Raw genomic sequence first — 138,250 nt, 5'->3', positions numbered from 1 at the left:
TGGGAAAGGGACCCGGGAACCCTGACGTCCCAGCTGGCTGCACTAAACTGTTCAGCTCTAACATGTTTAGATCCCTCTGTGGCTGATGGAGACAAAAACGGAGTAAACCCTGCGCATTATTCCAGTCCCATGACGCTGTATTAGTCAATAACACATCCTTGTTCATAAGCACGGGCATGCATAAAAAGATCAGATCATCAAATCCTTCCATCTCTCTGTTGTGTTGTGTTTTTTTTTTTTATAAATACATATTGAGGCCTTTGCAAAACAGAAATGAGAAGCGTGTTTGGCAGTTGGCAGAACTTTGTGTGGGAGCCAAAGCTGCCAGATCTATTTGTCTATCACGTGGAGCTGCCAGTCAAGGCAATGCCGCTGGCACCCAGGGGACGGCTGACAGCATGAGCCCTGGAGACTTGGTGGGGGAAGAGCCTCACTAAACCTTTAAAGACCACTTTATTTAACAGATAGCTTTAGTTAAGCAGTGGTTCCTGCTGGGCTATTTTCCTGGCTTCCCTGTGGTCTCAACACCAAGCAAATAGACAGGAATTTCCCATTGCAGCCCAGGGATGCGGCGGGAGGAGAGGTCTAATCCTCACTTTCAAGCAGGTTTGAGGCAGAAGCAGGACATGCCCGTTGTCCTATAGTGCTAATTGCCATCCTCAATGTGGCCTCGAGGCTCTCTGGAAGTTGCGTCTGACCATGTGGCTTGGCCTGATTTTAGGCTAATGAGGATCTTTACATGCCCCTTTGCCCCACTATTCTCCATCCCAGGCAGCTTTTCCTTGCCCAACCTGTGCTCCCACCCACACTTGGAAATAGGAGAGACCTCGAGGAGGCCATGTCCTCCTGGTGACACCAGCTCAACCTGGAGATCTAGAGAAATAAGCACAGCTGAGCGTACCTATCCAAAGTCAAGTGACCACTGGCTCTTCGCTAATCTTCCACCGCTGAGACAGAGCCTCCTACGGAAACCACATCCATGCACGTGCACACACCAACACTGCAACACCTGCAGGGCAATGCACCCTTGTCACCCTCAGATGACAAGTTATCTCCGATTGCCCAAAAAGAAAGCGGGGCAGATCAATCAATCAATCCACCTGTGAACCACGCTTTTCTCACCTGCCTCTCACCTTACTATCAGGGCTGCAAATGCAAAAAGAAACCAGTCTGTTGGAGGACTAATGTGCGGGTGAGCTCCATTGCACCGTGATGAGTTGGTTAGCTGCATCGTGTATTTTTAAATAAAGATTTTAGAAAGGCAGGAACTTGTAAAACAAATAAATGGGAGCTCTTCTTAGCGTATCTGTGTCTGAGGCAGAGCAGAGGATTGCTGTGCTAAAAGAAAGCCACGTTTCCTAAATGAAGTGCATACTCGGGCCGTGCATTGCTCAGACACACCAGCGAGGTCCTGACTCCTCCAAAGTGAACATCTGCTCAATAAACGTTGTCTCCCACCTGATGGAAGCAGTTGAGTAAAGGTGTGGATTTGTTCCAGATGGGGAGCGTAGGTGCCATCGTCTGAATTCAAACCAAAAATCTACGTGTTGAGCCCTGCTGAAGGGATTGTCTTCCTCCCCGCTCCTGCCGCTTCCAAGCAGGAGGCAATGCCGAAAATGAAAGAGAGGGTGCAATGCGAAGGTGCAAGGATAAAGCACCAGCCTCTGCTCTCCTCCCCTGCCTCCTGTGCCTTTTCCCCGCTCTCCTTCACCTCCTGGCCCCTGTCTTGCTTTGCACAACCAAAACGGGGCAGTGAGGTCCTTCCTCTGCGCTTGGCCCTTTGTGGGGACCTCCCTGCTCACTTCAAAGAGCAAAAAGTTTGGCTACAAGATGGAAATCCCACTGCCCAGAGGAAAAGAGCTTATGCAATGTGTAAAGCCCCTTTAGCAGTTGTGCAAGGTTTGGGCCGCAGGTGAAGGGGAGCAGGGGCAGGGAAAGGACCCTGGGGGATGGAGGCGCGGAGAGGGTGCAGTAAGCCCAGGAGGGGAGCAGACCTGTCCCGCGTAACTCCTGGGATATTGACTGCTGGGACACGAAGGTGGGGAGAAGAAAGGAGAGTAATGGCCCTGGATTTCCCCCAGATGTGTGGCGGGCCCACATGATTGATGGCATCTGTCTTTTGCTTTATTAAACTTGTGCAGCCATGTTCAGCCAGGGATTTGCAAGCGGCTTAATGAGTATTAGGGAGGAATCTCCTGGCAGGACGGGGAGATTTCAGGGGTTTGCCAAACCACTGGCAGGAAATGTCCTGCACGATGTGGCATGTCCTGCAGGACAGGGGCTGGGACACTGGGAGCAAAGGGAAGCACGGAGGGGTGCTGCCTGCGGGGATGCATTACTGGAGGTCGTTACCTCGCCCTGCAGCCTGCAGCAACAGGACACGGGTGCTACGGGTCCAGAGGTGGGTGGTAGCAAAGGGAGCCAGCGCCAGGCTGGGAGGAGGGCTGGTGCTGTCTAAGGAAAACACACCTTTGTGCGCAAATGGGCCAGGACATCAGCAAGAATTGATGATAGCAGCCTTGGTTGGCTGTCTAGGTCCTGAATCCAAACTCGGAGCTCAGATAGGAACATCCCACGTGACAGTTCACTGGTGTGTTAGGGGACAAGTTGGCATGAGAGACCCTCTTCCATGGCGCTCAAAAGGCATTTTGAGAGACAAATTAATCTAGAACCTGAGGTCTGGACTCAGCCCTGTCCTGGTCTCTGCTGCTGGGTCAGACCTCTCCTGTGCACAGGCTGGTCTGCGCAGCCTCTTCCTCCTCTTTTCCCCTTTGATAGGGGATTTCAGACTGCCAAGACCTCATGTCACATGCCTGCTTTTCCTAGTTAAGAGTAGATGTACATGCACATGTGTGCATGAGTGTACATATATACATATATAAAAAAAAGTAATATTTGTGTGAATCTATATGCAGAGTGGGGAAGACTGACACAGAACTTTTCATCTGCAAACATTTGCAAATTAAAAGCCTATTAAATATAAAAGTTTCTCAGCTGCAGAGGAACACGGTGCCCTCCCCCTGCCCCCCTGACCCAGGAAATCGCTCCAGGATGTTTCCAAGTTGATTCTCCATCCATATTACATGAACCACTACGTGAGGCACCACCTGCACAGGGCACCGTTGCTGTGCTAGGGCAAGGCCAGAGAAAAAGCTTCCCTTTTCTCTGCCCTGAGCACTCAAAACACGCAGTGCCTTGGTCTTCTGCCAGACCCCACCACCTTCCAGGTTACATTCCCTTCTTTCAGTTATTGTGACCCTTTTCTGCATCACTTTAAAGCCTTTTTTTGATGGAAGACACCCCTGACCATACTGCGGTATGAAACAGTTTGCTTTTTCCTCTGCCAATCTCTCTCCTTTAATCCCTTACCTACGTCACTCCCCGGCTCATCTACACCCTCTCCACCCTGGGCACGTCATGATCACAAGTCTCTGCACAAACTCAGGCCTTTGATGCACAAACAGCATTTTGAAAGGAAATCAGTTTGGTTTCTTTCCATTCAAATCCTGATTTTCACTTTTGGGGGTTTGGGGTTTTTTTTGTTTAAACCAACTACCTTGGCCACAGCAGCTTGACACTTCATTTTGCGTTTTAAAAGAAAGTTGCGAGTCTTGGGTACTGCTTCCACAGTGTTAATTTTAACAGGTTTCCAAAGAACTTTTAAAAATATAAAGAAAGGAGATTTCAGGAGAAAGTCAACCCAGAGCAGCGGGTTCCCCGTGGCGGCCGTTCCCTGTGGCAGCCGTTCACACTGTGCCGTGTCGGGGCTGGCCGGGGAGTCACGGGGAGGCGATTCCCTCCTCCAAGGCCAGACCCGAGGAAGCAAACCCCAGAGCTCCAGCCCAGCCCCGCTCCGGAACGTGCCCTCTGGCCTCCCGTCCCTCCTTCCTTCCCCGCCGCCTCCGTGCTCCCTCCTTCCCCCAGAGCCTCCCCCTCCCTGCCTCCTCTCCAGCTCGGTTGTTTTTCTTATTTTAATTTTTTTTTTTCAGGGATTTTTTTTTTTTTTTTTTTTTTTTTTGGTGCCTCTCTTTGTCAGAATTAGTCAGGGCTGAACTGCCTCCACTCCCCAAGGAGACCCTATTTCACCCTGCCTAAAGTTCACCGCCTTGTCAAACCGAGCTAATCTCCTGCCGGGGAAGGAAAAAGGCTCATTTCAAACTGCTGCACATTCGGGGAGCGGCTGGGGGAGGAGGAGGTCTTCCTGGCTCCAGCCTGAAAAGACCCCGGACAATAATACCCCTTTTGTTCTAGGACAGTGGGAGGGGGCTCGGCGGTAGGAATGAAAGATGGGGGATATTAAAGGAGCAGGTGAAAGACATGCGTCTTCAGCAGTCACAGATAAGAGCCGACCCCCTTCTAATCTGACTGAAGCTTATTATCTTACTGCCACAGTCATTACTATTAATATTAAATACGAAAAAAGAAAACTGCATGAGACAACAACCTTAAAGAGGCTGCTTTAAAGCATCAGCAGACGCGGAGGTAAAGCCGGTGGCTTGGGCCAGATTCGCAGCCGGGGTAAAGGAGGTGTTTCTCCGGGGATGCTCGGCCGGCGTTTGCCGGTGGAGGAGTTTGGCTGGCTGCAAGTTGTCCCTTTGGGCCAAAGCATTTGAGGCAACAAAACTATCTGGGCCAGAAACTCTCTTCTTACTTTTCTTAGCAGAAACTGGGATTTCTTGGCATATGTGGGGGCATGTAAGGTAGCAGAGGAGCAGGAGCTGGGGTATGCCTTGCTCGGACTCTTCGGGGGGAGCTTTGCTGGATGAGGCCGTGGGGCTGGTGGCTGGGCTTAGCGGCGTCTCCCCCAGCTGAAGTGTTTTATAAGGGAGGCCAGAAAGGAGGGAGTGGTGTGTCTGCACAGCCTGGTACAGCACAGCACAGTGGAGGGAAGGGGGGGTCCGGGAAAAACCAGGCACATGGAGAAACTCGCTCCCCTTTTCCCCCCCTACACGTGCCCTCTCTGCTCACTGAGCATCTCGCCAGACCTCGCTCAGCCAGGGGCTGCTAACTCCCCGCCGTGTCGCTGGGCTGCCTGGGGGGAAGGTGGCCCCGAGCCCACCATGAAGCGCCTGTGACTCAGTCTCGAGTGTGTCCCCCCAGCTCCGTCCCTGCCACAGGTGGCCTTGGGAAAAGCACTTGGAGGCTCTTTGTCCCCTTTTCCCCTCTGCGAAGGTTTCCTTTGTTCCAATTAGTCCGTAGGCTCTCCAGGGCGGGGGATCCTCCCGGAGCCTGTTTGCACAGCGTTCGCCCCAGCAGCCCCGCGCTGCCTCTGTAAATACCAGCCGTGCAGCGCAGACAGCAGCCGAGCGGCTCCGGAGGTCCCTCTCCCACCAGGAGTCCTGGCTGAGCAGGAGGGGAAGCAATTCCCCTCCCAGCATGGGAGAGAGGAGCTTCCCAGCCAAGCAGAGGGCTTATTTTTGCTGTAATTTGACAGACCCTGTTTCTGGGGCACTGATGCTTTTTGTACATGGAGGGGAATGGGTGGATTTGGGAACTGGGCTATTTATTCTCCATGTCGGGGTTACCAAATGTCAGCTGAGCATCCCCTTTGCACCAGCCCAAGGAGCAATGCTCCCAGCCTGGCTCAGGGACCAGAGCTCCTCTCCCAGGTAGGGCCAAATTCACTCCCCAAAGCTCCCAATGAGCACGGCCCCTCCTGCCAAAACCCTGCTGAGCCGCGGACTAGCGAAGGTGGGTCCGAGCAGGCTCTTTGTGCGGCAGCTGGAGCACAAGCAGGCAGCTTCGCTGGCACAGTTGGGGTGTTTGCTCTCCCTGCAGACCTCTCCCGTCCACCTCCTGCCCTCCCTTGGCAGCTCCACTGCGGCGCGGCGAGGGGGCAGCGGGGATAGACAGGAGCTTCTGCCAGATGTGTGTGGGTTTCCCTGACAGAAAGCTTCAGGGGGGGCTTTGACACCCTGGGGAAGGGATGCCGGCGGCCGGGCAGCAGTGCCGCAGCTCGAAGCACTTGCTGGACTATCATTTATTAACCACACTGGGGCAGGAGGTACCGAGAGGGGAGAAAAGCCCCCGGGAGAGGATTTGCCCGCTGATTTGGGGAGGGAGCTGGGAGCCATAACCCCCTGCCTAGTGCTGATGTTGCAGTAGACCCTGAGTGTGAGGATGCAAAAGGATCGGGGCCGAGCTCCTGATGTGGCCGTGCCTCTGGGGAGATGCAGCCCACTCCATCGTAGGAAGGGGCCAGCATGGCCAGGCCCTTCATGCAAAGGCTCACGGGTCTGATCCTGAACCCCACCAACCTCATTGCAACAAAAGGGCCTCTGAAAGGCCAGCCGGGGCCCTTTCCCTGCCGGCTGCACCTGCATGAGGCGGGCAGAGTTGGGCGCCGCGTCCGACAGCCTTTCCCAGGGCGCCGGGGCTGCCCGACGCGGTGGGAGAGCTCCCGCCCGGGTGAGGCACCAAGGAGGAATGTTTGCAGCGGCCTCCTTCCCCTACAGTAAACATGAACGGATGACCCCGGAGCGACATGCTAGGGTTGAAATAGTCTGTCTGTGCACTGGAGAGCCGTGGGAATGCAGCGGCGGTTACGTCACGCCGGGGAGACTGCGTGGCCTCGGGGACCGCGGGCGCAGCCGTGGCCTCTGCGAGTCGGGGCTGGGGGGTCTCTGGTCCGGCCGTGCCCTGGGCAGCAAACGCGTGCAAGCCGCCAGACCTTGTCTTTTCAAGGAGGAAAAGATAATGTGATTATTTATTATCGGCAGCTGGCTAGGATATATTGAATTGACAATTGCTAAGCTTGCGGCAGGATGCTAAGATGTGTTAGCTAAGTTATATCAAAATATCTTTCAACATCTACAGCTGGCAGAATTGGGCAGGACACGTAAGGGAACAACTTTTGCATGGCCGTTTGGCTTTCTTCTTTCCATCTAAGACAAGCTTCTGGAAAGAAATGGGAAAAATCCCTGCAGGGAAATAGCTCAAAGCCTTGCAAAAGTTTGCTAGGATGGAACAAAATGGGAAATGCCCGTTCTTTGAGCTAACGGGCAGGTCCAGAAAGCAACAAATCAGGGCTCGTTCTGTTACACTTTAATATTGTTTTGTGGGTTTTAAGAGGGCTGTGCCAGGAGCCCAAAGGCCTCTGAGCAGTTTTTTACTGGTTACACCCAAAGCAGATGGATGTAGCCCTGCTCTGAAGGAGGCAGGAGCCTGGGGGGTTGCATGCAGTGGGTGACATTGGTGGCATGACCACAGCATGCACCAAGGGAAGCCAAGCCACACTGACCGGCACAGGCTGATTTACCTCCTGTTTGGGTCCAGAAATAAGAAGGGAGGACTAAACTCCACATGTGGGAGGGAGCCCGCAGCTTGCCACTCTGTGAACAGAGATTGACACCTGCAAAAAGAAAAGGCCTGGCCGTTAACCACTTGTAACTCCTATTTCAAACAGCTTAACTCAGTTATATGACTTTGCCCTCCTACAGACAGAGAAAATTCATCATATTAATATTATGGGCCCCACACTATTATGTATTAAGTACTAAATATCTGTGGACACTGACTCTGCATACGGCATATCTGCCCCAAAAGGGTGATCCCATGGTTCTTATTAAGTCAGACGTGGCAGGGTGACTTGTTGCTTGGTTTCAGACCGATGCATGTTTTCATAAAATTAGTCCATTGAAGCAGGGATGGAGGCCGTAACAATATTGTGCATGCCGGCAATTTTCCACTCCTGTTTTTCAAAGCTAGGTACATTTTTTTTTCTCTAGACAGCCTGAATGTGCTGTTCCTTATCTAATCTTGTATTGATGTGTCTGTTAGACAGGTATGCAGCGTGTGTCACTTCTGAATACCAGCATTCAGGACCAGCAAGCTGCTCTGGATAAGCTATTAATATTTTTGCATTTCGCACAACACAAGGCTTTTTCTTTGCAGATCTTAAAGCACTCGGTTAGTTAGTTAGTTCATTATTCTTCCAGTTTATAAAACAGTAATAAGTAGTGTCTATAGAGACAAGCCAGCCTTTGACACACACATGAAACCACATCAAGTCAAGGGAAACGACAGCAATACCATACATACAACAATAGCAGAGAACCAGACAGCCCCCAAAATAAACCTAATTCCCCACGCTGCATTAAGCGTTGCCTGATAATGTTCAGCTCGAAACAGGCAGGATACCCTGCAGTTCCTGAGACGTAGGCTATTTTGGTCTTAGCAAATATTAATTAAACCTCTGAGGGTGGAGATTTGTTGTATCTTTTGCTCTTGACACAACAAAAATAATCTGAAGAAGCTACAAGAGCAGACAAATAACTGTGTTTACTAAATATGTGCAAATACCCTGGTCCAGCTGGATATACAGGGAGGTTTTTCCCTCCTCTCCTGTAAAGGCTGTGCCCGGCGCTGGCTGGGCTGCACGCCGCGTAATGCTGTCCCAGTGATGGAAACAGCTGAATTTCCAACAGAAACTGGGTTTTGCTCCTTAATTTTAATTAAACATCAGGATGAGACAAACCAACCTCCTCTCTGGGAGCCCCAAACCACTCATCCTTTGGGCAATACACCTTGAGCGGCCAAATTTTTTCCAACTCGAGAGCCTAAATTTGGGCTCACATCCATATTTAAGCAGCTGAACAAGAATCCTCCGGAGTCCGTAACTCCTGGGGAGATGGAGATGTGCTGTGGTTAATGCTGTGGTTGTTGTTATCATCACCAACCCCAAAACAGGGTGTCAGGTACTTTATAGCTAGTCGGAAGGAAGAGTCTCTTCTCCGAGGACAGCGAAATATGCCTCTGTAATTAATTGTAGGAGCTGTGGGTGTGGAAGATAGCAGGCAGACATATGTACGTACTCATATTTGCACCGCAGTAGGTCAGGAAATGGGTTTTTCCTCTACTGAAAACATGGGCTCTTTTCAGGGGAGAAGACAAATCAGCCTCAGAGCTACCCCGAAACGTGGCAGCGGGAGGAGAGCGGGGGGATGCGCCCAAACCCCGGTCTTTGAATTTCCCAGGATGGCCACTGCTTTTTTGGAAGGGAAGGGGGGAGGCATGGCCCTGGTATGGTTTGGTTTTCAATGAAAAGCTGAACGACTCCTGGGGAAAAAGGCACATTGCACACACAGAAGCCCTCGCTACCCATATTGGCATGGGAGAAAACCGATTTTCCATTGAAAACCCCCTCCGAGGCGGTTTCTAGCTGAGAGCGGGTTTATACGCGCGCACACCTCTTGGGCCATATGAACCGCACGGCTCAAACTTTTCTAACCTGGGGGCCTGGCTCTGGGCACACACATCTGGGTTCGGGCAGCTAAACCGGTACCCTGACTTTCGGAGGAGCTGAAGAGCCGCGAATCCCACGGGTGCTGGACCCGTTCTGGGCAGGTTGGCACCGACCCTGGTGGGGTTTGTGTGTGTCTGGGTGGAAACGGGGGCAGGATTCAGTGGGTTTGTCCGTACGGGCTGTGCCACCAGATTTTCTAGATGATCCTGGCCAAAAAAAAAAAGGGGGGGGGGGGGGAAGCAGGAGGGGGCAGGGAAGGTGGAATTAATAAAAGAACGGGATTAAAAAAAGAACGGAGAATAAAGTTTTATAAAAAGAAGAAGAGAAAAAGGAGAAGTAGCTTCACAAAGTGACACTTAATTCAAAGCTTTTAGTTCGGCTTTTCCACCTCGGAAGCATGAAAGCAGCTAAATTAGCAAAACAGAAGTAAACTGTTGACTGCTTCATTGCAGGATTAAGTGTGATAAATGGAGGTTTTGTTCAGCCTCTGTCCAGATGTTGTGTCTACGCTGGGTGTTTTTTTTCTTTTTTTTCTTCTTCTTCTTCTTTTTTTTTTACATTCTTGGCCTAAGGCCCATATATATTTTGGATACTGCAGGGAGTATATAATATCATTGGAAAATGATGTGGTCTGGTAACCTTTTAAATAACATTTCCTCCCTCCTCTCTTTTCTAATAGTTTGTTTTTCTTTCCATGTTTTCCTTTTATTGGGGGGAAATTTTTTTTGGAAATTAATGAGGCCAAAGTTTTAAAACAAACAAAACAAACAACCCCCCCAAACAAACCAAAGCAAAAAACCACACTATTTCCCTCCCCATTTAGGGGGGGAAAAAAGAGTTAAGGGACTTGTAAGGGCGCAGGCTAAGGATGTGTTTGGGACTTTTTTTTTTTCCTGTCTAGAAAACCTTCCTGATTATTTTTTAACATTCCCAGCGCAGTTGGCCCAGAAGCCAGGCTGGGTTTGGGACAGCAATTTCAGTTCCTCACTCTGTTTGCATTGTCAGAGCCCCTCGACCCCAAAAGCATTTTTTTTTGCCTTGCATTTCATGAATCGGAAGTACCTGTCGCTCCTGGAAGCGCTGGACGGAGGAGACCGATGAACCGGCCTTTCCTGAATCTCAAACGACAGCATCCAGCAAGAATTCAGACCTCCCAATTTTAAGCAAAACAAGCCGGGGAAGGTGGGGAGGGCAGTGCCCGCAGAGCTGCGCGGCCGCAGGGCAGTCGTCCCGGTGGCACTGCCGAAGGGGACAAGGTTGCCAACCCCTTCCCCATGGCCGGGCAGCGTTCCCTGGGATATTAGCATCCCCCCCCCCCCCCCCCCCCCCCCGAAAATAGCAAAGCCGTATGTTTGCATCTCTGTCGCGCTGTGTGTTTTGCAAGTGGCTGGGTGCTGCCGGGAGCCGCTTTATCCCACCACTGCGGCTTCTCCGGTGGGGACGCTGCTCCAGCTCCACGCTCCCCTCCCGCCTCCCGTGCTCCCCATGGGGCTCCCAGGTTTTTTTCCAGAGTCCACCTTAAAATCCCATCTCGGCGGCTGCTGTGCCTCCCTTGGCTCAGCCTGGCTTCGGGAGAGGAGCCCGGCCCAGGCTAAAATTGTGCTATTGACTCACCCGCTGGCAGCGGGCTGCGAGGCCGGCACACCACTTCAAGGCAGTTAAAAGAGCATTTGGGGTCTCACCGACACGGAGGAAGGACCACGCTGGTTTAACCCTGGGGTGGCAGAGCTCTGCTGCCCTGGGGGTGAAGCCCTCTCCCTTGGGTGTGCTGCGGGCAAAGGGGGATAAATAGGGGAGCAGCACGGATGGTAATGAGGGGTACCAAAACGGGTTGGTTTATCCCATTTATACCAGCCAGCGTGGGTTCACCGCTGGGGGAGTTAGGGCAGGACAAAACGAGGGTGTTCACCACCCAAACGCGGGGTTTTCCCCCTTGGAGCAGGGTCTGGATGTCGGCACCTAAGTTACTTAGGACTAGATTTGCAGTGACTTTAACAGCCCTTATCGCTTCCCACTCTGCCAGTGCAAGCTGAAGGGCAAACCCGCTGGCTCTGTCCAGCTTGGTGCTGGGGCTCTTGTGACTGTAAACACCTGGGAAGGGATGGGGAAGCATCTGCAGGGCAGCGCCGTGAGGGTGGCCAGCACGAAAACTCGCCGTGGCTCTCGGATGCTGCCCCTGGTCGAGGCACAGAGCCCGGGTACTCCCTTCCCAGGACGGCCGGGCTGTCCTGGCATTGCTGCCGGCACCGGCTGGCCGTGCCACCGGGTACACCCCAGGCTGTAACGGGACGAGTCCCCATTCCCCAGCATGGCCCCGTGTCCTGTACATTTTGTTTTTTCCAGGGTGACGTTAAACAAACCGAACCCAAAAAAAAAAAAAATAAGGTGAGAATTTCAGCAGATAAAAACGCAAAGCGGCAGCCGTTCACAGCAGTAAACACCTTGGAAAGTCGCTCTCAATTTTTCTCCCCACCACCACCTCCCTGCCTCCCCTCCTCTCCCTCTCCTTCCCTCTCTCTCTCTCTTAAGGTAGCAGCGTGGGAGCTTTGCCAAAACATTGCGGTCCCGTGGGGAAGCTTTCCTCTCACTGAAAGAGCCCTTGCGCCTGCCAGCCCAATTAAAACAACGTGAAAGGAAAGCAGCATCTGGAATTGCGCTGCCTCTCACAGCCAAGTCACAATTGTTTAGTCTGAAAGTCGTTTCAGGGAGAGCGGGGCTGGCTGGCTGCGCAGTGGCCCCCACATCTGGATTTGCGGCTAGACAGCCTCTTTGGCTGCAGTCCTGTGTGCATGTGCATTTTTAACTTTAGGATATGCTGACAAGTTAAGAAGTCAGAAAGTCAGTCACAGTAACAGCCTCCGTGGCCCCTTCCTCCCTCCGCCCCTTTCTAACACACACACACAGTTGACTAAATACAATTTTCTGACATCCTTTCATCTGGAGAGAGTTTCTTCCCTTTCCAGCCTGCAGCTCGGGTCCCTGATGAGTTACTTGAGCTGAGCCAACACATGTGAACAAAAAGTCTTCTCTTCAGTTTATGCTCAAGGGCCCGTCTGTGCTACCCACGTTTCGCCGGCAGCGGGGCTCCATCGCACTCGTGCCGCGGCTGCCCTGCGCGAGGACCGTCGCAGCCACCTTGCTGCTACCCGCAGGGAACAGGCTGCCCACGGGGTTTTGCTTATCACCAGCTGTGGGCCGCCGACGGTGATGTGATAGGGGCCGGGATGTGTTTGGGGTTGAGCTGCCCATCGGGGCGTGCATCCCGACGGGGAGGGCAGGAGCATGCAAAAAAATGAGCTACCGATCTCAAGTGGCGCCGCGGGAACGCTTCCAAGTCAGCCTCGCCATGTTTTGGCCAAAGCTTTTGCCTGCATTTACTTTTTTCCTCCGAAGCCCTGGCTGCGGCTGAGATGTTGGGGTGTTGGTCGTTCATACGGCAGGCAGGATCCCCCAAAAAAGGGATGGGGAGGGCAAATCTGAACTTTTGTAGACACAGCTCAGAAAAGGCCACTGACCGCGCTGCCATTACCAGCTTGCATTTCTTCACACCGTGCCCAGAAACACCCTGAGCCCCCACCAGTGTGGTTTTGCCTTCCCAGGAGCCAGGGCAAGCAGCAAAGAGAGTGGGGCTGGCCCAGGAGCCGATGCCCGGGCGGCACTGAGGCAGCCGCCGTGCCGGCATGGTCCAGCCACCGCAGTGAACCCTGCTCGCCAAAACGCTGCCGGGCGAACCTGTCGGGAGGGGTGCACGTCCCGTCCTCCTGCAGGACCAACGCAGCAGTGAGAGGCTTCAGAGAAAACCCTTTTTATAATGAACGACTTCCCTCCAAGCTACCAGAAACATCAGCACAACCGAGCTAGCAGCATCTTGCCTGGCTCCTGCTTGCTGCCTCCCTTTGCCCAGCTGTGCTTTGCCGTATTCATCTGCGCGCTGTGTCAAAGCAGTAAAACGGTGATAAAATAAGGGAAAGTTTCCTTTTGAAGGGAGGTGGTTGTTGCGGGCTGGGGGCCCCCGCTGCCACCTGGACCCGTTCTGGGCTCCGCTCTCAGACCCACGCCAACCGCACAAAGGCTGCTCCGCATTACGGCCACGAGTTTTCAAAAGTGGCTACTGATTTGGGAGCCGAGCACAGTCAGGGTTTGGTGCAGAGATCCCGAGCGCTCCAGGCTCGCAGATTCCCATGGAGAAACCCCTACCCGCCCCATTAAAGCAAATGCCATAAATCCAGGGTCTGAAAAGCCTGGGGGCACCACCCCGAGGTTTCCCCAAGAACAGGAGAGGTCAGGACTGGGCAGCTCTTTGCTTTTTCCCTTGGTTTCCATCTAGAGCTAAGCTTATCCTGCCCCTCACCCCAGCACCAGGCCTGTGCTCAGCCTGGGTTAACCAACACCCAGAGACGGGGCTACCCCTGCGTTACAAAGGAGACTGGGGGGGTCCCAGGGAACAGCCGGCTGCCCTGAGCCCCCCAGGATTTGGGGTGAGTTATTGTACTCCGGTGGATGGCTGCTTTTCCAGTTGTCCTTCCGCACGCTCTCCCGGCAGTGTCCCTCGTGCTGCCCACGCCTCTGCCCGTGTATTTGCAGGAGTGTCGCTACCAAACTGGTTTAGCAGCTCTGTAGGGCGAGTTATGTTGTTTCGAAAGGCTCCCAAATACATGTTGTTCACAGAGCTCTCCTGTATAAATAAATACCAGCATTTCTCTCCTGACCTTTGCTCTTTTGCCGGGTTTCTTCTAAACGCAGAGCATACGAAACCGCCTTTTATCCCCAGAGAAGCCCGAATCGCCCTATCTCCATGTCTTTGTGTGCATGGTGGTGCAGAGAGACATCTGGGAATTGTCTTCTTCATCCTCCTCCCTCCCAGCAGCCTCGGACCTTGGGCTCACGGGAGACCCAGAGGCATCTGAGTTTCTCTTGCTTTGAGCTGAGGGGCCGGAGGAGGGATGGAAAAGCAGTACCATCAATGCCAGCATTCACAAATCCCATGTGAGGCCTCCAGCTTATTCTGAGACAGGCTGAAAACCCATGCCACGATGCTGTAATGGCTGCCCCCGATAAATTTGTTGGGGTTTTCTTTATTTGCTTTCTGCTTTCCAGGCCTGCCAGGGCAGTGAGGTCGTACCTCCAAGTGTGGCTGGGTGACCAGAGCTTTTGTAATTTTATCGGGAGTCTCATGGTAGCCAGTGTTTACTTTGAAACCTGTCGTGTGGCTTTGTTCGCTCCGGCTTGCTAAAACACTGGGAGGTTTGGGGAGCTAGAGAGCCAAAGAGGAGAAAAAATGTTAATATAGCAATAAAAGAAAATAAAACCTTTAGAAGCCGAGACCCGATTGCAACCTTCTCCCTGCAGGGCCCGCATCGTGGATTGCTGATTTTCGGCGGTGCAAGAGCAAACCCTCGTCCTCTGGCTGTGCGGCAGAGACCCCAAGGATATTGGATGACAGAACATCACCTGTGCTGGCTCCAAGCTCTCACCCACCCTGAGGTTGTTCTTGCCGTTGGAAAGCAGTGCCTGCTATCGATAACTCCCTGATTGATGGCTGGGTAAACTCGCCTTGTTTACCAATGTGGGTGTCATACTGACAACAAACAGGTCTCTACCTGAGTGTGTCATAAGCGAGGGAGGACGGTAAATAAGAAATGACACGTAATGCTGCAAAGCCCGGGGCTGCTGGAAACAAGGGAACATATTCCTCCTCTGCATGGCACGTTGCAGCAGAAGCAAATCGAAGGCTCGGTCATCTCCTTGGAAAACACTGGAGAAAATGACGTAAACTGCTTGAAAAAAAGGAGAAAGAATGTTTTACCGTGTCGCTAGATTGCAGGGTCTTTATTCAGAGTTTGCCCAGCATGCAGGGGCATTGTGACAGGGCTGCTGAGACAGCTCCATGTGGGTACGATGCACCGGCCAGACAGCACTGCCCTGAGGCAGAGGCACCTTGTGCAAACCCCCCTTGGAGCAGTCCCCGTGCCGTAGCTGCTGGGCTACGACAGTGATCCGGGACACCCAAGCCGGCTGGCCAAGGTCCCCCCAGTACCTGGGGCCGTGGCAGGAGCCCGGATCATGCCTCGCCACATCCTCTTCTGTGCTACATCCAACGAGCGGTAATTACAGCCATGCCAGAATCTCCTAATTACACTGCTGTGGGTGCCAGGCAAACCCACGGCTTTGGTGAAATTAGCCTGGACTTCAGCAGAAAGCCCATCAAAGTCTGTAGAAAAAGCCTCACTGAAGCAGCTATCCTGGATATACAGGGGTACAAGTGAGGACAGAAGATGCCTCTTCTCCTGCCGGCTGCCCCGGCCGTGGTGCCGGGAGCCAGCGGGCAGGCTGCCAGGTCCGCTCCCCCCCTTCCCCAGGTGTCTCTGAGCACATCCCGCTGCATCCAGCCTTCCTGATTCAACGTCCCCAGCCCTTCTCGCTGGCAGGACCCCGGGGGACAGCCCTGTGCCCCCACATGCTGCTCTTCTTGCACGGCATGGGCTGTTCTGCTGCTTGCAGAGGAGGCAGGAGGACCAGGGGCTCCCAGGCATGAAACCATCCCTGGGGTGATCCCTGGCTGACACTGCCAGGTCTCAGGAGGCCTCAGCTCTGCCCATTGCAGACCAGCTTGACAAACCCTCCCCACTTGTGTGAGGACTTCTGGATTTGGTTGAAACCTGGAGGAGTCACTGCAAAGCCATGGACGAGATGCAAAAGGCCCCAGTTAAAATCAAGATATGATTTCTAAGCACTGTGGGCAAATGCTTTTCCCACTAAATGGTTCAGCTCCTCCAAAAGCACTTTCAGTCTGTCTTCTCCCATTTCTTCTTCTCATGTTGGAGTCAGAAGTAGCAGATCAGCCTTACTCGAAGCAGGACCATCTAGTATTTAAACTCAGGTCCAGTTCCTCCCATTTACTTCCCAAGTGTCCTTGAACACATCATTTCCCTCTGCCTCAGGTTCCCCACCTGTGAAATGGGGCTGAAAATGCACCGAGACAATATAAAGTGCCTCAAGCTGTACAGACATCCTCGCTGCTCTGGCAGTAACTCTGATGTCTCTCGTTTTTTGCCAGTGGTTTAATGAAACCTGCTCTGCGAACCGATCGGCGTGACGGTGGTGTGCCCCGTGGAGGTGCTGAGCTGTCTGTCACGGGCGCTGCTGAGAGCTGCTAGAAATATATAATCTCAGGGAGCCCCACACCGATTGCTGGGATGAAAAATTTCATGGGAATAAGGTATGCCACGGGATAGCAACGTGGGATGCCGGAGCCAGACCGGAGATGCTGAGTGTGACACTAACAAGGATGAAATTTTTCATTCACTCCTCCCTGCCTGGTCCCCTCCACCCGTGACACACACACACGCACGCACACGCACGCACACACGGAGTTTCTGGGTTTATTTTATATTTTCCCTCGTAAAGATTTGTGTCCGTGCTGCTCTCGTATCAAAGTCAGCAGTGGCCCCTAGGATAAACATGCGGTCAGAAGACAGAAAACTCCAGGCTAAAACACTATTCGTTTCACCCATAGCAGCATAAACTGAGAGGCTTTTAAGAAGGGTGAATGGTTTTCAGTAAATCTCTCATATCAGCAGAAACCTTTGAAAGAGTTTGTTTAAAGGCTGTGGAGATAAACAGCCCAGCCAAGTGTTTGTTTAAGATGTATGTACTCTGTGTCGACTGGTAGGCTGGTATTTATATCAAGGGGGGGAGCGGAGGGCTAGGATCTTTTTGACCCTTTGCTAGCTATGGCTGCATGAACCGGGGTGTTTGGAGAGCAGAAGGGTCTGGGCTGGGTCCGGGCTGGGTGTCACGCAGGACCCTGGGCTGCAGCCGGGGACAAAGCCAGGCGGGCGTGCGAGGGTATGCGAGGGCTTTGGGCGAGCGTCAGCATTTCTCTGCTGTGCAGAGGCGTGCAGAGGTCCTGGCTGAGATCGCCGTGACAGGCACTGGGTAGATAAATGTCTGGTGAGGGATTCCCTGCCTTGGACAGCTTGCAAGCTAAATAAGTCCCACGGAGGGAAGGGGAGGAAGGAAGGATGCACAACCCCGGGAAGCAGACGGGCAAAGCTCAGCCCAGATTGCCCTTGGCCGTGCGGTAGCCTGGGGCTGATGCGGGAGCTCAAAGTCATCGCCTGAGCCCTGCACCGTGCCTTCAGCTGCAGCTGGAAATGGCCTTTCGGCAGCTTTGCGAAAGGCGGGTTGAATAAAGGTGTGTTGTATTTCAAGTGACATTGGCTGCAGGGCAATAGAGCTAGAGGTGGTTAGCAGCATGCTGGCACGTCTCCGCCGCGGTGATCCCAGAGGTGGGACCGTCCCGGGAGAACTGAGGGGACAGAGGGCTCTTGCACCACCCCAGAGGAGCAGCAATACCAGGCTGGGAGGTGCCTGGTGCGCTTCCTACTTTCAGTCGGGGCTGGCCCCGTTTAGGTCCGAGGGCCAGCTTTGCCGGCAGTCCGTCCTAGCCACGTTACGCACCCGAGCCCCGTAGCTCAGCACCTGCGGGGTCCCACGCCGGGGCCCCTCCCGCACGCCTGCAAGGGAGAGGTTTAGGGGGGGTAAGTCTGCCCTCGCCTGCCTGGCCGGGAGAGCACTCCAGCAAAGAGGGGAGCGGAGACTTTCCTGGCAACAAGCCGGTTCTGTCACCTTTCCTTTCAGACCTGCCCCTGTAAATCATCTGGATGGCTTTTCCCCCCTGCACTAAACAAAATGCGGATGCTTAGCAGTCTGTCTCTGGGAAGGAGGTGCAGTCAGAAGGGACTTGCTCTAGATTTACCCTTGTGTAACAAGAAGCAGAATTTGGCCTGTTTCCTGGACTGGGAGGGTATGCAATATCCATCAGCTGAGCTGGGCACGTGAATAACGCTTATAGCATCTTCCCTCATCCTGAGGGATCCCAATAGCACATACAAATCTTCCAGGTGTACTCAATGCTCCTTCTGCCACTTCTAGGACAGATCCTGGGGTCAGGATCGGAGTGTCCTACACATCTGCTGGACATGGGAAGTGAAGGGAAAATGCTGCAAACAGCTGACTCTGTCAGGTGGAAATTAAATGCTGAGAGCTAAGAGCTCAGCTGGTTTAAATCAGCATCTTAACACTGCTGCTGGCGGACTAGCACCAATTTACACTGGCTGATTTGGCCCAGAGTGTTTTGAAATCCAGCCAATGCTTGCAGCTTCCACCACAGGCAGCCCAGGGGCACCTGGATAAAAGAGGCTCGGTCTTAACATTGTGTTTCCCCAGAAAGATGGAGCCTCTCTCTCTGCAGTGGTATTTACACCCTCCAGGGCAGTATGTTGGCACTGTGGTTTGTAACTCCTTGTATGATGGATGAGGTTCATGCGCGTATCACAGGAGCATTCGATCTGGAAGGTGAGTCTTGACTTAGGTAACAAGTCCAATTGTCTGTGATGTTTTATAGCCAGAAAAGCACACAGACTGCTCTCCTAACCTGCCGTGTTTTCAGTATTCAAGCTACTGGGGCCCCAAGCCCTTGCAGGCATTATACAGATTCATAATCAGTGCAAATCCCACAATTTAAAAAGAAAATTCTATCCACAGGTAGGAAAGAAACTTTTTTTAATTCGCATGAACTGGAGTTTGGAAGAAAAAAAAAACTAAACCCCTTCAACTGACTGAGGGTTTTGTTTACAGAAAATCAGATGATCCTGTTTTGAGCTTTTAAAACTGTTGTCATATTTTTAAGTGTTAGAGGCACAAAATGTTCTCCAAACACATACGTTCAAAACTGCCCCCCCATTTCTGAACCGCACCAGTGAGACGCTTTCAGCCTGCTCCTGTTTCCTTATTTCTACTCTGAAAAGATTGCTGAACCTGACCTGCTTTTGAAATGTTTCAATTTGGCCAAAACCGGCAATTTTTGTTGTATTCACCCTCATTACTCACTGAACTGCCTGTTCAGATCACCTGGCTATCGAAACGCCTCAAAGTTTGTTATGGAAATCCTCATTTTAGTCCTACCGCAAACATTAACATTCAGGACAAGTTTGGGGTGAGTGCCCAACACTGCTCTGCCAGAGTCTGCCTGGGAGAGGACGCTCAGAGGGTCAGGTCTCTCTCGCAGGTGGCATCGACAACTCCCTCTAATCTGTTCTTTTAAATCTTGTTATGAAAAAGATTGTGACCTCCCTTGGTCACATATCGCAGAACCTTCGTACAAAGTTTTCGTCATCCTAAAACTGCAAGCAAAGCCCCTTTCTGCTCCTCCTGTGCTGGGAATATGGAGAGCAGTTGATCCCTGTCCTCATCACAGCAACCTTTTATACTGTAAGGCCGTTATCATCTGCCCTCCTTAGCCTTCTCTGGGCTAGACTAAACAGACGCAGCTCCTCCAATCTCTCCTCGTGGGTCATGTTTTCCAAACCTCTTATCGTTGCTTCTCTGCTCGTCTTTGAACTCCCTCCGGTTTGCCGATCTCCCTCCTGACAGGCGGCAGGCAATGCGGACTGGGTACCCGGCCGAGCCCTACGTGGAGCAAAGCCCCGCAGCATCCCCGTGCACCCTGCTGCAGGCTCTCTTGCTCCGTCTGCACTAGGCAATTTGTTGGTTCATACCGAGCTTGCGATCAAATATAAATCTCACTCTTCGTTGCACTGCTGGCTCGCCAGCCTTTCGCAAAAAAGTTATAGTTCAGCTTTTTGCTTCTCGTTCCCTGTCCCTTTGGCCTGACTGCAGCTCACTAGGTCATTTATTCCTTTTATCGAGATGGTTTTGAATGCCAATCCCGTCTCCCCAAATGGCAGCCCCTCTCCAGGGTGCTCTCGCAGACATTGCACATGTACTCTCTGCGTGCAGCCTAACTTACCACCGAAAATATTAACCAGGCCCGGGCTGGAGACAATCCCTCCTGCCCCAGCCCTGCAAAAAGTCCTTTCAGTTCGATAGCAAGCTGCTGATAACTCCTAGTGTGGTTTCCCACCCAGCTGCGCCTCTGCAGGATGATGATTTCATCTCGAGACCATGTTACCTTTATTTGCTTATGAGAATATCGGGGAGGCTGCACCGAAGCCTTCCTGCAGTCAGCCTGTGCCGCGTCTACCGCTCTCCCCATTTCAGCCAGGCCAGCTGCCTCGGCACAGAAGGAAATTGCCTTGACGTAGTATTCTAGACAAACCCATCTTCTCGCCATTATCTTTTAGCTCCTTACAAATTGATTGCTTAATAATCTATTTGTGTATTTTTCTGATTATCAATTTATTCTGACTAATTCCCCCCCCCCCCCCCCCCCCCGTTTAATCATGATGTTATGATTGTCTTTTCCAGTCCTCCGGGAATTCACCATCTGATTTCCTGTAGATGCAAACCAATGGATCAGAGAGGGCTTTGGTCCCTCCTTATGTACGAGAGGGAACCACAGAGGTTTCTCCAAGCCCGTCCCCACTTGGAGTGGTGACAGCATCTGAGGGGGAGTTTGTGACACCCCCCCAGCCTTGGGGCTCTGCGTGAAGAGCCACCAGGTTAGATTCTGGGGCAACGGCAGCTGGAGAGGCGCGGGGCTTGTCTTGGCTACGGTGCAATGCTGCTGCAGAAGGACGGAGATGTGCCAGCCTCACTTGCAGCAGACCTCTTTGCAAGGCCGTCTCGCTTCTGCTCTTCGCCATGCCCATTGCCTCGCTGCGTATCATGAAAGCAAATCCTGAGAAACCACTTTCTTTGCTTGGTGGGAATTTGGAGCTTCTCAGTTCTCTTTCCAGCCCATAAAACGCCCGTTCCCCTCCCTGGCTTGGTTCTCCTCCACCTCCTTCTAATTTCTGTGCAAAGGAAAGCCCTGTGTGAGATACTGATTTAAAACCCAGAAGCCAATACTTTTCTTTTCAATCCTTGGCGTTTCATCTTTCCTCTAAGAAGGAAGGAAGCCCCTTTTGTTGAGTACACAGCCTGTAATTTCCCTGTCAGATCCTAGCAGCAGGTCAGTGTTGTGACTGACTGAGTGAGGATCGCTCCCTTAAGGGTAATTACACTAAGTTTCCTTTTGAAGGACAGCTTTCTCTGGATATGATACAAGGAACCCGCTTTTTTTCCATTCACTTAAATTCATGAATTCAGCGGCTGTCACCAGGCGCACAGCAGTCGGGGACTTACACCCCTTCCAGCTCCAAGGCGAAGCCTGAGGAGGTGGAGATGGGGACACGTGGCAGAGCCCCCACCTCATTGCCCGTGGAGGAGCTGAGCTGGGATGGACCACGCTGGGGATGGGAGCTCATCGTGGATCCGGAGGATGGAAAGGGACTGCAGACCGATCTGGGATTTCTCTGCCCACCTCTGCGCATCACCGCGCTCTTCTTCTCTTCCTTCCACCTGGGTGGCATCGCAAGGCTTCATCCATTACTTTCTGGCATCGCGATTGCTCCTGTGGGCTCACCCACCATGTGTCCAGGAGTCACTCATCAACAACAAACAGTTAAAAGGAAGAAAATAGGCTGGAAATATCAATGCACTTTGGTAACAATAAACCCTGCTTTTAATTTATGCTAATATGTAGGGTTGTGGTGACAGTAAGAACAAAATTACAGAGTGGCTTTCTAGCTGGTAATTATCCCTCCATTTTCGTTGCTCGGGAAGATGGACACACAATTATGCTCTCTTGCTGTATATTAATACGGATTCTTGACATCTTCAGCAGACCTGGAGCTGTCATCGGGCTTTTTGTCTACTTTAATTGAAAATTAATGGTTACTGTGTTACCACGGAAACCGTGGCAATGGACGCCAATAGCGCTCACATATCAAACAGGCACTGGTGGCATTGTCTGTCCGTGTTGACCTTGAAAGTTAAAAGAAAAACTTAAATTAAAAAAAAAAAAGGGGGAGAGGGGTAGGAAAGAAGGAAAACACTTGAAAACAGAGGGTTGGATACTGCGCATCAAGGGGAGGGGAGAAGGGGAAACAGGGATGCAAAGGGAAAACTTGGTGCCTTTTGTGTCTCGACAGGGAAAAAGAGGGAGCTTCAAAATGAGAGTTGGAGTGGCAAAGCGGAGAAGATGTTTGAGTATCTAAACCATACGAGTGTGTCGTGAGCAGCTCCAGGGCTGCGTGAGGCTCTGCATCCTTGAGTTGCTGCGCAGGCAAGGGGTGTGTGCGGGGCCGTCGGTGTAAACCACGAAAAAATCACGCGAAGGAGCCCCAAGGAGGGGAGGGAGCGGGCAGGACTGGGGAGAAAGTTAATGGTCCGCGTGGAGATAAGAGAGAAGGAGGAGGGGGGAAGGCAAGAAAGAGGGAGAGAAAGGGAAGAGAGTCCAGATTTGCTTTGACTGGAAATAGTGCCTGGATGGTGGATGGCTGCAGAGCCCATGGATTAAAGCAGTCCCCGCCGGTGCTCTGGAGAGTGTTTTGGGCCTGCCGCCTCCTCCGGCTGCACGGCACGGAGGAACCCTGCAGCCCCTTCCCTCCCCCAGAGATAAGAGCGGGAGGAGCAGGCTGGGGGCGCACGGGGGGACCCTGCTCCGGTGCCTGGGATCGCTCAGCTATGGGGAGGGCTGGGGGAGACGGAGGGCTGAGACCAGCCCTCAGCCCAGCCAGGGACCCTCAGCCTCCTCCGTCTGCGTCAGAAGCGGTTGGGACTTCTTCTTGGAAATGCAATTTTAGGTAGGTTTTGCTTTCCCTAGCATCAAACTTCTGCTGTCTCCTCTCTTCCCCAGCTCGCCCAGGGGAAATTCAGCAGCGCCTGCCCTTTGGGGGCTGCTCCTTGCCCTTTGGCAGGGCTGCAACTGCGGGAGGAAGACCCCAAAGCAACCTTTGGAAAGGTGGACCTCCAGCTCTGCTTGCTGGGGTGCGAAGGCATGGCAGACCCTTTCCCTGGGGAAATGATAGGGGAAGCAGAGCAAAATTGTGACACTGGGTGACAAGTGGCTGGGTCTCTTCTTGGTGACATGGCTGGAAAGCAAGCAGGGGACAGGCAGCAGCCATGGGGAGTAGGGTGCTCCCTGCCTACGGTGGGTCCCGGTTTCCTGCACCTAAATGAGCTGCATAATTGGCCTGGCTTTTTCTCCTCCTTTCTTGCTCTCCTTGAGGTTCCCATGACCCGTGGTCCTGCTTTTAGCAGGGGCTGGAGCATGGGGAGAGGCAGCTGCTCCACTTTCCCATGCACAATAAAATGCCACCTTAGAGCAAAGGGATTTGCAGCTGGTAAGAAAGTTGTCACCACCCCGGTGTGCCGGCTGCCCCTGCCTGGGAGGAAGGCAGAGATGTCCCCGCCAAGAAGCACTGCGGAGAATGGAAGTGGGAGCGGTTTGGTCAGGAAATGAAACAGCGACATTTCAGAAACCCCTGTGAAAAGGCAGATATTCCCCAGGCACCCACGGCTGCTTGGTGCTGCTTAATGCATCCTCCCATGGGACAGTGTTCGGTCCGTCCGGCCTCTCCCTGCTGCCGCCGCTCCGGCTGCACCAGGGACAGCAGAACATGCCCACCGCATCCTCACTCCCCTCGCAAACATCTCCGGATGCAGCACCGAGATGAACCCCGGCCTCTTCAGGAAGGCGATCGGGGGCCTTTTAAAGCTGGGAGCCCGTCCTCCTCCCGTGCAAACAAGAAGACAAACACAGCGGAGGCGCGCCTGAAAGCCAGAGTCTCTTTTCATTTTCCCCGCATCCCTGATCCCAACCTTAATCCCCCCTCTGAATCCTGTCAGCCGGCTGTTCTAGCACTGACATTGCTGCAGGCATCTTCTCCGCTGCCTTCCCTCAGATCTGCCTCCTCCTGGGACGTCTAAAGAGGACTCCGAGATTTCTGTGTTACTGGATGATCCACTCCGTGCCCTCCAGCAAAGCGCCGGGGCTCCCCAGGGGAGGACGCAGGCGGAGGGGGGACTGGGGGTTGTGATGCCGTGCCGGCGGATGCTCCAGCGCTGCAGCCGGGGCTTGGGGCCAGTGCGTGGCAGCTGCAGGCTCTGGCCATCTCATGGGGGTCAGCCAAAAGCAAGAGCAAAGGGTGGGCAGGGAAAGGGTGCTGCTGCCTCTTGCTAGTGCTGGCACTGGTGCCCGGTGGCAGAGATGAAACCGTCACCCCAGGACAGCGTATACCAATTTTGCTGTCAGGTTGTTACAATGATGATGCGCTGGAGTATTTTGCCCAACCCGCCATCGATCGGAGGCTGTAAATGCTCAGTTATAGACACATCAGTGGGCCGGGGGCTGCCGTGGGAGAGCGGCTCTGGAGGAGCCTGCCCGCCTCTCCCCTCGCCCACCCACGCAGCCGGCCTCGGCGTGAGCAAGCCCATGGCCTGGCTGGGGTGGGGATAAACTACAGGAGAGCAAAGGGGTTTCTCTGGGGTGGGTCTCCCAGCCCTCTGTTCAGAGGGGCAGGTGCCACCAGCCCTCATCCCTATTTGTGTGACGCTGGGAGCAGATGCTCCCAGCGATGGTGCAGAGACCTGGGCTAAGCCCGTCTTGCTTTAATCCTCTGAGATGGGGGAAGGAAAGGAAAAAAAAGTCTGTAGGCTGAAATCTTCCGGCTTGGCGACGTCCAGTTGCAGCAACAGCACAGGGCCTGGATTGCTGCAGGGTTTGGGGGTTTCTGCCTCTGCACCTATGGAGCTCAGGTGGCACCGAATCCCGGATCCAAACACCTCTGCCTCCGGGTGAGTGGAAAACCAAGATTGTTCCACGACTGCGAGTCACAGGCTCCCCGTTCAGGCAGGTTTCCTCAATAAAAACCAGCCAAGCTGAACTGCAAACTCCCCAGCAACCATTCCCCTCACCTTTGGAAGGGATGACGATTTCTCACGCCCACCCTCGGGCTCTACGGCACCTTCCCCACTCCCCATCAGCTCCCGGCAGGGAAGCAGTGGAGTAGGACCGAGACCAGCAGCCCCTGGGACCCCAGATGTTGTAAGCCCCCGGGGTACCCCAAACACAAACCCGTTGTGCATCGCAGTAAGGAAAGGAGCAGTGTCTTAAGGACCTTCAGGCTGGAAAAAAGACAGGGCTCAGTTACAGGGTCATGGGTAGGGTCTGCCCCACCACTGACACCTGGGGCAGCCTACGGAGAGGGTCCGTCCCCCTGCTAAACCCACCTGGGGCAGCTGGGAGACCCCCAGGCACTGGCACCCTCTCTCCATACTTTAATCACCGTTACTGCATGCATCTGAGCGGGTGTCAATGCAGCGGCATAAAGCTTTTACTGTGTTTTATGTGGGCACTTGGAATACGGGCTGCGGGTGGGTTTTTTTAATTCTGTATGTGGGGACTTTAACAGTACATGTTTGGATTTTATTAGCCTGCGTACATGGGTTTTATGACGGGAAAGGTGGGCATTTTAATGAACTGCTCAAGACACAGGAACAAGAATGGAAAGACATTTTCAATGACCCTTTAATAAATAACAAAGAACCCATCCATTTAAATGTTGTAAGCAATAAAAAATATGTATATATTGCTGAACATACATAGTTCATGTGAAGTTAAAATGCATTATTAACCTAAAAAGCTAACTGTGCCCGCTACCCAGACAACAATATTTTTGCTTTTGGGGTTGCCGATGCACAATGCGGGAGGCTCTGAGGTCTTCTGCACGCCCGGGGCAGGACGGACCAGTGCCAGGGTCGGTCTCTCACGACTGAACGGAGGCGTTGGAGGGGCTGCCTCTGCCCACCGCCCTCTTTGGAGCAGCCCAGCAGCGTGGTGTGGCTGGAGAGGGTCATCTTTGAGCACCGCTGCGCCGTATGGCAAGTCCCAGGATGTTAAGAGGAAAGAACTGTCTCTCCAGGACCGTAAAGGCATCTTCTCCCCTGGGAAATTCCCCTTGCTGCCCCGCTCCAGCTCTGCCCTCTGCTCTTCCCTTCTCCCCGCAGGCGAGGGCAGAGCATCCTGGCCGGTTCGGGCGCACGGGGCGAGCGTGCAGGCTGCGGCTGGCCACCGCGGTGCCCCGGGGATGCTCTGTGAGGTGCCCGGCCAGTGCCAAGGCGGTTGCATCGCCGAGCAAGCCCCGTGCCAAATGCGAGTGCTGTCTTTTGGCTTAAATTCTCCTGTTTTTTGAACACCCGCAGATGAACATAAAGTGGGCTACAAACCCATCTGAATCCTGCAGTAACCCGACGTGGGGCGGGGGGGGGAGGGCTGGATTCCTGCAAGAGCCTGAAAATATCTTTCTTTTTTGAAATGTTTGTATAGCATGACTTGGCCGATTTACCTCATAATATCTCACGCTGGCCTAAAGCCGAGGGCATTAGCGAAACTGTGAGCCAGATAAATGATTCTAGTGCTTTTTCTTCTCCGTATCTGCTGTTACAATAAAAAAGGGCCTTTTCCATCCAACTGCCCTCCCATTAACCCAGGCGGTGCTGGGCCGGGCAGCAGGACCGCGGGCAGTGAGGAGGCGGAGGGGGGTGCAGAGGCGAACGCAGCCGGCAGGAACAGGGGCCGGGTGTTTGCATGGCCAGGAGTAGAAAAAGCCACGGAGAGCCTTTATGCTTCCTGGCACGGCCGCCGTCCAGCGTAGCTGTGGAGGTGGGGGCTGGAAGCCCGGAGACACGAGATCTGCGGGTAGAAACGTTACCCAGAGGGAGCTGGTTCGATATTCCCATGCAATTGTGTTAGATACAGTTCCTAACTGATGGACATCTTCTCCAGAGGCTTCAGACTCCCTCCAGATGCCATCTAGGTGGTCTCCAGGATGGCATCTGCACCGGTGCTCAACACGGGGGCAAGAGGATTTGGGGTTCGTCACCTCCTGGCTGATGTGACTCACAGCAGGAGGTGACACAGGTAAAGAGGTGGCATGTCCTACATTGGCCAGGAGAGTCACCTGGGGCCGCAGGAGCTGATGGGGGAAGCATCCGCATCTCCTTTGCTTAGCACAAACCCCCTCTGCGCTGAGAGAGGTGTAATAAGGCACGTCGAAACCACCGACGCTGTGCAGCAAAGGTTCAGTTTACAGAGGCAAAGGGGCTTTAATATGAAATAACCCCAATTAACCTGCAACAAATTCCCAGCTCTTATTTTTTGATGCTTGCAGGGAGAGGAGCAGGACCTGGAGGCCTGAGGAGCAGGTTTGGTCTGCTTGTGGAAGGCTGTAAAAATTGCTGGGGCAGGAGGGGCTCAGGGGAACCAGCGGGGTCCATCTTCCCCCAGTCTCCAGCTCAAGCCCTGCAATGAGAGCTTGCTGTGACCTGAAGCAAGAAGATACTAATTTTACTCGGTTAAATTGCTTTAAAAAAGGACAACTCCATCAACACTAAAAGTATTCACTCAGCATATGGTTCGGACTTGGACCTGGGGTGTTTTTCCTGGGACGTGGTGGCTCCAGTCTGGGTAACAGCTTGCTTTTCAGCATTTGGGTGAATTTGAGCGTATTTTTGACAATGGTCTCGCTGGTGGGACCTCACCTCCAAGACCTGGAGGATGCTGGTGCAGCCAGTGAAATGCCAGTCTCACCCCAAACCAGGCGCTGCTGGGTATCACTAGAGCAGACGTAGGAACCAGCGAAGCAAAGTGCTGCGCAAATGCCTGTGTAATGCATGTGCACGCGTGCACGTGTGTGTGTGCAGGGCTGGGAGGGCAGAGGATGATCTTCTCCCTTTCAGGCACGCTGGGATTATTACGCACAAAACCTCCAGAGAAATGGGTTTCATACGTTTTAAAAAGTGATCAGCCATATGAAGAGGTGTGTTTGCTAAATTTAATTGAGGTAATTCAAACACAGCGAAGGCTTTGGGATTCTGGTTGTAGAGATTAGGTATCGTAGCTAACATCGTGTACACGCCGTGATTACACACTAAGTAACGGGACCTGGACCCCGTCGAAGGCAGGCGGAGGGATGGGTCAGTGGGTCTCGTTTCAGGAGGTCTGCGTGAGGGAGATACGATACTCGGTGCTATTTCAGGACAAAGGGGCACATTCAGCCCCGGCGCAGCTCTCCCGAAGCCCACGACAGTGCGTCGGGCAGGGATATTGGTAATCGGTGCCAGTCGGGCTCTTACACCCATCCAACCGCTGCCGCATCTACGCTCGGGTACCTGATTTGGCCTCTGGGAATTATGCCACAATTAATTGCCAGTATCTTCGGCAACGGGATCGGGCCCTGGAGCGAGCCCAAATGCCAGGTTGGGATGAGCCGAGCTCCCCGGCACACCCCGTTTGGACCGGGCTAGGTGCGTACCTCCCCGAACGTTGGTGACCTCATGCCGCAGACATGGATGAGGTCACTCGGATAATTGCTCTCCCAAAACGATGTATCTTGCGGGAAGAGGATGTTATGAAGCCGGAGAACTTGCTAGGGCAAAAAATACATTGCACGCCCCTGGCTGAGAGCGCTCTGAGGGGAAACTCATCAGCAGAGCGTGCCAAGACCTCCGAACAATAGACTGCAGGCTCCGGGGGCATGGCAGGAGAAGAGACACCGGCAGGCGAGATGCGGCGCTGGGGGAAGCAAGGGGGATAATTGCAGGAGGAAGGTACCTGGCGGGAAGGGAGAGGGGTCTTGCAAGGACCTGCCCTCCCCAGGGCACGCGCGGCAGGCGGGCAGAGCTGGGTACGCACGCCGAGCTCTCCCCGATGCCAATCCGGGCTGCACGGTGCCCTGCAAGTGCTTTTCCTCAGGGAAAGAGCCGCGCTCATCTGAGATCTTCTCCTTCGCCAGCCGGGCTGCCTCTTTCCCCCCACCCGCTCCTTCTCCCCTGGTTAAAACTCCGCTTCTGCCGCTCCGGGACAGATCAGTGCAGATGCCTGGGGGTGCGCGGGGTGCTCGGCTCTGCCACTGCAGGTTCACTGCCTGGATGAAACCTCTGCAGCGCCGTGCCTCAGTTTCCCTACCTGCAAAACTGCAGGAGCGATGCTCTATAACCCTTGCAAAGCACTCAGAGAGCCTTGCTTGCAAAAATGTCCCCCGTTATCGCTCATCTAACCCTCCCTCCCCTTGCCAGGGAAAACTCCGATATGTTTTATCCTCCGGTATAAAGTTGCTGCAGCCTGGGAGAGACGCGGGCTCCACTCTTCTCGCAGACCTCACTCAGGGTGGTGTTCCTTCACCAGTCTGTTCTCAGCTGTTTCTTCTCCCCGCAGCCCCATGACAGGTATTTGAAGAGAATAGTCCTATCAAACCTTCGCAGTTATTGGGACAAGCCAGACTTTAAGGAGACTGAATATGAGCAAGTTTCACAGGAAAACAAACAGAAATACTTTTGTCACTGCCCCAGAAAAAAAAGTGGGGGGAGAAAAATAGCCGCTCTATGGAAAAAATCAACTCTTTCCTGAATAAAGCAGAAAAAAATGCTGCTGTATTGAGCTGTGACATATGGTTACACAAATAGAAACCACAGAGGGGAAAATCATGTTTTCTCTTTCATTATTTATCACTCTCTAACTGTCTCCAGCTGGGTGAGTAAACAGCCTCATTGGGCTGTAATGAGAACAGCCTGCTGCCACTGTGCTCCGGGCTGCCGGAGCCCGATGGTGCACGGCGCGTGTGCGAGCGTGCGAGCCGGTGTGCGACACGCCAGCCGCTGCCTTGCGAAGGAGGCCAGCCCCCGGCTTGCCCCGCTGCCCCTCGGTCCTCGTGGCCTCGCCGCCAGCACCGGGGGTCCGGCGGGATGCGCACACGTGGCCCTGGCACCCGCAGCATCCTCCCCTCGGCAAGCGCTAACTAGGTGCAGGCTCGGAGTTAAATTAAGCGGGCTGCTCCCGGTTATTGTTCAGGGGAATTATGTGCCCAATTTCCCCCCTGAGCCGCCGTTGCAAATTGACTCCTAAGTGTCCCGTGAAATGGCTGCATAATTTGCACATTTGAGAAGCGGCAGCAGGAACGCGTCTGAGAGCCGGGTGCTTTGCTTTGCGTCCTTCTCCACCTCACTCGGTTTTTAGCCGGTTTTATTGCCAGCTTTCGCCCACCCCGCGACTCTCACAGGGTTTAATCGCAGGGTCCGTGGGCTCTGCTGCTCTCTGAATGCATCTTCCCTCCCATCCCATCTTGAACGGCTCCAAAAAGTGAAGATTTGCAGCTCTCGCCTCTCTGGGGACCGGAGGTCCCTTCCCACACCCCGAGCCCCGATCCGTCCCCAGGAGCCCCACGGAGGAGCCTCTGCGGCTGCATGGCAGCGGGCCCCCATCTCCCGAATCCCACTGCATTTTTCCATTCGCTTTACTGGGGGGGGGGGGATCAGCCTTTAAGATTCAGATCCCCCTGATTAGGGCAGGCTTTGGATTAGGCTCTGAATTAGGTCAGGGTATGGGATGTTTCAGCCTCCCAGTTGCTTTCGTGTTTCCCTCCTGCATCTTTCCCGGGGCACGGCTGAACTCGAGCCTCCCTGGCCAACACGCAGCTCGTGCACATGAACCGAAGGGCGAGTTACACACGCGACATGGGCACAACCACCACGGTCCAGCTTCGAGCAGTCCCTGTCCGTCCCTGGTCCTCGTACCCAGCACCCAGCACCCAGCGCAGGACCCTCGGGAAGGTGCAGCCATCGCGGGCACCACGTAGCACCAAGGCACCGCGTCCTTCTGAGCCTTTCGGGAGAGAAAGGTCTTAGCTAAGAGCCAGAAAGTCCTTGAGCATCAACAGCGGTGACGAGTGATTTCCCATGAAGATTAACCCATTTCTCAAGTCAGGAATGGCAGCCGTCCCCTCTGCGCCGAGTGGCGTTTTGAGCGGATCTGAGTCCTTCCAACAAATGAAAAACTATTAGTAAACGGAAGCATTTTTAATGAAAACTGACCCAATTTTGAATGCCACTTCTCCTCCCACCTCAGGAATAGTCTGTGCCAGAGTTTGAGTGAAATTAGGTCATTGTTGAACAAAGGTCGTGAAAGAACATGAAAAGCTTTTCAATGGGAAACCCCAGTTTTTATGGCTTTTTGTGGAAATCCCCTCCCAAATAAAGTTATAAATAGAGTGACAAAAAAGGGCATGGAGCAAATCATCCCTGTATTTACCCAGTATGCCCAGTTGGGTACTGTTAAAAAATCCAGCTTGAACCAGCTGCACATTTCACCCCTTCTGAACTTGCAGTGAGTTTTGGGAAGGAAAAAGAAAAGAACCGGGTGAGAACCCGACCTTTTTTCCTACGAAATCTTTGCATCCTTCAAACCTGGCCATTGCTGCCCTCCTGCCGGATGGGGATTTGGGTGTATGTCCCGAGAGACCTGGGAGCTCAGGGGTGTGGGCAGAGCGACGTGTCCAGCGCGGGCAGGGAGGGCTCAGCTGTGCCTCTGATTCAGCCCAGTGCAGAAGCACATACTCCCGTCCCATTGACTTAGCACTTAAACACCCGCCTTGCTGAATCAAAGCCCTCTTACAGTAAATACTCACTTAGCTTTCACAATCGCCATCTGATGATCTAATCCCTGCCCATTTCCCTGGGAAGGGATTGCAGAGGCAGCTCCTTTCTGCAGAAAACCAGTGTGGATGAGCACCAGATTTGGAATCCTTGGGAAACATTTACAAATAAGTAAATAAAAGTGAAAGCTTGGGGTTAGGCTTGCTCAGGAAAGTTTTCCGAAGTGCAGAGGACAGCTGAGGGGGGCTTCTGTAGGCTTAGGGCCCCCCAAGGCCCACTCAAGCACAGACAAGGTGTGTGCGAATGGAGCAGCAGCCTGAGAAACTTCGGTCTTTGGTTTGGGGAATGAGCTGGAGGACAAGGAGGCCTGATCCTGCGACAGAGGTGGCTCTGAGCCATTGTTTGACTTGACTTTTAAAGGCTCCTGTGCCTGTGTGCATACGCACACATATATATGTATCTGCAAACGCAAATCTCGGTGCGTATTTCCCCTCACTCTTTAACAGAAGTTTGGTCTCGATTGCATCTGGTTTGGGCGGATGCTCAAAGTGCTGGTGGCGACTTCCCCATCTGGTCTTGCAGGACCAGCTCACTCCTGCCGCTGCCCATCCCTGGTCCCACGTGTGCCGAATTCAAAGCCCTGCTGCCATCCCATCCCCATCCGTGGCACCTCTGCAGGGGCCGGGGAGCTGGCCCGAGGGCGCGGCGAGCACAGCCACGGGCTGCACGAGGGCTCATGGCACGTGTCCCTGTTGTCCCCGAGCTCACGGGAGCTGCTCTGTGGCCCTGGTCGGGATCCCGGGCTGGCATTGGACCTGGTGATGCTGCAGCACCGTTACACCGGAGCGAGGCGGCGGAGGAGCCCTCGGTGGGGGAAGCGGCGTGAGAAGCTGAACTCTGGCCCCAAACAAAGCGCTTTTGTGCTCCCGCCGATGAGCGAGCAGGGATGGCTTCCTGCTGCCCTGCTTTTGGGGGCTGCTTCACTCTTCTTCCATGTCCTGTCCTGCTGCTGGAGCATTAAACAGGCCAGATCCTGACCTCCGGAGCCTTCCTCCTAACCCACGTTTCCATCCGAGCGCATCGCAACCTTGGCACTGGCTGCTTCGCCGCCTTTCCCTCTCCTCCTCCTCCTCCCGGCCGCGCCGTTAGCATCCTCCCCGTGTAAATTTTAATGAATTGTCATCAGACTAAAGTAATCACCAGTCAGCAAAACTTAATTTTACAAAAAGACAAAAAGAGGCTTCGCTCTAATTGATGGAAAATTGGTCGTTTCTTGTCAGGTTATTGTTCATTTCCCGCCCGCTAATGACTCCGCTCCCGCCAGCCGTGTCCGGCCCGGGAGCCTGGCGAGCATCACGGCCACGCTGCGGAGCGGCCCCGGAAGCTCTCGCCCTAAGCGGAGCCGTTACAAAACCCGAGATGAAGAAGAATATTTTCATTAATAAACTTTCAAAAGGCAATGCAACGGAAACTTTAAAAAGGAGCGAGGAAGAGAGACGATGTCCTGCCCGGCAGCCCTGGGGGGAGCGGCAGGAGCGATGGGAAGCACTCAGCTGCTTTCATCACAGCACACAAGCAAGCAAACAGCGTTGATAAGAGAGAGCCAATTCCATTTTTGGATGCCTTTCTGTTTTAATCACCCCAGATGAGAGCCAGGTAAACGAGGCTGGAGCCCTGGTGCAAATCTGGCAGAGCTTTGCTGAATTTGTGGACTCAGACATCAGAACTGGCTTTTAATGGGTCTTGAACCAGACTCTGTCCCTTTATCACAGTGTTCTTAGGATGGGGGAAAAAAAGATGGATAATTTTCTTTCCCTTCAAATATTGGCAGCCCAAAGGAAAACAGACCTGCCTCACGCTATCCCACCACTGTTATTTCTGGATCATATTGCAGTAGTGCCCGGGGACCCTGGTCTGGTCCCATCTTGTTCGGTATCATCTAAACACACCCGTGGAGTACGTGGAGTCGCGTCCCTGGTGCAAGGCAGCCCCCGGCCTCCCCGTGCCACTCCACGGGCTTGGTCTACACAGGCTATTACGGTAATTTGATAAGCCAGTTCTTCGTGATATGAATCTTCGCCTTCGTTAAAGGGAGGAAAAAAAAAAAAAACCATTGCATTTTGATGGCTCACAGGGACAGTTCATTAAGCAATCAACTCTTTTAATGAAATATTTCTTTGTTAAAATATTCATTGATCTGCCGCGGTTTTGCATGGAGAAAGGGAAGGACCGTGTCCCAAATGCTTTTCTGTTGAGTCTTCCCAAGCACGCACTTAAAACAGCGGGTTGTGCCCCGGCATTGCAAACACGGTAATTCACACGTCAGCCCTCGGCAGGCACCCTTCGGGGAGCCCGGCCGAGACCCCGGGCTCAAACAAGGATCTAGGGCTTTGAGATATTTTTTCCTCACCTTTGTCACGCTATTATGCCTAATGATGGCTGAGGTTTTACAGACCAGGTCTGGGTCTTCTTTGGAGGAAGCAACGGGGGGGATGTCGGGGTCGGCTGTGGTCCGGCTTGGGCAGAGCGGTTTGTGCCGCGGTGGCCGGGTGCCACATGGGGACGTCGTGGCAGAGACAGGGGGGAAAGTTGGGCCGAGAGCGAGCAGAAATGGGCAACTGCGGTGCGGGCAGAGCCGGCGGCGGTGGGCAGCGTGGGAAGAGGGGGGTCCCAAAGGGAGGGACTGGTTCTCCCGGCCGGGTGCGAGGGGACAGGGGACCCCTCTGTACCCGTGGGGCAGCGCAGCAAAAGGTCGTTTTACATCCCGCAGGGATTTGGCCAGATGCTCTGGCCCCAGTGTAAGAGCAAGGAAGAGGGAGCTCAGAGAGCCAGGATGGAGAGCATTGGCAGAAGAAGAAAGAGAGGAGGGGAAAAAAATATATCAAAGAGTGAGAAATGAACAACTGCAGACAAAGCGCCGAATCTGGCCTCCCCCCTCCTTTCTCAAACCTTACACCATGAGTAATCCCCGCCGCTCGGCACCGTGACGACTCAGACAAGTAGTCACTGCGTACGGGTAAGCATCTCCCCGAAGGAAACAATGCAGACAAACACGGTGAGTGGTGAATGCAGACGTCCTGCTCTGGATGAGTAACATTATTTGAAAAGCAGATAAATGAAAAAAAAAAAGAGAAGAGGGGAAAGTAAAAAAAAAAAAAACCAAACAGCAAACCACAGCACATGCCAGTGGGGAGAGAGAAGCCGGGTGTCCTGTGTCTCGGTGTGCTTGTGGCACGGCATGGCACGGCACGGCACGGCACGTGGGCTCCGAGCAGGGGGGTACAGCTCCGTCAGGGGTGCCACGGCGCCCTGCAGCAGGGCGATCTGCAGCCCCTCCGCTTGCAGGCTCCTTCCTCTTGTGCGCTGAGGCTTTGCAGGCACAGAGGAAAATTGGTCACTGTCTGGAGACCCCCCACGCCACATCCTTTTCTCCGTGTGTGGGAGCAGCACACCCAAGCACCGGTGTTTTTGCCTCTCCGCTGTCTCTCCTTTAACCATTAGCTTCAGCTCACTAAAACCCAGCTGAGCCTGGTCTGTCTGACCCTCCTCTGTCTGTGCAAGTAGGGGAAACTGAGGCACGGCACAGCTGCAAGCCAGAGGGGCTGCAGAGCCCCTGCCCACGCTCTGAGGCTGTGCCTGGGACGCTGCACCCCCTGCAACATTTCCCCCAACGTCCCCACTCTGCGTGCAGCTCTGAAGCAGAGCCGCCAGCCCCTGTGGGTCTCAGGATCCCCCCTCCCCGGGGGGCTGCTCGCCTGGGGAGACGCCGTGGGGCTTTCTGGCCGAGGGCGACGGGGCCATGCTGGCCGGGGCAGGGGGGAGCAATGCCGGACCCCGGGCAGACAGCAGCCTGTCACTTTAAAAGGGAGCAGGAGCCTCTCATCACTTACAGTAACTCAGTGCATCATTTCTTTGCCTTACGCAAGAGGCGAGCGGGGTCCAAGAGCTCGGCGTCGGCCACGGCCCCGCCAGCACGTCTGGGCAAAGCCGGATTCCTCCGGATGCTCAGCGACCTGCGAGCGTGGGCTGAGCGGGGCGTGCGGCCACGCCGACGTCCTCCCTCGAGGGCTCTGGGGGTCTCCTTGGGACCCCCGGCTTCGCCAGCCCTGTGCTGGCAGTGGATGCAGCGCCCAGAGCTGTGGGCTTGTCCTGAGGAGGACTGATCCTGCACCCTGCCCCGCTCGCCCGCCGGCCGGTGCATCCTGCCGTGCAGCTGGGTGCAAACGCTGCCGAGATGAACCCCCGGGTGGTTCAGCCCCGGCCCCCAGGGGAGGTGAGGGAGCGGGGTGGAGGGCTGGGCGCTGGGCGCTGCCGGGCACCGCAACTTCACAGGGTGCTGCAAGAACTGCATGAAAATGGCTGGTGTATTTTGGGTGGAAAAACAGCTTTTCTGCTCATCTGTTGAAATTTCCACCTCGGAAGGGATGGGAATTTGGGGCTTAGCTGTGTCAACACACAGCTCCCTCCCCAAAACGCTACTCTGGAAGGGAAAAAGTAACTTTCTTCCCTTGTTCTCCCTCTTTTTCCGTTCCCAATTTTCTTCTTTCTCTTCTTGCCATGTTTTTATTTTGCCTTGCAAGAAGGAGGAAGAGAATCCGAGTCCAGGCAGGAAGCAGAAGAGTTCAGGGGACTTGTTCACATCATCAAACACAGATTTTTCAAATGAACATCTTTAGAAAAGTCAGGTTTTCTTCTTGAAGTTACTCATCCCATAGAAGTAGAAACAGAAAATAAACGAGCTTCGGCTCTTATGTTCTCCCGCACCCATTTGCCAGAAATGGCCAATCCATAACCTGGGGCAAAGGGGCTTTGGATCCGGCTCGGAGAAGACTTTCCTGGAAGGAGGGGGATGCTGCCCTGCCTGGTTTGGAGCTGCTTTGCCTCGAGTGGGATTTAGAACAAACCCAAATTGACCTTTGCCGTTGAAGATTTCAGCTGTCTGTCAACCTTACGGCACACTGAGAATGTTTCCATTCCAGGTAACTACGGGATCGAAAACCTTTGGTTGAAAATTTTCACTTTTTAAAGGTTTTCATTACTCCGGTTAGAAGAGCAGACACTTTCTGGAGGAGGGAAAAAAAAAACACTTTGCCAGGAAAAAACGATTTCCCACACAGAAGAGTTTGGGGATCTATCGCAGAGGCATAAGAGTGAGGATGAGCTTGGGCGAGCTGGAATGTGTCATCTTCCTAGAAGAGACGACGGACACTACGTTTGGGACCCGTCACTTACTTACCCCACACTAACTCCTGGTCCTCCAGCCGCGTGTCTCAGTGCTTTATAACCAGACGTTATGTGAAATGTTTAATCCAAGAGGTATAAATCCTGCTGCCTCTGTTTTACCCTTTTGGAGATGATAGATGCCTGAAGCTTTGCCTGTTGCAGAATAAAGGAAGTTTTTCCCTTCCTGTTTTTTCCTCTCTCTTTTGGGAGTTCAGCGCTGTAGCATGAGCACCCATGGTCTCTCTTGCTGTCGCCCTCCTGGGAATCTCCCGGCCGCCCCTGCAGCATCCCTGATGTCCCCGCGGCCATCGGCTTTCCAGCTGTGGTAGGAGCAAGGTGGTCCCACGGAGCAGGGACCAAACCCTGGCGTGCAGGGTGCCGTATGAAACCCCGACCGAAGCCCGGTCAGGCCATGTCTCCTTACCCAGATTCCTGCTCACTCCTATTTTTTTTTCCTGGCTGACACAGATGAACAAAGAGGGATCTTTGGGCCACGCTCAACTCACGAACTCCCCTTGGTGGAAGGCTGCCCATGTCTTTTTGTGCAAAGCCTTCCCGCTCGGATGCTATCTGATGTCTTCAAAGGGGCTATTCTTATGTCGAGAAAAGAGGGCAAGCGCAGGTTTGACGAGGCTCGTCACTCAAAGCTATTTTTCACTCAGAAAAGTGCCAGTTTGGGATTAAAAAAAATATATTCTATTTTTCATAGGCTGATATTTGGGTGAGTAAGTCAGTAATACCCAGAACACTGGGTATTAGGGTACAAATTTGGGGAGGCGAACGGGAAAACAGCTTTCATGTATCTGGGAGGGAAATAAAACTCCTTGAACCCACAAAAATGCCTGAAGAGAATCGTCTCAGCCGAGCCAGGGGCAGGCAGCGACTTGCGGTGCCTCTGGTTTGGCTGCTGCGGGTCAAGGCTACCTCCGGGAGGGGTGGTGGGGCGGGGGGGGCATTGAATCTCTGCGGGGCTGCCCCTCGGCTTGCGGGGAGCAAACTCATCGCACCCGTCTCAGAGGTACCAAATCTTCCTGGGTTTGCAATGTGCCAGGAGGGATCTGGTCTGAGCTGGGGGGAATCGAAGCCGCTCCACTTCCCACGTGGTACCCAGCCCTGAAATGGGTTGGGGTGTCCCATATCTCCGAATCCTGAGCACAGAAAGAGCTCTCAACACTTTCCCCCTTCGTAACGCCTTCTTTAAAATTTCCCTTTTGAGCAAATAAATAGCTAAATAAAGGAAAAAATGCCTTCGCAACAGCAGGCCTGCCGGCTCGGATGGTCCCCGAGGGAGCTCCCGTGGACGATGCTCGGCCAGCCCCGGCTGCGGATCCAAGGGGTCGCCCGGTCACCTTCCCGCGGCACATCCGCTGTGGCTGCCGGCGGCGGCTGGAAGACGGCCGGGAGGGGAGGGCTCGTGCCACGCCGCGGATGCCGGGCTGGTGTTTGCGGGGTGCGGAGCACCGTGCTGCCCACCAGCCCGGCTCGCAGAGGGCTCCTGCCCAGCCCCGGGGGCTGCCTGCACCGGGTCCGACCCTTGCAGGAAATCCCCTGCCTGCGATGGAGAAAACGCCACCAAAGCCAGGGAGCACGGAGAGGGCTGGCTAGAGGGTTTTTTTTCATCTGTTTTTTCATTGCAAGGGAGAGGGGAAAGCTGTCCATCCCCGAAGGAAAGTGGGCTGCAAGAAGCGGAGCCCTCCCCTTGCCTGCAGCGCCGGGGCCCGTGCACCGCGCTTCCGAGAAACGGGTCCTGGTGGGCGTCTTCCAAGAAAGTCGGCTCCTGCCACCGGGACCTGATTCTGCAGAAGTGGGTGTGCAGCAAACGCTCATCTGATGGGAGCCCCAGAGCTGCCCGAAAACAAGCCGAGCCCTCCGGAAAATCCCAGGCCTCCAAAAAGGTTGGGTTAAGACCTGGGTTTAAGGGTAGGCACAGCCTAGGAGCCAGTCCAGCGCTCGCAGTGCTCCCAGCCAGCCCTGCCCTCGCCCTTGTCCTGTTTGTCCCCTCGAGGGAAGACTTTTTGGGGGGCAAAACTGATGGGTTTGCTGGGATCTTTGCTAGAGCCACCAGAGCTTGTATCTGGAGCGGGAACCAGCTTTTCCATCGCGCAGAAATTCCCAGATACAGACTTTTCATTCAAGAAAAGATTTATTTTTTAATAAACAGTTTTCCTGTGAAAAATGAAATTATAGAAAAAAAAATCCAGGCGGGTTGAAATACTTTTGATTCCAGTTTCACCTTTTAAAACCATTTTGTCTGTCCATAAAATGGAAATTTCAAAAAAGCTACTTTTGAAGTAAAAAAAGGAGAACGTAGAGTGGTCACACTTTGGGACTATTGAAACACACTGGCTTCGACACTTAGCAAAAAACTTTAGTTGACTCCTTCCACGTGAGATTTGGACCATCCGTCCCCAACCCGCGCAGGTCCCTGCGGCAGGTGGGAACGTCACCTCCCAGACTGCTGCTCCGAGCCAGCCTTAGCGGCAAGGCCGGAGCGCCGAGCCTTCCTCTGCAGCCGGCGGCGTCTCCCCGACCTGCTCGGTGGTGGCCCCAGCGCCTGGGCGACGGTTTGGGTTCAGCATCTGGGTGACGGTTTGGGTCCAGCATCAGCAGGGAGATTTGGGCCCTCCATCCAGGTGTTTGGGTCCAGCATCCGGGTGCTGGTTTGGGTCCAGCACCCTGACGCGGGCTCTGCTCCCCCAGGGGCTCTGGGGACCCTCTCCCTGCCGGTGGGACGGGATGTCACGGTGCAACAGAGCAGCGCTGGGGGGCTGCTGGGGTCACCACCTCAGTGCCTTGCTGTTCCCGTCTGTAAAATGGGGTCAGCGACTCTGTCCCGGCTCTGCCCCGCGCACATCGCTGGTGGAGACGTTCCCCCCCCCAGCACTCCACAGCCACTCGCTCCCCCGTGCCTCAGTTTCCCTCCCGCGAACCCCCACCCCGCCCCAGGGCATCGCTTTGCCCCGGGGACCAAACGCGGCAGAAACCAATTAGCGCAGGCGTTAATGAGCAAAACGCGGAGGGGGAGAGGGGAAGAGACTGGGGCACGTCGCACTGGGGTGCGGGGGGTGGGGACGACTTCCCCCCCCCCCCCAAAGGGCGGGCGGGGGGCGTGTGCCCCCCTCCCGCTCCCCACCCGCCCCCCGCCGGCCTGGGGAGGGGGAGGAGGAAAGGGGGGGCGGGCGGGGAAAGCGGCTGCACCTGCTTTAGAGGAACTATGGTAGGGCGGCCGGCGCCCGCCCCGCGCCGCCGCGCCCGCGCCGCCGCCGCTGCCGCCGCCGCGCCGAGCCGGACCTGAGCGCGGCGCGCACGGCCCCGGCCCGGCCCCGGGCTGCCCGCGCTCCGCACGGCCCGGCGCCGCCCAGCAGCCGCAGCAGGGCGCCAGGGGCGGCGGCGCCGGTGCCCGGGAGCCCCCCGCCATGCCGCGCCGCTCCTAAGCTCGCAGCCCCGCCGCGGCCGCCCCGTCGAAGTTTGGGGAAGGTGGGGGGGCGGGGGGGGGGTGGTGGGGGGCGGGGGGAGACGCGGCGAGAGGCGGCGCGGCCGCATGCCCGCCGCGGAACCCCGGCGCTCGGCGCGACCAGGTGGGTGAGAGCGGAGCGGGGCCGGGCGGGAGGGTCCGCGCGTGTCCCCGCTCCCCGCCACGGGCGCCCCCACGGGGGTGCGCGCAGCTCCCGCCCCGCCGCAGCTGCTGCCGGCGGCGGGGGATTTCGGGACGCCCCCCGTCCCCATCCCCACCGGCAGGTGTGGGGCGGGCGGGGGGCGCCAGCCGTGTCCCGTTCCCCCCCCCCTCCACCCACCCCCGGGAGCGCGGCGGGTCCGTCCCCCCGCGCTCGGCCGCGGCGCGCTCGGAAGTTTGTTGCGGCGCCCGGACAAAGGGAGCGGGGCCGGGGGCTCGGTGAGCCGGGGGGTGCGGGGTCCGCGGGGGTGGGGGCCGGGGCTCGGTGCGCACCGGGTGTGTGTGGGGGGGTCCCAGTGCGTGCGGGGTCCCCGCTGCGCCCCCGGCTCGGTGCGCTCGGGGCAGCCCCGGCGGCGGGCGGGCGCGGGGGTCTCCGCCGCCTTCCCCCCCCCCCCCCGAGGCGTTTCCCCGGCCGGCGGAGGGGGGGGGGGGGCAGCCCCCTCGGGGGGGGGGCCGGGTACCGGGAAACTTGCGCTGCCGCCGGGAGAGCCGCGCTGCCGGTGCCGGATCCAGACCTGCCTCTGCCCCGGCGCCTTGGGGTCCCGCACCCCCAGGAAAGGTCCCGCACCCCAGGCTTTGCACCGGGCGGGTCTTAGCCGGGGGGGGGGGGGGGGGGAGCACGGCCGCCCCTGCCCTGCCAGCCGCCCCTGGGCTCCCTTTGTTGGTGCTTCCCGTTTTTCCCCCCATCTTTCTTTTCTCCCCGGCAGTTTTGTTTTAATTCCAGCTGCTTGGGGGGCTCGGGTGGGGTTTTTTTCCCCCTTCTCCCCCCCCCCCACCCCCAATTGCATTTTAACTCAGCCCCAGCCCCGCCGCTCTGTGCCGAGGAGCAGCCCAGCGGGTGCGATTGCCTCCTTTGAGATAAATAAGTAAGTCGGCCCCAAGTTTTGAAATTGCTGGGAGAAGCAGCCACCGCCGTCAACCTGCAGCCAGACCGGCCGTCGCTCCGGCAGCGCCCTGGGAAATCCTCCGCCGTGTCTAAAATAATAACCCAAACTGCAAGGTGAGGGGAGAGGAGGACAAATGCACGGCTTCGGATGGAGCTGGAGGATATTCCCGAAAAATTCCCGCAGGTTTGGATTCCGGAGGGGTGGGGGGGGGTTACGGCAGCCGGCTGCGCGGCGAAGCCCTGCCCCGCGTTTCGCCCGTGCCTGCGTCTCACCCGGTTGCAAAGTTTGAGAGGCTTTGGCGTGTCTTTGTTTGGAAGGGGAGCGAGGTTGGGGGTGTTTTTCTGGGGGTTTAGGGGGGTCTTTATAACCTCGACACGATGCCCGCTGCCTGCGGGAGGTCTCGGCGGGCTGGCTGGGACCCTGCCGGCAGCGGCTACTAATATCGGCAATAATAATGTGTTTGGAAAGAGTTTTTATTACGGAGCTGTCGTCTTCTGGGAGTTCAGAAATTCCCGGGCAAATATGGTTTAACGAAGCTGGCGGCGGGTCGCCGGGAGCCCCGGATCAGCCTCTTTCATCCCGTTCCCACCCCGGTGTCCGCCTTCGTTGCGAGATGCTCTCCCAGCCCCGGCGCTGGCAAAGTTCAGATATTTCTATTCTTCCCTGATCCATCTCCCTCGTCTGCGTGATAAACAAACGCGCCTCTGTCTCTTCTCCTCTCTCCCCCTCTCTCCTGCTAAAAAAGAAAGGCACTTCAGAAAGTGCTGCGTTAGCAGCAGATTGCTCTGAATATTTCTTTTGGTGGTAGGAAATCTGTTTTGAGTTGGCAGGCGTGTTTCGAAGGTGTGTATAGGAGGGAACAAGTGGAGTGTAATTGGTTTTTCTTTTTCCATTTTGGAGTGATTTTTTTTTTTTTTTTCCTTTCCCCTTTAAAAAAAAAAATAAGGGAAGGGCTCTGTCTCTCCCTCTCTCCCCTCTTGTGCACTTTAAAATACAAATTAAAAAGTGCGTAAGGGAAAGCGGGAATAATTCACAGGCGTCTGCAAACTCTGCTTTGCTCGGAGTAGTGGTTGGGAAGTGCCTGCTTTGAAAACTTGCGCTGGGATTTTTTTTGCTATTCTTAATATAGTCCTAGAGGAATTTGTGTCCGAATTCCTCCCCGGGATCGCTCGTCGGCTCCAGGCAGCTCTTCCATCCCCGTCGGTCTTGCTGGGAGACCGCGATACCCAGAGGTTTGCCTTTTACCACACTCAGAACCAACTTAGCATCGGATTAAGATCTCACTTTTCCGCAAGCGTTGTAAAGCTGTGGGGCATACAATAAAAATGTTATTAGTTTCTGTATTAAAAGGTTGGGTTGTTTTTAACCCAAACCAGAAGTAGGATTTACTTTTACAAATTTCTTCTTGTGCGTTAAAAATTTACATGAGAAATGTGTTACGCTGGAGAACAGGCATTTGATGTTAAATCAACCCAACATGTGTCTCGCACAGGCAGTGTGACCCTGGTCCGTGTGTGTTTGCGTGGACGTGTTCCCTTTCACGCCTCCCTGTATTCTCAATTGAATATAGCGAGGTCTCAGGCTCTCGTGAAATCTAACTCTTAATTTATTATTGGTTTTTTTTAATTCCCATCCCACCTTAAAGTCCATCGAAAAATCCAACAAGCCCCCAGGGGTGGGTGGATGGAGAAAAATAATCAGATTTGGAAAATTTACCCTATTCCCCCGCTTTTTCTTTTTTTTTTTTTTTTTTTTTTTTTTTTTTCCCTTTTCTCCCCCCTTCCAGGTCACTTAAATCAAACTGGGAAGGGAGATGCGGGGGGGAGAAGGGACAAAATTTCCCGTGCGGAGCCGGGGAGCTTTTGTCAGGGCTGCGAAGCCTTTCTTCTGCCCTTTGTGGCTGGGGGTGAGGCGGGGAAGAGCCTTCCCAAGCCCTCCCGCTCCCTCTGCTTCAACTAATGGTCAGGAGCTCCTGTTTTGAGATGCTCCCTGGGTTTTTTTTGGTGTTCGTTGGGTTTTGGTTTGGTTTTTTTTTTTTTTTTTAATTTTAATTTATTAGTTGTTGCGTGTTTTTTGCTGTGGGTTCCCCCCCTGCACCCCCCAGGCTCCTTTAGTTGGGGTGTTTGGCGTGGGGACGGGGATGCCTCCGCTCCGAGCCTGGGTCGAGCATCGCTCCCGTGATAAAAGCCAAACGGCTGCGAGAAACCGGCCCCGTCGCGCAGCGCGAAGTTGGAATCGGGGGGGGGGGGGGGGAGAAGTGCGGGAGAACAGGATCGGCGTGGAAAATCCACCCACCCCCCCTTTAACCTGTGCACCCCGGGGATGCGTCGCCCAGCGGGGTCGGGGGGGGGAGCGGTGGGTGCCCCCTGCTCGCCGGTTTGGGGAAGGGGCGAGGGAAGGAGGATGCGATGGAGAACGCCCGGGCGAGGGGAGGGCTGGGACTTGGCGTGCTGGGGGGCGCGGGGGGGGGGGGGGGGGGGGGGGGCAGAAGGCTGAGCAAACAGAGCGAAATGAAATAAAATGGATTAAAGTTGCTGCTGGGGGGAGGGGGGAGGCGGGGAGGGGGCTGATACTCAGACCCGAAAAAAAAAAATTATATATTAAAAAAAATAATCTGTAAACACCGTGTCCAGCCCCCGTCACCTCCCTGCCCTCCGGGAAAGACGGGCGACCGCGGCTTTTACGTCCTCCTTTGGAAAGGGAAGAGCTGGGCGCGTTTTTAAAAAAAAAAAAAAAAAAAGAAATCTGTGCAATGTATAAAATCAAGTGACACTAAAATATCTACTCCGGGCCCTCGCCCTTTCTCTCCTAATAACCCGACAGGAATGCGAGTGCACTCAGTTGTGAAGTTGCTGCCCGGAGAGCCCGGGAGCTTTTCTTTTCTGCCGCTGGAGAGGGGGATGCTTTGAGTCTGCTGATGTTTGTGTCTCGCTGTGGGGCTGGGGGAGAGGGGGGCGGCAAGGGGGGCGGCAAGGCGCTCTGGCTTTCAGGTTTTTCTCTCCTTTTATTTCATTTTTTTTTTTTTTTCCCCCCTCCCTTTCCTCTTTTCTTGTTGGTCCGGTGGGGAGGGTGGAAGGAGGGAGCGAGGCCGGAGAAGGAGAGGTGCGGTGCTGGGTTCGCCTTTGTAGCAGCAAGGTGGGGGGGCGAGCCGTGCCCCCAGCCGGGGACGGGGCTCATTCTTCCAACCGGAGAAAGGCGGGAGAGCCCAGAGGTCCCCGGCTTTTCTTTTGCTCGTTTAAAAGTGTTACACATTTATGGCTCTTTGCGTCGCGTTTCCCGCTGCAGAGCGGGGTTTGGTGGCCCGAAGTATTTAGGGAAATCCTCTTATTTATGGAAGGGAGAGCTGGGGTGGTTTGCTCCCTTTGTCCACCTTCCCCATGGTGGTTTTGAAGCGCGGGAGAGCCTCCGGGTTGTGGCTGGCAGGTGGTTTGTGGAGGTCTCGTGGGGACGCTCCCTGCTGCTGGCACCCCGGCATCTCCCCGGGTGCACGGGGGTGGTCCCACCTCCTCCTCGGGGGCGATCCTGGGTTTATCCTCCGCTCTGCACCGGGGCTCCCGAAATGACCCTGCCGCCACCTCGGCGTCACCTGCCACTTCTGGAAGTGGAAACTTGAAATTTCCTGTCCCGTCCTCTTTGATTTCCAGCTCCTCCGTTACGCGGGGCAGGGGGGCACCTCGCAAACCCGTCTTGGGGTGGGGGGACACACACGACTCGGTCCTGCCCTGGGAGGGATGTGCCGTGGGCATCTTCACCCCAGAGGAACGAGCTCTGTGTTAGCAGGAGAGGGAGGGAAAAAGGGGGAAAACAAAACCGCAAATGCACTTGGAAACCCATCGGTCGCCTCAGATGATGTAAAAAATCCTCCGCGTGCCACTTCTGGAGACCCCGACGCACCTGAGAGAAACACAGGGGTAGCTACTTGCTTGAAAATAAAACCAGGGGCCGTGGCATCAGGTTTGCAGCGAGTTGCTGTCGGGCTTGCGACCCTGTCGGGCTGGCCCTGCTTGCCCCTCCGAGCAGCCGCGGGGGCTTTGGCCAGTAAAGCTCGCTCCTCTGCCAACTGATGGGAGAGCAGTATGGGGAAGGACTCGCACCCATTTTATCATCTTGCAAAACCTTCCCCCTCCCCCTGCTCGCTGTGCTGCACCTTTTAGAACCAAGTATAACTTGCAGGTCAGGATGGGGCTGGGCACAGCTTGAAAAACTTCCGAATCCCCCCCCCTCGCCAGCTGCAAGTGTTTGTTGTATAAAATACAGCGAAGACGCTGCTTGAGGTTTTTTTTTTTAAACTTTTCCTAATTTAAACCCCTTTCGGCAATCGTATAGGCGGGTCTTTATGCTAAAACATGTTGCTGGTAATCAGACTGCCCGTGACAAAAACGTGTTTGCAAGTGGAACGGCATCAGGGAAAGGGAAGAATTAAGAGGCAGAAGCAGCGGAGGAGGAGAGCTGCTCCCTTCAGAGGTCGGCAGCGCGATGCTGCGGAGGAAAACGCAACCCGTCGGTCCGCCACGTTTTATTTTATAAAGATCCTGCTGGAGGAGAGATTAGATCTGGGGACGGAGCTGGAGGGAAGTCATTAAGGGATTACGATGCAGACGTGGGCGCGGGGCTGGCTGTAACGGCACCTGGATACCCAGGCAAACGAGCCCTGCGTGTGCGAAGCACTTGGCACAGGGAGTCGGGATCCTCTCTTTTCTTTTTTTTCTTTTTCTTGTTTTTTTAAAGGGGAGGGAAGAAAAAAAAAAAAAAGCCCGTGTTTGCAATCCGCTCTGCCGAGCGGTTAGCTCGGGTAAAGCGAGCTGGTGTCGGCGTTCGCCGGCCCCAGGCGACACTTGTCGCCCGGCTCTCGTGCCCTGGCAAGTTGGCAAAAAGTCTTTTGCGGCGCGTTCCAGTGGAAACCCTCCACTTGCGCCGCCGTCACCGGGTCCAGATTAGGAGCAAAACCACGCTTATTTTTTAGCAAAATAGGGAGCGGAGGGTGGCCGTGGGAGGAAATTTCTCCTCGTCCCGATGGCTCGGCTCTGCCGGGGGCTCCTGGGTGTGTTTATCGGAAGCGAAAGGTGCAGTAATAAAACTTTTCTGGGGAAGATTACTTTCAAAACCGTGGAAAGGTGCAAAAAAAAAAAAAAAAATTCTTCTTAATGTACTAGAGGAGGAAAAAAAAATCCCGTGGGGGGCCCCAGTTCGGAGGTTATTTGGAAGCTGTTTATTCTGCCTCATTGGCAAACCTCCTCCATGTGACCGGCTTCGGTGGGGAGCTGGCACCGGCCGGCCGGGAAACTGCAGACGGGGCTGGGGAGCGCCGGGATGGTCCCGGGGCTGGCGGGAAGCAGGGGAGCTACGGTCCCCTGGGGAGGAGGAGGAGGAGGAGGAAGACCCCCATGTGATGGGTATGTGCTCTGTGTTGTGCAGGCTGCTTGGTGGCTCCCGAGGCTCGGGGAGATGCCTTCCCCCGGGGGGGGTGTTTTTGCTCGGGCACCGATGCTCCCGTTTAAACAAACACGGGGCCGCGGCAGGGATCGGCCGGGATGAGCCGCTCGCCTGGAGCAGGCGGTGTTGAAACAACTTATTTCAACACACCTTTGCCAGGTCGCTGGCGGAGCTGGGTTTATCTGGTGGGATTTAACTGCGCCGAGGCTCATAAAGGCATAAAACACCAACGGTGCCATCGGGGCAGCGAGCGCTTCCCGTGCACTTGGGCAGGGCGAGCCGAGCATCACGCTGCAGAGTTGCCTCGGGGGCCAGGAGCCGTCGAAGCCCTGACCCCGAACCCTCCGGCCGTTCGCTTGCTTCCTCCAAGTCCCGCTTTATTCCACAAACCATAGATTTTAGGTGAGTGTTTTCTTGTCTGCTTACTGTGAATCTGCGAGCCGGGGACTGTCCCTTATTTGTTCACCTGTAGCGAGATCTGGATGGGGACCGCCTAGGAGAAGCTGTCATGGGCTTGGTAAAAGATGTCTTTGGCCTTAGAAAAGAGGGACAGTGGAGGAAGGCTCGAGGTAGGTTGCTTAATGCAAAACGTAGGGCCAGAACTTGTGCTCGTGAGCGAAGGACGCGCTGGGATCTCGTCTACCCAGGGATGTCCCCTCCTCCCGGTGACCCCTCGGATTTTGGTTTTCTGCCTGCAAGTTGTCCGCTGCGGCCCATTAGTGGGAATGCGTTTGCCCGGTGACTTTCTGCCAGTGCTTCTTGGCCCGGGGGGGGGGGGGGTGGGCGGCTCGCTCGTGTGCTGGAGCTTGCGCTGGGCTCGCGGCTCGGTTGGGTGCCACCCGTCACGTGCCAGGATCACGGCGCATCGGTTGGGTTGGCCGCCGCGGGATGGGGTTTCCGGCACGGGCGATCCCGCTTTGGCCGCACGGTCCTGGGTGCTGCCGGGAGGATGCTCCTGCCTGCAGGACTGTCCCCAAACCCCACTGGGACGTGAGGCTTCGGGGACGCCTTGGCTCCCGGCTTGCTCGATGGCTTCACCCCCAGCTCCCGGGGGATGGAAACGCCTGGCGGGGGGGGGGCAGGGGACATCTCGCTGCCTGCAGCGGGGAAGGTGCCCCACTGCAGCACTGGCAAAAGGCCCTGGGGCTGTTTGGGGCTTGGGGTGGTCACAAAGGTGTTGGAGGAGCCGCCCCTGGGCAGGGGGGATGACTTGTGGCAAGAAATACCTGGCAGAGATGAAGTTTCTTGTGGAGCATCGGGAGTTTTTGGCTGAACTGGACCAGGGTTTGGGCAGGAGTGATGAGCAGAGACCTTGTACTGGGGAGGGAAAAACCCTCTCCCGTGACCTGGGGCTTCCCGTATGGTGTTGTGTCCCCTCTGGGTGCCACTTGCCAGGCTGTGTCTTGGCAGCCACCTTGCCACGGAGCTGCGTGGCACCGGGAGCCCTTTTGCAAGGGCTGCGCTGGCTTTTGGGCTGCTCCGGCTGGAGAAGCACACCCCAAAACTCGCTGCTTTTAAGCATGGTGTGGAAGCAGCGCGGGATCTCGGTGCCTTGAACAAAACCAAAACGCCCTTTAACAACTCACAATTTTTTTTAATTTTTTTTTTTTTTTTTGACATCTCCCCCCTTCTCCCGGGGAGCTCCATGCACCCGGCAAGGGGCCAACGTTGCTGAGCATCCTGTGGCCCCGCATCCCTGGCCCCAGCTCCCAGCTGGGAGAGAGGCAGGAGGAGGTGGTGAGAAGCTTTGTGCCACCGAGAGGGTTTCCCGGCGGGTGGCCGTCACCCAGCGGGCTGGGTCCTTCCTCCAGAGTCCAAAGTCCCCCAGCCGATCCCTCCTGGATGCGGCCAGACCTTGACGACGGGAGGGAAATTCCCCGGAGTGCAGGGTAGCTCGGATCTGGAATACGAATACGGCATCATTGGGCCTATTAAAAAACGGAAGAAGGAGAGAAAATAAAGGGGCGGGAGGGGGGGGGAGAGTGTCCCATAACTTTTGTGGCAGGAAATGTGGATTTTGAAAATGTGCTGTGCCAGGCGTAGCTGCAAAAACCCCTTATTTTGCTGAGATGGATTCGGGTGGGGGCGAAGCCGTGGTTTTATAAAGTGCCGTCTCCAGCTTTGCCCTTCTCTGGGGTTGTTTCCGAAGTATTTACGCTTTCTCCTTTTACTCCCCAACCTGCTTTCCCCGCAGTGAAGTTGCTTCCCGACCAGAGCGGTGCCACTTTTGTTCTGCATTTCTGCAGCAGGGTCCCGGCGGGATGTGGGATGTTTGTTTTGGTCTCCCCCTCCCCATCTCCTGCTCATGTTGCCATGCCCTGCCCTCGGCTTCGGCTCTGCGGGGAGTGGGGTTTGGGGAGCCAGGCTGCGACTGCTCCGCCTGGCACAGATGTTTGCCGTTAATAAATTAAAACCCGACATGATTTCTCATTTGGAAAACAAAAAGGGTGTTTGTCCCCTGCTGTGCGGGTAGATCTGGGGCTGGGGGCAGGAGGAGGAGGGTGCTGCGGCGTGTCCCATCGCTCCCAATTTGTCTCAGCCTCTCGGCACCTGTGGACTGGGGCACTCCTGCCTTGCTCCTGCCCCCCCCCAGCGGGTCCTGTTCCCATCCCTCTGACCCCTTCCCGGCACGGGGGTGGTGGGTTTGTAGGGTGCTGCTTGCAGCGGGGGGGGGGGAAGTCTGGGTTTGGCAGCGGAGCCATCGCTCCCCCATGCAGATGCAAGGCGAGAAGCAGGTGAAGGAGAGGAATGGGCAGGCTGGGAGGCATGGGGCCAGATCCTGCACCCGTGCAAACCTGACTGGGGTCAGAGCTGTCCTGGTTTCCGCAGAAGACCCCAATGGATGGGGGTGAAACCACCGAAAGCACTCGCTGAGCCAAGTGCCCTGGGAAAGGCTCCAAAGCCACCCGGGGGGTATGTAGTGCTGGTGCTTCGGGCACGGGGTCCTCTGTCCTCGGAGCTGGGCTCGACCGCCTCCTGGGAAGGGGTCAAGATCAGGTGCTCCCTTCTCGAGTGCCTGCAAAACTCCGGCAGATCCTGCGTTACATCAACGGGGGGTCCGGGCCACGTCTTTGCACATCACGCCTGGCTGATGGAGCCCCGGGGGCTGCTCGGGAGGGTTGGGGGGGCATGCAAGGTGGGAGAGAAAAGGTCCCTGACCTGCACTGGGTGCAGGGGGGACCTGGATGTGTTTTTCCTCGCTTTCTGGCCCTTCTGTGCAGGGTTTCTGGCTGGGGCAGGGACATGGGGGCTGCAGAGCATCGGGCATCGCTGCTGTGTACAGGGTGGGCGAGCAAGTGCCAGCCCCCAGGTGTCCCTCGGGCACTTGTCCAGCCTGCGGAGGCATCTATGCAGCCTCGGGGGAAAATCTCCCCAAATTTGGGGTTTGTTGTTTATGCTGGGGAGGGGAGATGCCCAGATAATGCGCTCCCGAGAGAAATAGGTAAAGGAAAATGCCTTGAAATCCATCCCGGCGAGGGGTGGGGGTGCGAGCGTGCTGGAGAAACCCCTGTAAGGGATTTCTGGCCGAGCTCCGCTCCCGTGGCACGACACGAGGTTCGTTTCATCCCTTTTTTGCTGTAGCAACAGGCGGAAGATTTGTGCTGAAGTCTGGGTTTGAGTTTCCCCGGCTCCTCTGCTCGCCCTGGCAGCAGCGTTCGGCGCTGCGGGGACCAGCCCGGCTCCTTTTAACGGGACGGATCCCCGGGGCCGGGCTCTGCCTGCCGTGAAGGATGCTCGGGACTCTCTGGATGCGGCGGGCAGGTTGGGGTCGGCACAGCTCTATTCAGGTTATTCATGCTTCTCCTTTTAAACCAGGTTTTTATTTATATCTAGCGTGGCAGAGCCTGCTTTTAGGGCCTGTTTCAAAATCCCTTGAAGTCTTTCCCTTGATGCTGGCGGGCTCGAGCCCTGAACAAACGTCCTTTTCCCTGGGAAGTGGAGCCGTGGCTCTGAATCTGGGTCAAACTTCGGGGCTGTCGGAGCAGCCCCGTCCGCGCATCAAACACCGCCTTGTTCCCGCACCACGCAGGTATCACACCGGTGCCGACACCGGCATTGCCAGCTGTGCGGCTGGGCAAAAGCAGTGCTGGAGTGATTTCCCCCTGGGTTATAGAGCTGGTGGTTTTAAAATACTCTCTGATGAAAAGGCCAGTCTATTTAGAAATACAATGAGATGAAGTTTAACAGGCAGGGGGGCTCATTTGGGGATTGATGCTGCCTTTGAGGAAGGTCGGTGCCATCTGGTCACTTGTGTCCCTGCTGTACCGGAGCAGCGGATGCCGCAGTGGGGAGCGTCGGTGCCGCTGTATTTCCAGCCGTAGATTTGGGCTGCTGCGGGAAGAGACGGCGGCCCTGCCCGTCCGTCTGAGAGAGGGACGGAGGGACAGACCCCTGTCCTCCGCCCTCAGAGGCAACATGCATCTCCTTTCATTGCAGAATTGGTCCCTTCCAACCGCAGCGGAGATCTCCGCTGGTCCTCGCTGTTGCAGATACAAATGCTCCGGGAATTGCCCTGGGGCTGGGAACGAGCAGGGGGTCACTGGTTTTAGCCAGAGGTTTAAAATAATAATTGGTGGTTTAAAATTCCTGGCAGCGGGCAGGAGCCGTGGTCTGTGTTGGGGCTGGCAGGGGGTGCGGGGCCGGGGCTGCCGGCGTGGGCAGGTACCGGGGGCTCATGGACCGGGCAGGGAAGTGGCTCTTCTCCCTGGGGGAGTTGATGACCCAGACTGCGTCCGCTTTGTGTCTTGCCTGATGCTATATCCCGGTGTCGTTGCCTTCCCTCACCATGATGTGATGATTTTTTGGTCCAGGGAGGAAGGGGGATGTCCCCTGGGTTGGCGCCCTGCCTGGGGTGGCCGGTGACGGACCCTGCGGCACCGTGTCCTACAGCCGGTGATCACGGAGCGCTCGCTTCCCACCCTGGGGGGGGTGCGCTTTGGGAACAGGGGGAGAGGGTTGTCTGTGACCCTGTCTCAGCGGGAGATGTGGAAAGATGATGTGACCTGATTGCGGAGGAACGGTGCCGGCGGGGAGCCTGAGCCGTGGTGCAGCTGCGGTGGGGCTCGTGCTGAAGCTTCCCTTGTGTGCACCCAGCCCGAGGTGGGCACCCTCGCCTGCGACCCCATGGAAGAGCCCATGCACGCCTGCAGCTACGCGGTGCCCTGGGCTGGGGATTTCTGGGTTCCCCTCTAAAGAAAGCAGCTTGCAATGCCCGAGCTGCTGCTGGGGTGCCTTGCTGCGGTTCCCATCAGCCGGCGGCGAGTCCTCCCCGTGCAGGGGGACGTGTCGGGAGCCGGCCAGGTACGGGGTACCTCGAGCCCCTTTCTGCCCCAGCACCCATGGGTGCTCACAGGGCCCCCGGGACTTGGCAGCCAAGAGCTGCAGGCCTGGGTGAGGCGCGGGGTGTTACAGCTTGCAGTTGGTGAATCATAAACTAATATTTTGAAGAATGAGGATTATTTTTAAGAGGGGCGGAGGGGGGGAAAACCCCACAATTTTTCAGGTGTGCTTTGCAATGAGGATGTATCTAACACCACATTAATGGTAATAATCCCCCTGATTTGCACGGTGCTGGCTGTCCCACGCCAGCGGGAAGGCGCCAGTGGCTTCCTTGGCTGCTGCAGCACGGCCGCTTCTGGCCTGGAGCATCAGCAGCCACCTGGGTGCTGCTCTTGGGTGTCATTGCACCCTGAAGCTGGGCTTATTTGGGGATCTCGCTGTTCTCAGGAGGAAGCATCGCCCGCTGCCTGGAATGAGCAGGAATTTGGGAGGTGCGGATCACCTCGATTCACTTTGTCCTTTCATAGCTCTATTCCCAATCCATAAAGCAGGGATGTGCTGCCCAGATTCGGGAAGATGCTGTGTCCCGATGTGCGGTCTGGTAAGGGCTGAGCTCTGGGGATGCACGGGGCTCGGGAGCCTGGATGGATTGGCATGACCTGGGAACGCTGTGGGTGACACCGAAGTGATGCTGTGGGACCAGATCACCTTCCCGTCTTGCCGGCCTGGCAGCGGTCCAGAGGGATGCTGAAACCGCGGAGGTGTGCTGCCATCCCGCCGGGAACGGAGGGGAGAAGCTCTTGCTGCATCTGCAGCCATGGGTGCGCTGGGCGAAGCGTCACCCGCCCGGACTCCCCAGCGAAGGGTGCTGGAGGGGGATGCTCTCCCCGGGAAGAGGACGTGGCGGCTGAACACAGCTCATCCAGAGCACCCGGAGAAGGAGCACGGGGGACCCTGGTGATCTCTTGGCTTTGCACGGGGTCTGCGTGGGGAAACGCTTCCCCCGGCCGGAGGGATGCTCTGTGCCTCTCCGCTGAGCCTTGCCCTCTTCTTGAGCACCCAAAATCTTAAATGCACCTTCCCGATCCCCTCCGCAGGCGCGGGCGGTGTGGCCTGGCGACCACTCATCACCATTCCCCATACAAGACCCCGGGACAGCCCAGCCTCTTTGCTGAGCATGCCGCTTCCCAGCTTTTAAGAAAGCACTGGAGAAATTGCTCGTGTTATTCCAGTCGCTGCTCTAAGCAGAGATGTCAGGGCTGTCGGGAGCCGTGTTCGTCTTCGGGGCTGCGGTTTGCTCCACGCGGGTGCCGAGGCTGCTCTGGGGGTGCCAGGCACCCGGGCAGACCGGGAGACATTGGGTCCGTGCGAGACAGAGGTGAGCTGTGCAGAAATAAAATCAGGAAGGCTGTTTGAAAGTGCCGAGACCGGCTCTGGCGGTGGCTACGAGACGGAGCCGGCCTCAGGTCATGCTTGCCTCTGATTTGGATGCAAAAAAATGGACTTCAGACCAGGAGTTTGAAAATGCCCAAGGATAATTCTCCCCCCCACCGCCTTTTTTCTTCTCCCTCCTCGTGAGCAGCATAATTTCTGGATGGAAACCAGGCTTCTTCCTGCATAGAAATGGGATTTGCAGTGGAAAGCATTAATGTGCAGCAGGGAGCGCATTAAATAGTGTTTTCTGGATGAATTTTTGCACAAACATGATGGAGTCTGGGAAAACTTGCAGCATCTGAGTTCCTCCCTCCTGTCTGATAGGCACTGTGACTTTTTTGCCTCCCCTCTGGATTATTTAAAGGCCAGAAGAGACTTTTAGCAACCTCCAGTCTGACTTCAGGCAAACTCAGCTGGAAAATTTCGCTCGGGGTCCGGCACGGAGCAGACACACAGGGGCTCATGTCCCAGTGCTGCATCCCTCGGGGCCGGAGGCATCGCTCACGCCGATGGCCCCGCCATCGCTCCTCGTCCTGGTCTGGTTTGTCCCTCACCTGCTCCAGGTCATTTTCTTCCTCCCCGGCTCTGCCCTCGCCCTTTGCAGCCTGCCCTGAAGGGCCGGGGCCGGGGGAGCTCCTGCAGCTTGGTTTTATTTTTATTTAAGAGCTTCCCCCATAAACGCACCCTTGCTGGGAGCCTTCCTCCACCCTGGCACTGCCTTTACCATTCCCAGGGCTGTTGGGTGCTCGTGCCACGGGGCACCGGGCACCTTTCTCCCGGGCAAGTCGGGACGCTTCCCCGCAGCCCTCCTCTTCCTCAGCTCGCGTGGGGCGATGCCCTTCGTGGTCTATCCGAGAGGAAGAGCCCTCCTCTTCCTCGGGTGCCCGAGGCTCCGCTAGGCGGGTGCCTCAGTGGGGACACCTGTGAGCGCAGGACCACGTTCAGGCTGTCTGCGTGCATGAGGGACGGAGGTGATTTTGCATGTGCGTGGCGTGTTGCGTGTGCCCCGGGTGGGTTTGGGGCTCTGCCGCTGGTGGGATGCCGCAGCAGAAAGGCTGGGTGAGATGCACACCGTGGGTGCGTGTCCCTGCTGCGTGTGTTGCTGATGGGGTAAAAAAAGAATTGTGTGAGCCGGGTGCTGGGCGCGTGGGCAGAGACTTAAACCTGAGTTGGGATTTATAGGGAGATGCCGGAGGAGCCTTCGCAAAATGCTGGTGCAGCGCCGGCCACGTCCCGGCAGCTGGTGGGGACGGACCTGGCCGCTGGTGCTGGGCTGTGGAGCGATGCCCGGGAGCCGGGGCTGCGGGCTGGGCGGCGGCACCCATGTGTGCGTGTCCGTGCACAAGCGCGTGTGCGTGTCCGTGCACAAGCGCGTGTCTGCGGGTGCGCACACGCGCACCCCGGTCCACGCCTCTGTGCTGGTCCCTGCAACCGCTGCCTTTGGGCCTCGGGCTCCGCTTTGGCTGCAGATGCATCCCATGGCACACCAGTGATGGGAGGTGCTTTTAATTATTTTAATAGGATTGGGGGGGGGGGGGGGGGGGCGTGTTTGTGCTGAAAGTCCCCCGTATCTTAAAAGCCTCATCCCATGTGGAAGTGCAGAGCGGCTCTTGGCAGCGAGTTGTGCGTGTTGGGAAATCACACGTTCTTCCTCATGGTTTGTTTTTTTTTTTTTTACTTTCCTGGGAGTTTGGAGTATTTTTTTGTTCCTTATGAATTTTTTTTTTTCCCCCACCCTATTCATTATCATTTTTGTTAATTAGATTGTGATGGGGAACGGTCTCTATTCAAAAGAAAAACCTCTGAGATATGTTTTTACAAGTGCGTGTGCGTTTCGGGGCGGGGGGGAGAGCAAAGATGCTTGAAAGAAATCATTTTAAAAATAATTTCTTCATAAAGCTCTTTAGAAAGAAAAACCCAGGTCCCCTTCCCCCACCACGGCCACCTCCCCTCAGCCCCCCCTAATTAAACGATTTGAATTTTCACGTTAACCGCTTGGTGCTTCCTCGGCGCCTCAGATGATTAGAAAGGGATATTCATTTATGCCTTTTAAACGCCGCCCCGATTAAAATCAGAGAGATTTTTTCCTTCATCAAAATCTAACATCCTTGAAAAATTAATTTGATGCCTCTTGTTATCAATTAATTGAATCTCGTTGGGAGAGAGGCTTGTACGGCGGGTGGTTGGAGCTGGCCCTTCTGTTCTTAGTTGCTTTCCCCCCTCTCTTCTCCCTTCTGCTGCTGCTTCCAAACACTGTGACATTATAAAACTCTGCCTTTTTTTATATTATTTTTACTCATCTCATAAAATAAAATAAATGAATAAAACTTGGTCTCTCTTCCCACCCTCCTCCCCCATTCCCTTGAGTTCCTCTTGTGTGAAAGACCTTTTTTTTTCTTCCTTTCTCTCATCCCTCTTCCCTATAACTTCCGAGGCAGGGGGGGAGAGAAAGAAAGTTGGGGCTTTAGCAATTTCTCGGCGTAGCGAAGCGGCCAGGGTCCGTCTTTCTTCCTTTCTTTAATGGGGGATATTGGATATTTCATTTGAATCTCCCTCTTTTCAATTAAAAGTGCACAGCTCCTTCTCTTAAAGCCGCTCCATTCTCCTCCTCTGTCTCGGCAGCCGGAGAAGCGATTTTCCTTTCTTTAATATTTCAACTCTTCCCCCGAGATGGGCTGCCTGCGTGGTTTTCTTTTTTTTTTTTAATAGACTTTTTCTCCCTCTATTAAACTTTTCCAATCTTCATCCCTTTATTTTTTTCCTTTCCATCTCTTTAAACAAAAAAAAAGAGAGAGGAAAAGTTATAAAATTTAAAGAACTGGGTCATTCAGGAAGTTATTTCAATAACTTAAAAAATAGGCATTTGCCTCAGTTTTACTCTCCTTGGAGTGAATCTACCTGGTTACTTTTAGATCCAGACTCTTCCCTGGTGCCTTGTTTATTTACGTCCCGTCGTGAATTTGGGGCTGGAGGTTTTGGGGGAGTTTGGTGATAACTCGAGTGAGTGCCGAGGGCGTCCCCGCTCGGGGATGGGGAGGTGGTTTTGTTTTCTCCAAAGAATGAATCTGTGCCGGACACTCGTCGATGCCCGCGGGGTGCTGGGATGGGGGATGTAGGTGGGGGTGTTTTCTCCGTGGGCTCCCCGCGGCTGGCGGGGGATAGATTCCCCCGGTCCGGTGCCCTGGGCAAGGGGTGATTTGGTGCCGGGGCCAGCGGCGCGGGTGTCCCCCCCGCCCCGTGCCATGCGCTGTCCCATCCGTCCCATCCCATTGCGGCGAGGGGGTTTTGTGCCAAGCTGGATTTGGGGTCCTACAGGTGAGAGACACCGTTGCCTGTTTCCAGCCCTGCCTGTCCTCACTTGGGTGCCTCCTCTGCACCTGTGTGGGTTACCGAGGATTTTGGGGGTGCTCCGCGGGGGGCTGGGGAGTGGGGGAGACCCTGCCCCCCTTGGGCGTGGGGGGCTGCAGGGCTGTGTCTGCGCTTCGGGATGTTTTTCCTTTGAATTCCCATTTGGAACACATTGGGCAGGAGGAGAACAAGTTTTTTTGGGGGGATGAGAAATTGGGATCTGCTTTAACCTCCCTCCCTGCTGCCGGATCCTGGCACCGCAGCGGCAGGCGTAGCTCCACGGGGGCTTCCTGGAGCTCGGGCTTTGTGTCCCCCCCCCCCAGCCTGGCTCACTGCGGCGTGCATCCGCCGGGGCACGGATGCTGGACCTGCACCCCGACCCGCGGGGACACTCCGGCACGGCAGTGGTGAACCGTGCCGGGTGCAGCCCACCGGCACCCGCCCAGCTGGCACCCACCGAGGGTGCTGCCCCGCTCGGGGTCCCCCTGGGCCCACACATGCCGCTCCCGAGCAGCGAGGCAGGAGCCCCCGTGCACCACGTCACTATTTAATTAGACGTCCCTGATTAACAAAACTTGGCATTCGGCTTCCTCCTGCCCTCATCTTTCCTGGCTCCGAATCAATGGCTTTGATATGCTAATTAGGGAGTAATTTAATTTCAAAAGGCCGCAATTAACAAGGGTGTTGTGGACATGCTGTAGTTAAGCGGCGTAATCTAATTTGCATTAGTAACAAGCAGGGACTAATTAGAAGCTTAATTAGACACTTAGACGGCTCTTGTGTTTACTTTCTTAATGAGATGGAGTGGGGCTCTTTTTTTAATCTTTTCAAGAGCGCAGCGAGGGAAGCGCAGGATGGAGCAGCAGCCCCGGCGCCCGGCACGTGCCCGGCACCGGCCTCGGCAGCCGCCCGGCACCAGCCCAGCCCGCGTCCGGCCAGCCCCGCATCCGCGCCGGAAGGGATTTTGTTTTCCTTGAAGCTTGACAGGGAACGGGAGACGTGCCAGCCAGCCATCGGCGTCTCCAGGGATGCCCTGTGTCCCCGTGCAGGATGGCTCGCTGGGGTGGGCACCGGTCGGAGGATCTCCCGTGGGGTTGGCTGCGGTCGGGGTGTCCTCGCTGCTGCGTGGGTGCGAGCTCCGGAGAGCAAAGGATGCTCCGAGGGAGACGTGTTTTGGAGAGGCAGATGGGCTCGCCAGGACCCAAGCAGGAGTAGTGCTGTGTCCCGCTGACCGGCACGGCACGGTCCCGGCAGCTTTCCCCGTTGGTGGTGCTCATGCTTCCAGGTGCGCTCCTGGCTTCTTCGAGTGAGATGACCCACCTTTTTGGGGAGAAGAACCTCACTGTGGTTGTTCTCGCTTGATTTCTGTGTAGCGGCAAATGCTCTCCACTGCCTGATGGTCACCGGTGCCTGCATGGCCGGGGCGGCGAAGGCAACCGCGGTGAGCAGGTGAGGAGAGCCGCAGGGGGTGAAGGTCTGCCCGCCGGCAAGGGCGAGTGCCCGGAGGTTGGTTCTTCCCAAAGAAGTTGCTGGGAGCGAGATGAAAGTGGGAGATGAAAGTGCCCAGAGGTGAGATCCCATTAAAGCAGTGCCCGGGCTTAGCCAGTCCTTGGTTCCTTAAATCCTCTTCTAATTTACAGTAATGCTCTAGATTCATTTCGGCTCCCCCAGACTTCTATTTTAATCCCTTTTCCACATTTCCATGTGTTTATGTGTTAATTAAAGGGTAAAAAGCCACTCTCCGAGCAATCCCGGCTGCTGCTTCTCTTCAAGCCAAAGCCTTTTAAGATTAGCGAGCCACTTCCTAAAGCCTCGCGGTGCCGGATCCGGACAGGCAGGTTGCTCAACTTTCTGTAGCTCGGAGCAGATCCGGTGCCTGGGATCGAGCTTCCCCAAGCCCTCGTCTCCTCCCAGCCGTGCAGAGGGGCATCCCGCGGGACTTCCGACGGCTTTGAGGGGGATTTGCTCGGTCCATGCTCCTGCATCTTCTGCCGGTACCCGCAGAAGAGGCTTCTGGCACGCCTGGCTCCTGCTGCCGGAGGGAGAGCCCTCGCTGTGGCGCGGGGCAGCCCCCTGCTTCCCTCCGGGTCTTGGCGAGGCTGGAGCTGGGAGGAGGGGTCTGGAAAACAGCTTTGGGGCTGGGAAGTGGTGGGAAGGGTGGAAGAAGCCTCCGGAGCATCGTGGTAGCGGGCTGCTCGTAAATGCATGGTGTCACCTGTACTGTCCCTTGCAAAACGCGGTTCAGCGCCGGGGACTTGCTCGGCTCACAGAGACGGGGGGGGGGGGGGGGAGCGTTTTCCCACCGGTGTTTCCCACTGTTCATCCTCATCCCTCCTGGGTGGTGGTTTTGAGCTGGGGGTGCTCTTTGGCTTGGCATCTGGGGAAACCGAGGCCAAGGGGCACCCGCCGCCATCGGCATGGGGACGGGGGATCGAGGACAGGGACCCGCTGGCAGCGGGGAGGAGGCACCCGCGATGCTGGGTCCATACGCGGCCCCCGTCCTGCCGGCAGCCCGCGAAGGGCAGCCCAAAGTTACGGAGCCCCTGAGGACTGCGGTATTGAGGATATTTAAAAATAGGAGAAGCGGCTAAAATAGGTGTTCAGGCAATTGCTTCTTAAGAGCTCGTGGTCGTGGCTGTACCTGTTTCTGCGGGTCCCGGGGGCTGAGAAGCGCTATTTAATTTTCATGTCTGTGGAGCTGAATCGGGTAGAGAAGCGGCATCGCTTCGGGTGGGTCTGGGTGCCCCAAAATTCCTTGGGAGTTTTTGCAGAGAAATTGCTCTGTAAATGCTTCGTCTCCTATCCCTGCTCCTAAAGACCCCGCATCCTTTGGTGCAAATCTTTGTGTCGAGTCTGCCGGCTCGCTGGCCTCCGCGTTCATCCTCCCCTTTCTGCCGGGCCTTGGAAAGGCTGCGCGGTGATGCCGGGCTGCGCGGCGATGCCGGGCTCCGCGGCATGGCACGCACGTGGTGCTCCCGCAAGACCCTGGGGAGCGTGGCACACGCGTGTTGGGCACGCGTGCACCCGGCGGGAGCCCTGTCCGACAGCCCGACCAGCTGATCCGCACCCTGCCTGGCAGGGAAGCTCTGGGCATCCATCAGTCTGTTAATTGCGCTAATTAGAGAGTGTGGAGGTGTTAATTGGAAAACCCTGGTATCGTGCCTGTTTGGGGGGGCGGGGGATGTCAATAAAAATGAATTGATGACTTGGCATGGCGCGTGCACTTTACAGGTTAGCGGCAAGTCAGGGGATGTCAAGGAAATGTTACTGCTCAGATGAAGCAATTGTTAATTAAAAAGCAACGGTAATTAATATACTCTCATTGCCATATGGTGCTGCTTAAAGGCAGGGGGATTCTTTACTGCATTTGTAATTCTTCGTTTCCTTTTCTTTGTCCTGCGAAAGGTGCGCGTTTAAGTAAAAGGGGAAAAAAAGAAAAAGGGCAGAGTGCTTATTCAGTGAAGTGATTTTGAGTCTGAAATGGTAATTAGCAATCCACAGCCTCTGTTGCTCATTGCCGTTAGAGGGGTCTCCTCCCCTCCCCTTTTAAGTAAAACCATCCTTTTCTGCTTTATCTGGGTGTTGTATCTTGTATGCGATGACTGTCTGGACAGGGTCCCTGCCTTTGTGCGTGGGGGAAGGTCTGATCCTGATTAGACCCTCTGGATACCAGTGTATAGAGAATCCCTAAAATATTGGATGTGTTTGAACTAAAATAGATGAAAAGCCGGAGCTGGGATGCTGCAGAGCCCTCCTGCCTGTGTGCAGGGATGCACGTGTGCTTCAGCACTCGCAGCCGGTCGTGCAGCCGGCTTTCGCTCTTCCCAACGCGGCTTCAGCTGTCCCGGATCAGCCCTGGCTGGAAAGGCACTCATTCCTAATTTAAATCGACTTTATAACGTTGCAGACACTGGCTTCGTTTTTTTTTTTTTTCTTTAAGGTTTTGTAAAACTTTTATATGAATGGAAATATTTTCATTATTATTATTACTTTCTTTTATTACTTCCCTTGCAGTGTTGGGAACCCAGACACACCAGCATCCCAGTAGGGTTTGTGAATGGGAAGTCGAGTTTTACTAGGCTTGGAGAGGGAACTCAACTGGCCTGGTGTCCCGGGCTGCGGGAATCACCCGGCTGGACCCCAGCGCCGGTTCATCTGCTCCAGCATCCTGCCTCTGGCAGGGGCCGAGGACGGCAGAGCAAGCCCATGGTTACAGCTCCTCCACCAGAAGAGATTTCCTCCTAATTCCCAATAGTTAAGCTTCAATTTATGCCCCGAAGCCAGGAAAGTTTTATATCCTTTCCAAAAACTTTTTTTTTTTTTCCTTTTTTAATACTTCCTGTTGTAACTCTGGATATTCTTGTTCTCCGTATAAAAGTCAAATCCCTTTTTGAATCCTGCTGAGTTTCTGGCCGCGGTGATGCCTTGTGACTACCGGACACGGGCAGAGCCCGGCTTTCCCCGCGGGGCCGCTCGCCTGGTCGAAATGCGGAGCAGGCGGCGGGGTTTCAGAAGGAAAATGGGAAAAGTAACAGCAATAATTTAATATTTCTGCAGGCTCTTGTTTGACATCTGGGGGGGGAAGGAGCAAATGTAGTTTTCGAGGGCGAAAGGTGTTTTCTTTCTTCCAGCTTTTTTGCTCCTAACGCAGCATCCGTAGGCGAGCATCCCGTCCTTTCCCGATCCCTTCTCGGGAAGCTGCTCCGACCGTGCCGCGCTCTCGCCCCGGCATCCCGGCTCCTGTGCTTCCAACAAAACCAAAGCCCAGTAATCCCGTTAACCTTGAATTCTCCCGCAGCCACCGGTGTGTCACCCCACGCGCGGGTTTGGTAGTGCCGGGACGGCGGGAGGGAGCCGGCAGCTCCACATGGGAATTAATGTCAGTCATATACCCTGCGGAAATGACTTTTGAAACGCATATAATCTCAAACATGCAAATGAGGAGCTTGCTTCACCCTGTTTAATATGAATGATCAGCTTCTGAATAGCTATTATTACACGCCACATTTCAGCAATTATGTTGTTCGCGGTTTGTCTTTCTGTCTTTTGGGGCTGGGGGAGAAGACAGGGGGGAAAAAAAAGAGAAGAAAAAAGGAGAAACAGTATTTCTTCTCCCCGTCCCTCTTTCTTTATTCCCCTCCTGTTTGAAACTCGTTGGCCAGCTGCGAGCGGCAGTGGGTGAACGCCGATCCCGCTCTGGCACCCGCCGGTGGGGAAGGAGCCGGTGGGGATGAGATAAAACTGTGTCCTCTGCTTTTCTGCAGAGCAAAGTGTGTGTTGGGAGGGAGGGAGAGACCCTGGGCTCCGGTGGGGCTTCCCGCGCCCCCGTCCCGCTCTCTGCGTGTGTCGGGGCTGGATGTAGCGTCGGGGCTGGATGTAGCCCCGGGGGGCTCAGCGGTTGCTGGCTGGAGCGGCAGGGTTTGACGGTGGATGCGGTGGTGGTTTTTCCTCTGGTGCCAACCTGGATCTGGGATTTCCCCCCAGAAAAAGAAGGGGACCCTCGGGTTTACAGCTAACAACCTGCCCGCTAATCAAACCCAACTGAGCAAAGACTCTTCGTCTCATCGCTTTGAAACCAAGCCCTGTAACTCCACGAGAGTCCCTCCCCTAGCCCGTCTGCCTTAATTCAAATAGCATTTAAGACCAGGGGGTGAGGGATGCGGGAGGGTTAGTGCTGAGCACCCGGCTCTTGCGCAGCTGGCCGTGCGTTGGGGTGTGAGCAGCTTTTCCAGCCTAAGGCTCTCCCGGTGCCCAGTGGTTTCCCCAGCTCGGCGCGGTGGCTCGGGAGCTTGCGTTGCCCAAAGGGAGCTCCGGCCGAGTACCCAGACGGGTGTCCTGAGCCTGCCAGCATCCCTCGACTCTGCTCCCGGGATTGCCGCAGCATGCACGGGGCACCCTTGCAAACGCAAGCCCTGCAGCCGGGACCCGGGGAGGAGCTGTGAGCTTTGGGCAGTTCTGCCCTCGTGCCCTGGGTGTAACAGGGCGATGGCCAGGGAGAGTTTACAGGGATAAAACCCATCCACGGAGGCAAAGTGTCGCGCTGTTGCCTTGCAGAAGGAAGCCTGTAATTGCATGAAATGAAGTGCAAGAGCTGCAAAACGCGGCTGCCGGGGGCTCCGTGCGGGGCTGAAAATGCGGTGGGTGTTGTAGCCCCCGCACCCCGCAGCGAAGGGTGAAGCGCCCAGCTTGGTCCTTCGAGGGCATCCGAGGGGTACGGCAGGAGGAGGGGGTGCATGGAGGCATCTGGGAGAAAGGGAGGATTTTCCGACTGATGTTTTCTGGAGTGCCGCCACGCTCTTGTTTTGCTGCGTCCCAGCTCCGCGGTACCTTTGGGCTTCCTCGACCTGGCGGCAAACTTTCTGCCGGGTGGTTTTTCCTGCTGGGAAGTGCTGGTTTGCTGGGAGCTGAAGTGCTTAGTGGAAACGTGTCAACTTTGTTGAGATTTTCACGGTGAAATATACGGTGCAGGCTCCATGTGCTTGGTGTGCAGCCTCACTGAAACTTCAACTTTGCTGTCTCCAGCGTCTCAAAGTGAAATATTTTGGGATTCTATGAAAAATACTCGGATTCCTGGGGTTTTATTTCTTGCATCAGGCTGGGAGAAAGCTGAAAACATAGTGTTTTCCCAAGAGACGGGTTGCACTTGCTTTGCCCTGGCGCTGCACAGGGCTGGCAGCATGTTCATGGCAGCTCACGCTGCTGCACGTTTATTTTTTGGAGTAAATTGAACGCAGCTAAAACTGGCCGGGGTTTGACATCCCATCCCTGCATCTCCCTGCCAGAGCCCGCGGGGATCGGAGACAGGGCAGGACAAGGATGGGGCACAGGGCAGGCGGAGGTGGGGATGCCGACCAGGGATTTCAGACTCTCTTCTCAGCCTCTGCTCTCTCCTCCTCCTCCTCCTCAGGTCCTGCTAGCAAGTCATGATGGTTGAATCTGCCTCAGAGACGATACGGTCCACTCCCTCCAGCCAAAACGGGGTCAGCAGCCTCAGCAACCAGCCCGATGGCGGCGGGGGCGGCGCAGGCGGCGGCGGAGGGGGTGGAGGGCGCGAAGCAGCCGCGAGCGGGGAGACCAACGGCGAGATGAGCCCCGTGGAGCTCCTGCACTTCCAGCAGCAGCAGGTAGGAGGAACGCCCTGCTTCCTTCTCTTACCTCCCTTACACAAGGCAACATGGAACTGGGTCCTTCGAGGATTTGGTTTGGGGGCGACACGCGATTTTACCTTCCCCTCATCCCTGGGGCTGGCCCAGGAGATGGGTTGCACCAGACTTGGTCATCCCTGTTGAAGCTGGGGTGCAAGTGCTGCCCCAAAAAGCAGATGCTGCCCCAAAAAGCAGGTGCCTGTCCTTTGGGGTGCACATCCCTCAGGAGATGGAGCCCATCCATCCGTGCAGCTCGTGGGCTGGTGCCTGCTGCCCCAGAGGTGGCTGTGTTTTGGGGGGAGGTCCTGCCTGCGCTGGTGGGGTCTGCCTGCTCTGTCCCCCATCGGTGCGGGGAAGGTGGTGCAGGAAAAGGAGGAGGGCTGCGAGAGCAGAGTAAGGACCTGATGGCTGTAAAATAAGGAGCAGGTTTTCTTTGTGTCAGTATTTGGTTATCCAGGTGGGTGACCAGAGGTGGTCCCCCATTCTCTGGGGCTCCTGGTGCCTTCAGTGGAAGAATTAACCTCACATGCATGGCCAAAAACACGTGTGACCACAACATGTGCATGCAACAGTTCTGTCCTTGGGCACACGTGTGTGCACCTCGGGGAGCCCATGCACGGGAGCTGTGTGGCACACGTCTCCCCTTGCACCGTGCACGCCCGGGCGGCAGTGGGAAGGGGGGGGACGGGACGGACGTGTGTGCGTGCCTGCAGGTTACCTTTCAAAACAAACTTTGGAGAAAACATAAATTTTCCTCCTCGGATACTAAATAAGGCAATGATCCCTGCCTCGGATGGAGATCGCCTCCCTGAGCCATAAATTCCAGCGTGAAAGCTGTAAAAAATTGCTGTGTCTGATACTTTAGTAGTGAGTGCTGTAAATCCATTACCTGAATAACAGCCGTTTCTCACGCAGTTAAGCCCCTGTTCCCCTGATCTGAAGGGTAATCATGCGTGTAATGCTGCTGCGAGTCACCCCTGCCGAAGGAGCCGCCGCTCGCTCCCCTCCCCGCACCGGGGACAGCCCCGAATTTCACTGAGTGGCAGCCGGAGCCAGGGGTGAATAGGAGATGCTTGTTCCTGCGACGGCCGAAACGGTGCAGATTGGAGGGTGGGCAGCGTGGTTGTGAAACGGGGTTACCTCCTCCGGAAAATAAGGGGGAAAAGGGGCTTTTGCAATGCGGAGCGCTGCTGCTGTTGGCTCGTCCCTGCGGATGCTGCTCCCTGAGCTCACCCGGTAAATCCTGCCCTGCCCAAGGCACGGCTGATGTTTAATTTTACCCTTTTGCATTTCTTCTTTTGGATTCCTGGTGTAATTACCCTGGGAAACTCGCCGGCACGTGGAATTATTAAGGCAGAGGGTTTGGTAAACTTCCAAAAAACAAATGACATCTGCAATGACAGCACCTTGGGGGGAGGAAAAAAAAAACCCAACCCGAGGACTATCAATCTTCATGCTTCAGGGAACAGGCTGAGCACCAGCTGGGGTCAGGAATAAATGTCCCCATATATAGAGTTTTGCACAATTAGGTGCTTCATGAAGGCTTTACACCATCCTCGGGAGCATCCAGCATTCGCCCCTTGTCACAGGCAGGCTCCCGGACCACTGGGCTGTTCCCGTCTGACAGCTCCTCCGTCCCGGCTCCGCCGCAGCTCCTGAAATGTCAGCACTCAATCCTTATTTAACTATATGAAATCCCCAAGAAACGTTAGGAAGCCTGGAGGGGTGGGAACCCACCGCTCAACCACCTCACCTAGGCTTGAAGGGCCACCAGTGGCTTAAAACTCCACGTCCGTAGGGGTTTGCTTGGGCGATGCAGCTCCCCGGGGGCACGTGCTCTGCCCTCGTTTTTGGCTGGTTTTGCACCTTTTGGTGAAACGAGCTGGCTTTGACCTTCTTCGGTGCCCACAGTCTCTCTGCTTTCACCCTTTTGAAAGGGTGAACCCAGACAGCCCTGGGGCTTGTTTGGGCTGCGGGGACTTCTCAGGTTAAAACACCTCTCTGAGGATGCTGCCCAGAGGTGAGTGCCCCGGGTGGGAGCTTGCTGGGGAGGTGTGCGTATCGCAGGGTGCTCAGGGACCCACCGAGGTTGTTTTGTGGCCTCTGGGGAGTCCCTGGAGCAAGAAGACGTGGGTGTCTGGCTGCACCAGCCCGGCTTTGCCAGGACAGGGTCTGCCAGCTACGGCGCCGGCTCTGCTCCACCACAGAGTGCAGCTTTCTGTCGCCGTCCTCGGCTGTGCCTGGTCGGTCTGTCCGCCCCGAGCTGTGCAACTTCAGAGCATCCCGTGGTCTGGAGAGCCTGGAGGGAGATCAGGAGCCTGGCGGGATGGGGTGGGGAAAGGGCATCCCCCTCCCCTCCCTCCCTCCCTCTACCCCCAGCCCAGGGGACGGCGTTCGGGTTAAATCCCTGGATTTCAATGGCGGGATTTGGCTGAAAAGCTTGAATAGCGCACGCCCGCATTGTGCCGGGGTTGGCGGAGGGGAGAGGTCGGCCGGGGGCATGGGAGGGCTGCCCGCCGGCCGGGGTCTCCCACCGCCGTTGCTGTGGGAACGTGGCGAGACCTCCAGCGCGCTGACATCCTCTAACCGGGCTCCAAAGGGCCCCGCCGCCTTTGCGCATTAATGAGTTTTTAACGTGGGGGCCGGCCCCTTGCCCCCCCGCCACGCCAGCCCCCCTCGGTAATCCTCGGTGGAGGAAGGCTTGGCAGAAAACGGGGGCAGCGGGGCGATGGGGGTGTCGCATCCCTGCGATGGGAGAAGGATGGGGGATGCTTGGGTATCGGGGTGCAGGGCTGCACCCCACGGGAGCAGTGGGGCAGGGCAGGGGAGACCCACGGGCGGGCATCGCACGGGGCTGCCGTACCGAACGGGGGCTGCTCTCCGGTGGTTCGGGTCTCTCCAGGGTTTCCTTGAATTCCTGCAAAAAATCCCGGGTCTCCAAGTCTTATCCCAGAGCCGTGGTTCAAAAGCCGTGGGGTGCAGAGAGGCTGGATCTCGGGGGTCGTTGTGGCTTTTGGGGTGCGGGGGGCGAGAGCGCAGAGGTGCTCGGAACAGGGACGTCCTGGGGGAATCGCGGGGAAAGTCCCCGAGCCCGGCGGCCGCACGGTAGCTCTTTCCAACTTGCAATCCCATGGAAAAGGAGCCATCTGGAAAATCCAGCCGCTCTAGCGTTGTTTGGTGGTTTTTTTATATGCAAAAAAAAACCCCCCAAAACTGCAGTTTATTGCAGGCACATGTCAAAGAAATGTTAAGTTATTAAACAAAAATAAGACTAAAAAAAAAGGCAGCAAATTAGACTTTTTTGGTAGTTAAAGAAGGGTGCGGATGGGGGGAGGAGAAGGCACTTCTCTGCCATAGGAAAGATACCGTTCCATGAAACATGTGATCAGATCTCAAATATATTGTGTAATCCGCTATTATTAGGGTATTTAAGATAAAAATGAGACCGGAGCACTTAAGTGAAACTCATCTCTCTATTAGGTTCCTTGATTTATATTTCATATTTTACTGAGTACAAATGCGGGAGGGGTTTTTTTCCTTTTTTTTCTTTTTTTTTTTTTTTCCATGGGGTGGGATTGTCAGGAGCTTGTTCCTTGTGTTCTTCATTAGTGGAAATGGGTTTAACCCCTCGCCTGCGAGGACTGAAGAGTCAAGAGTGGAGGAATAAAGTCCAGAAGCATTAGCGTGTGCAGCGAAAGGGAGAACAGCTGGGGCCGAGAGAGAGGCACGGAGCCGGTTGTAAAAAGGACTTTCCCCCCCCCACCCCCCCGCCCCTGTGAAGAATTGTGTCATTTTTGTTAATTTTGATCTCTTTGAGCCATTTGGTTCTGGTTAAGCAAGACCGGGGCTGGGCTGGGTGGAAGTGCTTCTCAATATGGCATCATTTACCGTTAATATCCATCTAAAAATATCTCTGTGTGTGTTGTTTTAATAGCTCTAATTCTGGAATGTGACGATGTCATTTTTACGAGGTTAGTGTAAAAAATCTTTTTTTTTTTTTAACCTTTTTTTCATCCCTTCCCAACCTCTTTCTACCCTCCAAAAGGAACGGAGGGAAAAGGGAAGACACAGGCTCTCTTTATAGATCCTCTTGCTGCCCCCTTCCTTGCAAAATTCTTGGTTTAATATCATTTTTAGGGTGGCTTTTCACTCACTGGAGGTTAAAAACCCCATGCAAAGCTTTGATCCCATCCAGGTGGAAAATCCCTCGGCTATTTTTGGGCAGTGGTTCCCATCGTGGGCTGGGTCAGCCCGCTCCCCCCTGTGCGGCAGGCAGCCGGCGCGCTGCTTTTGGCTCCGGCAGCTGGAGCGTCCGGGCACCGCTGGGCGTAATTAAAAAGTACACCCTCGTAAAATGAAATACCTGGTAGAATAAGTTAGTTTAAAAATACCCTGGGCAAGGTTTTTCCATTGCGCTGTTTGATTTTTTGGGAGGCTGGGGCTTGTGCTTTTAGAAAGACCCGTGGACATCTCCATCCTCGCCAAACTTTTTTGAACCTCTTGACCTATTTCTTCCCAATTTGACCAGGCATCGGGAAGCCTCGAAGAGGCTCAGCTCGGGCAGGTTTTGAGGAGGAAAAAGACGGCCAGGCAGGGATGAGGGATTAATGTAGGGGCTGAAGTGTGAGTCGGCCACCCTAAATGGGGTGGGAGCCACCGTCTCCTCTCCCCGGGCTCCTCCATCGCTGGGGCCAGATGGGACCTGGTGCTCCCCGTGGGAGAAAGTGAATTTTGTGGCGTTTGCCATGGGGAAGGCAGCCCAAAGCCGGCCCTCCTGCCGTCCTGGGACGCCTCCATCGCGTACAGGGGTGGAGGTGTGGAGTCCCGCTGGCCGGAGCACGAGCCTTTTGGGGGAAGAATTAGTGATAATTCCCAGGTACGTTGGGTGGAAGCCGGGATAACGGGCTGCTTCCCCGCCGGCGGATGAGATGCTTTTGCCTGAAGTCAGGAGGAGGATCCAGCCTTGGTTTATCCAGCGAACTGGAGGGACTCAGTGTCTCCGAGGAGGGGCGAGCGTCCCGGGTACCCCGAGAGCCCCCTTCTGTAGAAGAGAAACCTGTGCTGCCGCGGGAGCAGCTCGGAGCTGGTCCTGGCAGGGTGTGTGCTCTCTGGACAGAGCCTTTGCCGTGCCTGGGATTAATCCCAGGCATGGTTTATTTGCTGACCCCCTCCCCGTCCCAGCACACGCTTCCAGCATCTCTCATCTCTCCCTGCAAAAACCTGGTGTGTTACGTGCCCCCGTGCAGCCTGAGGTAGTTGTGGGCCACCCCCAGCGAAGTCCGGGTCGCCATCCTCTTCCTCAGCCCTGAAGGGTGTTGCTGCTGCTGCTCTTGGGGAGGGCAAAGCCAAACAGCATCAGCTCTTGACGTGAGTGTCTGAGACGTTACAAACTTTTTTATGGGATAATTTGCTGATCAAAGGGAGCCATCCAGGAGCATGATGAATTTGACACAACCCATTCGTTCCTAATTACGGGTAACGTGCTAATGACTCTTGAATAACACCGTGCAGCAGGATACAATTTTTTTAAAAAATCATTTTTTTTTTTTTTCTGCGGTTCACAGAGCCAGGAGGTGAAAGCCCATCCACTCCTGTGGGGGAAAACTTTCTTCTTTCTGCTTTCACGTCTCCTCAGCCCTAAGGAGACGTTGGGGGCGACACCTTCCTTGCTCATCCCTACGGAAAGGCTTTATCCCGCCCCCCCAGCACCTGGGCCGGTCCTCCTGCCCTGTGGGGTGAGGGTAACAAATGCAGGTAACGCAGGGCTCTGCATCCTGAAAGTCAGTTCTCGGGGCTCCACCTGCCTCGTGCAGCCGTGCAACAGGTTTGCAGACGCGGGCGCTGCCAGCCAGCGCATCCCTCGTTTGCAGGCTGAGCTGAAGTTAGGCTTAAGTGGAAATTGCTGCCGGGTGGTAGGGAGGGAGGGGGCAGCTCCGGGGCGCTGGCGGAGAGGCCCCTGTGTGCAATTGTAAGGCCATGTCTTTTTTTTTTTTTTTTTTTTTCCTGTAAATCTTGTAATTTCGTGCTTCAGAGCACAACAAAGTGAGAGGGCCAGCGGGGAGTGAATTAAATTCCCCCCTGAGGCGGCGCACGGTGGGCGGCCAGTGGTGGGGCTGAGCCAGCCGGGCGCTGGGGACTCGGTGGCACCCACAGGCCAGCCAGTATTTGGGTTTAGAAAGAGAGATTCTGGGAGAAGTCCTGCCTAGTGCTTTGCCTGGGTGCTGGCATTATGTCTCTTCTGTTTTTCCTCTCTTTGCTGTATTTTCCATACCTGCCGCACTGAGTTTTGTTGGGCTGGGGCAGGGACCTGCCTCACCGGATCCACCTCTGTGGGATGGTCCTTACAAACACCGGCGGAATTTCACGTGGTGCAGACGGAGAAACCAAATCCGTGCAAACCTCTGTCAAACAGACGCATGGAAAAATAGATAAAGCTCGGGCAGCCGGTGTGCACGCAGGGGATGCAGCCAGTGGTCCGGCACCCACCCTCGGGTGGATGCCTTGGACCTGCCGGCTGTGCTGGAGGCTGGTGCTGAGCAGCCGTCGATTGAATTCCTCCACCCTTGGCTTTTAACTGGAATTACTGTTTTCATTTCAAAAAGTAATTAAAATATCAGACCTTGAGCTGTCATAACTGTCACATGGTTTTTGCGCTCGCATTACCGATGCACATCTATTACTGTTAATAACAGGGAAATAACATGCCCGCAGAGAAGCGTGCCTTGCGCTGGGGCTGCGTCGGCTCTGGGCCTTGGACCACGGGTTCGTACCATCAGTGATTCCCAGCAGCAAATTGCCACGTTTGTCCTCAAGGATTTTATTTTTTAATCGTTTGGATAAAGTGAGTTTGCAAGTTAGTGGTCATGCAGTTTTTGAGCATCCCCAGCAGCCGGCCGGGGATGCTCGGGAAGAGGCTGTGGGCATGGGGCAGCTCTGGGTGCGCCCGCGCTGGGCACGCCGGGCTCTGTCCGCTCCTGGGCGCACCCTGGGTGCAGCCCCGGCAATTCGCCGTGGGAGGATAACATTAGGATCCCAGAGGCTTTTGGAACTCCTTTTGACTTTCTCGGGGCACATGCATGGTGACAAACACAGCCGGGCAGGGCAGAGGGTGTCGTGTGCTGCGTTTGGGGCACAGCTGTTGGGTTTGGGTCCCTTGCTAAGAAATGATATTTTTTGTAAACAAAATAGGCAAGGCTGTGTCTGCTAAACCCTCTGCATACAGCCTCTGGCTTCAGCAGCGACTTTAAGATTCCCTCTCATTTTGCAAATGCACTTCTAACGCCTGTCCACGTGCAGGGAGCGGGTCGGAAGGCTTTTATTCACAGAAAAAACGGTGGTGCAGCTCGGACATCCTTTGCTTTAAATCTGTCCCCTATGCTCTTCCCGAGCAACCCCTGCGGAGAGGAGCACGAAATGGGACCTTTTGATTAAAACGCAGGTAACGAGTCTTCACGGATGCTCCGTTGAGCAACTGCTTCAGGGTGCTGTGGGTGCTGCTTGGTTCGCAGAGGTTAAATAAACAGTGAGTGGACTGGAGTGGTGTATTAAGGTGCATCCACACTGTGGGCGATGCCACTCCGGTTTGCAAGCGGATTTGGCAGGGAGGGATGGAGAGGCGGCGCGCGGGCTGGGGCCTTTCTTCTTTATAGCTGGAAATGTGGAGAATTAACAAGCGGCCCTTTCTCGGGGCGCGCGGCCGCCTCCTGGAAGCCGGGGCGGTGATTTACGGCCGGGGTGATGACAGCCGGGGGAACCCGCGTGCCGCTGGCAGCACCGCCGAGCTGGGCTCTGACCCCGCGCCGGGCCCTAATGCAAACCTGTCCTGCAGGCAGGGCTACAATGACTTGGTTGTTCAGAAATGTACCCAAAAAGAAAAAAAATTCTTTAAATGCAAAAATAAGGAGTGTACGAGGAAGCGGGTCTGGGAGCAGCAGCCGGGGACCACAGGGTTGTTTTCGTTAGGGCTTTATTCCCTCTCCTGGCTCTCAGCTCCTGAATGAAGCTCCTTTTCTCGGCTTGCACGCACACCGGTGCTCGCCCTCGGCCATGCTCGCCTGCGACTGGCTGGCTCTTCTGCCGGCTCGCACTTGCTCCTCTCTCCTCCTTGTCTCTTTGCAGGATTTTCCTTAATTTCACTTGCTTTCTTCGGCTGCCGACGCTGCTGTGCACGGCTTGCTCACGGTTGCTTGTGCCTGCATGTGTTTCCACAAGTGTTTTTTATCGATTTATGTTGGTTTCTCCCTCTTTTGCCTTTTGTGCGACTTCTCAGCGAGACACCTTCATCCCTGCAAACAAGTTAAGGAAACCCATAACTTTCTAGGCAAACACCCATAAAAATAAGCAAGTTTCATCGTGGTCACTTGGGCGAGTTGCTAAACTCCTCCTGCGTCACCATAAACTCTGTGCAGACGTGTCCATAGATTATTAATTCAAGGTGTAATCCTGCACTTGGCCTGACCCGAATCTGGGTGGTGACTGGGACTTTTCGGTGCTCCGGCGTGACAAAAATTAAATATACACGGTAGCTTTAGACACAAGGGATGTCAGCTGCAGCAGAAATGTAGTGGTGGTTCTGTGCAAGGAGGGAATAAATCAGCCGGGAGCCGGCGGCCCCTCTGCCGGACCTTCGGTCGGGTGCCGGTTGTGCCTGGCCGGGGGACGCCTGTGCCGGGGCTGACCTGCGTGAAAACCTGCCAGAGGCAGGAAGATGCTGGCCCTGGTGACTTGCTGAAGACGTGGTGGAGGTTTTTGGAAGAGGGCAGGATTGCCCCCAGGTCTCCGTGGCCCAGGCCAGGGGCATAGCTCTGGGGGGTTAGGGAGAGCGGTGGCCTGTAATGGGATGTACTGGTCATACTGGTGTGGCAGGAGAGAGCGTGCAGGGAGCGTCAGGGAGTGCTCCCCTCCTTGTGCATTGCCTGCACCCCGCGAATCAAACCCGTGGGGAACCAGTCCGGCTGGCCCTGTGTCCGGGCGCTGCTCCGGGGAGCTGGAGGGGGAGCGTGCCCGGAGGAGGGAGGAGGAAGAGGGCACCCTTCCTCCTGCCCACCCTGCTGTGTCTCTTTTGCAGGCTCTCCAGGTGGCACGCCAGTTCCTGCTGCAGCAGGCCACGGGGCTGAGCTCCCCCAGCAGCAATGAGGGCAAGCAGCCGGCGGTGCAGGTGAGCCCCGAGGACGTGTGTCCGTCCGTCCGTCCCCCCATCGCCCTCTCTTCGGGAAGGGCTCAGCTGCAAACTCATGCTGTGGGAGAGTGCACGTGCAAACACATGTCGCCTCCGTCTTCAGGATGACCAAAGCACGCCGGGAGCCCACAAAGAGTTAAATCCCCTGCAAACCTCCAGAAATTTGTTGGGTTTTTTTGGGGAGGGGTTGTGGTCCCCATCGTGTGCTGATGTGGTGGGAAAGGGTGATGGGAGGGAAGGGCTGGCTCCAGGCAGGGGACAGAAGATCACCGTGTGCCACCATACCTTGGGACAGCATTTTGCATAGGGAGGTGCAGAGAGTTTCCCAGGGTCGGGGCACCCCAGGATTGATGCTGGGTGCTGTGAGCGGGGCGCAGGGGCTGGATAAGGGACAGTCCTTTGGGGCTGGAGCCAGGGCAGGTCGTCCACTGTGGGACAGCCGCTGGGACAGGATGAAGGCCCATCTGGGGTGGGGTTTTGTGGCACTGGCAGGAAGATGGGGCTTTGGGTGGGCGCAGCACCCTTGGGTGGTATCCTGCTCCCGTAGGGGAGAGGGGACCTCCCCTTTGCTCCCCCGCTGCCCTCCTCCGCCAAAGGAAAGGGGCAGAAGGGGGGGGTGAACCGGGAGAGAGGGGGAGGCAGAAAGAAGCAAAGCCCAAGCGATGGAAAGTGACAATTTAAATAGCTGTGCGGAGGGGCTCTCCCTTCAGGCTAATTAAATTTATCGGAGAACAGCAGGTTACCTTATTAGAGCCACGTGGGTTTAATTAACAAAGGAAAGTAATTAGCACAAGCGTTCTCAGAGCTGGAGGTCCTGCCTATGCCAGGCTGAGCCGGCGTGGTGGCAGGTGGGCGGCGAGAGCCGGGGCTGGGATGGGCAATCGCCGGCTCCTCTCTCGGCTTGGCGAGCCGCTTGGCCGAGGCACAGCTGAACCTCAGCCGGCAGCGAGTGCCGTCCTGGTGCTGCCAGTACCCGGGGTGGGCTCGCAGGGGCCGGGGGAGCCCGGAGCCCCCCCGGCTGCCCCACCAGGTTGGGAAGCGGCAGCCGGGTATGAACCAGTGGGATTTAGTCAGGGCTTCTGCGGCACAAACAGGCAGCTTTTTCCAGTGGTGCTCGCAGGAAGGAAATGCAGTCACTGCATGGAAAATGTCTGCGAAGGACAAAGGCAGCGAGGGTGAAGTCAGATTCCGGTTAACCAGCGCCTCGCTCCCCTCCGTGGGTGCGTGTCCCTGCCCGCGCTTCTCCTGCCTGCACTTCTTCCCCTGCCCATCCCTTGCTGCTCCCTCTGCCGCTTCCCCCGGCTGTGATGCACGCACGCTTCGCTCGCTTGCCGCTTGCTTAACGTCCCATTCCCCCCTTCTCTGCTGCTTTCTCTCGCCTCCCCTCCCTGCCCATCTGGCCGGCGGCTTTGCCGGAGTGAACTGGATCTGCCTTCCTCTCCCCTCCTCCCTTTTTGTGTTGCAAAAGGACTTGTGAAAGTTGTAGACGTGAGTCAGAAATAGCTCATAACTCAGCAGCGACCGGCCTCTTCCTCCCCCCCACCCCGCCTGCCCGGCCAGCAGCTGGAGCGGGATCTGACCGAGGGGAGATAGAGGATTAAGCAGACTCCTTTCAAAGGAAGTTTATCTAACAGCAGTGGTGTGGATGAGACTGGCCAGGACGGCTGGAGGAGGAGGAGAGGAAGGCTGGGTCCCAGTGCAGCAGCCCCTGGCTGGGGAGGGAGGGGGGAGTGCAGCCAGACCTGGGGGTTCATCGCGGTGTTTGGGACCCGGGTTGCCCTCGGTGCACCAGCCCGCACCCCCGCGGGCTTTGCCTGCAGAGACGCAGCTGCACCGCAGCACCCCGGGGCTGGGGACTTGATTTCCACGTCGCTTGGGTATTTTGGGGAGAAGCTGTTTCAGTGGCCTCCCTTCAGCTCGCCGCCGGCCGGCTCCCAGTCCCAGGTGAAGCGAGCAGGAGGGTCTCGGCGTCGGCAGAGAGAGCAGGAGCCCAAACACCCAGGAGCGCTGCGAGTTCCCCACGCTTGCTGACACCATGCGCTCGCATTTGCAGTGAGCAGCTCCCTGCCACCTTGCTGATGGGGACGGGACGTTTATGGGGCGCCAAGCCAGCAGGAATATTAATGACAGGCGGCGACGGCGTGCTCTTAAAAACAAACAAGGAGCTGCTGGGCTCGATAGGGATCTTGGGGCTGGCTTTTTTTGGAGTATGAACCCTCTCTTCCCCCAGATGCCTGGAGGTGTAGCTGTGCGTGGAGAGCCTCACAGCTGACACTCGAATTACAGCTGCATCTAAAAAAAAAAGCCAAAAACCCCCACATTTTAAAATGGTTTTATTTCTTTGCAACTTTAAAACTATTAGAAACTTGGCGGATGCTGACGAAGTGTTGCATTTGAGGACTTTTGCTGCAGATGGGCTGCAGGGCGCTCCTCTCCTGCGCGAGGCTGGTCGGGAGCAGCGGATCCCCCCTGGGATCCTGCCAGCATGGGGAGATGCTGCCGGAATCCGATAAAGCCCACGGTACGAGGTGCTGGAGCGTGTTTGGAAAGGCAGCACCCCATGTTTTCAGTGCTGGGGCATTGCTGGCTTGGAGGCACCGCTGAATCACAGGGTACCCTTTATCGGGGTCCCTTCCCCAATTCAGCCCCTGGAGCCAGGGGTCTCCCAGCCTCCGGCGGGAGCAACTTGCTGAGGTTAAAAAGCCTCTGAAATGGGAGAGGGGCTGAAGGGCGCTGAGGGAAGGGGAGAGGAGTTTGGAGCAAACTGCGGGAAATTGCTTTTCTTTTGTCTGCTGCGGCAGGGAGGGCAGCGGAGCGGAAAAGTGTATTTTGTTGATTTGAAACTTGAGTGAAATGGGTAATGAAGACAGATCAATACCAGCCCTTCTGCGTTCCCTCTCCAGGAAAAAATACAGCAGCCCGTCCGTCTCGGCTCACGCGGCGCTAGATTTTTCCATTTGAACTTGCAGCACTGCCGTCTGTCCCCGCTCCCCCCTGCCGCTCCTCCTTCCCAGAGCCCCTGTCTCTGCCAGCCCATAGCCCCTGCCACTGCCGCCATCCCGCTCCGCCGTCCCCGCCGCCGTGATGGCAGCAACGGCGTTTTGGATTAGCGGGGGAGCAAAGGAGTCACTTCAATCCTTGCAGATTCCATCGGCGTGACGAGCCGTGCCAGCACCCCGTGCCCATGGAGGACATGTGGCCCCCCGGGGATCCTGCCCAGGCGATGCTCGGGGGCAGCGGCTCACCCCAAGTCGCAGCAGGGCCGTGCCGAGGAAGGGGCTGCCAGGCAGCGAGCACTCCAGCACGCCGCCGCCTCTGCCGCTGGCATCCCCCAGCCAGCTCCCTTTCAACTTTTAGCGACTCGCAGCCCAATTATGTGTGATTAGTGCCTCCCCGGCGGGGCGCACTGCGCTAACGAGGACGCACGTTGGGTTGAACACGCAGGGGATTGATTCCTCCTTTTCTTTGCGTGCAGCTGAACATCAGAGGCTGGTTGTCCTCCACGCAGCTACGCTGGTGCCGACTCGCCTGCTCGCCCCATGCTGCTGCCCTCCTCCTGCCACCCCCACCCGGGGCAATTACTCCTTTGGTGCTAAGGCTGCTCAAAGTATTCATAAAATAACCCCACAGCCTCAAAACCCAGCCTGGCACACGGAGCTGGAGGTCCCTTGCAGATCTGGGTTTGGTTTCTCCTCTGACCCTGGGTAGGTTTTGGTCTGTCGTCTCTGTCCCATCTTGGTAAGGTCCAGGCACAGCGCGGTGCCCGCGGAGGCGGGGTAGAGCAGTGTTTGGGTGGCCCTGTGCCACCCATCAGGGCATATAAACCATGGCTGGGGTTACGCCGATGTGAGTGGCATCACTGCCTGGCCCCGGGCGTTTGAAGCTCTTGCAGATGGTCTGAGCCGGCTGAATCTCGGAGCTCGCCCAGGGATGCTGAGCGCAGGAGGGGACGTGTGGATGTGCCCGCGCGCTTTGGCTGGACTCGAAGTGTAAAGGTTTGCTCTTCTCCAGCTGCAGCAGCGAGAAGCGGGTGCTCTGGGGGGGATTTGCTCATCCCCTGCCTCTAAAAACAGCAGACCTGAAGCTGCTCTTGGTGACAATTGCTTCCCCCCTTCTATTCCCAGCTCCCGGCCTCCCTCACCAACCTCCTCGGTTTGTTTCTGTTGGTTTTGGAATTGAAAAGGATGTTCAAAAAAAAAAAAAAAAAAGGAAAAAACAGCGCAAACATGTTTGCTGTTGTTTCTAATTGGGAGTTAAAACCCGAGATTAGATCAGCGACAAGGATGTGCAGCGCCTTGGGCTCTGTAGGAAGCATCGAACACCCCAGGTAGCTGGCGTGCGCCCGCCGCAGGGAGAGGTTTGCTCGTCCCGGCAGCCCCAGAGCCCCCCCCCAGGTCAGCGGGGATGGGGGGGGCCAAGGTCTGGGCTGCGCCTGCCTTGGCGCAGGAGCTTGGACCTGTGGTTTTAGGTGTGGACCTGGAGATACTCCTTCCCGTAGCGGTGGCAACGTGCTGCCCCCGGCTCCCTGGGGACACGGCAGCTCCTGCGGCAACCTCCCGGCGTGGGTGCCGGCATGGCTGGGAGGTGAAGGTCAGTGCAGGGATGCTTTGAGGCTGAGCAAACCGCGGCCTTGCTCACACACCCCGGGCCGATGGGGGATGTCCCGGCTCCCACGCTGTGCCAAGCCAGCTGTCTCAGGAGTCAGGAGGGCGTCCTTCTGATGGCAGCCCCGCAGCGCTGAGAGCCAAGACCGGCCGTCAGGCTGTGGCTTTCGCCACTCTGCCTCGTGGCTGGGAGTTGCAATCTGTTTCCCGTAAAAAAAAAAAAAAAAAAAAAGCTAAGAAAAATTTAAATAAAAGCATCGCTCCCCCATCCTGCTGCGTTACGCCCGGCCAAATCCTGTTTCGCTCAGCCGGCTTTGGCAGAGCTGCTCCGTGCTTATGCCGAGCGCCGAGTTTCCCCTGTAATACCCGTCTCGTTTTCCACCCGCTGCCTGATGATCTGCGTCCGCCCCATCCTCTGGCACGGAGGGATTACAACCGGGACCGCCTGGAAAATCACCCCCTCAAGATCCCGCTTGCCGGTCGGAGCCGCAGCGCCGGGACTTTCTGGGAGGCAGCCGGAGCTGTTAGTAAGCAGTTTTGCGGAGTGGCAGCCGGCCAAGGAGTGAGTCAAACCCTTCCTGACTCGGTGTCTGGCAGATGCCAGCTCATGACGCGCCGGCCGGGGACCAGCCGCTGCTGCGGGGCTGGCTGCTGGGACCTGCTTCCCGAGGGATTTGCTGGGTGCGGTGTGACCGCCGCATGCGAGGACGGTCCCCGGCTGATCTGGTGCCCGGGGAGGGACTTCGCTGCCGGGTGGACGGGATGCAGAGGAGGCAGCTGGGTGCAGCTAACCCCTCGTACCCGCCCTGTGCCGCTATGCTCAGCGCCCTTTAGCTCTCGCTTGTGTTGCTGACTGCCTAGATCTGAGCTTTTGAGGCGACCATTGCCCAAAGCCCCCCTTGTTATCCGGGGGTGCCAGGCTGGCCTCGTCCCCTGCCACGGGGAAGCTTGCATACGGGCCGTCACCGAGTGCTGTGGCTGCAGGTGAAGGGGCTGAACCGTGCTCCTCGGCATCCCGGCAGGCTGCGCCGTGCCGTCCCCCTCCCCGTTAGCAGATCAGCTGCCGGCGGGTTCCCCCGTGGGGCTCTCGGCCGGGCTGGGGGCAGACGTTTCCATCCCCGTCTCATTTTGCCAGGCAGCAGCTGTCACTGTCCCCAACAGGGGCAGCTGGGGCTGTCACCGGAGCCCGGGGCGGAGAACCACAGCACCGTGGTTTGCTGCCCCACGCCAGGGTCGAGCCGGCTGCCAGCGGCAGCACTGCAGCCTCCCCGGCACCCAGCATGCATGATGAATGACCGCAGCGGGAGCAAAACTTGCTGTATATGGGAATTTCCCCTTTTACTAAAGAAAGTTCCTGCCCTCCCTGGAATCCTTAGCCGGGAGGGAGACGTTTCCACGCTGGGGGGAAATTCTTCGTACGGCTTCGGCGTCTGTCGGGGCTCGGGAAGGTGGTGAAGCCCGGATGCCCCTCGCAAGAGCCGGCACCGGTTCGCCCCGTTCACACCTCACCCCCTCGCGAAGCCGCCGCCATTTCCCCATGTCAGCTCCACATCCGATCGCGGAAGAAAAAGCCATTTAATGCAGACAAAGGTTGTATGAAAATATAATTCTGCTTTTGTTATCAGCCATCAAACTCTAAAAAGCGTCGCTTTTGTTTTCTTGTAACATTGTGAAAACCTCGTGTCGGATCGAGAGCTGGGGCCCTCTCGACTAATCGCCTCTCCTTTGTGTTTTTAGATTATAGGGGCAATTAGTGTTGTCAAAACCTCTGGCAATTCTCTTTGCTCTTGACAGGGTGTCAGTCCGCTGGGCGAGAAATGGAAGGTGTTATAACTCTCCGGTAATTAGGATGCCTCCGATTTGAAAATGCCAGCAAACGTGTACGAGGGGCCGCACGGCAGCAGTGGGGGCAGGGAGGCCGCCCGGATGGGGGTTGCGGATGAGCAATTAATTAGGGGCTCTCATTCCGAGCACGTTGCCAGCTGATGAATTGGCAAAGGGAAATTAGCAGGATGCTTAGCTCCCAGCGAGCGGGCGCGCACCCCGCTCGCTCTCGTCTTGCCGTCCTCGCGAGCTTCCCTCCTTCCCAGATGTTCACCGAGGGCTTTGCACAGCTGTCTGCGAGCACCTGACCGTCGAAACGGCAGCTCTTCACCGGTGCTGGTGCCGCGGGGGGTGCTCGGGGTTCTCCTGGCTCTCCGTCAGGCGTCGGCAGGTGCCGGAGCCCTCGCAGGGCTTTGCAGCTCTTTGCTGGGGATGCTCCTGCATCCTCCTGAGCCCTCCACCAGCAGCCAAGCCGGTGCAGTCGAAGGCGCCCCAGCAGCAGCCCTTGGGTGTGAACACGCAGCAATTAATCAATAACTCTGACACGAAGGCAGCTGGGGGGGGGGAATCACCGGCGACAAATGAAACTCGGCCCGCTTGCGACGCCTCCCTCCAGCAAAGTGCCTGAGTAAACAGATAAGCCTTTGCAATCTCCCTTGAAGGTCAGCGTGCTCCAGGCCGGCCAGACGCCCGCCCCGGACAGGAGGGACTGCATGGGGCCGCCCCTGGGGTTCCATCCCCGCTCCCTGCCCTGTTGGGGTGGCTGGAGCCGGGGGGCAGCCCCCAGGGTGGGCAGCAGGTCCAGACCAGGAGCCTGGGCATCGCTCGGGGTCCTGGGCAGGAGGGGCTGGCGCATACCGGACTCTCATTTGGACTTTGCTGGGTGATCTGAAGCCTGTTGCTTTGTTTCGCTGTCCCTCGGTTTCTAAGGTCCCAAGACCCGTGAGGGAGGGGATGAGAAGTCATCTACTTTGGATCAAACTTGGGTCCTTGGCTTGCACAGGGAGCCTGGCTTGGGGTCTGCCACGTGCCACGCGCCGAGGAGTTGCCTTCTCCTGGGGCCCCCTCAAAGAGCCCGAGGCTGCTGGGCAGGGGCAGGCAGGAGGCTGCTGGTGGCTCACCAGCTCTTCTGCTCCCGACCGGCAGCGGTCATCTGCTGTCCTAGGAAAAGGGAGCATCCGGGAAGGGTTATTAAATTACAGCAGAGCCGTAACCCTGCCCAGAGCCTTGGGAAGGGCTTTGGGCTGGTGGGATCAGCGGAGGGCTGGGACAAGGCAGCTCTTGATGGCCGTGGTTGGGAAGGTGGTGTTGCTCCACCTGAGCAGGGCTGGCGGGGCTGGGATCCATCACCGACACCTTTTCCGGCGCTTTGCCGCAGGGGTGTGGACCCGTGTTATGATAACCAAAGGCAGGGGTTGGCAGGTTTTCTTAGCCCTCCCTCCACTTGGCATGGTAATTACATGAGTTACTGGTGTCAACTGGAGGTAAAGCTTTGATGTGCCTATGGAAAACCTGGTAACCTTTTCCTCAGTGCTCTGCTTTGTGAAGTTATTTGGGTGATCGGTATCTTCCCCGCTTCCCTTGGTGTTTTCCTCCTCCCTGCATCCTCAGGGACCCCAAGGGAAGGAACGGTGCCCAGCACCTTTCCCGTGCTCGCAGGAGGGGAGGGAGCTGTGGTTTGGAGCTGGCTGCCCATGTGCCTCTGGCTCCTCTTGATGCCTAATTCCCCCACCTAAATTGCGTTTAAAGAAGACCCTGCGGGCAGAGAGCATCCTGCCCTCAGGGTGGGGGGAGCTCATGGTTTAGGAAGCTTTGCCCCAGTGCCAGCTGCACTGCGGGGCATCTCCCTGCCATCGCCATGTCCCCAGCGGTGGCCTCGGCATGCCAGGACAGACTGGTGGCCAAGGGCTTCACCCGAAGGTGACACAGGGATGGGGGGGGCATAGAGGATGCCCTGGGAGAGCCTGGGGGGTGGGAGGCACTCGCAGGCTGTTGGCATTTGGGGAGGGTTTTCTAGGGTTGGAATTGGAAGTGGTGACGTGTCCTTCCTCTCTGCAGGTCCCCGTGTCCGTGGCCATGATGTCCCCGCAGATGATCACGCCGCAGCAAATGCAGCAGATCCTCTCACCGCCCCAGCTCCAGGCCCTCCTGCAGCAGCAGCAGGCGATAATGCTGCAACAGGTAACACTGGTCCTGGGCTGGCTGTGCGTCGGCCGGATCCGGCCAAGCGATTTCTCACCGGTGCTCGCAAATGCTGGCGCTTGTTGGGGGCAGGCAGATGGGTTCTTTCCTCCTTGGGCTTCTGCGTTCCCCCCATATTTCCTTGGGGATTCCCAGCATGTCCAGTACCCAGGGATAAAAAGAGCTGCAGGTGCTAACAGTGCTGTCAAAGCTGGATGCTGCTGCCCTGAGTCAGGGTCTCAAAGCCCAGAAAGCTCCTGCACGAGGGCTGGTTTGGGGCTGCCCAGCTCCTGGGGAGAGCTGGGGTCAGGGTGGATGCTCTTGGCTCGACGGACCGCAAGCAGAGCCCCCGCGGCCGCTGCTTGGGCTTTGGGGCAGGTGCCTGGGTCTGGCTCCAGACCTGAGCGCGTGGGTTTGTTTCTCACGGCCCCGCTCGGCTTTTCCGGAGCGCTCCGTCAAATGTAAAACGAACGGGGAGGAAAGAAAAAGGAGGAGAAGAAAAAAAACGAACCTCAACTCCGAAACAAAACAGGTCTGCTTGGGTAAACACCTCCCGCCTGCGGGAGGGAGAGAAGGAGAAATCCCACAAGCATCCTCCACACCCTTCCTCCTGCCTCCAGTACCTGTTTACTCCAAACAGGCTGATAAGGATTCAAGGTTGGCCCCAGGGAAAGAACAAAGGGTAAACACTACCCTGGGTGGGTCCTTCTCTGAGCCTCTTTGGAGCCGGATAAAGAAACACGTTTGACTGCAAATTAAACAACCCAGGCCGGAATAGCTCGCATTCTCCACCAGAAGAAAACCAAACATCACACCTCTCACCCCTGACCCAATGTTCCCGCAGCCGCGCTCGACCATGTTGCAGAGACCTGGCTTTGATTGGCTTTCGGGTAAACACCCAGGCTTTCCAAACCTGTTCGCCGACAGAAAAAGCAAAGTTGCTGCTGTCAGCGCTGTCAGCCCCGAGCTGATAAAGGCTTCCCGGCATCCAAAGGGGCATTCCTGAGCCATCGCTGTCGCCCCTGCGTCGGGGTACGGGTCGGGTGGGAGGGGGCTGCAGGGTCTCGCTGACCTCCCCGTGCCTCCAGCCCCTCCTGTGCGCAGCAAATCCATCACCAACAGTTTATTTCGGGGCCAGGGCAAGAGCTGGCGTCAACGCCAGCAGGTCCCTGTGCTGCCTCTTGCAGACTGGGACCCTCTTCGGTGGCTCATTGCGGGGCTAGGGTGTTTTTCTGTGTTCTACTGGCCCAGCAAAACCCTCTGTTTTGACTGGGGTGCTGCGAGGAGCCAGGTTGCCTGCGCTGTCCCGTGGTGCCCGTGAAGGGGGGTTGCAAGTCTGAGCCCCTGGCGCTCGTGGGGTTGCACCGGCCAGACCACAGGCCACGGCTGCTCCCAGCCCCTTCCCAGCCAGGAGCCCCCCAGCTCTCACGCTTACCAAGGGTGTTTTGGGGTCCCACCATGCCGAAAATGGGGTTTCTCCGCTGCTGAAACACTGGGTTATGTGCCAGAGCGCCTGGGCCCCCTTCTCTCAAGGGGGTCACCCACCTCCTGGTGTTTCATATCCTCCCCCTTGAAAACCCCCCCCCCAAGAGAGCTGCAAAATCCCCGGGATGCACAGGAATTACTGAGCCGGGGGGTTGCGACCCTCCTTCCGGGGCCCAGCAGGGCGGAGGCTCCTGGACCGTCGGTGGCAGAAAGCCAGGGCAACCGGTCGGCATTAAAAAAACCAGCAGGTTTGGCATTGGTGGTGTCTGGGGATTTTTACTTGCTGTGGGGATCCAGAGCCCTTAGGAGCGTGTGCCCAAGGTTTCTTCTGCAGCTGTGACTCCTTCAGCGGGTGCTTTTCCTCTTAACCTGCAGCCAAGAGCCTGCCCTGACGGCGTGGTGCCAGGAGCTGGCATGGCTGTGGCAAAGCCCGGTGCTGGGCACAGGGTAGTGCCGGGCAGGGAGATGGGAGCAGGGTGTTTCTGCTGCTAATCCGGGCTACTCTCTCCCCTCCCGTCCCTGCCTCTCTCCCTCCCAGTTGCAGGAATACTACAAGAAGCAACAGGAGCAGCTTCACCTGCAGCTATTGACACAGCAGCAAGCCGGAAAGCAGCAACCCAAAGAGGTGAGCTCACGCAGATGGGTTCTGGGCCATCAGATCTGGCAGCAAATAAAAGGGGGACCAGCACAAAACAAGGTGTGCGTTGAATCGCAGCATCCAGGGCAGCCGGCTGGGAGCCAGTGGGGATGGGACATGGGGGCATCCTGCTCCTGGGGGGTACTGGCACGGCTGGTCCGGGTGCTGGGAGTTCCTCCTCCTCCTCCCTATCTGCGGTCTGGCATGTGCACCGAGCTGTGTCGTTCTCAGCGCCGCGTCCTTGTCAGCACATCTAGAAACTATGGGGCGCGTGTGGGGAGCGGTGAAGTCAGCGGGTGTGGACAGGCAGCTCCGGCAGAGCTGTGGGACCCTCCCCGGCGGGAGAGGCAGGTCGCTGCCCCCGGGGACAGAGTGAGGGCTCCCCAAATCTTCCTTGCAGCGGGGGGGCAGAGGAGGCTCGGCTCAGCCTTTGCCCAACGCGCTGGCCCTGCCCTGGGCAGGCTTTCGGCATGGCTCGGGTCGGGCAGCCTGGTCCTGATTGAGCTGGCACAGCAGCACCCTGGCAAGTAGGCAGGCAGGGCTGGTCAGGTGGGAACCCAAACCAGGGCTTTTCCTGCCAGGAAAGGCGGTTCTGCAAAACCCAAGCTCCGCGTGAAATAGCGGCGATGCCAGCAAAGGGATTTTCAATGGGAGACGCTCAGGCAGGGGATGCTGTCAGCCCCCCGTGACCAGGTCGGCAGTGGTGAGCCCTTTGCTGGGGAGGTGGTTGCATGGTGGAGAAGTGTTTATGCGGGTGTGATGGCATCAATCTTGTATAACTCCCTTTACCCAACAGATTTTACTGTCCTTTCCCATAGTAACGCACTCCAAGGTGTTGCGGCTGTATCAGCAATGCTCGGTTTTGGGGATGTGCCGGTCGCACGGAGGCTGGGGGTCGACCCCGACCAGCAGCAGGCAGACAGCACCGCTCCCTTCCTTTTCCTTATATATTTTTGCCCCCCTCTCTCTCTTCCCAGACTGGTGCACGTGGTCCCGCATTGGGGGTATTTTGCATTGCGCATGCTGCTGTATGTCTGGCATCACTGCCCTCTCTATCGGGCATCCTTCCTTAGGCTCCCGGTGCAGAGAGAGGTGGAGCTGAGCCGCTCGGTCCCTGTCCCTGGCCGAGCATCAGTAGCAAGCAGGGGAATGGGGTGCTGGGGCTGTTCATTGCAATCACCCCTCCTGAAATCCAGCACCCTGATTTACACTCATCGATTCTCAGCACTTAAAAATTCAGCTTTCTTTTGAGGAAGAAAGCATTTAAGGCCAGACTGCGCATTGGGGCGGCTGCAGCAGGGGCTCGATGGCAAAACACACGCCAGCACTGGGGGAATAGGGCAGCTCGAGCGGCTCGGGGTCGGGCCAGCACCCACTCGAGCCTTCAATAGACTTTGACCCGGGCTTTCATTGCGGGATGTTGGCGTATTTACGCAGCGTGCGCGGGGTCAGGCTTTATCGGAGCCATCTCCAGGAGCTGGAGTAGCTGCTCGTGCTCCAGGAACGGGGGAAGCATAAATCTGAGCTTCCTCAAGGACCTTCCTCTTGGCCGTGGCGATGTTATATTGCAGCAATGAACGGGGATATAATTAAGCTCTAACAAAGGGCTTCCTTAGTGGGCTCCTGGTTTAAAAAGCGCACGTTAACTTTTAATTAAATGGTACAGAGGAGACAAGAAATTTATCCGCTAAGAAAGTCTGAGTGGCCAGCGGGGGGGAAGGGGCATTAGATGCTGCTAAAGGGGTGTGTGTCCAGCTCCCAGCAGCATCACCACCCCGTGGCCGGGAAAAACAGCGAGGGGGTCCCCCCGAGTGGATGTCATAGTGTTTCCCCTCCCCAAAACCGTTGGCCGGGCTTTGTGGGATCAGCTTCACCCCATGAATTTGGGCAGCTGCTATTAATAAAGCCTGCGTTCGGCAGCAGTGTGTGCCTGCTGGGAACGGCGATGCCATTGCTTCCCCCGACGGCGCGGGGAATAGCTGGCGTGTCTGGGATGCCGCCGCAGAGCCGCTCTTGGCCGGCGTCGGCTCCTTCATGGAAATCCATGGCGGTATTTAATTACGGCCCCGCTGCAAGGTTTGTAAACCGAGCGCCTTCTGCTTTCCCTCTGCTTGATTTCAAGGACTCGCCTTGGTGTAATTGTAAGTCAGCGGCTCGTCTGCGAGCGCAGAGGGGGATCAGCAGGTGGGAACAGCTTTGTGCTGCCACCGCGCCGGGAGCAGGTAGCAGCCTCTCATGGAGGAGCGGCTCAGATCTCCCCAGGAGGAGCGGCGCGGCTGGAGGTCCCCCGGCGGGCGCGGGGAAGTGGAGGGCAGGAAAAGCGGGAGCGCGGAGGATGGAAACGTGTCGGAAGCGCCTGTCGGCAGCATCCTGTCCCAGAGGATGCGGGGGGTGCTTTGTGTCCACGGTCTGCGAGGAGCTGCGCCACGGCGGGTGGCACGAGGAGCTGCGCCACGGCGGGTGGCGCGAGGAGCTGCGCCACGGCGGGTGGCGCGAGGAAGGGGCCGAGCCAGGCGGCTGATCATCCATGCATCCCGCTGGGATGGGGCTGAGCTGCGGCACATCCCAGCCCATCCTGGAGCCTTTTCCTGCATTAGGGTGTAAGGGCGAACCCCCAGCAGCATCCTGGGCGCGGGGCAGGAGCGAGGAGCTGTGGAGGGAGCGAAGAGCTGCGGCGCAGGGCTGGGCCGGCTCTGGGCAGCCCCTCGCCCTCGTGGCAAGCGGCAGCGAAGCCGGTGTCTGCCGTCCAGCTCTTTCCCCGGCCGCTTTGCCTCTCCAAGCCCAGCTGCTGCAAGTGGCGCCCGGGTGCGGAGACCCCAATATCCCCCAGGGGTGAGGCCAGAGGGGCTCCGTGTGCACCCAAAGCCGATGGCGGGGGCTGTCCCTCTCCCGAGTCTGGCAGGGCAGGGTAGGGGAGGGGGGTGGCGCGGGGGGGGCTGCCTGCTGCCTAACCTCGGTGTCAGCTTAATGAACTGCTCCTGTCAGTCCCGCGTGTCATGCCAAAACTCCTCCTGATGTGCTCATAAATCAAAGTGACGGCGGCTCTTACCCTGGTAGCTGCACCCAGTCATCTGCGTCTAATGTACGCCAAGCGCAGGCGAAGCTCCGGACCCCGAGCCCCCACGCTGGAACGGGAGACAGGACCGGGATGGGGGGGCATGGGGGCCAGATGCAGGATCTGGCCCTGACAGACCCAGCTCCTCCAGCGGGTGCGGGGGTATCCCCTCTGGGAGGGACTCAGCCGGCATTTGGCAGGCTGGGGCTCGCCGAGGGGAGAGGAGCTGAGCGAAGCTCACGGGGCGATGACCAGGGAGAGAGGTTTTCGATAAGGCTGGGGCTGAAATTCAGCCTCTCGCTGCCCTGCCTTCTCCAGGGCAAACTCTTGACTCAGAGCCCCCGGGCTGGTGGGTGCCATTGGGTAGGTCCACATGTGGGTGCACCTCTTCGCCCATCGCAGTCAGTGGTTTTGAGCCCGTGCAGTTTGTTGGCTCTGCCGTGCAGCGGTTGCTCTCTAGAGACTGGCAAATTGGCTTCCCTAGCGAGAAGTGGTCCTGGTTTTGGCTTAGCCCGGGCATTTGTGCATCCACTGGGAACCAGGACTTGTATTCCCGGGGCTGGTCCCTGTGTTCATGGTCTGGTGAAGCTGGAAGGATGCGCACGTGGATTTGAAGCACATGAAGGTGCAGGTTCAACATGGACAGCATCGTCCCTGCCAGAACCACGCATGGGTCGGGGCTGCCCGGTCCCCTGGGGGCTTGCGGGGGGGTCTGACTCTGCCGGCCGCAGCTCCGAGGAGGCCAGGTCAGGAAACCCCAGCCAGGCTGCGAGGCGCAGGCGACGTGCCCCGGGGATCCTCATGACTTCATCCGCTCCCAGTTTCCTCCTGCTCCGCAGCCTGGAAGTGCCGTGAATGAGGCTGTGTTCGCACGGAGCCCAGGCTTGCTCCAGGGCCCCCCAGGGAGGGTGGCGGCGGAGCCGGGAAGAGGAGGAGAAGCCCATCCCATCCCGTCCCATCCAGTCCAGTCCCAGCTGCCGTTTCTAACCAAGGCGAGGACATGCGTGTCCGTCCCACGTGGTGGCAGAGCTTCCCCTCGCAGGGGACGGGGACAGCCTGGGGGACAGCGCTGCCTCCGTTAAGGCCCTCGGGCGCACAGCCTGGTACTGCCTTTTTTCCTCCATCGTGGTCTCCTCCGGTCCCATGGCCTGAAGCCCTCCTTGGCTCAGCACCTTGCTCAGGAGCGAGGGCGAGCGCAGGGATTTCTCTTCACTGAGCAGAAATCGCTTTGATTTGTGCTTTTATCTTCAAGCATCAGAGGTGCAGGACTGAGGCAAAGCCAGAGAGGATCCGGACCTGACTCGGGGGACAATTCTGCCGTGGCCAAGAGGTGGACAGGACAGGGAGGAGTCCGCACATCCCTCTGAGGCTGAGAAACAGATTTAAACTCTCTCTGTGCCCTAGACAGCACTCGCAGTCGTGCCTTACGTTGCAGACTGCAGGGATTTTGCAAGGCGGTGCCTGGAGCCCGTCCTCGCCCTCCATTTCACAAAGCCACAGCCGAGCATCAGCAGCATCTGCGGGGGGCCGCCTGTATCCCGCAGGGCCCGGGGTGCTGCTTCGGGTACAGCAGCACGTGCTGATTCCAAACTAAGCCGTGAACTGGGTTTGCCACAGAGAATCTGTCTGCTGTTCCCTGTTGAGCAGAGGGCGAGATGCAGCCTCGGGGATCATTGAGAGAGCAAGGTGGGGCTGTGCCGGGTCCCTGGGATCCCCAGTGCATCGGGGGCCTAAATCCCCGTGATGCTCAGACCCAGCCAGAAGATGAAAAAAGGACATTTCCTATTGCAAAGCTCTTGCACTCAGCAGTAAGAACGTGGACACGAAAATACTTCTTTTGGGGCCAAGCAATGGGGCTGCAAAGTGCCCCCACTCACGAGTGCAGCGAGATCAGGGAGAAGCGCCTTTGCATGGGCTTGGCCGGTGTGCTCCACCGAGGCGGGGGCTTGCTGTGCCGAGAGGGGCCCCGGCACTTTTCTCGCTCAGGATAATGGAGCTGCCGTGGAGGGGCTGGGCTGCTGCTGGGGCTGGTCGGCGCGGCACAGTCGGCTCGCGCTGCCTGCCAGCCCGGCTCCTTGCAACCTGCAAACAATGTCTGCGCAAACAGAGGGGTTCAAGGGGTTACGGAGACGTCTGCCCCACTAATGAGGCCGGGCAGGCCCAGGGCAGCTCCCCTCTCGTGGCCGGCTCAGATTAGCAGCTGCCTGTCCCCATCCCTAATTGAATTCTCTCCCCTTCAGTCAATTCTCATGGATTTCTTGGTGCCTCCCCGGGGACCCGTCCTGCCTAACTAGTTTAGGGCTGGCTACGCTGGTCAGAGCATGGCCAGCTCCTGGGGACGGGTGGGAGAGTCGCCTACCTGGGGGATGCTCGTGGCCGGGGTGAGGGCATCGGTGCTGGTGCCCAGGGGCCAGGAGCGCTGGGCTCCTGCTCCCCTGCGGACAGTTGTTGTCTGCCCCCCCCCACCAAGAAGAGGCTCATAATGGCCTTTTTTGGCAAATAGCGACTGTTTCCCTGCTTAAAGGAGGGTGTTGTGCATCTGGGCAGTCTTAGGATGCCTTTTGGGTGCTGGGAGCCCCCTTTTCTTCGGTGATGCTCGGTGCCCGCAGGAGCTTGCCCTGCGACTGAGCCTCCCTGCCTGGGCCCCCACAGCTCGGGTTTGCGGCTTCACCCATCTCGCAGGCAGAGCTGGGTCTCTGCTCCATGCAAGCCCCCAGCTCTGCTTGCTCCCTCTCTTTTCAGTGCTTTATTTTTCCCTTCCCCTTTCCTTTTCTTCCCCTCCTCTTCCGATAGATCAAAGGCTCCGTCCGGCTCAGCCGCAAGCTGAGCGGGCACAGCGGCCCAGCAGCAGGACGGAGGCACGCACGGCCACGGTACCGCCACTGCGGGCATCCCTCGCTGCTGCCGCCGCCGGGCCCCTGCCTCCCCCGCGAGGTTTCTGCTGCAAGGCTGGAAATAACACGCTTTGATTTCTCCCTTTTGTCTCCTGGCAGCCGTTAGGGAACAAGCAGCTGGCCTTCCAGCAGCAGCTCCTGCAGATGCAGCAGCTCCAGCAGCAGCACCTGTTAAACCTGCAGCGCCAGGGGCTGGTGAGCCTCCCACCGGGGCAGGGCACCGTGCCCCTGCAGACCCTGCCCCAAGGTAAGGACCCCTGCCCGGGTTGGGAGGCCCCCGCGGCTGCAGCTTCTCCCTGCAGCAAGGGAGGGCTGGGAATGGGGCTGGGAAGCGAGCTGGCGGCGTTGCTTTTCCTAATGCACCCATCTAAAGTTTGGGGCCTGATTGCATTAACAGCCGGAGCAGTTTGGGAGAGTTTGAGCTGGGTTGTGTGCAGGATTGGGCCCCCGACTTCCTCTTGCAGAGGGGTGCCAGGGTATGGGGAGCCGGGGTCTCCTCCCCTCCGGGGGCAGCTCTGTGGGGCTCCCCAGGTGCTGTGGGCAGCTTGTTTTGTGGGCAGCTTGTTTTGGGGTTCCCAATGGGGCCGTGCAGCCTCTCCTCCCCGGCTGCTGGCACAGAGGGCTGTGCCCAGCTTCGGGTGATGATTTCCCGGTGCACGGTCCGCGCTGGGCTGCCTGAGCTTCGGGGAGCCGAGCTGCACCAGCCGGGCAGGGAGGGAGCCCATGGGGTCCCAAGCCAGCCTGGTGCATGGGTGCCAGTGGGTGCTGCTCCTTCTCCCCGCTGACGGTGGTGGCTTTCTCCCCGTGCCGTAGCTGTGTGCCCCTCAGACCTCCAGCAGCTCTGGAAGGAGGTCACGGCCGCCCAGCCCGTCGAGGACAGCATTAAGCAAGAAGGTCTCGACCTCACCACCAACACCTCCAACTCTACCTCGTTTTCCGCCGCTAAGGTCTCGCCTCCCATTTCCCATCACCCTCTGCCCAATGGACAGAGCACCATGCACACGCCGAGAAGGGACAGGTAGAGCCGGGTCGGGCCCTAGCACTTTGTGTTTTTACCCCCGGAGAGGTGGTAGGGGCCGGGATCTGTCGCCCGTGGGGCTGGCAACAGCTGGGGTTTCTGCCCACCCCATAAACAAGTCCTGTCGCTGTTTCGCTGCGCCCGTGTGCCCATGGAGGGCAGGGAGCCATCACTGCAGGGTCTCCCGTGGGTCCCCGAGGGCTGGCCCCGTGCATGGGAACGCTGGAGCATCACGGCTGCCCCATCTGACAGTCCCTTTCCGTCTTCTGCAGCTCTTCCCACGAAGAGACCCCCAGCTCCCACCCGCTCTACGGCCACGGAGAGTGCAAGTGGCCTGGCTGCGAAACCCTCTGTGAGGACTTGGGACAGTTTGTCAAGTAAGTGCTCCACTTTTGGGGGGAGGTTTTCCTGGAGGAAGGGAGAGCCCGCGCTCTCGGGCCAGGACAGCATGGAGCTGGTGGAGGGGGAGACCCTGGAAATGGGTCCGGACACCCCAAAGGCTGTCTGCCCAGAGCTGGGGGGCCCCATGCGAAAGGAGAAAACACCAGAGATTGCTGCTAGAGGAGAAGAGACCCAATGCAGCGGGCAGGAGCAGGCAGCAGGCGAGGGGAGCTTGCAGCTCCCCTCCTGGGGGGTGAGAGGAGGGGAAGAAGCAGATGGCAGCACGGCAGCCCGCTGACACCGCTTGTGGGCTCCAGCGCTGACTGATTAACTCCGCTGTCGAAGAGCCCTCTGCTAGCGTCAGGGTCAAACAAATTGTTTTCACGCTTCGTCAGAGGTTTACTTAATTAGTTCATTTGCAATTAGATCTCTTTGTAGCTGGGATTTTTAGCAAAGACATCAGAAGGAACTGACGGGCTTGCTTGCTCCTTCCCCCCTGCCTCTCCGGCTGTCTGCTTGGCACAGCGGCCGAGACGCACCAGCGCGTGCTTCGCTCTCCATCGGCAAGATTTGGGGTTTTTACAAACTGATCCCATCCGCTGCCATGCACTTGGGGCCGGCTCCGGTGGGAGCATCCCTCGGACCGCACCGGCCTCCTCGTTCCCAGGGAAGGAGCCGGGCAGAGGCCTTGCACAGGAGGATGAGGAGGTGTGAAGGCAGCTTGGGGAGGCTGGGGGAGCATTGCCTGTTGGCGATCAAGTGAATGAATGAGTCAGGCTCCTGTATCCTCCTTCCTCTGCCTCTGACTCATGGGGTGAACCTAGATAAGGCATCTCCTCCCACCTCTCCGGGCATGTTTACATGGCACGGGGCAGATGAGCAAGCTCTGGTTTGGAAGCTGGAGCTGGGGTTGGCAGGGGATGGCCAGGGCTGGGTCGTGGTGCCGGGAGGGCCGGGGCTGGAGGGTCCCTGTGCCCTGCCATCCCACCTGCCTGCCCCGCTAAGCACACCTCGTGCTTGCAGGAGCAAGCTTCCTGAGGGGCAGCCTCCCCAACAGCCCTAGTGAAGTGTTTCTGTTCCCTCTCTGCCAACGCGAGCACCTATCGGGGTGTGGGACAGACAGACAGAAAACTGCCAGCTCCCAAAGGCTGAGCCCAGCTGCAGTGTGGACCTTGCTTTGAGTCCGGGCATCGGCTTCGAGCCTCCCCTGAGCATCACCTCCATGGAGCAGCTCAGAAAGCCTTAGCATTGGGGTGGAAAGGGGCAGCGCATCCTTTGAGCAGTGGTTTATGAAAGCCTGTGAGCGTCAGTGAGAGACGTCTCCATTCCCGCTCAGCATACCTAGGCTCTCGATAGCTTTTTCCCTGGAGAAACAGCCATGCCCTCTGTCTGCCGTGCGGGGAGAGGAGCGGGCGGCTCGGTCCAGCTGCAGCCCTGCGGAGCGGGGCTGAGACACCGGCGGGGTTTGCTCATGTACGGGCTTGGCGGCTGGTCCCAGTTACCTAACTTGTTTTTGCAAGTTGGGGCTGGAAGTCTCTCGCAAACAGCTGGGTGAGACTCCCGCCATCTTCCGCATCCGGACCGAGGGTAGATACTCCTGAGGCACCTTCTCCTGGGATGTCCCAGCAGCAATATCTCAGTCTTGGTCCTGGAGAGCATTGGCCCGTGGCCCTGGGACACCTGCATGTTTCCCAGCATCGGATGCCACCTTTCGGGGTATTCCTGGGGTGGCCCTGGTATAGTTTGCCCTGCCGCCCAGCATCCCCCGCTCCGACCTGTCCCACTCCTCCAGTGAGGACCCCTCTGGGTTTGTACCCACCCCAGCAAGGACATGGCCTGGCCACGCGACATCTTCAGGGCTGGGTGCGTCCACAGGCTGGGACGAGGATCCCCACGAGGCGATGCCGGGATGTCCCTGGCTCTGCAGCAGGTGGCATCCCCATCACCAGCTGCTTGCCTCTGCCAGGAGCCCTTCCCATCCCCGAGAAGGAGGGAGGGCGGCGAGGACCAAAGGTCCTTGTGCTTTATAAACATAAAGTGGCTTATAAACATAAGGCACAAAAGCGGTAGGATGAGGAGCACCCTGGAAATGTCACCTTCTGCCTTCGGGGGTTTCCTTAGAGGGTGTAAATAAACCTCCATAATGCTGCCTTTGTCCTGGAAACCTGCTCCTCAGGTCCTCCTGGGCGCCTCCTGCCAGCAGCCTTCTCAAGGACTTTCCATCAACCAGCGGCTGCTCCTAAACACCGTGGGGATGCCATGGGGCTGCCACGGGCAGGGCTGGTTGTCCAGGCCGGGTTCGGGGAGGAGGCACAGCCCAGTTTGCTTGGCCACCTTTGTGCCTCAGTTTCCCTTCTGCTCGTCACGCTTTGGGCAGCAGTGCTGGAGCATCCCCGGCATGGGCAGCGCCTCACGGACGTCCCCGGGCGTTGCTGCGGTACAGGTGGTTTGCGGGTCGGGGCTGATCCCAGGTGTGGCCCCGGCGGCGAGGCCGCATTTTGGACACATCCAGGCATAAACCCCCGTGTTCTCCTCCCCAGACACCTCAATACAGAACATGCACTTGATGACCGAAGCACGGCCCAGTGTCGAGTCCAGATGCAAGTGGTACAGCAGCTGGAAATACAGGTGGGTACCACCCCAGCCTCGAAGGACACACGTTTAAAAAGCCGTCTCCTTTCCGACTCTGCGCGCTGTGTCTTGGCTGCTCTCTGCAGGACGGGGGGTACCGAGGTCGGGGCCCATCAGCGAGATAACCAGCTGCCCGGTGCCGTAGGGGCTCATTTTAAGCACCCTTCCCAAATAGGGGATCAAGGCCTGGAGGACCCTCAAACTGGTTCCCCCTCTGATACCAGCATCCCTGCACGATTATGATGGTGCTGGAGGAAGGGACAAGCCATTCCTCCTACCCAAAGCATCCCTGTGGGTACAAGGAGATGCCACAGACCTGGAAGCCACGGGTGGCCTGGGTGGGGGTGTGTGCCCACAGCGGGGACGTGAGCTCCCCAGCCCTCGTGCCCGGCCGTGCTGCCATAGCAAGAGCCACAGGGCTGCTGGGCTTTTTGGAAATCAGGCCACTTATTTCGGTGGCTGAGCATGGTCTTGGGAGCCCAACTTCGGGGTGCTATTTTTGGAAAAGCAGTTCTTTAAATAGTGCCTTTCCCAGCATCTCCGACTCCCCAACGTGCCGTGCGTAATTTGGTTAATAGAGAAGGGAGGGGGGGAAACAGGAGGAAACGGAGGCTTTTCATCTTGGGACTTGAAAGCCATCGAGGGGGAAGGCGGGACAGGGCAGGGGTCTCCATCAGAGGGTTGCTCACCGAGACCCCCATGGGATGACAGTGCCTGGGTGCCCGGCTCTTCGGCCAGGGGCTGGCAGGAGCTCGAAGCGGTTTGTGCCCATCGCTGTGCGCGGTGATGGGTATCATCGCGGGGGATGCCAGCCCTGGGGGGCAGCAGGCCATGAAGCACGGCAGCCTTGGCAGCCTCCAGCCCGGAGTTACAGTAACAGGGTGGGACGGGCAGCAAAACCTTCCTGGGTGGGGAAGTTGCGAAGCCGCCTGGGCGAAGCCCTGCGATCGCATCCCACTCCCCAGCCCTCCCTAAAGCAAGAGGTTGAAAGCAATTACTGGAGCTTAAAGAGGGGAGGGAAAGGAAGGGAAAAAAAAAAGGGGGGGGGGGAGCTGAAGGGTGAGCAGAAAGCTCTGTGCAGAGAGGAGAACCTGCCACCGGAGCTACCAATTATAAAGTTTTCAGCGCGGAGCTCCTGCTGTGCCGGCGGAGAGCGTCTGCATCACGAGGGGAGACCTGTCAGCTCTAATGAGCACCACGACAGCACGAAAGCATCTGAGCTGCTCCAAACTTGCAGCAAACTCTGCTCTGGCTCCTGCCTTTAACTCCTTCCTCACCCGGCTCCCGGCTCCGGCGCCTGCCCGGGGAGGGGGCTTGGCTGGTGGGGGGAGCCGGCGGCACGCGGGGACACGGCCAAGCCCTGAGCTTGAGGGGCCGCAGCAGAAAGAGAAGGTGACGGGAAGAGAGCAGGTGTCAGATCCCATCGCCTCTGCCAGGCTCAAAATCTCTCTTAGTGCCACAGTGAATATTTCACCCTCCTCCGCACTTCGGGGAGTAAACAGGCATGAGCGTGCAATTAAAGCGATGTTGCGCGTCCGGGTGGATGGATGGACGGACGGAGGGATGGGTAGATGGACAGGGAGCTGCTGGTGAGCGGGAGGCAGCAGAGGCTGGACGAGGGCGAAGGGGACGGAGAAGGCTGGCACCGGGCTGTGGGGACCAGAGCGCCGGGGAAGGAGAGCAAGGGCTGCAGTAGGTGGCCGGGACGGGGCCATGCTTGTGGATGACAGCCTGAAGGTGTGAGAAATGACTCCGTTTCACCATAGGTTTTTCATCTGGCTGTACACGGGGAGCTGGAGCAGCGGCGGCCCCCATGCCCCCCGCGATGGGTGCCGTAGCCCCCTGCAGAGCCACAGTCCCACTGGGGCTCTCGGGAGGGCTCAGCATCAGGCAGGAGGTGGCTCCTGTGGGGACGCTGGAGGATGCTGCCTGCCCGAAGCCAGGGCTGGGGGCTTGGTGGGCAGCTCTTCCAGGCCGTGGGCACCTCCACGGGTGACTGCTGGCACTGCCTGACCGTCTCCCTTCTGCTTCTTGCCTCCCGCAGCTGGCAAAGGAGAGCGAGCGTCTCCAAGCAATGATGGCCCATCTTCACATGAGACCTTCAGAGCCAAAGCCTTTCAGCCAACCTGTAAGCGTACATCCCGCTCCTGCCCTTGTATGTCCCTGCAGCCGCTCCCTCTCCTCTCCTTTCCCCTTGCCGCTGGCTGCCATCCCCTCCCTGCCCTGCGCGTGGTCACCGCGGCCCTGCGTGGCCCAGCTGGACGGGCTCCCCGGGACGGGCATGCCCTGACTCTGCTCCAGTACATGTAGCCTGGTCCCTTGTGCCGGTGCAAGGCATCAGGCAGGAGTGAAACGCAGCCTGTGTCGGTGTGTTGCGCTGCTCCACCAGCTCAGACATGTAGTGGTTGCATCCCGTCCCGTGGTTGCATCCTCTCCCGCAGTTGCATCCCATCCCATGCTTGCATCCCCATCCCGTGGGTGCATCCGCATCCCGTGGTTGCGTCCCGTCCTGCGGTTGCATCCTCTCCTGCAGTTGCATCCCGTCCCGTGGTTGCATCCTCTCCCGCAGTTGCATCCCATCCCGTGGGTGCATCCCCATCCCGTGGGTGCATCCCCATCCCGTGGGTGCATCCCCATCCCATGGTTGCATCCCGTCCTGCGGTTGCATCCTCTCCTGCAGTTGCATCCCATCCCATGGTTGCATCCCATCCCTGCCGAGCCCAGCAAGTCTCCCCCCTGCGAGCCCTTCGCTGCCTGCTTTGCGGCATGAGCCGGCTCAGCCCCCGCCGAGCTGCCGGGGGCTCTCCCAGCCCCTGCCTTCCCCGCGCCGGTGCCCAACCGCCCGCCCTCCCTCCCGCCTGTCCGTGCAGCTGAACCTGGTCTCCAGTGCCACCCTCTCCAAGAGCACTTCCGACACGTTCCCCGATGGCTTACCTCATCCCCCCACCTCCGCCACGGCACCCATCACCCCCCTGCGGCAGGGCCCCTCCGTCATCAGCTCTTCCACTTTACACAACGTGGGGCCCATCCGCAGGAGAAACTCGGAGAAGTTCTGCACCCCGATATCTTCAGGTGAGCTCCAGGATGGGGCTCAGCACCCTCCATCGCACGGTCCCTGGGTCCCAAAGTGGGTGCCTTCATCCCCTGCCGCCCCATTTCTTGTGTCCCCCTCCAGAACTTGCACAGAATCACGAGTTTTACAAAAACGCAGACGTCCGGCCGCCCTTCACGTACGCCTCGCTCATCCGGCAGGTGAGTGGCTCCTCACGCCGCAGGGTTCAGGTCTGTACCCCGAGACCTGCCCGTGGGGCACCTCAGCCAAAGCCGCGCCCTCCCCCACTTTCTCAGTCCTGGGGGGTCCCCCCACGCCCGCTGAACCCCCATTTCTGCCCCTCGCGCCTCGCCACGGGACGGGCGTCGAACGCCGCCAGGGCGTCACGAGTGATGCTCTTGTCCCCTCTCTGGTTTCCCAGGCCATCCTGGAGACCCCCGACAGGCAGCTAACGTTGAACGAAATCTATAACTGGTTCACACGGATGTTTGCCTACTTCCGGAGGAACACGGCCACCTGGAAGGTGAGAGCAGCCTTGCTCGGCGCCGCGGGGCTCGCCCCATCCCACCCGGGGCTCGCCCCATCCCACCCAGGGCTGCCTGCTGCGGGAGATGCTCCAGCTTATATGGGCACCCGTGGTAAAGGACCAGTTCATTGCCCAGCTCTGAGATGATGCAGGAAATGAGTTTGTGGATAAATCCCACGTTTTTTCCCCCCAAAATGCATCCTTGGTCTCTGGGGACGCATCGTCCGTGCAGTAGGATACGGCAAAGGGCCGCGCTGTAGAAACCTGGGGCTTTCTGCGGAGCTGGGGCTGGAGCAGAGCCGGGAGGAGGGCAGGGAAGAGCGAGACACTCGAAACAGCAAATAAGGTTAATGATAACGCGGGGGCGGGTGGCACGCTGCAGGTGGCACGCTGCGAGCGGGAGACGCCACAGCCGGGCTGCGAGAGGCAGCCGCTGGGTCTCGGCAGCGGCCGGGGATGCGGGTGCTGGTCCCTGGGGACGGAGGGAGGGCGGTGGTGGCTGGGGGGACCGTCGGCGAGTGGGAGCACCCGTGGCTCTGCTGTGGGACCCCGAGCGAGTGACTGTGCCCATCGGCTCCCCCTAACCGGTGCACGGTGCTGTACGGGCAGGTATTGGGGAAAGTTTTTGGCACCGAGGAACCATTTGTCACTGGCCTGGGCTGATGGCGCCTGAATTTTGGGGCAGTGTCTTGAGGCAGCACCTGGGTGCTGGAGCTGCTCCTGCCTCGGTTATTTAGAAATCACCAAACCTGAGAGAAGCGAGAAAACACATCTCAGAGGAAAGGAGTGGTTGTGAGAAGGAGCAGTTAGTGCCCCGGCCGGGAAGGATTTATTTATTGTTTCCTGCTGCATGTATTTACTAAGACACAGCTTCACCCTGCTCAGGGCAACAAGCAGCAAAGCGGCAGAGGGAGGCTAACGCTTAAAAAAAAAAAAATTAGAATAAGCGAGGTGCAAGCGAGATGGTGCATTTTGAAAGGGTTAAGGGAGGAATCGGTTACCCTGGAGCCCGGGGCCCCCCGTGCGTTGCTGCTGCAGGTCAGAGCTGACCGCAGCAGGGGTTTGCTTCTCTGCAGCAAACTTTGGGTGAATAACGGACGTTTTGGCACCAGAGTGCTATGGGTGGCCCCTGGCTTCGGCTCGGACCATCCCGAGCATCCCCGCGTGCCGAGTGGGGAGGAGGGTGGTGGGAAGGAGCAGGGCAGGAGCAGTCAGAGGTGCCTGGGCCATTTTTGGTGCTGGCCGTGGCCCTGCGTCAGTCTGGAGTCCCCCTCACGGCACGCGTGCAGCACTGCAAGCCGGCGCCGCGTGGCACGGGGAGCAGCGCTGGGAGCAGCGCTGGCCACCACCGCTGCTGCCCCGGCCAGGCCCATGGGGACACCCCCGCGTTTGGGGAGAGGGTGGGAAGTGATGGGGAGCGTTGGGGCAGAGAGCCCGGTGCGGCCGTCGCGGCTCCCAGGACGGTGTCTCGCCATGGGGCAGAGCAGGGTCTGTCCGGGGCAGCACTTGCCCTACTCTGTGCCTCAGTTTCCCCATCTGTGGAATGAGACAGTGGCAGGTGAAAATGCCTTTTTCCTTCCCGTTCACTAGCTAAAAGGAATGTTTGGGGTCTTTTCTTTGCAGCTCCCCCACACCCCATGTTACCCAAGGGCAGATGTCTCAGAGAAGGGGCATCCCCCAGCCCTTCTGGTTCCCTTTTTGTTGTTCTTTATTTTTTCCTGTTCCACCACCAAAAGGCAGTGAATTAAAAAGAGCCGGGGGGGGGGATGATTCCCTTCACAACTTTCTGTGTCCAAGGCCTGGCTTCTTTTGAAGGAGGGGGATGCGCAGGAAAAAATAATGTATTTCCGCTCTTCAGAAAACCACCATTTCTGCTGCAGCTTCTCCCTCATCTCCTGCCTTAGCTGCCCCCCGGGGTGGGGCAGGGGTGCCAGGGGCCAAGGTGGGTACCCCGTCCCCACGGCAGGGCAGAGCCATGGTATGGCGTGGGGGCCCACGGGGAGACCCCCGGCACGGCACAGGGAGCGGGGCCAGGGGCGTAAAGCAAACATCATTAGAAAAGGCAAAGATGAGAAGCAAACAGAGCAGCCGAGTCTGGCACTGAACAAATACCCTGTCGAAACACAAAAGCCACGTTAGGATGAGGCAGGGACCCCCTCCTGGCACCGGGCGGGAGCATCCCCATGTCGGGGGTCTTGCCTGGCACCTCCTCCGTGTCCCGGGGCCGGCACCCTGCCAGCACCCTGCCCAACACCCAGCACCGGGGACGGGGCAATCCCAGGCTCCGGTGATGCTGAATCGCATCCCGCCCGGTGCCAGGATTTATTTTATCTCCACTTTCGCCTTTGCAAACATGTACCCGCCGGTGCCTGGAAGCAGGGGGGTGTCACAGGGGGGACGTGGGCGCTGCCAGGTTGGGGCTGCGTCTTCGCGTGCAGGAAAGGTTTCGGCTTTGCCACGCTTCTTGCCTTTAATCAGGGCTTTGTTTGGACGAGGAGTCCCCCGCGCGCACAGGAAGGAGGAAGGGGAGCGCGGGGCAGGATCCGGCCCCGGCGAGGGGAGGAAGTCCTGTGTTTGCTCGCCAGGGGACAGGGGTTCAAGGGCAGTGGCCGACCCAGCCCCGGCTGGACTTCAGACCCCCAGGCTTGGGCAGGGAGCGGGGTATTTGCGGAGGTGGTGCAAGGGCAGAGCAGGGGCCGGGGACTCATCCTGCTTCATCGCTGGCTGGGGAGCACAGCAGTGTCTGAGGTCCCTCTTGGATTTCCAGCTCCCCGGGATGTCTGTCTGCGCGGTGCCGAGTGCGGCTGGGCCCTCCTCTCCAGGTGATGCCAGCACGGGGTCTGAGGACGAGGGATGCCTCAGCTCCCGGGGCAGGGCATGTCCCAAACGGAGCGTACCCCTTCGGGTGAGAGCGGCGATGGCGCCGGGCTGGCACCCGGGGACCCGGCTCTGCACCACACCGAGCACCACCCGAGGAGTGGGGCTGGCTGCCGACCGGCGGGTTCCTGGTGCGACCCACGGGTTCCCAGTTCCCCCCCCCAAAAAAAATCACATCAAACAGCATCGACTGTGCCCGAATCTCATTCCCCAGAAAGCAGCTCCTGAGAGCCAGGGAGCCCCTTGCAAAGCTTCCCCTTCGGGCTGGCTCTGCCGAACAGCGAGAGGAGCAGGAGCCTGCCCGGCCCCGCTGCCTGCCACTGCGAGACCCGGCTCTCACCGGGGCCATCGCGGCAGCGCCGGGCATGATGGCACGGTCGGGGACGCTGGGGCGGGCAGCGGGCACAGGGCAGCGGCCAGAGGATGGATGGATGGATGGATGGATGGATGGATGGATGGATGGATGGATGGAGGACGAGGGAAGGAGCCCAGCTTTGTTTGGTTTTGTCCTTAAATTAAAAAGAAAACGGGGGGACAGTACGATTTTGATGAGTTTCCGGGAACTCTTAACACTTTCCAGTGCAGGGGGGGGGGTTCAGTCCTTGTGTCTCCTTTTGCCTTGTTGTGTTGGCCGGCTCCTTTGTTTATACAGCCCCCGTTCGACCTTTTAAATTGCTGTTAATGTTTTAGCGTAACGAATTAGTCTCTCATCACGAATCAGGACTCAAAATAAAAAAAAAAAAAAATATAAAAAAACCCTCCAAGGCCAACTTCCTGAAATTGGGGTCATTCTCATTTGCAAGGCAGAGAATCTGAGAACCTTAATGCAAGGAAATTTATTCAAAGGCAGAGCCCCGGCGTGATTAGGCCCTTTGTAATTATAGCTCGGAGAGATTCCACTCCAGCCTCCTGCCTCCCTCATGGATTAGCAAGTGAGTCGGAAAAATACACAGGATTTAATTAGAGGCAAATTAAAATTGGTAATGAAATAGGGGCAGTAGCAAATGGCAGGGAGTTGGAAGGGGAAAAGGGAGCTGGTATCTCTCGGGGCTGCGCTGTCTGCCTACGTGTGTGTCTCTTTATTTTACATTTAGAAATGTAAAGATGGTCGATGTAAAGAAGAAAGGGAGGGAAAGGACCAAAAAGGGAGGGTGGGGGGGAAACAAAAAGAAAGGAAAAGATTAGCTGGCTTTGCCGAGCATCGCCGAGCAAGCTGCAGCGGAGAGGGTGGCTCTGCTCCCGGCTCCTTGCTGGTGTGACTTGTCCCTTGTCCCACGCTGTCCCCATCTTTCTCGGCATCTGGCCAAGGCCCACGAAATGGGGTCGTGTCTTACAAAACAGGGTCGTGGCCCGCGTGCAGCGCAGGGGCTCGGCTCCTAAACCCTCTCAGCGCTGATGGGGTGAGCGAGCGTTTGCTGTAGCCCTGGGTGGCTTTGCAGACCGTTTGGCTGTAGACAAGCCGAACGTGGCCAGGGCAGCCTGGAGCCGTGGGGACACAGAGGGGCTGGGCGAGGAGGAGGATGGGGAGGAAGAGGAGGGGTCCAGGCGGCGGGGCGAGGGCCGTGCCGCTGAGCTCTCCTGCCCGCTCTGCCCACAGAACGCCGTCCGCCACAACCTGAGCCTGCACAAGTGCTTTGTGCGCGTGGAGAACGTCAAGGGAGCCGTCTGGACTGTTGACGAGCATGAGTACCAAAAGCGAAGGCCACCAAAGATGACAGGGTGGGTCCTCCTCTCCCGCGGGACGCAGCCCGGGAGCCGCGCTCGTGCCCACCTCCACTGCCAACCCCCCCGTCCCCAGGCCGGGAGCGCTCAGCCGTGCATCGTTCTGCTTTCTCTCTTTCTGCAGGAGTCCAACTTTAGTCAAAAACATGATTTCAGGACTCGGTTACGGAGCACTTAATGCAAGTTACCAGGTAAAGACCCAGCCCCGTCCCTGGCAGGGATACGGGGGCACTAAACCTTCGCCGCTCCGCAGTCTTGTTTTCCATCGCGGTCTCGCATCCTCCGTGCCTTGAATCGCTGCCGCTTTCCGTTGCAGGCTGCGCTGGCGGAGAGCAGCTTCCCGCTGCTGAACAGCCCCACCATGATCAACACCAGCTCCGCCAGTGGCATGCTGCACGTGGGCCATGACGACGTGAGCAGCACCGTGGAGCAGGTCAACAGCAACGGCAGCAACAGCCCACGCCTGTCCCCGCAGCAGTACAGGTCAGGACAGCAAGGGGACGAGGGACGGTGCCGGTGGGTGTTACTGGGCTGCTGGAGGGTTTGGAGCTAAGGGACGGTGGCACTACGGGCACCGGGAGCCGCTCGTTGCCTCCCGTGGCACCTGTCCCCCCAGGCGAGGGGCAGCGTGGGGATGGAGGGGGTTTGGACTGAGAGCTTCGTGGGGTTGTGGCCAGCGGGATCGGCTGCCCGAGGCTGAAGGCTTCCCTCCCCACAGCCATCCAGTGCACGTGAAGGAGGAGCCCGCTGAGGCGGAGGACGACAGCAGACCCGTCTCGCTGATGGCCACCACCAACCAGAATGTGACAATTCCCGACGACAGGGACCTGGAGGAGGAGCTGCCGGTGGAAGACTTGTCCTAAGGACCCCTTCCTCCTCCCCACCAAGGGGCAAACCCTTCCCACCCTCCCGGCCGGAGACCAAGCGATGGCTCCCACCTCCCCAAGGTGACCTTCGGCGTTAACCTGTTTTTTAAAGGCACTTCCACAAAGCAAAAGGGTTTCCTTGGTGCAACAACCTGTTGCTGACGGTGCGTCCCTCACGCTCCCCACTGCCCCGCGCTGCAGCCCCGGTGACTGACTGACCCCTGCCGCGGGGGACATCCCGCGACATGAGAAGCAAAAACCCAAGAGCTGGACTTTTTCTCCCTTCCTCCTTTGGTTAGTGACTGGTGAACGAGGATGGTAGGTTGTTTCTGTTCGAAATGGTCCCTCCTTCCTTCCCCGTGCACGGTGGGCACAGGGAGGGCACCTCTGTCCCCTCTTCCCCTGCGGTGCTCTGCCACCCGGCGATGCTCGAGCCTCCGCCAGCGACTGCCCCAGGGAGGGAAGGCGATGGCAGGAACCTGCTGTCATCTCTCCGTCCCCCGGTGGGTTTTGCACTAGGAGGGACCGTGGACCCTGCCCACGTGCTGCCTCCACCCAGCTTTGGGGGAAAAAACAGCAGAAACGGGGGCTGAGTCCTCTGCCATGGTCTGGATGTCGGGCTTGCACCGTTGTCTCATGGCTGGGGAAGGACAAGGACCGGCACGTCGGTGGGACTGTCCCCCCTTTGCCTTGTCACCTCCAGCAGGTTGCTAAACTGCCTGGCGAGCAGAGTGACCGTGCCGGGTTGGCCGCCCTCCCCGAGCCCCCCGGTCCCCGCTGGTGGGGGGGCTGGTGGCACCCAGCAGTGATGACCATCCCCAGCCGACCACCAGCGCCGGGCAGCGAGGACACGGCTCCCTGCTTCCTTCTCGATGTCGGCCGCAGCGGGTGACACCTCTCCCAGCCCATGCGGGGATGGCCAGTGGCCCGACTTCGACTTCAGGGAAAGGCTCCCGGCCCCCTGCGCGCCCGGTTCCTCCTCCGAAGCCGGGGCAGGGTCTCCGAGGACGGGCAATGGCGCGGGGAGGCAGCATCCACCGCCGCCGAGCCTCCTCCTGGGGGGCACCCACAGAGGAGCTGGCGCAGGCAGAGCCCGGCGGTGAGCCGCTGCTTGGCCATCCTGCTGGTAGCAAAGCCGAGCCCGGTGCGACGCTGTGGCGGCCGAACCTGGCCGTGGCCGGCGAGCCGAGCCTGCTGCCACCGGGGCTCCCGCTTTCATCTTTTCTTTTCGTTATCCTTTTGTGTGTGTGTGTGCGTCCAGATGGGAAGATACCAAAAGATTTCTAGAGACAGAAGGTCCGTAGTTCAGGTGAACAGATGGTATTAATGCCAAAAAAAAAAAAAAAAGTATTAATAATAACGAGAACAACACAACCAAACACCCCTCTTCTCCCTGCTCTTTCTTTCTGTGGTGGTGATGTGGGTACCCAGCGCCGGGCTCCTCCTGGCAGGCAGCCGTGGCCTCCCCGGTGCCCCGTGCTGGCTTTGGGGACCAGCACCTTCCTCGGGGACCAGCACCTTCCCCCAGCACGGCCGGGCTGGCACTGGCTGTCCTGGCACGCAGCAGGATCTTGGGGGACTTGCTGTGATGGACATAGAGCTGCTCTCGTTTTTGAGCCCAGCTCCGGGCTCTCCCAAAGCGACCCTGAGCGCTGCTCCGTCCCTCCCTGTCCCTGGTACCCCGGGTTGAGACATTGGCGGTGGGGGCTGCATCACTGCCTCAGCACATGGCCCCCAGCCCTGTACCGGGGTCCTGGCCGCCGGCAGCCCGGGAGCTGCGTTTTGGGTTGAAAATGCAGCACGCAGCTGTGGGTCGTGGCGGGGTGTGCTTGTTTGTCCCCGTGCATCACCTCTGTGACATCCCCAAGGGGCTCTTGGCCCTGTGGTATGTGTCCCTGGGGCGAGCCCGTAACTCGCATCATCCTTTTTGCTGTCTGTTGCATCCTCGGTACCAGGTGGCTGCAGAGGTGGAGGGGTCCCTGGCTCCCCCCTGCAGCCATCGGTGAGGCTGAGCGAAACCCCCCGGTCTTGTTTCCCTGTGCCACCCCGGCACCGTCTGGGGGATGCCGAGACCCTCGGGGAGCAGCAGCCACCCGGGGGGGAGGCACAGCTCGGTGGGGCTATTAACGGGGGTCACCAGCATCCCCCCCGGCTGGTGTTGCAGAGGGGCCCTTTCCCCTCCCTAAAAACCCGGAAAATCCTGCAATCCCCTCCCCAGCCCCACACGTTGGCGGCCAGCGTGGTGTGTGGGTGCTCGCCGGCGTGGTGCCGTGCCGTGCCGTGCCGGCCTTCGCTAGGTGTCTCCACTCGACCCGTGTTTCTCCCCGCGCCGCAGCCTCGCTCGCTCCCTCGCTGCTGCCGAAATACCAGGGCGAGGAAGTTTGCCAGGCCGCCCGCTTCCCCTCGCCCTCCGGCCTCTCCTGGCTCGTCCCCGCCGCCGCCGGCTCCCACCCAGGCTCTGCCGGACACCAGTGACCCTGCCCGGGCTGGGGGGCACGAACCGAACCCCATCTCTTGCAGTGTGGGTGCAGCCCCATCCCCCCGGTACCTCCAAAGGAGCTGCGAGGCCGGGGGCGCCGCGTATTTTTCCCACCTGATTTCCTTTCTTTTTTTTATTTTTCTTTTTTTTTTTCCTTTTTTTTTTTTTCCTTTTTTTTTTTCAGTCTTTTGATTTTAAGTTATTGTTTTAAACAAGTTTACAGCTGCCGCGGGCGGGTGTTGCTGGAGGGAGGCCGGCGTCGCGCATTGCTGCTTTACTTGTACGAAGGAGCGGGGAGGGATGGACGGGGTGGATGTTGGGGTGCAGCCCCCGGCCCCCCGCCGCTGCTGCTCGGTCACACTTCACCCTCGGCAGGGGATCGCCTGCCTCCATCCAGGCTTTTGGGTTTTTGGTTCGCATCTCCCCAGCGAGGGGGCAATTGTGCCTCTTTATGGCAGCGCCAGCACCCAGTGTCACCCCTTGTGCTGCTCCAGCGTGTCTGGGACACCCCAGTGTCCCTGGGGGGGGGAACGACCTGGCCTTGTACTGGTGTAGTTCACCCTTTCCGCGGAGGGGGGGGAGGTTTTGCAGCCTGATGCACGTGGGCACGGCCGGTGCTGCAGGTGCTCAGGAGCTTGCATGGGTGCGGGGAGCCGTTGCACCGGAGGGTGGTGGGTGCTGCCGGCCCCGGCTCCCACCCATTGCCAGGGGTGCTTCGCTGGTGGGTCCTTCCCCGCATCCACGGGGCTGGGGGCTGTGCGTGGGCTCAGACCCCCTCGCTGTTTTTTTGCGGGGTGTTTCAGTAGCGGCTCCCCTTCGTTCGCTCTTCCTGGGTCCTTTCCCCTCCCCTTCCTCGTGCTCTTCAAACTTAATTTTTTAGCAGCTCTGCAGCTCCCTGTTACTTTGCATACCGCTGGGGCAAAATCCAAGGCGGTCCAGGCACAAAGCGCGCCCGGCATTGGCGAGCCCTCCAGCACCCGCTGCGGCTCTTGCTCGGGGTGTGATTTTTTTTTTTTTTTAATTTTTATTTTTTTTTTTAAGCTTTTCCAGAGGTACAGACATCCCCGAAATGCCTCCCAGAGCCGGGGCGAGCCGCGTGCCTCCAGATCCCCACAGGTCCAGCCAAAATCCCCGTACGCCATCACGCTATCAACCCCAGACCCCGCGAGGACAACCTGGCGCCTTCCCCTCCGCGCCGTATATTCCTATAGGTCGTTAGCCGCCATCCTGGCTCCGAAGAGCACTATATATATATATATTATATATATAAAAATAAATATATAAATATAAAGGAGTTTTTTTTTCTTTAAACACGTGCACAGGTTTGGAAAGTCCTGTGGCTCCAGGTGATGCCTCTTCCCCGGCCGTTGCTGAAACGGGAATCACGGTGGGTGATTTCACGGGAAACGTGCCCGGTTTGATACTCAGGGGTAAATTTAATTCATTCTCTTACCCCCCACCCAGCCCGGCCACCTCTGCAGGGTCCCATCCGAACCCAGGTACCGTGTCCCCTCCCAGCCTTGCCCGCACCCACCCCCCTCACCCCTCTGGTTTATTTTTTGCTAGTTTGAATTTTACAAAATTCTGCGTGTCTTACCTCAAACACACGCCGGAGGCAGGGAGGGGAGAGAAGGAAGGATCAAGGACCAAACGCAATGTGTGGCAGAATTGTATGTCTGTATATATTGAGATATATATATACTGGGTTTAAACCTACCAACCTGAATTGTTCTTTTGGGTTTTTTTCTGGATTTTTTTTGTTTGTTTGTTTTATTTCATGTTTCTTTGCCTCCTGGGGCAGTTCTGCGAGGGGGAGGTGTGGGCACCTCACTGTAAGTAATAGCATTTTTCTGGTATCTCCCACTGAAGGAATTACTCGATTTTCCATGTTTTTTTTTTCCCAGTGATTTTTTTTCCCCCCCGAATAGCTAGAATGGGTAGAGCCGGGGTGGCGGGGGGGGGGGGGGGGGGGTGTCAGAAACCGGTGCTCGAAGGGAAGGGGTGCTGGTAGCACTGGGGGGCTGCTGGGGAGGCCAGCGGAGGCGAAGGGAAAGCAGCAGCTGAATCTGCGTTAAACCAAAGGGTTTCTTTGCTTTGTTTACACGCCTGGCCAGCCTCGCCGCCCAAGAGGGTCTCCCTGGATCTAGGTTTTTGTCCTGGAAGTGTTGGGGAAGGTAGGGACAGGCCAGAGCCGGGGGCTTGGGGATCCTCCGCTCCCCGGAGCTGCCCGCGATGGCCCCGGGGGAACCCAGGGGGGTGCCCAGGCTGGGGGGCATCCCCATCCCCTGCCAGCTCCGGGGGAAGCGCCAGCCCTGCCACAACCTTTTCCTTCCCCCCCCCCCCCCCCCCTTTTTTTTAATTTTTTTTTCCATCCTCTTTGGCGCTGGGTGGGAAGGTGATGCCGGGGAGGTGGGACGAGGTCCGAGGGGGCCAGAGGGTGGAGGGGAGGGAGGATGTGTACAAAGTGACCCTTTCTCTCCCGCCGCCGCCTTCGCTGCCGCATTCCTCGTGCTGTATAAAGGAAATAGCATTGCTGTGTATTTGTACTCTGAACTTCCGTGTGTCTGCTTTGGCAGACGGTAAACCCTTGTACAGTAGATCTAGCTGCATGTAATCTGTATGGACAATGGCATTATAAAATGCAATAAAATAAATTACCTATCATGCTGCTGTGCTGGCTGCTTTGTTATAATTATTGATTTAAAAAAAAAAAAAAAAAAAAAATCTGCATTTTTAATCCTCGTAGGCTCTTCAGCAGCGAGGGAGCGATGGTCAGCCTGGGCGTCAGAGGGGAGAGAAGTGACTTGCTCTGCTCTGTCAGCGTTGGGGCAGCTGGGGGGCTACAGCAGCCCTGGTAATTTAGGTCTCTATAGCTACCCCTCACCAGCTCGCTCCTTCCAGCACCACCACGTGAACCCGGGGGACTGGCTGAAATACCCCTTTCGGGTGGGTTTGCTGAGCTGGCCAGCCTCGGGGGGGGTCGCATCCTGCCCGCGGAGTGTTTGCTGGTGCTGCTGGTGGCGTCGCAGCAGCGGAGCCCCACGTCTGCCGGTGCTGGGAGCTGTACGGTCGTGATGCTGGGAGCCGTACGGTCGTCGTAAGCTGCCAAACCCAGGGTTTTCTGTTGCCGGCACCAGCCGACACCGTAGAGCTGCACTGGGTGATGGGGAGCCAGGAGATGCTCGTTTTTTTCTGCAAGTTCAATCCTCTCCGAGCCCCGGGGTGCAGAGGCACGGAGAGGGGACCCAGCAGCACCCACCCAGTGCCCCTAACATCCCCGGGTGCTGAGGCACTGCTCCCTGCGTCGCAGAAACCTGGGAAGTGCCTGAATTTCCCTGGCTGCGCTGATCGCAGGGCAGAGCCCTGCCAGCCCTCTGCAGCACCCGGCTCGCGCTGACAGTTGCCTGCGGATGGGGTGGGGTGGGGTGGGGTGGGATGGGGTGGGATGGGATGGGGTGGGGTGGGGTGGGGTGGCAGTGGCCCCTGGAAAAGCGCAACAGCAGCTCAGATAGGAGTGTCCCTCCTCTTCCTTACCAAACAGCCCCTGGTCCACCCTGCTGAGACGGGGAAGAGTTTTCCCAAAGGCTGAGGCCAAGGTGAGTTGCTGGATGTTCGCTGGAGTTACCGCGGTAGGAGATCTGCCTGTGCAGAAGAAAAATAGAAATAATTAAGAAGTTAATAATTAGTAAGTAAGAAAGCTTTTGCCACTGCCCTTAGGGATTTTTCCTGCTACCTCTTCTTCTTTTTTTTTATTTTTTTAAGACCAGTTCTGCAGTGAAGCCCCTCCACTGCCTGTTTAGCACATCCATGTCTGTGTTCTTCAGAGGCCTCTGAATCCAGCAGCAACAGCGGGACCCACCAGCCACCCGCGCTCCCTCGCACCGCAGAGCCCCCGGGCAGCCGGACACACGGCACCCAGTGCCGCTGAGCCCGCGGCTCGGCCCTGGCAGCAGCCTGGTTCTCCCCGGCACGACGGCTAGCGAGGAGGCAGCCTCCCGGCAGCTCGGCACCCGCAGCCAGAGGACTGGAGGTTTATTCAGAAGCGCTCGGTGCTCATCGAGGCTCCGAAAGCAGGGCCAGGTTTGCAGCCTCAATATCTGCCCCTTAAAAACAAAAAAGCAAGGTTTTGGCACTCCCCTCAGGGAATTGACTTCCCGGGGCATCGGGGCGTCACCATCGGGAACTTTTGGCCATTGCATTATTTTTTTTCCTGAATATCCTCGCTCCCGAGTCCCGGCCAGAGCTGCAGCAGCACAGGGGACAAGGACAGGGCTGTGAGCAGATTTTTGGCCACCGCTGTGGCCCCCAGCCGCCTCGCAGCCCCACAGTTCGCAGCCCAATGAAATGGCTGGCTCCCATCTGTGTCTAGACCCTGCCAATATTAATAGACTGTTATATCCCCTTTCCCTCCGCTGCTCCGTCTCAGCCAAACTTGCTTAATCTTTTTTCCAGTGGCCCTTTTCCAGGGCTCTTTGAACCGCGGCCAGCTCGCCGGTGGCTTCCTGGGGCACGCTGAACGTGCCTCTGCCAGCCCCTCGACGCCCGCCCAGGGGGCCTGAGCCAGCACCCATGGGTGCACGAGCCGTGCAGAGGGGCCAGTCCCCATTCTCCGCCGGCTCCCCAGCTCCCACGGGGAGGGCGCGGGGGGCTCGTGGCTGGGCGCAGGCTGTCAATCGCTTGGGGGAGCATGTGGCTTTGATTGATTTAACACTCAGAGAGCGAGCTTTTAACTTTTAAACTAGAAACTTTTCTTTTCTTTTCTTTTCTTTTCTTTTCTTTTCTTTTCTTTTTTTTTTTTTTGCTATGGACATGAAAGCTTCCTTGGTTTGATTGCTAAACCAGTATGTGGATGGGGGGAGAGTCTGGGACCAGCCACCCCCTTCCCTCAGCTCCTGGGAGCGGAGCAACTCCATGCACCCAGAAAACGGCGGCAGAAGGCACCCACCCCAATCCTCCTCTTCCCTCCTGGGTGCCCTGGAGCCAGCATTCATGAGGATACCACCCTCCTCTCGGGCTAGCTCGCTGCTTTGCCCCAAATCGGGGGGAGTTTCGCACACCCCTGAAGCACAACGTGGGGTTTGCTGCTAGGAGCAGAGCCCCCGGCCGGGGGCGAGTCGCTGCCTCAGAGGCACACAGCCGGCACGGCTTTCAAATAGTTAAAAAGAACAAAAAAAAGGAGGGAGTGCTTTTGGTTGTTTTGGGGTTTTTTTAAATGAGCATTAAGGAATTGCAACAACCGGGGCCAGGAAGGGATGCGGCCAAAGCGTTCTTGCTCCGAGATCTGTTCCCCTCCCTGAGCTGTTGACGTCTTGGGGGGGTCTCTGGTCCATGTGGCTGTATCCCCACTCAGGACCAGGGCTGAGGAGGGTGTCCCGAAACAGCACGTGCGGGCAGAGGGCACACACAGAGCCCTCAGCTCTGCAATGGCCACCCACCCATGGGCCATGAGCGGGTTTGCTCCCTGCTTTAGTCTCTCTTCTGCACCCATTTTGCTTCTCTGGTTTGTTCGTGGGGCTGGAGGCTGCTGCAGGAGGGGCAGCGCCTGGGGGTCCCGGCGCACCCTCTGCCCCGGGGCTGCTGGACGGGTATAGGTGAGTTCCTGTAAGAACAGACGTTGAATGTCCTTTGACTGCATGCAGCCGATTCATTTTTCTCTTGCCACTCAGACGGCGATGTATTCCCTGCAGAGAGACCATGGCTGATTTAATACCAGCATCGCATCTTGTCCGGAGCAAGGCTGTGATGTGCTGCGGCCCAGGGCTGCGAGCCCCCTGCACCAGGGGGTCTCAAAAAGCAGTAGGAAGAATAATTGTGGCTTTAGTAGCTGGGAAGTAAAAGACCAGGAATGGGGGGAGCAGGCACAGGCTGGGTGTAAGCGCCCACTTTTGCCACCCCAGCCTCTCCGAAAGTCTCGGCTCGTACCCATCTGTGCAGAAATCTGGAACATCAACCCCAGGCCTGCAGGTCCCCCGGCGCAGGACGGGAAAGGAGGACAAAGGGGACCTTGTTGGCAAGCGTGAGCACACCAAATCGCTGCCCGTGGCAGGATCCGGCCGCCTGCGGTGCCCCGGGGGTGGCGGGGAGCCCCAGAGCGGCTCCAGCCAGGGCAGCCAAAGCAGGTGCTCGCCCCCACCCCGAAGCCAAATCTGCTTTGCTGACCCTGCCCAGAAACGTGCTCAGCGTGAGCCCCAACGCAGCAGCGGGGAGAAATGCCAGCCCTGGCCCCGTGCAGGCACAGTGCTGCTGAGTGTCACCATCCCCATCCCCCGGTGCACCCGTATCCTCCTCAGCAATGCACTTCTTCATGCCTCAGTTTCCTCGCAAAAGGCCGCGGTGCTGCTCAGTCCCCTGCCTGGCTGGGACGTGGCCCGCTCACCCCCCAGCACCGGGGGGCCGGCGAGCCCCCCCAGGCCACGGTCCCCAGCGGTCACCCGGGAGGAGCCGTGGCGGGTGGCAGCGGTGGGGCTGCTCCAGCGTGCACGGCACGATGCACGATGCTCCCGCGGCTGCTCATGAGCCTCTGCCTCCCCCCCAATAACAGCACTTGCACCCACCCCCCCCCCCCGGGGACGGAGCGTGGCGCGGAGGGGAGGGGGGAAGTCTTTAATTTTTCCATCTTCAAAAGATGAATGTTCATGGGGCCCCCCCCTTTTTTTTTTTTAAATGTCCATTTCCTTCTTTTTTTTTTCTTTTTATTTACAGAAATAGCTCGTGACTCATCAAAATCTTTTAGCAGACAATCTAAAACAGTGGGGTCATTCACTGCGAACCCAGCAAGCCAGCGACTCTCCTCCCCCCCCCCCCCCCCGCCCGCTTCGCACAGAAGGGTTTGAGAAGGTTATTTTGTTTAGGGATTTTGTGTGCGCCCAGCGACTGGTAATTATGCTCGACAGATCAGGGGGTTATGGCTTGGACCCTAAGCAAACACGGCTCAGTCTGCACAGCCCGGCTCTGTGCTGAGACCCAGCCGAAATCTACAGTCCCATTCATGGCAGGTTAACCGCACGCTGCGGCTTGGGCTGGGGTTTTTCTTCCTTTTTTTTTTTTTTTGTTTTAGGATTGCACGCATTTTCTCTTATTTATTTATTTTTCTTTCGAAACTGCAAAGGGTTCGCCAAGGGATAAATGCCGGGAATGTTGCAAAACCCCCTTTGAACTGCAAAGTCGAGGCTTAGTGCTAAATCCTCGCTGGAGTCGGGAAGGTCAGGGAGGTTTTACAGCCCGTTTAAATCTCTGCCCCCCCCCTCTTCCCCACCGCCCCCAGCCCAGGCGATGGGGAGCTGTGGAGCGCGGGGGGGGAGCAGCGGACCCGGGGGCGATGGGGCGCAGACCCCGCTCCCGTCGAGGAGCCCGAGACGCAGCCGGGAGCTGGGATTTACTTTGGCGGCAGAGGAGCTCGGAGCGGCGGCTGATGCCAGGGTTTGTGAATGTGGGTCAGTGCAGTCACACACCTACAGAAATGGCCTTGTTTTCCAAAATACAGCCAGCTCCCACAGTGTTCGTCGGGGTGCAGCAGTCCCAGGTATATCACAGGATTAATCCTGGTGTAATCACTGCAGGATTAATTTGTACACTGCAGGGTGCCCCCAGCCCCTCTCTTGCCCACCCCAAGCACCCTGCTAAAACTGCTCGGAGGAAGTTTTCTTTAGAGGGGACAATGCTTTGGGGAAAAAAACCCTTGTTTTTGTGGAAAACGCTCTTGTCAGCCTGCTGTGCACTTGGCGTCGCTGAGCAAATTGTTACCCCCGCGAGAGACCTTGCTGGACTTTTTTGCACCTTCCTGCTGGCCGCCGTCCCCGGAGTTTTCCAGTACAGGGACGGGGCTGGAGCCCCCACGGGACCACCGTGCCCAGGGACCAGCAGCCTCGCAGTGAAGGAGGGCGTCGGAGGCTGGTTCATCGCTGTTGGGCAACAGCAATGCAAAGCAGCAGCACGTTATTTTTTTTTCCAGGGCCCTTCATGGGAGAGCGGTGGCAGGGCCGGCTGAGCCGCTCGCCCCGCCGGATGCTGCCGGTGACGGATGCTGCCGGTGACGTGCTCGAACCGTCCCTGCGACGCAGCGCGCTAAGGAGAGGTCGGGGAAGGCTGGGCCCTGGCTGCCTTCGGTTTGCGCTTGCCAAATTTTGCCTCCTGCTTCTGAATGAACGTGGGATGCAGCAGGAGAGAAACCCCAATGGGAGGAGGCAGCGAGGGGGGGTGGGGGGACGGGACAGCAGAGGAGGCCTAAACTCGGGGTTAAGGCAGCAGAAGGCAGGCCCGCTGTCAGCCACCATCGCGCTGTGCCGAGATGGGATGTATCCTGCCGAGGCTGGCAGAGGGGGGGCAGAGCCCCGGGGCACCGGGAGCAGGTACGGAGACAGCATTTTGCCTTACAGCAAAGGGATATGGGTGGTGAAAGAAAGGAGGGCGCAGACTTGTTTTACAAGGTTGGATCCTGCCTTTGGCTTCGGTGCAATCCCTTTCATTTGGAGGGGGAGCGGTGCTGTGCCTCTGAGGCCGGGGGTGTCCCCGCTCGGGGCGCAGGATGCTCCACGGGATGGCCCATGGGGCAGGCAGCACCACGGCCCCGGTGTTGCTGCGGGTAAAGCCTTGCTGCTCTCCGGCCCCAAAAACCCTGCAAAGCACTTTCCTGCGTGGCACAGCTCCCACCCTGCCCAGGTGTCTGCCAGCCCCGGGGTGCCCGTGCAGCCGCCGTGGGGAGCCCCGTTCCCTCTCCAAAGCCAGGGCTGCACGGGGAGGGGGGGGAGATCCTGGGCCACCAAAGTTGTGACTCAGCTTCCCAAGTACTCTTTAATTTTTTTTCGTGGGTTATCAGGCCGAGCTGTCAGCACAGAGGAAAAGTGCTGCTAATCCCCACCCGGCTGTGCAGCCTCATGGCCAGAGCCGAGCATGTGGCACCCAGCTTCCCGGCTCCATCCTCCCCCAGGCAGAGCATCACCCACCCGGGCAGCCACCCTCCTCCTTCCCCAGGTTCAAGGCAATGGCAGGGCTGCTGAGTTCTTCTTGTATCAAGCACCTTTGTCCGGTGGGGCCACGTCCCTCGGGGCTGCCCGGGAGGAGCAAGGGTGCGTCTGCACCGGTGGGGCCGGGCTTACGGGTGTCTGAGCAGGTAAACAGGGAGGAATGTGCGGCGGCAGCGCGTGGGGCTGGCGTGTTCCCGGCGTGACTCACAGACACTGCCTCAGAGGCCGGCAATGCCGGCACACCCCACGGTCCCGCTCGCCATCACCAGCACGGCCGGCTCCGCACTTGGACGCTGCTTTAATGAACCCTTGTGGAAAGCTGGCTGGGTCCTGCTGGGGCTGCGGCCAGCGGAGCTGTGTCAGGTGAAGGAAATGATCCAGCCGCTGGCTCCTGGCGGGGTGACCTGCGCTGGGGTGGCCCCCCGGGGACGGGGTGTTGCGGTGTCAATCGATGCTTCACCCTCAGTACCAACGATGCACAAGAGAAAGGCTCTCTGTGGCAGGAGGGCTGCGGCCGGGAAGGAGGGTGCATGGCCCTGCATGGCGCTGCACCCCACGCTGCACCTCACGCTGCACCCTGTGCTGCAACCCATGTTGCAACCTGTGCTGCTCCCCATGCACCCACCACTGCCTGGGCAGGGAGCACTCAGGGCTCCGTCCGTGTCAGGGTCCCTGTTTTCCCATCCTGCCAAGCAGGGACTGTGATGTGCAGCGCCCGGCATAGCAGGGTGGGCAGGATGGTGCTGGTTGGCTCTCAGGAGGACACAGCTCCAGCAGCAGGATTTTAGGGCCGCTGTAGGGTGCAGTCAGGAATGCTCCTCCTGGAAGGATGATTTAAAAGGCAAAAACTGTAGTGACAAGTTGGCTTTAAAACAGACCGATTCTTGAGGTCTTGCATGATCCTCTCCATCTCCCTGGCTTCAGGCTGGAGCTTTCAGAAAGATCCTGAGCACATCGGGTCCCTCCAGACCCGCTTCGTGCCCCAGGCTGCCTCATTTCCCCCTCCTGACCCATGTCCTTTACATGTGGCCGCGATGGTGACGTCTCAGCGCCTTCCTCTTATCCCTCGCCACACCAAATGCTGCACCGCAGCATAGGAGACAGCCCCGATGGCAGCCGGGTTACGGCATCGCCAGGCAGGAAAGAAGCGGGACGTGGGGAGTCACCCAGGGCTGACCCGTGGGTTCGCTGCACCCCACGCTGCACCTCACGCTGCACCCTGTGCTGCAACCCATGCTGCAACCTGTGCTGCTCCCCATGCACCCACCACTGCCTGGGCAGGGAGCACTCAGGGCTCCGTCCGTGTCAGGGTCCCTATTTTCCCATCCTGCCAAGCAGGGACTGTGATGTGCAGCGCCCGGCATAGCAGGGTGGGCAGGCCCATGAACCCGTGGGTTCAGCCCTGCTCTGGGAACCCGGAGCCGTAGCTCTGGACTGCAAAATCGAGCTGTCACCCAGACCCCCGGCGTGTCCGGGAAGCGGTGACCGAGGGAAGTGCTGGCTGGTAGTCAGCCCCCGGCCCTGCGCTGCAGGGGAGGGCAGGGGGGGCAGTACCCGGTGCTGCCAGCTGGTTCAGCTCACGCCGGCGGCAGCGTGGCTCCAGCCGAGCGCGGAGCGATTGCAGGCTCTTTTTGTACGCTTTGCACTGCTGGGCTTTTTAAACGCAGCAAAACACAGCAGTGTTATGAAAAAACAACTTTGAAAATGTCCCGCCAGGTCCTACATGACGCTCTGCACGAGGACGAATCCTCGTGGGGACCCTGCAGGGACACAGGGCCGGAGCAAACGCAGTGAACCCCGTGTTGGCCCACTTGGGAAGTGCTGCTACTGCTTGAAATCTCGGTTTCACGCTGCCACTCTCAGGGCTGATGATGGCAGCAATGCTGTCACCTCTTGATCCCAGCACCTCCAGGCATCGCCCCAAGGAGCCAAACCTCATCTGCCAGTTGGGGAAACTGAGGCAGGGAGGGGTGAGGGAGGCAGAGGCTTTCCCCAGGACACGCCAGCAGAGTCAGGAACAAAAGCACCCTCTTTGCTTCCCCACCCGGGCGCAGAGCGGACAGGCTGGAGCACCCACCCGAGGGTCCCAAGCAAGGCTTGGCGGCGGGAGTTTCCCACACCCACTAATCCCCACTACTCCACCCCCCCAATTTTCGGGGGGTGGGGGGGGGACACGACCAAACACTGAGCCGAAAGCGCAGCAAAGCTGAGAAATCCCAATTTCGAGGCTGGCCCTGGGAGCCAAGCAACCTCTGCCTGCCCTGCGCCTCTCCCCTCCCCGGCTCTGCTCCATCCCCCAAAAGAAACTTTTCCTCCCCCTCCTGCTCCGCGGAGCGCGGCGGACGCGGGTGGTTGTTTGTTTGTTCTCGCAGCCTTTTTTTTTTTAATATTTTTTTTTTTAAGGAATCGGGGGGGTGGGGTGGGGTGGGGGTGGGGGGTGGGGGGGGAACAACAACAACCCAACCCAAAAAAACCAAACCCAAACCCAACCCCGCGCCCCCGGCCGGCTCATTATAGGTCGCCGGAGCGGCGGGGCTGGGAGGCGGCGGGGCGGTGAGCGCTGCCGGCGCTCTGCTGGCGGCGGGGCCGGGGGATGCGCGGCGGGGGCGGGCGCGGGGCTGAGCCGAGGCGCGGCGCCCCGCGGGGCCCCAGGTGAGCTCGGCGCCCGGGGCGGCGGGGCCGGCGCCGGCCCGCAGTGAGCCCTCTCTCCCCGCCGCAGCCGCCGCGCCCCTCTCCGATGTCCCAGGCCAGCAACCACCGGCCGAGCCGCCCGGAGCCCCGCCGAGCCGAGCCGGTCCCGCCGCCAGGTACGCGGGGTGGCTGCCCGGGGGGGGTGTGGGGGGTGTGGGGGTGTGGGTGCACGGCCGGGGGTGGGTGCACGGCTGGGGGGTGCCCCGCGGGGGGGTGCATTGCTGGAGACGGTGCGTGTGAGTGGAGGGGGTGTGTGCGTGGAGTGTGCGTGCGTGGCTGGGAGGGGGGGGGGTGCGTGGCTGGAGGGGGTGCGTGTGTGCGCACAGCTGGGGGGCGTATGGTGGAGCGTGTGCACGGCTGGGGGTGCACAGCTGGAGGGGGGGGGGTGTATGGTGGAGCGTGTGCGTGGCTGGGGGGTGGATGCCTGGGGGGGGGGTGGTGGGTGCGTGTGCTCGGCTGGGTGTGTGCGTGGCTGGGTGTGTGCGTGGCTGGGTGTGTGCGTGGCTGGGTGTGTGCAAGGCTGGGGCGGGCGGGGGTGTGCCTGAGTGCGTGTCCAGGAAGGCTCGAGTGTGTGTGTGTGTGCGTGCGTGTACACGGCTGTGTACAGCCGAGCGTGTGTTTGTGCCCCTGACAGTGTCACACACGCAGCGTGTGTGCGTGTGCCTGGCTCGGTGTGAGCACAGCTGGTGCAGGCGAGTCCGGGGGGGAGTTCGCAGCCCAAACTTTGCGGCAGTTTCTGTAACTCGGCCAAGCGCCCAGGGCAGCCGGGGCGAGGGGCCAGCGCAGGCTGAAGGGGTTAAAAACACCCCCGAGGGACGGGTGCAAGGGGCTGGGGGCTCTTCTGCAGCCCGGGGGTCTGAGCTGGGGCTGGGGGTTGCAGGGCCCCTTCCCCACTCCGCAGCGACTCCCTGGGGTGCTTGGGCGGGATGCAGGGGGGCAGGATCAGGCCGTGGAGAAGCGGATGGAAAAGTTTTGGGGATCCTCACTTTTTCCATGGGGCAAAGCTGAGCCCCTCGAGTTGTCCAGGCAGTGTGGTGGCTCTGCCCGGGGCGCAAGGACCTCTGCCGGTGTCCCGTGGTGGTCAGTCCCCACCAAGGTTCACGTGCAGAAACTGCATTAGAAGTCCCGATGAGAGAGAAAAAATGCCGGAGCAGGAAGCTGACGGCAAGAGGTGAAACACCCCGATGCGTACACTGTCAGGGCAGACGCAAAAGGGGCCAAATCCACCCCGGGACCAGCTCCCCGTGTGCTCTGAAAGCGGCTGCCGGGCAGCGGGCTGAGCGGGCAGGAGCTGTGCCGTGGGAGCACCGGGCATGGTGATGCACAGAAACTGAGCTTTGCACAGCTGGATCTTTCCCCTTGTTGGCTTTGGCCCGGAGCGTGGCTGGGCCCAAGTTTCAGAGAATACATCCTCTTGTTCTCTTCCCCCTGCTTTTCCAGCTGGATGCCACAGGCTCCGCTTCCCGGCTGAACTCTTACGCCGCTTTGTGCTGCAGCCGCGTCCCGGGGCCGAGGCAGCTGCAGGGGCTGTGCGGAGCTTATTTCTCTGGATTTCCTTCCATTTGCCTGCCTCTCCAGGTGGGAAACGGTGAACTGTTAATGCACGGACCTAGTGCAAAAAAGCTTTTACACGGGAACTTGCCACCAGCCTGGGTTAGGAGGAGCGCTGTGCACTAGCTACTGTAAGATCAAGTGTGGGTTATTTTAAAAAGTAGTTTAGAAATCGGTTAAATGCGTCGGAAAAAATGGCCTTGCAGCTTTTCCACATTCCCAGCCACTGGCTGCACAGGAGCGGTGTGTAGGTACAGCCTCCCGGTTGTACCGGTGTCCTGAGCAGGAGCGGTGGGACCCGGCCGGGGTGTGCAACGTCTGGGAGCTCGGGGGCATCCGTGAGTGCCCGATGTGGTGTGCCCACGGCGGAGGGGTGTGATCTCCGTCCCAAACCAGCCCCTAACCCACCCTCCTCTTCCCCAGCCCCTCCCGGAGGGGAGTGTGGACCCGGGGTGGGCGAACCTGAGCAGAGCTGGACCAAATTAATCTCCTTTAGGCCCCCCTTTCACAGCGTGCAAAGCCAGGGGGGGCAAGGGGGTTTCCAGGACACCCTCGATTTCTTCCTGCCCAGGCTGCAGGGGCCAAATTTCATGCCGAGAGAATATTGCTGTCCTGTCTCGGAGACCAGCTTTTCGGTTCCACGTCTTGAGCTTTGAATTCTTGCTCACATCACTTCTTTCTTTCTTTCTTTTTTCTTTTTTGGTGAGCAATGAATGGACAGGGTCTGGTTTGTCTTTCGTGCTTGTTTGGCCTCGTGATGTTTCGGTGCAGAGTCATTATCGCTTGGGCAGCGTCCAGGGGCTCTGTCACGCACCACGGAGCCTGGGAATTTTTACTCGACTCCCTTTCCGATGCTTCGCAAATTAGACCAGATAATTTGGTAATGCTGAGCCCGTGAAATAAATGGGGCAACTGAGGTGCCAGAGCGGTTTGGCCCAAGTTAGTGCGTCATGGGCAGGGTCGGGTTGGCATTACCATGCTTGGTCCTATTTCCCAGCCTGAGACGAAGCCGGTTTCCCGGAGTTTGTTCCTTGGCATCTCTGGAGATGGGCCCGGTGCCATCGCAGCCTCCTCCCGCCCCGGGGGGGGACGGGCACGTTGCAAACCAAACCCTTGAAATAGCCACAGGTAGTTTGCAGAGGAGCCTCAGAGAGAAGAGCAATTGTCTGCCTGTGTGGAGTACGTGGGGTATAATTATTTTTTGGAGGAATTAACAGAAAACAGGAGAAAACAGAAAGCCCTTTGGCTGATGAGATTATTTTTGTCCTTCCTTCCCTTCACGGGGAGGGAGAGGAGGGGGGAGAGGGACAGCGGGAGAGGGGCTTTCCTAACGGGAAGCAAACCCATTTAAAGATGACGGAGGCAAATCCATCTCCAGAAGAAAAAGCTTTCCCTCGGGTTTGACTCCGTTCACTCCCACCTCCCTTCTTTCCCTTCCCAGCAGGACATCTGCTGCGTGGGGCCACCACCGCGTCCCCCTTCCATGTCCCCCCTCCGTGTCTGTGTCCTGGCTTGGCCGCAGGCGCCGGCAGCTCAGCGGCTCTTTGTTTGGAGACGGGCAGGGACGGGGACACTCGCACACACGCACTTTTTTTTCCTTTAATTCTTTCTGCCTGTTCCAAGAGAGTTTGCCCCGAGGTGTAACAGGAGGCGGAAAGCTGTTGTGTGCTGCAGCCCCAACAACGCAGCCTTCAGAACGGCGAGGGGCTCTGCCCTGCTTACCCGAAATACTGGGGTCTGGCTGCCTGCACGAGGGTGCTGCCACCCGGCTCGGGGTCCTGAGCACCCACGGATGCCCGGAGCACTGTGGGGCTGCGGGCAGGGGAGGCTGGGCAGGAGTAGGTGCCACCATCACTCAGGTACCCGTTACTGGGACTCTGTCCTGCCCTGGGAGCGGGGCAGAAACAAAGGCAACCCCCTGCAAGGTCAAAATAAAAGGGTCTTTGCTTGTCTCAGCACTGATTTTAATGAAACTACTTGCAGATTTGCACACAGACATCCTGTAAGTGCAAAGGGGCCAAAAAAGAAAAGCCCTAAAATAATTATTTTTTTTTTTTTTAACCCCAGATAAAGACTTTTTGCACCAAAAGATTCATTTCAGTTTTTCTTTCAAAGTTTCTCGTCTGCTCATGAAAATGCTTCATTTTTTTCTGTTCTTTGAACAACAACAACAACAAAACTCAAAAAAACCCCAAAAAAGGCAGATTTCTGGCTTTTTTCAAGTGTTTCTGGTTTTGAGCAAAACAAAGCAGGCCCTTTGGGGCTGTGCCGCTTGCCACCCCGGCGTCCCAGTCCCGCTCCAGCTCCTTATTGAATTTCCTTGGAAAGCGCCTGCTCGAGTCTATTAGTTGCAGAAACCCAAGCTGTCCTCTGGGTGTTTTCTGTAGTTTTTCTGATTTTCCTTCCCAGAGCTCCGCCTCGCTGGGGCTGTGCCCTGTGCAGCCTCCTGCGGGACGGGCACCGGCAGCCTCCCGGGGCTGCGGGGTTTGGCGTGGGATGGAGCCACGTCGGTCCTTCCCGGTGCCGGCGGCCCCCTCCCGCGTCCCCCCGGGTGCTGCACTCGGGTTGTACTGGTGGAAATGAGCTATTGCATAGCAGCAGGGATGGGGTAATTGGGTTTTTTTTTCCCCAAATCCCAATCATCAGGCCTTGCCCACTGCAACCGCATGCATGCACGCTTTCGCCCATCTCCGTTTGATCTTCAGGCAGGCTTTGGCAGCCCTGTTGAACTTGATATTTGACGTGGAGGGGAAGGTCCCCCCTCGCTCCAGTGCCGTCCCGCTGTCTTTCCACCGGTGCATCCCCAGCTCTGCGAACGGGGCGGATCAAGGAGCGGGCAGTAGCTTCGGGAAGCGCTTTCACCCCTGTCCCATCCTCTTTTGGGGTGCTCCCCGTGGGTGCGCAGGAGGCTCCCGGGGCCGCCTCCTTCCCTTGACGTGGGTGGCCGTGTCCAGGGCAGGACGATGCTCACCCAGTTCGGCTGCTTTCGGTGCCAGGGCTGGGCTGCCGGGGCGGCGTGTTCCCCGCAGCGGCCGTGCCTTCGCGTCGCGAGGAAGCGGGTCGACTCGCTGACTCCAGGAGCAATTACTCACTCCACCCGAATGGCTTCATCATTGGCCGGCCTCGCCGCCTTCCTTCAGCGAGCAGGCATGCTGCTGCCCCGCAAGCCGTGCCCTGACCTTTGCAGAAGAGCTTGTTTTCATCTCGCCCCGGCCCCGTTCAGGCCACGCTGCAGCTCCTCCGAAGCTGCTTTGGGGTCTGTGCTTAGAAGGAACCCCAACCTAGCGAGCGTGCACACCAGCGGGAAGTTGAGCACCAGGACTGCAAAGTTTTGGGCTCCATCGCCATAGGATGTTGCTTTGGGCAAATCCCTTTTACGTGCCTCAGTTTCCCCACCGGGCCGAGCAGTGATAAGGTTCCGTTTCACAGAGGCTTAGAACTGCAGCTGTGCTAATGTAAAATACATGGAGATCAGGTGATGTATGATGGGCTCTGGCTTAAAACTGTACGCTGGGTAGATCTCAGGATGAAAGGTGCTGTATAAGTGCAAATTATTATTCTTGTTAATAATGATGTCCACCAGCTCACATTTATCTGCTCTTCAATTAACTTTTTTTAAGGACTCTTAGCAGGTTAGAAAGACACAAATTTTCCCTGGCAGAACCTGTGCTGGTTTGACCCCGTAAGGTTACGCAATTACTGTACTGGCATGGTCCTTAATTAGACTCTCCATAATTTTCCCCAGCACAGCCGTGTGGCTCCTTGCTCTGTAATTCCCAGAATCTCCTTGGATCTGATAGGCATCGCCTTAGCCACTTTCCAGGCTTCAGGGATAATTGCTTGTCCTTAAGGACACCCGGGATGTCGCAGGATCTCCTCCTGCATCCTTCCTCCGTGCCAGGCTCCCATGGCACGGGGGTTTTACATCCTTCTGGCCAGGCTGGGGGGGGTTAGCCTGCACCGGGGAGCGCCGAGCCGGCACGGTGCTCCTCAAAGTCAACGACAGTTGACTCAACCCCAGGCTGAGTCTTTGGCCCTTTGTTCTTCCCCATCATTTTTCTCCTCTCCTTGGTCCCGCAGTGCATTTGGGATGTTACACGTTGCTCTTTGGTTTAGGCAGAGCCCAGGCCTGATGCTGGGAGATGGGCTGGCCTGGCAGCCGGAGGCAGAAACCTGGTCCTGCTGGGTCTGGTTTGTGTCCTGGGGCAAGCTGCGTTGTCCCTTGTCTCCAGTTCAGGCTTAGAGATTGCTTCTTCCCTTGCACCTGCAGCTGCAGTCCTGAATGCTGCCTTAATATATATATATATATATATGTTAAATATAGTCTTACTGCGTAAGGAATAGTTCCTCACCGTTGCTGCAACGAGAGAGGTGCATGCTTCTTGCGGTGATTTGATTTCTTATCTTCCCTGAAACCCCTTCTCGAGGGTTATCCCCACCACCCCGGTGTCCTTGCTCTCGGGTAGGAGCAATTCTTCCATGAGGGTTGGTTTGTGCCTCCTTTGCGGGAGCCGGTTGGGTCAACGAGGACCTTTGGGTGATGGGATTTGTAGGGACGCCTTGGCATGGGGTCTGTGCCCCAAACCTGGAGTCGGGGTTTTGTCGCCGGAGGAGCTTTCAGCTGAGGTCGAATGCCGGACGCAGACGGACTGGATAGATGCTGGTCCTGGCCTGTCTGGCCGTTCTGAAATTCCTCTCTGTCTGCCCACCCAATGGCTATAAATAACAAATAATAACAACTCCCAGGCTGGCAAGCGATTTGGGGTTTTGCGGGTTATTTTGCTTTGTTTTGCTTTTTTGCATTTAGGAAGTAACTTTTCATAGAAACCAATATTTTTTTGACCGGATTCCTCATTGTCCCAGAACTGATCTGTTTATCCAAAGCATTGCCCAGGTGAGCAGAGAGACAGTGGGGCAAACGCTATCCAGGAGGGAAGCAAAGCTGTGCTGGATGTGTCCTGGGCGTGCTCAGGAGCTCTGGGCATTTCTCCTCCTTCCCCTCCCACCCTCCTTTTCCTTTCCCTGAATATCATAGAATCTGAAAATGCTTTGGTGCATTAATTTCAGACTGAATGTAAATAAGCCGTTTGGATTTTTCCCAGTTGAGCAAACTTTCAAACCAGAATTTTGCTTTCCTCTCCTCCAGCCTGGCTCGTGGGATTGGAAGGATTTGCTTCAGTGCTGTCTCTTCTGCACTTGAAACCACTTAATTAAGCTCTAAAATATCCCTTGAATAGGTCAGACAGGCACCTGATTGGGCCAGGCAGCGTGTACGGGAAAACCAAGAGAGATTACATGCTCACTTTATCTGCATAAAACAGATTAGAAAGCTCCCAAACTAAATATTGCTGCAAGGTAGCGTGTTGTTAATGGCAAATGCCTTGCTAGACTGTCTCTGTTTGTGTCTCCATCCAACATTATCTCGTCCCCGACCAGCCATTCCTGAGGGAATAAAGGGAGAGAGAAGGGGAGGACGGGAGACGCTCCTGAGCATCTCCACGTCGGCAGGAGTCGCGACCCACGGCGTTAGATTTGGATGCTCCTCAAGTCCAGAAGAGCTCAGATGTGGATCCAGACGTGTGGAGACCCTTCTCCCTCCCTTTTGCAACGGGTTGACACCACCTAATCCAAACACGCTGCCTGCTAAAGAGGCAGGATTTGCTTCTGAGCTCACCAGTCCAAGCCTGCCTTTAGCTGCTGTGTGTTGGAGGCATTTTCCTCTCCTGTGCTGCCCGTCGCTGGCGTGCAGCCACGTCTGGCGCGGCGGTGACAGGTATGTGCCACGCTGGTGAGGTGTCCATCCGTCTCCTGCCACCAGATTTCTTCCTCTTGAGCCAAAGGCACTTGGATAGAAGAGGGGCAGATAAATCAGAGATCCCAAGCAGCCAGGCAGATCATCTGTTGCATTAAGCTACAGCTCAGGAAAGCTGAGCAGGAGCCATGGGACAACCTGGGTGGGTTTGACCCAAAAGCGTGGCTTCAGCTTTGCATCTTCCCACATCCTCTGTGCCTTCCCAGCTCGGGGTCTGGGCACCACAACCAGCTGCAGAGAAGGAAACCCACAGCTCCCTGTGAGCCGTAAGGTGCTGTGGCCGTGCTGCCTGTGGTGTGGCTCTTGTTTGTGCTGCCGGAGAAGCTCTGCCCCATCCTGGCTCGGCACGGCCGAGCGCTCTCACCAGCTGCTGACACGCTGCTGTTTCCTTTTGTTTGTCCAGCTTTTCAGGGATGGGTTAGTTCAGTCCTGCAAGCTCATCAGGAATTAAGCGTGCCTCCCACCCAAAGCACAAATACTTTTTCCCCTAATCAGGGCAACGTCTGGTGGTTGCCCCAGAAGCTCCTGCAGACACTGGTGATGCAAAGTGGGTCCTTCCCACAGCCAGTGCTCCCGGAGGGACGTTTTGTACATTGGACTTTGAAGGAGTATTACAAGATACATGATTAAAGCCGATGAAACCTTACAGCTTCTTTATATCTTTCCTCTCCTCCCTCCTTTTTTCTCAAATCTTGCGGTGCCTGGTGGACTTTGGAGCTCGGTGATGTCTTAGGGCTTTTATGACGGGTGGATTTGGACTTTGTAAATGGGGAGAACAGTCAGAAAACCTGACCCGCGTGCATCTCCCAGGCTCGGCAACCAGCAGGCAAAGAAAGTAGCTCCACGTCTATCAGCTTTCTAATCTGTTGTACCTTACGGCAGCGCTGTGATTTATTGAAGCCTGGCTTATTATTTTTAAATGCCTTATTATCTCTGTTCTCATAAACAAAACATGTGAGTCGCTCTCCCTGTGCCGTGTTACCTTCATTTCTCCCTTGTGTTTTACAAAAGGTGGTGCAGGATGGGGGAGCGGAGACCTGGACTCTCGTCCCAGGCTGTTTCTCTGCTATGTGATGAGCGTTTGCCCCGGCCGGGAAGGGGCTGGGGGTGCAGCTGCTACGGGGGTGCAGGTGGGGAAGGGGATGGATGGCCCATCCTGAGGGCTGGCTCTCCTTAGGGCTTTGTCTGTGTTTTGCCCGGGCTTGCGGTTGGTTTTAAACCCGACAGATTTAGGTCAAGCCTGGTCTTGTTCTGGTGGTGGCGGGGTAATAGCAGGGGAGGGAAGAAGCCAGTCCCTGCCCTGGTGGCAGCAGGGAGAGGGGACCCCAGGGGGGCCTCACCTTGCCGGGGGACACCTTGCCAGACCCCGGTGATGGGGGAACAGAGCTGCTCCTCCCTGCGCCTCTTTCCCCGCTCACCCTCTCTGCTCAGCTTAACGTGCTTTGGGGAGCAAAGCGCGTGTTTAGAGGAGCGATGAGGGCTCGCAGCCAAGGGGGCAAGGGATTATCTGCACGGGACCCCCGCGGAGCCGCACGTCGGGTACGTGTGCCCGTCCTGGTCTGTAAGAGGTGCCCAGCAGTGCCAAGCAGAGCAGCGTGAGCACCCCTGCGAGCAGGGCCCGGGGGGGAGGGGGGGCATTTAAAGGAGAAGGGGGAGCCGGGCAGCTGCGGGATGAGCCTGTGCCCCAGCGGCTGTGCCAGTGCCGGGGGTCTGTCTGTCCATCTCTCCCTGTGCCCTTAGTGGTGATGCCTCTTCCTTGGTTGCATTTTGCCAGGCTTGTTTGGGAGCTGCTGCGCTCGTGCATGCCCAGCGCGCGCCCGGCGCACGAGCATTTCCCTGTGCATTCCCACTGCATTTCCCTGTGGGTCGGAAGGTGCCTGGGGAGTGCCCAGGCAGTGCAGGCAGGGAGCCGTGGGGCAGGAGCCTGCAGGGTTTGCTCTGAGCCCACACGTGTCCGGCTGCCCCCAGCACTGCCCTGGGGTCAGGCTGTGACCACGAGGGCAGACACAGCCCTTCTCCATCTCACTCCCAGGGGATGCCATGCACTTGGGGGTCAGCGCCATCCGTACGCTCCCCACGGACGTGCAACAACAGGGAAGCGCGGCTGTATAAGGCAGGGAAGGACCAGCTTACCCAAATTTCTTTCCTGTCTATTTTTGTCTCTCTTCTGGCCAGCTTGTTCCAGTGGGAGTTAATTTAATTGCCATCTTCCTCCCTGCATCGCTGTGGTTGTGTGTGAGACCTCTTGTTGTGCAGGGTAATTATATGGGTGAAGTGGACATGGCAAAAACGAGCCTTGTCTCGATAGTCGGCGGACCAGCACGCTCGCCATCCATACAGCCCAGTGCTGCTGCTTTCTCGCAGAGCTCAGAGTCTAAACAGACCGTCCTTGTCCTCAGCCCCTCGGGAATGGGCACGGAAGGGGAAGGGATGTGATGGAGGCAGCGCAGGGCGGCCATGGCAGAGGCAGGGATCAGCTGGAGCTCTCCCCGTGCACAGAGCAGCTGCCAGCCCTTCTCCCACTGCAGCACCTGATTTTCCAGGTCTTTTTCCCAGTGTAAATCACTCGCCGAGGAGGGGAGCGCTGACCTTGGGGGTGAGAGCAGAGCAGGGGATCTGGTGGTGATGGGGCTGCTCTGGGCAACCCCAAAGTCTTGGCTGTTGATTTTTAAGCCCTGAGCACACTCCAGGCATCTCATAGCAGAAACCGGAGCAGCTCCCCAGCTACGCCGATGCCCAGCGGCTCGGATCCCTTCCCGGGGACCGCGCGGGAGCTGCACCCTCCGTGCTCTGCGCCGGGCGCCTCTGAGTCAGGGCGTCGTCCAGAGCTCTCCAACCATCGGGGTTTTTGTGTCTGGCTTTAACAGGCTTTAGATCAGGCACTGACTAAACGCTGCAAGTCTGACTCAGGCCAGTCCAGGTTGGGACATGACAGAGGACGTGGATGCAGCAACATGTAGTTATTATTCACCTGTACACCACACCTACACGCAAACACCTATAGGTAGATGACAGCCTGCTCTCTTCTCCTCTCTGGGCTTTCACAGGGGCATGGGAGTGAGTTTTCTCCTTTCTGGGACTCGCATACTCCCACTCCGCTTGGGATTTGGAGCCAACGTTGCTGTGCAAAATTCGGCTGGAGTTGCTGAATTTCCCTTGGTTGAGCCCCAAAATCACCCCGCCTGCGGGAGTGTCCCGCAGGAGAGCAGAGAGCTGCGAGCAGGGCTCTGCATCGGGATGAGCTTTCCTTCCCAGCAAATCCCCTGTCGCAGGAGCTCCGGTGCCCCAGGCTGAATCAGCATCCTGGGGAGAGTGGAGAGGATGGTCCTGTGGGGAAACTGAGGCAGATGGATGAGCATGTGGGGTGTAGCGGAGCTGGGAGCTGAGCGAGCATTGCTCCAGGCTGGTTGCTGCCCCTCTGCAGCATGTCCAGGCTTCTGCCAACCCTGGGGTGTGGATGGGGCCCTGCACCTCTCTTGTAGGGCCTCTTGTTATAGTCCCTATAATTATACGTGTGAGGTCTGCCTGCCTTCCTCCCCAGCTCCTGCTTGTAGGACCTCTTGTTATATTGAGTATAATGAAGTGTCCGAGGTCTTTTTCCCCCCACCCGCCCGTGCCTGCCTGCGTGTAGGACCTCTTGTTATAGCCAGGGAAATTATGGGTCTTTGGTCTCCCTCCCTTTGCCCAAGCTATAATTTAGTTTTATATAAAGTGCAGTCCAGCCCCTGTTGTGCAAGCGGTTGCTATTCCGGGTTCTGGGGAGAGGGATGGAGTGGCGAGGAGGGGGCTCGCGGTGGGTGGGGGAGCTTAGCATCGCACTGAGCACCATGCACCCCCCCTGGACACCCCGCAGCCCCCCCAGACACCCCACCGTGGGGGGGACAGCCAGCCCCCCAGCCTGCAGTGCTGGCTCTGCAGGAGGTGGTTATGCCTTCTCCTTGCTGGGTTTCTGCAAGGGGGTGTGTGGCATTGGGGTTTATCCCCACGGGGGATAACACGGCTCTTATTTTGGGTTTTGCTTGCCCCATCGAGGGGGTCCCGCAGGGGCTGCTCCTGCCCCAGAGCAAGCAGGAACGCGAGGGGAGGTGGCAGCTGGCTCCCGCAGGGAAGACAGTGGCCCTTTCATGGGAAGGGGGGATGAAAAATCCAGCTTGGACCGCTGAGTGTAACCAGATCCCCTGGCTTTTTAGAGAAGGAATGCGGGACCTTGGGAAGGTGTTTGGGAGGGTGCTGCCGAACCGCTGGCGTTGCGGCGGGGTGAGCGGCTGCAGAGTGATGCAGCCCCGATGCCCATCCCCAGCAACCCAAAATCCCTCACAGTGCTCCAGCTCTCCCCCCCCCCACTGGTACTCTGGGCTGCAAAAGCAACAGGGGCAGCTGGATTTGGCTCATGCCTGAAATCAGAGTCCCAAAGCACCGACCGGTGCTGTTTGCAGCAGCTGGGGACATGCTGCGGGTTGCTGTGGGTTTGGGTCTGCCCGTGGCGTGGTGCACCCCGGGGTGCTCAGCTCCAACCCAGTTTCTCTTGCAGAGGCGGGCGAGACCTCGCACCCTTCGCCGAGGCAGACGCCAGCGGCACTGTCGGCAGAGCCCCGGCTGCCTGCCCGCCCCCCTGTCAGCCCCGCAGCGCCGAAGAAGGAGAAACCCCTGGAAGATGATGAGTCCCGAAAAGTCGTGACGAAGGGCCCCCGGGTCGAGCTCGCAGGCGCTCCCGAAGCTGTGACATGTGAGTGTTTCCCTCCGTGGCGGCACATGCAGCTCCGGACACCTCCGGGTGCCCATGCTTTGGGCTGCTGCCATCTAATCAGTAACAGGGCTCATTAAAAAGGCGGGCAGCTGTGGTGGGAAGCCATCTCCTCCTCCCTCTGCTCTTCCCCACATCAAAGCAAAAGGCTTTAACTGAGCGTGAGTCACCGGGAGCCGGGGAAAGTGAAGGGCGGCATCCAGCAGCGCCGTGATGCCTCTCGCTGCCCTCGTCCTTGGGACCGGCTGGAGGCAGAGGGGGAGGAGGGCGGGTGGCTGGAGGAGCTCTCGGTCATCTTGGCGTCCTGCTGGGATGCCATGGTGGGAAGAGGGACCGGCCCCTGGGGGAAGGAGCTGGCTGCTGTATGGGAGCATCCCCCAAAGCCACAGTGGGAGAGAGGAGAGCCCCCGGCAGAACGGGCTCCGTGGTCACAGCCACAGGAGGGGAGTGCAACAGCCGTTTGCTGGAGCAAAGGGAGATGCCTCCCGTTGGGACAGCTCTTGCTTTGGCGTATCCAGGGCAAGGGTGAGGCTGGTGCAAAGGCCTGAACGAGCAGGGGACGAGACGGGCTGTCTGCACTGAGGATCTGGTTTTGCTGGAGGCAGTAGTGAAGCCAAGCAGCACCTCCCCATTTCTGCTGCTGCAGACCTGCCGGTCCCCCCGCCGTGAGAAATACCGGGGTGGGGTAGGAGCAGAGGCAGGGGCCGGGGTGCCCTTGCTCCATTTCCCATTGCAGGGGCGGGACAGCAGAGCTGGCAGATGTGGGAGACTGGGGGCCAGGCTCTCCTGGAGTCAGGCCATCCATCCTTTCCCTGGCCCCCAGCCTGGATCTGAGGGTTTTGCTCCCAGGCTGCCCCTTATGCACACAGCCATTCGCCTTTTGTTGGATGCGAGCGTGCAGCTTTCCCTTCCAAGGGGCGTAAAGTGGACGGATGCTTCCCAACGGGGAGAGGGAGGGTGGGAATGAGGTTGCAAACTTCGAAGAGCAGGCGGGCGGGGTGGGAAGGGGAGGGGAACAGCAAAATCCGGGCGCTCCTGATGGCGTACGTGGAACGAGGAGAGCACACGTTTCCTTAACCAGAGCTCGAGCCCTTGCAAAGCATCTGGGAGCTGGGCTGGCTGCCCACAGACATTCTGCACCTCTGAGTCACGCTGCAGCCTGCTGCACCCTGCATGGCGCAGCCCCACGCAGCCCCCTCCCCAACCCACCCCCCCCCCCCCGGGGGCAGCCATCTCATGGGTCCCAGGGCCGGGAGGAGTGTGGCCGCCCGCATCTGGGCTTGCCTGGGTGCTGGGTGCAGGGAATCCCCCCTCCTTCCCCTCTCCTCCCTGGGAAACGAGGTTCAGCTCCCTGTGGAGCATCGCCTCTGGCATCCCTTGCTTTGCAGCCCGCTCCCCACTGCTGCTGTTATGGGGGGGGGGGGTCGCCATTGCTTGTGGGGGACAAATTCCTCCCCCCCCCTTGGCAGTACCTAGGGAGCACAGTTAGGCTCCCCCATGGGAAGGTGAAGGGGGGTGATGCCTCCTTGATGCCGGCATTTTCATGCCAGCCCAGCAGATGCAAGGTCAGGAGGGACCAGGCAGCAAGGGGCTCTCGGGTGTAGGGTCGTGTCCTTAAGCCAGCGGTGCCAGGCTCAGCTCCCCCGAGGCTCAGCGCTGCTGGTCGAAGCCTGCCACGGTTCTTAAATTTAAGTCAGTCTTCTGGCAGTTCAGGAGCAACCGAAGTGGGGATTGCGGGTTTGGGGCTTTGGGTGTTGAGTTTCAGGCGAGAGCAGCAGACTCCGCTCAGGTGGCCACGACGTGCCAGTTTGTCCAAGCCCTGTTAGTGGCTTGGGAAGATGACCTTCGGCAGAGCCGATGGCTGGGGGGGGGGGGGTCACAGCAGGGCGAGGACCGCTGCGCTCTGGGCATCTGTCCACCGAGCCCTGGTGATGCTGCCATGGGGGAACCTGGGCTGAGCCAGCACCGCGGCTGTGCCAGGGAGCATCATCTCGGGTGTGAAACACAAAGTGAATGTCCGGGAGGTTTTTGGTCGTTGAAGAGCCAAAGGCAGGCGCTTTCCCCCAAAGCCCTGGTTTCCCACCCTGGTGCTGGTGGGTGGATGCGGTGGGGGCCGTTGGGTGGGCTGGTCCCCCCCGCTCCTGCCCTGACCCCCTTGTTATTAGGGAGTGTTACACACTGCTCCACCTAAGCCTCGGGTTGAAGATGTCTCTTTTAGAAGAGCTTTGGGCTCCTGTGAGTTGAAGGCTCTCCTAAAAAATGGAAGCTATTTTTCCTAACTTAGAGGGGGGGGATTGCTGGCTGCCACTCGCTGGAGCCGGAGCGTTTGATTTACAAACAGTTTAATCTGAGGAATGCAGCAAAATGGAGAAAGCTGAAGCGAACACGCTGCACACCGCTGCAAACCCCTGGAGAAATGACGCTGCAGAGTATTTGCTGCCGTCGGACACTGTCGGGCCGGGCTGCTGCGCGGGTCCCTGCGGGCTCGGCCCCTGCCCGCCGCAGCTCTGGGCAGCCCCGGGGCACCGCGGTCACCCTCCGGCTCGGTGCTGCTCGGTGCCGGCTCGGTGCACGCACTTGGGTGTGGGCAGGTCGAGGGCACTGGAGAAGGGTGCATGGGAAGCCAACACCCCAGGAATTTTTTTTGGGGGAGGGGAACATCCCATTTTATCCAAGACCTGTTTTCCATTTCTTCTTTCTGCCCTTCTCCCACCCCTCCTGCTTCCAGCCCGTTCTTCCCGCTCAGCTCCAGTTATTTTAAGTTCCCTTCCTAGCATGCTTCAAAGACGCAGCATTTCACCCAGACACCCGGTTAAACCTTCCTCCGTGGTCTGAGCCCAGCTCAGTCTGGCAGAGCCGGGCGCTGAGTCCATGCACTCGTGTTTTTTTAACCTTCATCTATTTTTTTTTTTGCCGGCAAGGGCGGGTGCAGGACAGAGACTGTCTGTGCCCCCTCCACCCTGTCGGTCTCCCCGTGCCCCACGGCCACCCCACGCAGAAAGCAGCTCCTGTTCCCCCGCGGCCGGTGGTGCCTTTGCCCTCGAGCCTCTTGCCTGAATCATCCCTTGTTTACTGCCGTGGGAGAGGAAAATCAAAGTTTGGCCAAAGCACCATCAGGCGGGATTTTATTTGTGGCTTCGACTGGTGTTGCTGCGGGGGGGGGGACGGATGCTCGAACCCCCCTCCCCTGTGCTGGGTTCCCAGTCCTCTTGCCCACCACAAAAGGGCGGCGGCGTGGGGACGCAGTGCCAGGCAGGAGCAAAGGGCTGAGCCGTGCCGCTGGCTCCGGCAGCGTCCCGGCGGGGCGCGGGGCTGCCGGGCTCTCTCACGGCTGCAGCATGCGAGGGCTGGAGGGAGGCGCAGACAGAGCAGATATTTGTTTTCCTCCTCCTGCAGAAAAGTTCAGCCAGAGGCTGGGGAGCCATTTAATTAAGTGGCCAATTCGCGCGGTCTTGGGGAGATGAGCAGCCCGGCTCTCCGGTGGCACTTTATCTTCTCTGGCTTTACGGAGGGCGATGGGGACGGCCTGGAGCTCCATCCGGCAGCGTCGTGCCCTGGGCTTATGGGACGGTGGCTCGTGGAATGGCAGCTCTCAGCTGGAAGCAGCCACAGGCTCTTCTCTTACCCACTCAGCACGAGGTGACTGTGCCTCGCCGTGTCTCTGCACCCACTCCAGTTGGCCTTGGTGGCTTCGTCCCTCCTGCCCGTGCCAGCAGTGCCGGGACCCTGGGGGACCTCCTCCTCCAGGTCCTCTGCTGAGTTTTGGCAGTTGGCAGCACTTCTTTCACGACAAGTCTTTATTTCTTGCTCTTTTTTCATCCCTTCCTCTCTCTGGAGCCTGTCTCCTTCCCTCCAGCCGTCTCTTCTGCATCTCCTTTTCCATCTCCATTCTCTTGGACCATGCATCTGTTAGCATTACTTCATCCCACCCACGAGTCATAGAATCATAGAATAGTTTGGGTTGGAAGGGACCTTTAAAGGTCATTTAGTCCAACCCCCCCTGCCATGGGTGGGGACATCTTCAACAAGATCAGGTTGCTCAGAGCCCCGTCCAACCTGACCTGGAATGTTTCCAGGGATGGGGCATCCACCACCTCTCTGGGCAACCTGTGCCAGTGCTTCACCACCCTCAGCGTAAAAAATTTCTTCCTTACATCTAGTCTCAATCTACCCCCCTTTAGTTTAAAGCCATTCCCCCTTGTCCTGTCGCAACAGGCCCTGCTAAAAAGTTTGCCACCATCTTTTTTATAAGCCCCCTTTAAGTACTGATAGGCCGCAATAAGGTCTCCCCGAAGCCTTCTCTTCTCTGGGCTGAACAACCCCAACTCTCTCAGCCTTTCTCCATAGCAGAGCTGTTCCATCCCCCTGATCATTTTCGTGACCCTCCTCTGGACCCGCTCCAACAGGTCCGCGTCTTTCTCATGCTGAGGACCCCAGAGCTGGACGCAGGACTGCAGGGGGGGTCTCACCAGAGCAGAGTAGAGGGGCAGAATCCCCTCCCTCGACCTGCTGGCCACGCTGCTGGTGATGCAGCCCAGGATACGATTGGCCTTCTGGGCTGCGAGCGCACATTGCTGGCTCATGGCCAGCTTTTCCTCCACCAGTACCCCAAGTCCTTCTCGGCAGGGCTGCTCTCCATCCCTTCATCCCCCAGCCTGTATTGATACCGGGGGTTGCCCCGACCCAGCTGCAGGACCTTGCACTTGGCCTTGTTAAATCTCAGGAGGTTCACACGGGCCCACTTCTCGAGCTTGTCCAGGTCCCTCTGGATGGCATCACGTCCCTCAGGCCACTCATCACCAATCTCCATCAGGACATTGAGCCGTTGACCACTACCCTCTGGATGCCACCATCTAACCAATTCCTCACCCACCAGACAGTCCACCCATCAAATCCATACCTCTCCAGTTTAGAGAGAAGGATGTTGTGGGGGACCGTGTCAAAGGCCTTACAGAGGTCCAGACAGATGACATCTGTAGCCCTTCCCGTGTCCACTGATGTAGTCACTCCATCATAGAAGGCCACTAAGTTGGTCAGGCAGGACTTGCCCTTGGTGAAGCCATGCTGGCTGTCTCGAATCACCTCCCTGTCCTCCACGTGCCTTAGCACAGCTGCCAGGAGGATCTGTTCCATGATCTTCCCAGGCACAGAGGTGAGACTGACTGGCCTGTAGTTCCCCGGGTCTTCCTTTTTTCCCTTTTTAAAACTGGGGGTTATGTTTCCCCTTTTCCAGTCAGTGGGAACTTCACCGGACTGCCACGACTTCTCAAATACGGTGGATAGTGGCTTAGCAACTTCATCCTCCAGTTCCTTCAGGACCTGTGGATGGGTCTCATCGGGTCCCATGGACTTGTGCACCTTCAGGTGCCTTGGATGGTCTCGAACCTGATGTTCTCCCACTTTGGCGGCTCTTCATTCTCCCAGTCCCTGCCTTTGCCTTCTGCGGCTTGGGTGGTGAGGCTCGAGCACTTGCTGGTGAAGACGGAGGCAAAAAAGTCATTGAGTATCTCCACCTTCTCCGTGTCCTGGGTAACCAGGTCTCCCGTTTCGTTCCGGAGAGGGCCCATGTTTTCTCTCGTCTTCTTTTATCCCCGACGTACCTACAGAATCTTTCCTTGTTGCCCTTGACGTCCCTGGCCAGATTTAATTCTATCGGGGCTTTAGCTTTCCTAACCTGATCCCTGGCTGCTCACACAGTTTCTCTGCATTCCTCCCAGGCTCCCTGTCCTTGCTTCCACCCTCTGTGGGCTTCCTTTTTGTGTTGGAGTTTGTCCAGGAGCTCCTTGTTCATCCGTGCAGGCCTCCTGGTGTTTTCGCCTGTTTCTTCTGTTTGTTGGGACGCATCGCTCCTGGGCTTGGAGGAGGCGATCCTTGAATATTACCCAGCTTTCTTGGGCCCCTCTTCCACCCCGTGTCCGGCTGGGGACCAGGTCCCCATGTGGTGGCAGGGGACCGGGCACGAGTTTCTCCCCCGGCAGAGCACTGCAGGAGGGGCTCGGGGGCCGGCGGGGTAACGCGCTGCTCTCCCCCCAGGCCAGCCCCAGGTGCGAGCAGCCCTGCAGCCCCCCAGCCCCTGCACTCACCTGCTGCAGAACGGCGCCGGGCGGGGGCTGGATCCGGGCAACGCCAACGGGGAGGCGGGGAACGGGGTCTTCCGCCCCCTCCCCAGTGCCCAGAAGCCTCACCGAAAGCTGCAGTCGCACCACTCGATCAACAGCCAGAGCAGCAAGAAGAGCAAGGGCAGCTCCAAGTCGGCCTCTTCCCACATCCCTATTGAGGCGCAAGAAGGTACCGGCTCTCCCCGGGGGGGGGGGGGGTCCCTTTCCAGCCACTCTCCTCCAACCCCGCATCCCTTGGGGTCTCTCGTGTAGCATCCTTCCGGCCCACCGGGACCCCCGGATCTGGGTGCCAGCCGAGCTCCCCTCCTGGGAGCCTTCTGCAGGGCGGATGCTGAGCGGGGTCATCTCATGTCCTCCAAAACTGGTCTTTCTTGGGGTCTGGGCATGTCCCAAGCAGCAGGGTCAGTCCCCGGAGCGTTGAGGGAGGTCCCTAGAGCAGTACCTGGCTCCCAGCCCCTCTTCCCATCACTTCCATTAATTCCCAAGAGAGGATTTCCACCCTTTTGGGGCTGAGCATCCATCTGTTGGGCACTGCCTCACCCAGCCTGGCCGTGGGTGCTGGTGTCCCCCCTCTCCGCCCACTCTCTGGCCGTTCCTCCGCAGACTGCTGCGTCCACTGCATCCTCTCCTGCCTCTTCTGCGAGTTCCTGACCCTCTGCAACATCGTGCTGGACTGTGCCACCTGCGGCTCCTGCACCTCCGAGGACTCCTGCATCTGCTGCTGCTGCTGCAATTCGGGCGAGTGCGCGGACTGCGACCTGCCCTGCGACATGGACTGCGGCATCATCGACGCCTGCTGCGAGTCGGCCGACTGCCTGGAGATCTGCATGGAGTGCTGCGGGCTCTGCTTCTCCTCCTGAGGGGCTGCACTTGGCGGGGGGGACCAAGAGTGGGTTCCCCCCCGGCTCCTCCTGCAGCAGCCAAGGGTCCGGCCAGTCCCTGAGCCGGCAGTGAGGACACCCAGGTGTGAAACGCCGAAAGACAGCCTGGCAAAGGAGGAGAGAGATACCCCCCACTGCAGACCTCATCCTTGGAGCCGGCGAGCCGGGCTCGGATCCTGCCTGGGAAGGGTGAATCCGTAGGGCCGCGGGGGCTCCGGGGACGGCTGGCATCTCGTCACGCTCTACCTCTTCTCCGCTCCGGGCCGGTTTTCTGAGAATCACGGGAGCCTCCTGCCACCTGAGCCGAGAGCAGGAGCGCCCGCCCCGTGCCCCACAGAGCCCGCAGGTGCCACCCCAGGGTCCCTGCACTGGGGACAGCCGCTGCCATCACCGGGGCTGCCCCAGGGCTGTGTTCTGGTTTACACGGGGGTGGCACAGAGCATCCTCCTGCACCGGGACACCTCCAAGGCTGGGCACAGTACAGAGCCTTGCTCCCCACCGGGAGCCCACCAGGCACCGGGAGGTGCCGAAGCCTTTAGCCAGGCTGCGGGGTCCTGTGCTGTGCGATGCATCCTGCCAGCCCCTGCCCCTCTTCAGTGCTGAGATTGGCAGCCAAGTGCAATACACACAGCCTGCTCCCCTCCCTGCCGTGCTGGCTGGGAAGAAGCTTTTCCTTCGCCGGTCCCCACAGCAGGATTGCAGCCGGGGCCCAGGGCAGCCATCCCCGGCTGGGAAGAGCCCGGAGCCGTGCCAAGCTGTTACCTACCCCGCGTGAGTCCCAGGAGAACGGTGGGGCTGGATGGGTTGGTTGGTGCCAAATGACCCCCAGCAGTTGTTGGCCCCTGTCCCATCACCCTGGGGATGGGGCTCGTGGCTGGGTGGGAGTGGAAAATGCCCCACTGAAGGGCTGGGGAGAAGGAGAGGGAAGTGTCGCGGTATTTTATTTTTTTGTCCCTTTCGTTTGTTACTGTAAATAAAGGTCTTTCTTCATTTCTGACCGATGGCTGCTGCATCACGTGCTCCGCAGGGTGCTCCCGGGGGACAGCTGCTCGCAGCCGCACCACGTCCCCCATCCCTGCGCCTGCACCCCCAGTCCTGCTCCCGGCTGCAGGCACGGAGTGGGGGGGGGGCTGGCGCAGAGGCTGCAGGGCTCCTTCGGCCTTGGGGACATGGGACGGCTCAGTGACAGCCCCAGGGTGCTCCTGCTTTGCTCCTTGTGCTGGGAGGGGAAATGTGAGAGGACTCCCCGTCCTTCACTGCGGGGAACAGGTTGAGGTGCTGGTGTCCTGCAGCCCGGCGCTGGCTCCCTGCTCCACTCCTGCAGCCATGGGACAAACCCTGGTCCCGTTGCACCACCGTTCCCTGCTCCTCCGGGGGCACAACTTCCCTAAAGGAGAAAATAAATGATGCAAAATCCCGGCTGCGGGGCTGGGGTGGGCACAGGCTGCCCAGGGTTGGCGTGAGGCTGTGGGAGCTGGCAGCCCTTCGATTTCGAGTGGCCTGGGCACTCCTGCTGCCGCCCGTTGCCTGCCAGCCCTGCCGTGGGACCACCAACCCTGCCGTGCCGTGCCGTGCCGTGCCATGCCATGCAGGTAAGGGACCACGGCCCCCTGCCAGAGTCTCTCTGCCCTTTGGGGGGCTCAGCCGTCCTGGTGAGGCTGCTGCCTGGGCTGAAGTTGAACGAAGAGGGAAAAATACTTAAAAATCGAGGCCAAATGGGTCAGTTGGTCACAGCGACACAGGCTGGTTTGGGATCTGGGCTGCCTGCCCTCCGGCGCTGCCGCTCAGCCGTGAAACCTATTTTTAGTGGTGAACTAAAGGCAGTCGGAGCCCGGCATAGTGCAAATGCATGGAGGGGAAGAGGGAGGTGTGGGCAGCCTTCCTCCACCCCACGCACCGCAGGTAGGACTCGGGGCGGCGGGTCGGGGCTTTTAGCCCTCACCCTGGCACAGCCGCCCGGGCTGAGCCCCGGAGTGGGGGGCCAGGGGAGGTGGGATGCACATCGCTGCCCACCCCGGGACGGACGGAACAGGGGCCCCATCCGGCACTCGCAGGGTCGGTGGGAGCTTTTCCATGGGCTCTGGCTGAGGCTCTGCTCCAACCGTTTGCATCCTTGGCAAGGAGGGACAGAGGCACTGGCCTTCCCCAGCCTGGCCTCACTTGTTGTGCTAATTAGGGAGGTCGGAGCTGGCAG

The 138,250-nt window shown here is 57.8% G+C and overlaps 2 protein-coding genes across 2 annotated transcripts; both read left to right on the top strand.

Annotated features, from left to right (window-relative positions):
• The first annotated feature begins 40,206 nt into the window (after positions 1–40,206).
• On the top strand, positions 40,207–104,195 carry FOXP4 (forkhead box P4). Its single transcript, XM_076358000.1, has 17 exons — positions 40,207–40,263; positions 63,648–63,864; positions 72,953–73,042; positions 81,550–81,672; positions 83,696–83,782; positions 89,843–89,990; positions 90,557–90,761; positions 91,034–91,138; positions 93,683–93,770; positions 95,818–95,901; positions 96,644–96,845; positions 96,949–97,025; positions 97,247–97,348; positions 101,826–101,947; positions 102,075–102,141; positions 102,267–102,433; positions 102,669–104,195. The coding sequence occupies exons 2-17, from the start codon at positions 63,664–63,666 to the stop codon at positions 102,811–102,813; spliced, it is 2,013 nt and encodes a 670-aa protein (XP_076214115.1). The 5' UTR covers positions 40,207–40,263; positions 63,648–63,663; the 3' UTR covers positions 102,814–104,195.
• Positions 104,196–116,926: 12,731 nt separating this feature from the next.
• Positions 116,927–137,046, top strand: MDFI (MyoD family inhibitor). Its single transcript, XM_076357847.1, has 4 exons — positions 116,927–117,065; positions 128,844–129,038; positions 135,090–135,344; positions 135,779–137,046. The coding sequence occupies exons 1-4, from the start codon at positions 116,996–116,998 to the stop codon at positions 136,033–136,035; spliced, it is 777 nt and encodes a 258-aa protein (XP_076213962.1). The 5' UTR covers positions 116,927–116,995; the 3' UTR covers positions 136,036–137,046.
• Positions 137,047–138,250: the final 1,204 nt, after the last annotated feature.

Source organism: Aptenodytes patagonicus, chromosome 22, assembly GCF_965638725.1.
Source record: "Aptenodytes patagonicus chromosome 22, bAptPat1.pri.cur, whole genome shotgun sequence".
Taxonomy (NCBI): domain Eukaryota; kingdom Metazoa; phylum Chordata; class Aves; order Sphenisciformes; family Spheniscidae; genus Aptenodytes; species Aptenodytes patagonicus.
This window is presented reverse-complemented; position numbering and strand designations above follow the sequence as displayed.

What these genes read in the sequence shown, in the direction of transcription:
- MDFI (XM_076357847.1), top strand. Translation starts at nt 116,996, where the DNA reads ATGTCCCAGGCCAGCAACCACCGGCCGAGCCGCCCGGAGCCCCGCCGA. An exon ending in CGAGCCGGTCCCGCCGCCAG is followed by an intron (nt 117,066 to 128,843) that starts GTACGCGGGGTG and finishes TTTCTCTTGCAG; the next exon opens with AGGCGGGCGAGACCTCGCAC. An exon ending in CCCTATTGAGGCGCAAGAAG is followed by an intron (nt 135,345 to 135,778) that starts GTACCGGCTCTC and finishes GTTCCTCCGCAG; the next exon opens with ACTGCTGCGTCCACTGCATC.
- FOXP4 (XM_076358000.1), top strand. Translation starts at nt 63,664, where the DNA reads ATGATGGTTGAATCTGCCTCAGAGACGATACGGTCCACTCCCTCCAGC. An exon ending in TACAGCAGCTGGAAATACAG is followed by an intron (nt 93,771 to 95,817) that starts GTGGGTACCACC and finishes TGCCTCCCGCAG; the next exon opens with CTGGCAAAGGAGAGCGAGCG. An exon ending in GGAACACGGCCACCTGGAAG is followed by an intron (nt 97,349 to 101,825) that starts GTGAGAGCAGCC and finishes CTCTGCCCACAG; the next exon opens with AACGCCGTCCGCCACAACCT.